Source organism: Cydia fagiglandana, chromosome 24 (assembly GCF_963556715.1).
Source record: "Cydia fagiglandana chromosome 24, ilCydFagi1.1, whole genome shotgun sequence".
In the NCBI taxonomy this organism is placed as follows: domain Eukaryota; kingdom Metazoa; phylum Arthropoda; class Insecta; order Lepidoptera; family Tortricidae; genus Cydia; species Cydia fagiglandana.
Window position 1 is genome coordinate 6,092,161 of NC_085955.1, and position 127,897 is coordinate 6,220,057.

The window sequence follows — 127,897 nt, forward strand, 5'->3', positions numbered from 1 at the left end:
TTCTAGCATAAGATGTAGCTCGGATGCTGTTGAGGAAAAAAGGACTATATCATCGGCGAAGCGAAGGTTAGTTAACCTTTTTTCGCCGACAACCAGTCCCCTGTCTCCCCAACGCGGCGCAAGCTTCCGGAAGACATGTTCCAGTGTGCTGGTGAAAAGTTTCGGCGAAACAAAAGAAAATAAATATTTCAGTGGGGATCCCATAAAACAAACGTGATTTTTTCTGTCATTTTTTGAGTAATGGTACGAAGTCTGACTGTCTGAAGTGTAAAATATAATAACTGTAATCTCTCATGAACTTCATACTCGCGGATCGTTCGTACTATAAAAAAGCGGCCAAGTGCGAGTCGGACTCGCCCATGAAGAGTTCCATAGCAGCAAGTAACATAACATAATTGCGGTTGACGATTTATGACGTATTAAAAAAACTACTTACTAGATCTCGTTCAAACCAATTTTCGGTGGAAGTTTGCATGGTAATGTACATCATATATTTTTTTTAGTTTTATTATTCTCTTGTTTTAGAAGTTACGGGGGGGGGGGGGGGGCGCACATTATACCACTTTGAAAGTGTCTCTCGCGCAAACAATTCAGTTTAGAAAAAAATGATATTAGAAACCTCAATATCATTTTTGAAGACCTATCCATAGATACCCCACACGTAAAGGTTTGATGAAAAAAAAATTGAGTTTCAGTTCTAAGTATGGGGAACCCCCAAAATTTATTGTATTTTTCTATTTTTGTGTGAAAATCTTAATGCGGTTCACAGAATACATCTACTTACTTACCAAGTTTCAATAGTATAGTTATTATAGTTTCGGAAAAAAGTGGCTGTGACATACGGACGGACAGACAGACGGACATGACGAATCCTTATGGATTCGTCATGTCTTGAAGGGTTTTTTGCCATTTGGCTACGGAACCCTAAAAAGGGCGATTTAGGTATGATAAAACTTTCAGCTTTTATACTAAGACGTAAGACTTTTTTATAAAAGTCATGGGCTTTTGGGCTATAAAGGTTGCTTTTGTTTACAGGTCCGCCGGCTTACTATGACTATGTTAATGAGGGTTTTACAAACTTGTCATACGGGAATCACCCAAAGATATACATTCCAGTAAGATTTTTCCTTTTGTTTAATCTACTGTTCGGTTGACCCAGTCATAACGTTTTTTGACGTGATAATGTCTTATAAATCGATGAACACCGGTAGCATGCAGGATAAAGTATCACGTTGTGGACAGATCTCCATGGTAACGTCGTGGACAGATCTCCATGGTAACATTACGTAACGTAATTATTTGGTAATGTTCTCTTATGACGTTATCACGTAAAAATATCGTCCATATAACGACTTTACAAACAAACATATTTTTTTACCTACTATTTTTATTACAAGTAATTTATAAATCCTAGTAATGGGTGTAATTTATAAATTACTTAATACTTGAAGTAGTAAAACATATTTTTCATTCTTAAAAGAAATCTTTTAACTTATAAGGATGACCTTAAGATAACGCTTGCTCTTACAATTAAATGGTTAGATAGAAATAATTTGAAAATAAATCTGGAGAAAACTAATTACATTCAATTTCATACACACAAAGGCAATTCAAAACAGTTAAACATACAATATGACAATATATCTATAAAAGAAGTACAACATGCACGATTTCTAGGTATTCTTATTTATAATGAATCCAACTGTGGGGAACTTATATATAAACTATCTTGTAAGGTAAATAGTTAGCTTAATTTTTGCCTTATGAAGGGTGAGTCAAACTGTTTCTATTCCAGCAGCGTTAATAGCATATAATGGATATGTGAATTCTGTTTTAAGGTATGGCGTAGTAATCTGGGGAAACTGCACAGACAAACATGATGTCTTTATTGTTCAAAAACGCTGTATTAGAGGCATTTTTTCGATTAGTCCGACTGACAATGAGTCATGCCGTCCATATTTTATACAAAATAATATTCTTACTTTCCCCCTCTGTCTATATCTATGAAGTTTCAGTTTTTGTTCACAAATATAAATATTTGTTCACAGAAAATATATCTTTGGGTACTCGTGTAGTAAGACCTAAATACAGACGCAGGTTACCTAGGCCATATGTTAACTTGTCGCTCACGGCGAAAAATGCGTATAGTATGTGTATCACAATTTACAACAAATTACTTACCTAATCGTTGTAAAGTTATGGATCTTGAGCATTTCAAAACAAATATAAAAATGTGGCTAATAGAAAAATATTTTTACTGTATAAATGATTATTTAAGTTTATCATGAGTGTTCCTAATAATTATGTAACTAAATATGTATACTGTAAATGTATGTGCACCTGAATAGGTAAAGTATCGGTGTAACTAAATATGTATATTCCACCTGCAATGTACCCTGATTCTTACATACAATAACAAACTTGAAACTTGAAAAAAAAAATGTTTCGTTAACTTTAAAACCTGTCAATGCCACTTTTTTAAGAATCATTCATAAAACTTATTTGTGGTAAATAACTCGTGATACAGAAGAGGTAACAGACAGCCAGACAGACAGACCTGACAGACAAACAGACAGACAGACAGACAGACAGGCAGACAGACACACTTTCGCCTTTATAATATTAGTATGGATTAGTATGGATTGTGATCTCGAAATTAGATAAAAATTGTCGTCCTACCGGTTTTTATAGTTCTGTAGTAAATTTCTAGATAAAACAAAACAAAACTCAGCAAAACTCAGCAAAGTGGACTTTTGTTTACGCTGACGATGTGGCTATTTGTACTGAGAGCCGTGTTGAGTTACAGGAAGCACTCCTGTCATGGAAGCATCAGTTACAGGCCGGTGGCCTAGTGTTGAGTGTTGCAAAGACCCAATTCATGTCCCTGAACGAGCCAGATCCATGCGACAATAGCCCAATTTCCATCGATGGGCAACTAGTCACCATGTGCGATCAGTACAAGTATCTGGGTAGTATGATGCACCATTCTGGGAATGTGGAATGCAACATTCAACACCGAATAGCCGCTGCTTGGCTAAAATGGCGGGAAGTGACTGGTGTTACGTGTGACAGGAGAATGCCGGTCAAACTCAAGGGTCTGGTATACAAAAGTATAATAAGGCCGGTCCTTATGTATGGCAGCGAGACGTGGGCAACGACTCAAAGACACGTGCATACCATCCAAGTTGCCGAGATGAAAATGCTGAGGTGGATGTGCGGCGTTACCAGGCTCGATAGAATCCGTAACGAGTACGTACGAGGAAGCCTGGGCGTGCGCGACATTGCCGATAAAATGCAGGAGAGCAGGCTGCGATGGTATGGTCACGTAAAAAGAAGGCCTTCTGACTACGTAGGAAATTTGGCGCTGCAACTTTCCATCCCAGGTCGAAGATCTAGGGGCAGACCCAGAACAAGATGGAAGGATGTAGTGCTAAAGGACATGAGTGAGTGCAAATTATCCGAGGATGATGTCGTGGATAGGGCGAAGTGGAGAAGGTTAAGCAGGAAAGCTGACCCCACCACCATGTGGGATGGATAGCTAGGAAGAGAGAGTAAATTTCTAGATACTTCAAGGGCTTCTCAAAATTGTACCTATATTATCTCTTAGAAGACACACGACAGAACAAGAAAAGGAAAGTGCAGTATGTCACTCACCTCTATTAACATGCTTACTTACCTAACCATATATAAACACCCCCTTTAGATTTACCCTTAAAATATGGCCATGTGATCGTCTAGCTAGTAGTTAAGACCCCTTTGATGTGAACCGCGGTAACCTCAAATTCTTTAATGAGTGTCAGCAAAATTTTGGTCTCAGATTTTATTTATTATTACCTATGTTTTATTAACAGCTATTTATGATAATAAAATAATTAATTATGAAAGTAAGAAATAATTTAAGGAAGATCGAGTTATAGAAATGGAATAATTCAATAAAATTTATTAGTGTAAAGTAAATGAAGTTGTAAATTTGATGTAATGTATTTGAGTATTGCAGCATATATGATGATATAAATATATAAAAATGTTGTTGGAAAAATCCTGCTACGCCTATTAAGTTCCCGGGATAACATAGAAATAGCACTCCTGAGATAAGCTCATTTACACCCTAGAATTTTAAGGATAATTACAGTTAACTAACCACTTCTAACCGATGTGTGAATTATTCACGCGTGCTACTCCGTACGCCCGATGCAGGTCTGGGAACTCTTAGTCCGATTTGCAAGTATCAATCGGAACACCTACCCTACCAGTTTAGCCGGAACGGCTATGACCAACACTTCGTGACCTAAGCGCACCTAGATGATGATGAAAAGAAGCGTCAAAGTATCCATCAATCATCAAAATTCTCTCTCTCCTCAGCATTATTATTCCCATCTGATTGTGGGGTCTGCTTTCCTGGTCTTTTCTCTCCACTTCGCGCGATCGGACGTGTCGTCTACTGAAACGTCGCAGGCCCTCATGTCTTCATGTCTTTTGCTATGGTGTCTGCCCATCTCATCTTCGGTCTTCCTTTTCCTCTGGACCCGACAATGTTCAGATCCATAGCAACATTCCCGATGTAATCAGGAGGTCTTCTTTTTACGTGCCCAAACCATCTCAGTCGGCTCTCTTGTAGCTTATCGGCGATATCACGTACTCCGAGGCTACCGCGAACGTACTCGTTGCGTATCTTATCGAGCCTCGTTACTCCGCACATCCACCGAAGCATCTTCATTTCGGCGACTTGGACAGATCGGACATGGCTCTGCGTCATAGCCCATGTTTCACTCCCATAGGTCAGAACTGGTCTTATTATGCTCTTATAGACTAGGCCCTTAAGCTTCACGGGCATCCTCCGATCACAGGTAACGCCAGTGACTTCCCGCCACTTCAGCCAGGCAGCGGTGATGCGGTGCTGCAAGTTCACCTCTAATTTTCCTGAGCTGTGCACCATGGTACCCAAATATCTGTATTCGTCACACCGAGTGACGTGAGTGAGTGTGAGTGTGAGTGAGTGAGTCAATCATCAAAATTACTTATCTTTTTTATATTCAAAAGCTAGGGATGCTAATCCCTTAGTCCCAATCCCCAAAACTGATAAACAAGACAGAATTCCTAGTTTTCTAGATGTATAAACAAAGTACCGAGTTTATTTGCTAACTATTATGTATAATCGAAGCCTAAATTGAGTATTCACTCAATTAATCCTTTGTACTGCTCTTGCCTGCCAAAGGTTCCCTAAAGCAAACCGTTCTTCAATCCCAGAATAGTCTGCTTTAATATTATCATAATTACATAACAAACTTAATACAAGTACCTAAAAAATAAATTAACTAAAACTAAACCTAACAAAAAAATAAAAATCCCTATAACCTACCTTCAAAGCCTAGGCCCCTCGGCAAGGTGCCCATCGCGCAGGCAGCATTCCCGCGCTGTATTATATAGCGATAGCAATCCTTTGCGCGAGAAAGCTGCCCACGCGAGAGTCCCCTGTTGCCTCCCTTAACCGCTTACCAAGCTCCTTAAGGAGCCCACGCGCTCCTCTACCCCACGGTCCGAGTGTCTCAACGCCAAAAGCTACGTATAATTCCTCTAAAAAGATCTTATACAACGTATTAAAGGTACCTTCATTATGCGTGGTGTATCAGTTTTTATCAAAAACCGATTTTAGAAACAAATTACAGTTTCCACTGCCTTAGATTTAGAGTCTGGCTACTGAAATATTACACAAATGTTTGGCGGGAAATTCAAAAAATCTTGATAGGGTCACACTTTGTGTAGAGTCTGGCTACTGAAATTTTACTGAAATGCTTGGCGGGAAATTCAAAAAATCTTGGGCTGGTCACACTTTGTGTAGTAGGAATTATAGTCTTGATACTAGAAAATATTTTTGATTTTCTATGCACACGTAAGGTATCTAAGGTATAAGTTAAAAATACGTTGACACATAATTTCTATCACTATGTAAAGTACAGTCAACGTTATACACATGTGTTAACACATTCTCACCATATACCATTGTAACAAGGCGAAAAATGAAATGTAGTGTAAATAAGACCTGATTCGATAATACCGTAATATTAATTAGAGATGCAACGGATAGTTGTTTGGCCGGATACCGGATACCGGATATACGGCCTGGACACTGGCCGAATATCAAAAAAAATATTTCTGTCTTATATTCCTGCCGAAGACTTTTATTTTTCCTTTTCCTTCTACACAAACTTGTAAGGCCAAGTAATAAAAATTTAGGGCTCTCAATTTTATCTTGACTTCTACAACAGTAAAGCTACGAGGCCATGTTTGGTATCGTTTTCGTATAAATTAGCAGTACCATATTTAGTTATGGTATCATATTGACACCATTCCGAAGTAAAAACATATAAACTTATTAAAATACTTTCTTTTAAACTCCTCTTCACGCTTAAACTGCTGAAAAGTTTTAATTTAAATTTAGTACACATATTTTGAGTCCCTAGACAGGACATAATAAGTTATCTCAAAAACCGGGCAAGTGCGAGTCGGACTCGCGCACGAAGGGTTCCGTACCATAATGCAAAAAAAAAAAAAAAGCAAAAAAAAAAGGTCACCCATCCAAGTACTGACCACTGCCGACGTTGCTTAACTTTGGTCAAAAATCACGTTTGTTGTATGGGAGCCCCATTTAAATCTTTATTTTATTCTGTTTTTAGTATTTGTTGTTATAGCGGCAACAGAAATACATCATCTGTGAAAATTTCAACTGTCTAGGTATCACGGTTCGTGAGATACAGCCTGGTGACAGACGGACGGACGGACGGACGGACGGACGGACGGACGGACGGACGGACAGCGAAGTCTTAGTAATAGGGTCCCGTTTTACCCTTTGGGTACGGAACCCTAAAAATCATTATTTAAAGGAGTGAAATGTGGTGTAGGGGGAATTCAGAATTGAATTCTTAAAGTTAATACAGTTTTAGTTTAGGTTTAAAGTCATGTTTTTTATGATTTTCAACTTATAAATCAAAGATATAGACCATCCCAAATTTCATACATATAAATCGGTTCAGCGGTTATTGATTTCCCGTACAAATTTCCACACCACTTTTCACACCTTCAAAATATGATTTTGGTTATAAGAACTATCCTATGTCCTGTTCCGGGACGCAAACTATTTCTATATCAAATTTTAACGAAATCGGTTCAGCGGTTAAGCGTCAAGAGGAGTTTTAAAAAAACCGGCCAAGTGCGAGTCGGACTCGCGTATTAAGGGTTCCGTACATTAAGTCCGACTCACGCTTGGCTGCACATTTTCTAGGTTTTCCTGTCATCTTAATAGTCGTGATAGGTAAAGGACTATTTTGTGTATTTTTTCAAAATTTAAGACCTAGTAGTTTCGGAGATAAAGGGGAAGGGGGGAATGATCATTTTTTGGGTATCTAATTAATTTGTTTACGTTATATGTCTTTGGGTCCCTAATTTACATATAGGTATGTACCAAATTTCAACTTAATTGGTCCAACAGTTTCCGAGAAAATAGGCGGTGACAGACGGACAGACATACAGACGCACGAGTGATCCTATAAGGGTATCCGTTTTTTCCTTTTGAGGTACGGAACCCTAAAAATATTTTTTTCTAATATTGACGGATGTTGGGTGTTTATATGATTTTGGTCGATTATTAATTATTATCATTTGCATTGACTTACTAGAATTACGAGCACACGAGACACTAGTAGTTTGACAAACCTTGGTTTTCAAGAGGTATTTTATATTGACATTTGCTGTCAGATTTAGTCGCAAACCGCACGCAAAGTGCACACAATGTGTCGACACCTTGTTACGGAAAAGTGTACACACGGCGACGGCACTTTGTTTCGAAACAATTCTAGACACATTGTGTGGATTCTGTTACGACACATCTGACATTTAGTTACACTTTGATGATTCTGCGACCGGAACGGTTATATGGGTTGGTGATACAACAACGAAATATCTGTTAACAATTTTTGGCTAGCCCACTGAAATATGAAAGCAGCAGCCAGACTCTATACTTTTATACTTTTTAAATTGGTAAAAAATATTCCGATCGGAAAATAGAATCTACATTGGGACCTTTTTACTAGACTGGTCACATTTATTTTTACTCATATTTAATAAAAACTTTTTACAAAAAAAGAAAACCGACTTCAAAAAGGATGAGATAAATTAATTAATATCCTTCAAACATATCAGTCGGTAACGCATCTAGACTTCAAAAAGGATAATATTTTATTAAATCCTTTTTGAAGTTGGTTTTCTTTTTTTGTAAAAAGATTTTATTTTTCCACTTTTAGTTTTAACGCATTGTTAAGAGCGCGACACATGAATGAAAAACGAGATCATGTTAAACACTAACATTCGTGTACCTATTACTTTATTAGTAAATAATTGAGTAATCAGGAATTTTCTCGGGTCCGTCTGGGAAATTATAATTCCTGTCACTATACTAAATCCATCCTCCGCCCCGCCACTGACCCAATCCCTCATCCCGGGCCCAATGCCTCGACCCCCCGATCACTCAACCTCACAGCGCGTCAATCCTTGATTCAGGAACCCCTTGGCCCTGAACCAGCAACCCTTCAACCGCCATTCCCCGACCCCTTGATCCCTGACCCCTTAACTCCTAACCCCAACCCCCAATCAGTAGCCTTACCAGCTTACCACCACATTGATATATTCGCTAGCGTGTGTGTAACTTACTTTCTTTGCATTTCGCTCGTACTGGCATATTAGTGCGAGCGAGATGCATAAAAAGTAAGTTATGAAGACGTTAGCGAATAAGTCAATATCAAACTCGTGGTAAGGCTACTGATCGTGGGTAGTATCAAACTCATGGTAAGGCTACAGTCGCACTACATCAAATTGGTGGTTTTCGGAAGCAAATGCTCGAGTTACTTTAGAAAATACCGAAATCACTTTACACGTGCCTTTAAGAATTGAGGAGTTCCCTCACCCTAGTAGCATTTTCTTGTAGGGATTTTGTTAGGCCTTTGTTTACGTATTAGTTGGGCAACCATTATATTTGGCCGTACGATTTGCTGGAGGGCCCTCGACAAAGGCTCTCCCGAAGATTCCCAACAGAGGGCCATAAGAGTAATTTTTTCGTTGGGCCTATTTAAATAAATCATACAATTATTCAACGGTGGTGGTTTTGGTTGGGCCGTGGTTGGGCCTATACACATTTGTTTGATGGTTGGTTAATTGTTACATTTGGCCGTACGATTTGCTAGAGGGCCCTCGACAAAGGCCCTCCCGAAGATTCCCAACAGAGGGCCCTTAGAGTAATTTTTTCGTTGGGCCTATTTAAATAAATCATACAATTATTCAACGGTGGTGGTTTTGGTTGGGCCGTGGTTGGGCCTATACACATTTGTTTGATGGTTGGTTAATTGTTACATTTGGCCATATGGCTTGCTGTAGGGCCAACTGCAAAAAATTAAAAAAAAAGCAATTTTTTCGTTGTGCTTCTGTTTGCAAATTCAACAATTACCCAACGGCAAGTCAGGTAGGTCGGTAGGTAGTCGTGCACCAGGTTGAAGGCCCAACACAGCTTGTCCCACAAAGGGCCAACATTGTAACTTTAACGTTGGGCCTCGTGTAGGATTCTTACAATACTACCGTAGGTAAATAGTTGTGTAATTTATAGTGGGCCTACAGTCTAATTATGTAATGGGCTTTTGTTTACGAGTCCTACAGTTACCCTACGTTAGGTAAGTGGTTGTGTAATACGACGTTGGGCCTTTGCTGATAAATATTACAATTACACTACGGTAGGCATTGGTTGTATCCACATGAAGGCCCTAGGCAGCAGTTGTTGTTAATCTTCTCTGTATCGTTCCAATTTTAGTATATGTACTGCCGAAGCAAGTACACTTACTATACACTCTAATTTGTATATATATTAACCGCACTTCGAAACTTCGTAAGCGAGATTTATGTTTTTTGAGATTTAAATTGAGAAAATGTTGGTAAAATACAATTTTTTAAATTTATGTTTAAATTTTATAGTTATAGCTATTAGATTTATAAGTTACTTTAAAAAAATATTATGATTATATCCGGAATAATCGAGAAAATAACTATAACTTCGATGTTTGGAGACAGTAACGCCATCTAGTGACGCCACAAGCAAACTCAACTGGTAGCTATTTTGATGACGTCACGCAGCCCCTGGCCTCTGTTAAAATGCTCGTGTGATATTTATTTATTTCTTTATGGTGTTATACTCTGTCAAGCCATTTCCGTCATTAGAAAAGAGCGACAAAGGACTATGCGTCAAAATTGCCCCAAAACCAACAGAGATGAGAGTTAGGTCATTAGATAGGTATTTCTGTGTAATTCATTTCGTTCTATGGGCACCAAGCGGAATTCCATTGCAGAACTGAGATAATGGTATTTTAGTCAAAATGTCGTCACCCTTATTACCTTGGCAATAGAGTCCACCGCCGGGCGAGCGCGGCAAATCATTCAGTGTGCTCGCCCGGCGGCGCGCGAACATCTACCCTGCAGCAATTAATTTACTTACTTGGACCCTATTGCCTAGGTAATAAGGGTGACGACATTTTGGCTAAAATACCAGTATCTCAATTCTGCAATGGAATTCCGCTTGGTGCCCATAGAATGAAATGAAGTACAGAGAAATACCTATCTAATGACCTAACTCTCAACTCTGTTGGTTTTGGGGCAAGGCTCCATACAAAGTTGCACATGGTCCTTTAAAAAATGTAGGCGTGAAGGGTTATCGTCCCATAGAAAATTTGAATTTCGCGACCTTTTCTAGTGACAAACTTGCTTGACCGGCTATAGTTATAAATGCGACATTTGTCCTCACTGGGCCATCGAATGATATCGTTGATTAGCCAACGTTACTAAAATACACAAAGGCCCATTGTTGGGCTTCAGTGCCACTGCCAATGTTGGTAAATGCGATATATGTCATCATTGGGCCAAAGAATATTATCGTTGTTTAGCCACCGGTACCAAAATACACACAGGCCCATTGTTGGCCATCAGTACCACAGTCAATGTTGGTAAATGCGGTATTCGTCACCATTGGGCCAACGAATGTTATCGTTGTTTAGCGAACGGTAGCAAAATACACAAAGGCCCATTGTTGGGCATCAATGCTACAGCCAATGTTGGTAAATGCAATATTTGTCGTCATTGGGCCATCGGATGATATCGTTGATTAGCCAACGTTACCAAAATAAACAAAAGCCCATTGTTGGGCATCAGGGCCACAGCCAATGTTGGTAAATGCGTTATTTGTCATCATTGGGCCATCGGATGATATCGTTGATTAGCCAACGTTACCAAAATACACAAAGGCCCATTGTTGGGCATCAATGCTACAGCCAATGTTGGTAAATGCGATATTTGTCATCATTGGGCCATCGGATGATATCGTTGATTAGCCAACGTTACCAAAATACACAAAGGCCCATTGTTGGGCATCAATGCTACAGCCAATGTTGGTAAATGCGATATTTGTTGTCATTGGGCCATCGGATGATATCGTTGATTAGCCAACGTTACCAAAATAAACAAAGGCCCATTGTTGGGCATCAGTGCCACAGACAATGTTGGTAAATGCGATATTTGTCATCATTGGGCCATCGGATGATATCGTTGACTAGCCAACGTTACCAAAATACACAAAGGCCCATTGTTGGGCATCCGTGCCACAGCCAATGTTGGTAAGTGCGGTATTCGCCACCATTGGGCCAACGAATGTTATCGTTGTTTAGCCAACGGTACCAAAATACACAAAGGCCCATTGTTGGGCATCTGTGCCACAGCGAATGTTGGTAAATGCGATGGTGGGCCAATACAAAATTAATGTTGGTTACGGAACGAACCTCATCCCAACGTTTTCCCTACCGTTGGCACCGTGGGCCCCAACGAAAATGCTACTAGGGCAATTCCTCATAGATTCCATCATCAGACGAGAACCAAAAATAATACGGCAACACATTGGAGGTAACTTCTTCCAAACAAAAAAGAATGACTCCAATCGGATCACAGGTGCCGGAGTAATCGCTGAACATACTTACATTTAAAAAAATCAACATCCTTATCATCAAAACAATCATCATCATCAGGTCTACTTCATCAAATTGGTGGTTTTCGAGATAAAATGCTCGAGTTGCTTAAGAAAACACCCAAATCACTATGCATGTGCTTTTGAAAATTGAGGAGTTCCCTCAATCACATCTCATCATCAGAACAGAACCAAATTGAAATGGAACCAACTTGGAGGTACCTCCTTTCAAACAAAAAAAGAATTATTAAAATCGGACTACGGATGTCGGAGTAATCAGTGAACGTACATAAAAAAAGTAGCCACAACCGAATACAGAAATGAAATGAAATTGAAGTCGGTTAAAAAGTATAAAGCCCCCTCCAGACTATGCGCGTGAATCGCTCAGCAAAATCGACTCCACACTCGCGTTCGCGGCTTCGCCCACGATTCACGCGCATAGTCTGGAGGGGGCTAAATAAAGAAACAGTTGATGTTATTATAAGGGTGTCTAACTGAACCTGAATACGGGCGTTGCAATCAATGCTTTATAATAACAGTTGTTATAAATGAGAAAGGCTTGTAAACCTAGTTACTTATATTTAATGTTATTTTTGTATGTATTGCAGGATGGAGACTGCTCGCCGGACAAATTCGTCGGTGTACATCTTAATGTGTGCAACAATAACAGTAACCGCACCCAGACGGCCCACATCATCGGGCCACCTGTAGGCCAGGTCACACCCGTGAACATCACCTGCCATGACCCTGACGGATGTAGGGTTTTTTTTGTTGTGCTCTGTAAGCGTAAATAACCTCCTATTTTGTAGGATCTTGTACAAGGAATCTTTTATTTCTTTAACAAAAGATAAAATCTGACCACCACCAGAGCTCAAAATTTAATTACAAAATACAACACTTCTGACATTTTCTGTAATATTGCACAATAACTAAAAAAATGTACCTATACCTACATAAGGTACTTATATGAATAAAGATTTAATGGAATTTCTTCTGTTTTATTGAAATGTTCATGACTATAGTTTAGTCCAGCGATGTTAGTCGGACCAAGAAAAGTCTGCAGCGGATTTGATAGCCCATAATTTCATAGAAGTTTAAAGTTTAAAATAACACTTGCACTGCGTGGGTTATCAAATCCGCTCCAGACTTTTCTTGGTACGACTCTAGGATTTTTATCGCCTGTCACTATGGCTGTCACTTTCGCACTTACATACTTGTTAGGGGTCATCCATTAATTACGTTACACGAATTTCTAGGTTTTTTGACCCCTCCCCCCCTCCTTGTCACACTTGGTCACATTTGGCAAACCCCTCCCCCCCTAGTGTGATGTCACATTTTTTCTATGAAATCGCCAAATCGAATTAAGTAAGTACCTAAGTATTACTAATATTTTTTCAAAATATTTTTGACGATGTAAATATTAGTAATTTTATAACCCAAAAACTGCTGAGGAAAGAAAATTCAACGAATAAAAACGATTATCGTTTTAAAAACTTGTTATTTAAATGTATAGCGAATAAAATAATTTAAATAAATTTTCGGTTACTGATGAAGTTTTTTTTTTTTTTTTTTTTTTTTTAATTTATTTCCACACTTACAACTATCTTTACAGGTGCTAAACCTAAGACAATAGTGCAACTATTAACATTTAAAGTGACGTCACAAAGTTTGTGTCTCCCCCCTCCCCCATGTCACAATATGTCACATTTTCTTGACCCCCTCCCTCCCCCTAAACGTGTGATGTAATTAATGGATGACCCCTTAGAACGTGACAGGCGTGGTAACAGGCGATAAAAATGAGACTGTGCTAAAGCCTGACCATTAATATTTATATTAAATATATGATCATTGTCAAGATAGCGACAGTCGTACGACCCCAATCTCAAAGAAAAACTGCAAATCGATGTGCAGGTTCAAACCAAAATTTTTGACCCGTAGTTCCTAAATAAATTTGCCCCTAGGAGCGGAGAGCCGAATAGTGTTGTGTCGTGTTTAAGGGGCTACCCGAGGTTTTCAACGATTTTTGACAAGTTTTGAATCGTTTCTTCTTTTTTTGTACTACAGATAGAATTATAAGGCAAACGGTTATCGGTTCTTCAATCTTTTATCTCCGGTTCTGTCCACCGTATTTTGAAAAAAAATTATACTTATTTTTTTATGAATTTTTTAAACATAGTCTAAAAAAAACACTTTTTTCGTATCTAGTTTGCAGTGTAGGATCTTACATGTACGAAATCCACTATCCACCATTTAATTTTAAACTAATTAACACAAAAGTTATGGCCAGAAAACCAGCTTTTTAGCCTAAAATTGTTCAACTTTGATGCTAAATATCTCGAAGACAATGAACTTTAAAGTAAATATGGGATACTATATTGCTTAAAGCCGTTGCTGTTAATATGATAAGCTACAAAAAACATTAGAAAACTAAGGGATTCAGATCGAAGGTCATTGGCGTGGGGGACCCCCTTAAGCTCCAACTTCCCCATCTCGTGTGACACTTCGGGCTTTTCACGCATTGACGCAGCTCGGCCTTCGGGCTCGCTTAACCTACTTAGAAATTTAACTTTGCCCGTGTCCGCCACCATTTTGGATTTTTCTAAAAAATTTTTTTTACTTGGTAATGGTAGCGCGCTCGGACCAACTAGCAAAAATTAAAAAAGAGTCGGCCTTTTTGATTATTTTTTTTATGTAGTTTGTTTTGTCTCAGGGCCCTCTATGATATTTGGTCGAGCACCATCCACCTATCACGCATCGTTATAACTTTATAAGTTGCCATACAAAATACTAACGCGATTACATAAAGAATATTGACCAGGCTCGAATCTCGGTAATGTATGGTAGATTAAAAAAAAATTAATGCCATTCTTATTAAATCGAAGCCATGGTTCCTAAGAAAAGATTTCGCTATCTCTCATAGTTTCTGACTTGTCCATACTGACCCATTTGGATTCATCACCCTGTATAATATAATATATAAAACTAAAACCTCTATGAAATAAAAAATAAAATTTGAATGCAAAAATATATATTTAAATATTAATAACTAAGATATTAAAATCACATACATAATCAAGTAAAATTACAATAATAATATTTATCGTATATACCTAATTACCATTAATAATATAACCTACTACTTAAAATACTAACAATGACTATTAAAATAATATTATTAATAACGTATAAGCCATCTTAAACTATAATAATTTACAAGTATCATAACAATGCACTTATCCCTAGTATGCATCCCGCCTTATAAAGGCCAGCGCAAACCGGCGGAGCGCAGCGCAGATCACTTTAAAATTATCAATGTATTTTCTTCCCTATTTCAATTACCTTCAGGTATAAATTTAAATGCTTTGAGACCGACCTCGCAGCATCACGGAGGATTGTTACTCCGCGGCATCGAGGAGCACGCCAGAGGATACCGCAGCAGTAGGCGGCGGCATGCCGCGGCATGCCGCGGCATCCCGCGGCATGCACCGAGGCCTCCCGAGTGAGCCGGAGTAGCGCCGGGACGACGGGGGAGAACTCGTGCATACTAGTCACTAATCCCTTGTGATAGAGTACACGCGGCGGCATTCCGCGGCATCCCCGGCCTGCGCCGAAGTGCTCCGTGGTTCGCCGGGGTCGGGGTATGTCGGGGGATTTTACCTCGCCGGTGTGCGCTGCGCGGCGTAAATGCTCCTCGGTGATCTGCGCTACGCTCCGCCGGTTTGCGCTGGCCTTTATAGTTGCTACAACCGGTTCAATGCATGCTCGCCGCGCGTTATCGGCTACGCTGTCGCTAATCGACATGTTACGAGTGCTCAACTGTTGTTATAATTAAGTGAATTTAAAAATACCGACATCCATTTTTATTAAAAATGTTATGCTCGTTTAATGGATTACCTGTAATTTATGTTATTACTAAAACATTGTTTGTTTCTCGTATAAGTGATTTGTAATAATCTTAGAGAAATAAATATATTTGAACTGAACTCTTACTTTTTCTACTATGGGTGCAACTTTCAGGCTTCCTCTTATATACTCATTCCTTATCCTATCCATTCTTGTCACCCCACACATCCATCTTAACATTCTTATCTCCGCTACATACAACCTCTTTTCATCCGTCACCTTTAGGGCCCAACACTCTGATCCATATGTCGGCGGCAGATCGTGAAATCGGGCATATCGAGATATTCCTAGGCATATCATGAAACGCCACCATTTCATGATCTGACTAACGACTACCAGCCACATCGATCCAACCTCAACGTTTGACGATTTGCCTGATTACGTTTAGGCATATCAAATAGGTAGGGTGTGATATTCCTAGGCAGATCATGAAACGCCGGCATTTCATGATCTACCTAGCGAACACTGTGAGGACTGTGAGGAGCCACATCGTGTAAACTTCAAGGGGTGATATTCCTAGGCAGATCATGAAGCGCCGGTATTTCATGATACCATAGCGAACACCAGCCATATCGTGCAAACATCACGGGGTGATTTTCCTAAGCAGATCATGAAACGCCGGCATTTCATGATCTGCCTAGCGAACACCAGCCATATCGTGCAAGCCTTAAGGGGTGATATTCCTAGGCAGATCATGAAACGCCGGCATTTCATGATCTGCCTAGCGAACACCAGTCATATCGTGCAAGCCTCAAGGGGTGATATTCCTAGGCAGATCATGAAACGCCGGCATTTCATAATTTGCCTAGCGAACATCATCCATATCGTGCAAACCTCACAGGGTGATATGCCTAGCGAACTCACGGGGTTATTTCACGATGCGCCCGATACGAAGCTAGGAATATCAACGAATGCATTGCTCTGATCGATCTGCCGCCTCTTTTATAAGTTTTTTGACAAGTTTTCACAGACACTAAAATATGACATTGATGCATCAAGGCGGTTTGTTAACAAGGACAATATTTCTTTTAACGAAAATATATTTTATAATAAAAAGTAATGCCGAGTAAGTATTGCCAATTTCATAAGTATAATAAAATTAAAAAGTAAAAGGCAATCCCGCTGATTTTCATACTATAATGAACAAATCATTTTAAAATTACTGCAGTTTGTTAAAAAATGTGTGTTTTCGTAAATATGTATTGCTATCTGAATGATTTTCGCTAGGGGTTATATTAATCTTCATACAATCATGTAAAGACAAAGTCTCCTATTGCAAGTAAGTCCTACGGAAAAAAAATCATGGCCGTAGGTCTATTAGGTACTTCGATTACTGATTTTGCGAAATTGACTTGTCTTGTTTGGTTTCCTCGTATTCGATATGAAAAGTAGAGTATTTAACTCGGGTGAAAGGCACCATTTCCGTCTCGGACTATTGGCGCTCTCACTGCGTTCGTCCGCCAAACTACCTCGACAGAAATGGGTGCCTTTCAACCTTTGGTTAACAATCTACTATTAGTGTTCCGTAGGTACAAAACTTTGTTCACGGAACACGGATGACTCACGTTAGACCAGGCCGGAGCCGGGACGGAGCTTCCGGCGCTTTCTATGGAAAGCACCACGTGATCACCGAACAGCCGTCATAAAAAATGAGATATCGGTAAAGCCATAGTCTAATAAAACATGGTCTTCTCTTCCCAGAGTGACACAAGCCTACGTCACAATAACATGGCCGCTATATATAGCGCTATCGCATATTATCATATAGCGCTGTCGCATGATGACGTAGGCTTGTGTCAGTCAGGTGACCTAGAAAAGACGGGAAGAGAGTACCAGGCGGAGTATATTATTATACCATTGGTAAAGCCTAGGAATTTGCTCTCAGAACACAATGGCATTGGGCCGCTAGCAATTGAATGCAACGACTATTACTGTTCTGTCATCCGCAAAGAGTAAGTACCTGCCTACGGTCCGAAAGGAATTACGTGAACAATTTGTGTGTAGAGCCCTCAATACCGCAAAGACTTTTGCTTGACTAATGCCGGCTACATACGTAACGATAAATCGTAGCGATTAAACTGTGCAGTCCGAACTGCGCAGGTTTATCTGCCGTGTGTATGACAAATCGTTGTCGATTATCGTAACGATTTGTCATACACACGGTAGATAAAACTGCGCAAATCGGATTGCACAGTTTTATCGCTACGATTTATCGTTACGTGAGTAGCCGGGGTAATAGCAATTTGTTCTAGTCGTAAATATTTTTTTAATAAAAAACAATAGAAATATCCCAGAAAAAAATTTATTCGCATAAAAGTGTAGATACTATTACATCTTTTAGTGCATTTACAGAAAAATGTTAATAAAACAGTAACCAGCAAATTGATATCGTATCTCTATAGAATACATTCCTAAAAGAGTTATCATCAAGTACCAACCTACTTAAATATTTTAAATAAATTTTGAACTCTGAGTGGGTCTGATTCGCCTGTCGCTACAAGGTATCCTTACAGTACAAAATGACAAAAAGCTGACATCCATTAGGTTCATGACAGGTAATATTCACGGGTGTCAACTGGGCTACAGGGGGCGGCCCGTCGATGTCGGCCGTCTCGGTGTTGTTAGGGTTGAGGTTGCACACGTTAATAATTTCACCCACCCATTTAGAATCACTTCTATTTTTACATATATTCTGAAATACATACAAAATATCAATAAGTAACTAGGCTTATTATAACCCGTTCACTATTAATTGTTGTTTTTATAGAGCATTGATAGCCTCTGATACACCCGTTTCCAGGGTTCCGTAGTCAAATAGGAACCCTTAAGGTATATTAATCATTTATTTACATACAATATTTATACAGTGGTACAACTAAACGAAATTAATAACTAGCTTAAATCTAAAATAGGTTCCTGAGGCATTGTACCAAGGATGCTGGCGGCATTTCCCCGCTGTATCGGGTTATTCCCACTAGTTACCACCAAGTTTTTACCAGTGGTAACTACTGGGAATTTTTTTCCCACCTTTTACCACTGGTAACTACTGGGAATAAAAATTCCCAGTAGTTACCACCAACTCGGGTTAGTAGTGGTAACTACTGGGAATTTTTATTCCCAGTAGTTACCACCAAAACTTTGTTAGTGTTAAATACTAATAAAAACAGTAGGTATGAATAGTATAAATAGAGTTATTTTGAATTACCTAATAAAATCACTTGAAAAATCATCTAAATGGATTATTAAAATTATCCTTTAGTACATATATCATAGTTTTTGTACTAGTACCGGTTAAACGGTTTCAATATTTTTGGTCACTTTTAAGGGAGTTTACTAAAACACTAATCGACTTATAATTATTTATTAAATTACTCTATATATTTATACTACACTATTTATAGTGTTTTTATTAGTATTTAACTCTAACAAAATTTTGGTGGTAACTACTGGGAATAAAAATTCCCAGTAGTTTACCACTAAACCGAGTTGGTGGTAACTACTGAGAATTTTTATTCCCAGTAGTAACCAGTGGTAAAAGGTGGGAAAAAAATTCCCAGTAGTTACGACTGGTAACAACTTGGTGGTAAATAGTGGGAATAACCCGCTGTATCGCAATACTGATACGTTGTGCGAGGTAGGAACCCTTATAGTTTCATCATGTGATGTCCGTCTTTGTGTACACTATTATATCCGCGACTCCGCGGCTAAGCTCAGGGTTGTCAGTAATTTCTGCAGCAATTTGGCACGGGTATATACTTACATATATACATAAACTAGTAGTTATCTAAGTAATGACGGAGATATGGAGTAACAAGCATAAAAAAATCACAATCGAATCTCCTCCTTTTGAGATTAGAGACCTGAGAAGATATTCCTTTTGAGAGAGGAAGTCGGTTAATAAATGAGGGCGCCACTTTCTACGTAGCTGTCACATTTTTGACGTAAAATGCTTACACATGGCGACAATTTATAGTCTGTCAAGCCATTTCCGTCAGTAGAAAAAAGCGGCAAAAAAGTGTAGGCGCGAAGGGTTATCGTCCCATAGCAAAATTTGAATATCGCGCCTTTTTTCTACTGACAAACTTGTTTGACCGACTATAGTATGAAAATGTTAGAGTTCCATTTTATTTAATTTCTACTATTTTATGTCCCACTATAGGCGGCAATGGATCAAAAATCGCGTGGATATATTACAAGGTCTGTGGAGCCCTTGACTAATACTGTATCTGTGGTAAGCCGAAATATTTCCTGTCAAATGTCAAATACTTTTATTATGTTTATTTTTATCTTGCTATTTATTTCAAAATGCTACATTTAAAAACAAAATTATAAAAGTGCAAGCCGAGCACTTTCATTTGATACCAAACTCGACTCTTTCTCTGCAAAAAGATGACCAGAATAGCAAGACCCCTCACAAATAGCTTTTTAGCCTTCTAAGCTCTTCCAGCTCAATAACCCCTTGATCGAGCCTGCTCATAATTTAATGACTAAAATATAATGCCCTCAACTACACGTTTACCCAATTTCATTTAAATTAGAACAAATTTACTTAAGTTCTCGAGTATCAAACTATCCTATGATAGTTCAGCTTAAAAACATCGAAATGCCGGGACGTGCCCCTAGCCAGCCGCGTATCCCAAGTCGAATGTAAAGCCCCCTCCAGACTATGCGTGTGCGATTCGCGCACGAGTGTGGAGGAGGCTTAAGAACTTCGTTCGCTTCGCTCGCTCGTTCGATCACGCAGACAAAGTGATAATAAGATTGACGCAGGGGGAAGCAAAGTGGAACCTAAATCTACGTTTTGCAAATTGACATTAAACTAAAAGTGCGGACCCGAAGAATAACCTTGAAACTCACAAACTATAAAGAGAGCAACCCTACTCGCCCCTAAAGCACAGAATAAATAATAGTACTGTCGTACAGAAAGGAAACTTCCTACAAAACCGAAGTTTGACAGCGGTTCAGGGTCGAATCATGCTATCCCTTTCTAATATATGGCACTATCCCTTTCGGCTATTTAGGGTTGTCAAAATTCAAGTGATTATCTTATCTGTGCTCGTGCATGCAAAAGGAAGTCAAGTGGTGCCAACCCTAATAATTGCTCGGAGCAATGCTGAGCCGAGCGGAGCCGAGTTTGGCCGAAGTCAGGAGTTTCGCACCGTGTTCGCACACCTGCCTAAAGTCAGTCGGTAAAACAATAAATTAAAACAAAAGTAAAAAATCTTACTACAATTTCCATTTTTGGGTTCTTCCCGTATGGTATCGTAATAGCATAGTATTCAATGGCCGACGCCACAAAACCTGTAAATAAAAACGGAAAGTAATTAAATGATCAGCCGTTTTGAAAACTGATTTGCAAAAAATAATATTTGTGATGTGGTTTTAGGAAACCACGATGCAAGGCGAGTGAAACTTTTTTTCGGATTGTCGGCATTTAACTGAAAATTTTCGAAAAATTACTCGATTTAGGGTATGAAAGGCTCCAGTACACAGTGGTCAAGGATGGTCCATGCCAAGCCATGCTTTGCAATGCGCAACAGTAGGCCTATATCACGTAGATGTTCACACAATGGTGCATCAAAAAACAATCAAAACAAAAAATCAAGTCTCTTCATTGCTCCACGATAATGACATTTTGGGCTATCAACATTTAATCAAGCGGTCAAAAATTCAAGAAACTAAACAAACAATGGCGACTGTGTGAACACCACAGGCCACGGTACGCCACGATTCCTTTGAAGTGTGCCAAAAAACCGACAACTCCCCGACTGCCCATCAAGGCTGACAACTGACGGCCAGTCGTCCGCCATTGCATACCATAGATTAGACGTGCGCGCCGCCGCGGCGCGCCGCCGCCATAAGGAGTCAGCGCGCCGCCGCCGCCGCCGGTAGTTTAAAATTCGCGCCGAGACAAAGCCCGCAAGAGTACAAATTTAAAATCAATGGACATAAACCGCGTGCGACGTGCCTAGCTTTAGCGATCTGACTGTTCCGTTTTTATTTACATTCATTGCTTGATTTATTTTAACCCTTAAATCGATAACGTCTGCTATAATGGACATCCCAAGAAAAAAAATTCTGCACCAAATATTAAATAAGGCATAGCGTTACTTTCCTCTGGTGGCGTACTCACACTCACACTACCAGGAAACTAATACTACTACTGATTCTACTTGAATGATATGTTATTTTTAAGTATGAGTCTATAAGAAAATATTGGGAAGACAAAAGGATTAGCCGTCGAGCTCTATTTAAAAGCTACACACTATACCCGATTTCATTTGAGTTATTTCTTAGGATTTTTTTTATAAAAGTGCATGCATTATGTAAAAACCATTGATTAGATGTTACTGCTTCCTAGGATAACCCGCTGTTTGATTTAATGTTAAATAAATGACGTCAATGACTGGTAAAATTTTACCACCACGAGTTATAAAGTTATTCCAAAAATATAAAAATAATAGGTTTTAATTCATTACATAAGTTGACATTATCAGTAAGTGTATTTCTAATTAAAAAAATGCAATTATTCTATATTTATTTTAAAAAACATGAATTGGACTAAAAAAACCTTATGCACAAAAAGTAGGTAGTCTATACTCGGCAACGTCCAAAATACTGGACGTCTTTTCATTACGCGGCGTATCTTTTTATTTACACCGATCCTGGCAACGTCCAACATACTGCTGACATACGTTTTTTTTTCATGATATTTCTACAATAAACCAAAAAAACCGGCCAAGTGCGAGTCGGACTCGCGTTCCAAGGGTTCCGTACATTATACAATTTTTAACAACGTATTTTTTTATGTGAAACGTGAGTGAAACGTCGTTAAAAAATCCGTAGGGTTCGGATCAAAAACTAAGTAATTAAGTCCGACTCACGCTTGACTGTAGATTTCTTATAGGTTTTTCTGTTAGCTATAAGTATAGGCCTATTTTATGTATTTTTTTCAAAATTTTAGACCCAGTAGTTTCGGAGATACAGGGGGGGAATGGTCATTTTTTGCCTATTTTCTTGAATTACTTACTTCGAAACTGTTTATACGAAAATTATAAAAAAATATATATTTGAGATCCTTACAATAAGCTCTTTCATTTGATATGTAACACGATATAGTTTGAAAAACTTTATTTATTAATTTTCTCATTTACCCCCCAAAAGTAGCCCCCAAGTTTAAAATTCATTTGTTTACGTTGCATGTCCGTCTTTGGGTCACAAACTTACATATATGTACTAGATTTCAACTTAATTGGTCCAGTAGTTCCGGAGAAAATCGGCTGTGACAGACGGACAGACAGACAGACAGACGCACGAGTGATCCTATAAGGGCTCCGTTTTTTCCTTTTGAGGTACGGAACCCTAAAAACGGTGTAACACAGTTTCTTGAGATTTTTCCCGTGTTGATTTAAGAGTTAATCTTGGTTTCTCATTATACGTATATTGAAAAGTTGAAAATCCCACGCCGCCGGCGTTACGCCGCCGCCGTGGATTTTTTCGTGGCGCGCCGCCGCTCGATTTTTTTCGACCGGCGCGCGTCTACCATAGATAGCCCCCTGTACACAATGGCCAGGGCGTGGCATGGCCCATCCTTCGCCACTGGGTACTGGGGCCTTATCGATGATTGGTTTTACCTTCGAGAATATCTAAACCACGACATTGCCTTGAGCACTATTATAACTTCTTAAGGCCCCTATACATATTGGGCCAGCGTGGGCCAGTCTGGAGGACGCATTTATGCGTTAGAGAGAGCAAGTGATATTGCTATCTCATTCTACCGCATGGCTGCGTCCCTTGGACTGGCCTGCGTTGGCCCAATATGTACACTTGTACAGGGGCCTTTAAGCCTCCATCAGGTGTTAAAATATTGGGAGGCTAATTTCCCTATTTCAATAATTGTCGTCTTTAATGCTTGCTTCATTTTTATTCGGTTAGAATTTAAAATGAATAGAGAAAAAATTAGCGTATATTACGAGTATATCTGTTTCAGTATTTACTTTTGTCTGACAGTAAAAAACAGTTGCTAGGTAACAACTATCATTTACATTAATAGTTTGTTCCGATATCAATAATATCAATATTACTACAGTCCGTTAACTCTCAGAATAACCTTCGTTTTTCGGGTACATAACTAGTAGGTAATTAACTAAATATTTTTCACACCACCTATTCAGAAATGAACTTTTTCTTCCCTGCTAGGAGGGATCAAAGTGGCACTTTTCCTCCCTGCTAGGAGGGAGCAAAGTAACACTTTTCCGTTCAAGCACACTATTTTTACATTTTTTTGTACATTATTTTTTTAGCTTAAATAATCTGTTTAAGCATCAGATTGTGTCAATACTAAGGTTTCTTTATTTTCCTCATAGTTGATGTGAAAAGCAGTATGTGTCACACGGTATCAAAATTATTTCGTCTTGGCCGTTAACACTTGAATCCCTCATTACGCTCAGGATTCTATTGTAGAATCCATCGCTTCATTCAGGATTCAATGTGCGCCCTTGACGGAAATATATATCATTTTGATCCCTTGTAACACAATAGTAGTTTGTGATTGTGAACAGATTATTTCAGCTAAAAAAATAATGTGCAAAAAAAAATGTAAAAATAGTAGGTATGCTAGAACAGAAAAGTGTTACTTTGATCCCTCCTAGCAGGGAGGAAAAGTGCCACTTTGATCCCTCCTAGCAGGGAAGAAAAACCTCTTTTCCGAATAGGTGGTGTGAAAACTACTATAATTTCATACATAATAATTTGGCCAAGTCCGAGATAGCTCGAGGCATTTAGTGTTCCGTACGGCTACCATCAGTTTGGCATTGACATAAACGATATCGTGAACGTAATTTACTTCCTATAGGTATATCTCTTTCGCACTAATATGTCAGTACGAGCGAGATGCATAGAAAGTAAATTACGTTCACGCCCACGGTAGCGTTTATGTCAATGCCAAACTGATGGTAGCCGTACCGCTCGCATCGTTACATTTTACAGAGGTTGTTTGCCTGTTTTTAGGGTACCGTATTCAACTACACACACAGAACAATAGTACAAAGTGTCTAAGTGCGAAGGCCGAAGGCCGAGCTTTAGCAAAATGTCATCGCTTTAGCACAGAGCAATAGTACAAGTGTCTAAATGTGAAGGCCAAAGGCCGACCTCCGCGTAGCCCGAAGGCCCGAAGCGTCCAGGATGTCAGTGCTTTAACACAGAACAATAGTACAAGTGTCTACATGCGAAAGCCGAAGGCCGAGCTCCGCGTAGGGCCGAAGGCCCGAAGCGTCCAGGATGTTAGTACTTAAACACAGAACAATAGTATAAGTATCTAAATGCGAAGGCCGAAGGCCGAGCTCCGCGTAGGGCCGAAGGCCCAAAGCGTCCAGGCTGTCAGTTCTGTGTTTAACCACTGACATCTTGCAGGCGTCGGGCCTTCGGCCCTACGCGGAGCTCGGCCTCCGGCCTTCGCATTTAGACACTTGTATTAATTACCTGTGTTTAGAACTGACCTCCTGGATGCTTCGGACTTTCGGCCCAATGCGACTTCAGCCTTTGGATTTTGCGACTTAGACACTTGTACTTAAAAATACTTGGAAAAGTTACGGGAGGCGCGCGTCTGTCGGACGCTTCGGATCTTCGAATCGCTCCTTCGGCCTTTGCATTTAGTTAGATTCTTGTACTATTGCTTTGTGTTTGAATACCGAAGTCGAGCATCTCGCGAATGCTTGATGTATTATAATATTTTTGTCCTGCGATAATTTTGTCGCAGAAATGCAAAGTATGTGTTTATATGTTAGTGCGCGCATATGCGACAAAAAAATCGCAGCGATTTTTAAATTGTGATTTGTCACATTTTTCCGCAATTGTTCGCGACGCGATTGTCGCAAAGTGAATTGCAGCATGCGGAGTTGTATGGCCCCGCGCGCACTATGATAATAAAATCGCACCCCGGCCGGACCTCAGTCGGCATTTCGCTCTCCAAACCCCAACATCTCGGCACCTGCACCTCCAATGGAGTCTCAAAATGAGACGCTAGATGTTGACCATTTAATTATGGAAATAGACGGGGATCACCAGTCATACAGCAATCGCATATTAAAGACACGTTTCATGACAAGCGACTGGTCGACTTTTTCATTTTCATCGCAGTGCGCGCACTGCCGTCAAATGGTAGAACGCTGCAAGTCAAAAAATGCAGTTTTGAGAAAAACGCATTTAAAGGTTTGAACATTCCGGCCTTTGAAACACCCATTTTTCATAAACTTATAAGGTTGAAATTTACACAATATATACCTAAAAGTGCATTTTATATAGCCGACTAATGAAAATTTTATAAATTAGTGTATTTATTTAAATATTAGCCATAAAGTGTTTTGCCAATAAGATCCAACTAAAAATAATTTATAGAAGTTCTTAGCAAAACGCTGTAACTCTATAGTTACATCATTTTGCCATAATTATTTCCTCGTTGCATCGTTTTGGCCTTTAGGTTATAACACATAAAGTGATTCATTGAAAAAAGAAAACATTGTAAATGTAATTCTTAAAATGGAAATGTAATTAAAAAAAAATTTAATTAATTAGGTTATTGGATTTTTTAAACTTTCAATTTTGATAAACGATATTAATATCAGTTTTTCAGTCTCTTGCCGCGTTTTGGCGTATTCTATGCTCTTAATTTAACAATATTATAATGCAAGCAGAACGCTGCAGGTACCACTTACAGCGTTCTGGTTTACCCAATATTATGATGTATTAATACGACACAGAAATAAACACGCGTTAACTCTTGTTACAATGTTTTGGTATGCTTAGACTATAGTTGCCGCGTTTTGACAGTTTTCTACAGACTTAAAAACAGATATCATAAATCTGAAAAAAGGGGATGATAGAAGAACATAAAAGGAATCATTTGGTCCAAGGCAACTTAAAACGCTGTAACTCGAGTTGCAGCGTTTTACCATTTGACGGCAGCGCAGTGAATTTTCTGCGATATATTACAGCGCGATTCTAAAATCGTGTCGCAAAAATTTATATCGTGGTGCGCGCTTGGCCTATAATACCTTAAAATGTAACATAACTCCTTCAATTTGAATTTAGAACTCATTATTATTTTTTATTTAATTTTGTTTCTAGTTCTATGCCATATATATAGACTTTAATATTATTTAGAACTGCTAAAAAACAAGATCGGCTTACTTTAAATATTTCGTCAATTTTACCTTTGTTTCTAAAAAACTGTGATATTTAACTGTCATATACTATTTATTAATGTCTTCCAAAATTATTTTCTCGTAACAGGACTGAGTGGCTACCGCGTAAACCGAAATTCGCAATTTGCGGGGATCTTTCTCTTTTACTCCAATGAAGGCGTAATTAGAGTGACAGAGAAAAATGCTCGCAATTTGCGAACTTCTATTTTCGCGGTTATAGCCCTGAATCTTGTTGCTCACCGATCCGTTCAAAAATACAGTGAGTAAATCTAATACGGGCGATAAATTAAATCGGACATAGTATTCATTAGTGTAATCATTAAGTAAAAGGTTTTTTTGAGTTGCAGTTCATTACGATCCCATAATTAATTTTTTTTAAATTTCTCAGCAGCAATGTACTGTAAACATGGTTGCGGTACCGAAATGTCAAATGTTCATTAGCAATACAACAATAGCATTTACAAACTTACCTATCTGGAGGAACATTCACAATACATGTTAGCATTACACTGCTATTAATGTTTTGTAGTTATTTTGGTAGATAAAAGTACTACTAGGCGTGTTAAAAGATATTAAATCTTATTTATTTATCATGTTTATCAACAAGAAACTGACTTCATTTTAATCAGTCACGATGACAGCACTTTCTGACGTGATTATTTCTAATCTGAGCAATAGACAAGCACCTTTGATAGCATACCCTTTTTGAAAATTTATCTAATATCAGTATCTCATAAGTGATTATTGTGTATTCATTTAGTATTTAATTTGCCTGTTTTTTGGCGGAAAATAAGCATACGGCCCGTCTAATAGTTGTACAGTTATTATCAAAATTATTTCGAGAATTAACTAAACCGTCTAAACACCACACAACTTGGTTGGTACATTGTGTGAAAACGTGGCAAACTCTTTGGTGGAATTGCAAGTTTCTTATTTTATTTCAACTCTGATTTGACAATGTCAGTCGTTCGATTCAAAAGTAATCGTATGTTACAAAAATGCCTCGTTTAACAACTTTTACTGCTCCTGAATTAATGGACATGATTTTAATTTACGGTGAAACACTACAAAATGGTCATCGAGTGCTAGCTGTGTACAGAGAGCGATTCCCTCATCGGGTTGTACCAAGAAACGCTCGAGGAATTGTAAACGCGATACAGCGAGCTCGCGAAGGATTGCCCGTAACTGGAAGGGTGGAGGGGGCAAAACTAAACTCAGGTTTCTCAGAATTTGTATTGTTGTAAATTGTGTTTTTTAGTTGGTTTTCAGGGTAAGTATTTCAGCAACTTCAGTACATTTAAGTTGTAATTTCAATGGGTCGTTATTAAAATAAATGATTGCTTTAATAAGATTTTTTCATGTAATTTGATTTTAAACTAGGTAGTAATTTCGTCCGTACTTATTTATTATTTACCCACTCATGACAGTTAATGACATTACATACGCAATAGGAGTTTTTGAAAGTAACTGTCAACGAGCGTTTAACGTGAGTGTGTTTGCATTACATTGCGGGCTGAATTATTTTGTATGGACAAAATTATTGTTGCAACTTTAAGTAAATGTTATCTAATTACCTTTACTTTGTCCTATGGGGCATTTCACGCCAAGCGGGCAGCGAAAAAAGTGTCAGGTCATAGAATTTGCTGAAATTTGGAATAATTATACTACTCGATATTCTAAAAATACGCATTCTTTTATTTTTTTTTTATTTGGCACCGTTTCCGGTTTGGAAGCATTTAAAAAATGGACGAAAATTGAGGAGAGCATTTTACAAAAGCTGATTGAGCTATTATTTAATAAACTGAAAAATAAGTTTAATATTGGTTTGTATACAATTTTAATTGCTTTATCTTGCAGTTATAACAATTTTGATATTTTTTAACTTTTTCATACAAAAAACCGGAAATGAAAATTTCAAGTCAAATTTATATAAAGTTCGGTATTTTTGAAAATTTTTATTTTTACCTCAAAATGTAGCTTATAGTCCATCAAAAATACATGGAAAGTTTGAGAGTGGGATCTGCATTAGTTTCGGAGATACATGAACTAAAGTGCAAACGTGCCGGTCTGAGCGTCGTACTGGCGATTCCTTAGTTACCCAGTCAAATAAAGGTTTTGTCCCTGGAATGACAAATAATAAGCTGGAAACTCGTATAACCACACCTTCATTTCGGCGGTCTTTAAATTACGATAAAAGTCATAGAAAACCTCGTGTTCGCGCCGGAGTTTATTCAAGGTCAAAGGTCACAAAAATTGCTTTATCACAAATATCAAGGTTTCTATACCTCCAACGATGTTTACATATTAATGAAGATTGTAGAGCATACAATTTGAGACAAATCATGTTCAGGGCATTTTTCCCGATCCTCAACCGTTTTGTAGGAATTGTTGGATAATTCGGATATAGACGGCGCAAAACGCGTAGCGGTCAGCTATACGCTCCGTAATGCAAGTTCACCGTGAATTCCGGTTAATAATAACTTCTATGAAGTTATTTATTTCATAAGATGCTATTTACGGATCATACGCTGATTTTAGAACAAAAGTTGTCTCTTCTGTGGACAATAGTTAACAGCTTTTGTGCATTTATGCAATCATTTTATGAAATAGGCTACTATGTAAAACCCCTTCATTAGGATTAATTAGAAAATTAGGGTTTGTTGCCTCTAGTGTCCACAGAAAAGAGGTAAAGTTGAAGTACAAATAATATAAGTAAACATTTCCACAATATTTTATTTAACTGGCGATGGAAATATGTATCTTTTCGATCTGTCTTCAACATTTGCAAACGTTGACTATTTGTTGGTTTTACATTGAGTTAAAATTTGGCATATTTATGAAAAACCAATGACAATGCAATATTTTTAATGACATTACTACATAGGTTAAAACAAAGTCGCTTCCCGTTGTTTGTCCCTGTGTATTTTAAACAGACAGAGTGATTCAAGAGGACGGTTTATGTATAATTTTATTAACCCGTGCGAAGCGGGTCGTTTAAATGTATAAATAAGAATATATAATGACATCGGCCCATCATCATGGCCATAAAATATATTCGCAGAATTGAGCAGATAACTGAAAAAAAAGTACAGTCCACGATAAAAGTTTCATCAAAATCAAATCAAATCACACAAGCTGTTAACTACTGTCCACAGGAGAGACAACTTTTGTTCTAAAATCAGCGTATGATCCGTAAATAGCATCTTATGAAATAAATAACTTTATAGAAGTTATTATTAACCGGAATTCATGGTGAACTTGCATTACGGAGCGTATAGCTGACCGCTACGCGTTTTGCGCCGTCTATATCCGAATTATCCAACAATTCCTACAAAACGGTTGAGGATCGGGAAAAATGCCCTGAACATGATTTGTCTCAAATTGTATGCTCTACAATCTTCATTTATATGTAAACATCGTTGGAGGTATAGAAACCTTGATATTTGTGATAAAGCAATTTTTGTGACCTTTGACCTTGAATAAACTCCGGCGCGAACACGAGGTTTTCTATGACTTTTATCGTAATTTAAAGACCGCCGAAACGAAGGTGTGGTTATACGAGTTTCCAGCTTATTATTTGTCATTCCAGGGACAAAACCTTTATTTGACTGGGTAACTAAGGAATCGCCAGTACGACGCTCAGACCGGCACGTTTGCACTTTAGTTCATGTATCTCCGAAACTAATGCAGATCCCACTCTCAAACTTTCCATGTATTTTTGATGGACTATAAGCTACATTTTGAGGCAAAAATAAAAATTTTCAAAAATACCGAACTTTATATAAATTTGACTTGAAATTTTCATTTCCGGTTTTTTGTATGAAAAAATTAAAAAATATCATAATTGTTATAACTGCAAAATAAAGCAATTAAAATTGTATACAAACCAATATTAAACTTATTTTTCAGTTTATTAAATAATAGCTCCATCAGCTTTTGTAAAATGCTCTCCTCAATTTTCGTCCATTTTTTAAATGCTTCCAAACCGGAAACGGTGCCAAATAAAAAATAAATAAAAGAATGCGTATTTTTAGAATATCGAGTAGTATAATTATTCCAAATTTCAGCAAATTCTATGACCTGACACTTTTTTCGCTGCCCGCTTGGCGTGAAATGCCCCCTATACTAACCACCGTTAAGAGATTCGCCCGTATTAGATTTACTCACTGTATACATAAGTACTGAATATAATTAATAGATATTATAATTATACAATTAATACAGAAATGTAATGGTACTTAATGAAAAAGAATATTGTGTATATTGTTTCGACGAATCAGATACTCTCAATAAAATCTATACATGAGGCCAAAGCTGTTCATAAATATTAAATGACTTTATTATCTCTATACGCCTTACTAACTCTATGTGTCCTATTGTGGAAAAAAAAACACAACGACAGTCAAGAACGGAATTCTTAATTTGAATTTTTCAGATTTTTGAGATGCTAGTCCATTGCTTGGAAAGCCCGTTCGAAATTGAAACTTATTTGCAATATAATAAGGTCGTATTTTGTAGATCTCTCTCATACTTATAGTAGGCTATTAAGATAAAATTAAATATCCCACAAAAATAAGCAAGCAGAATTAAACTTTATGTCAAAGACATAAGTCATAAATTTCAATGCCAAAGTTTTAACTAAGGATGTTTCTCGCCTAATATGAATTGACCAGTGTAAGCATCAGTTAGCTAGCCCTAAGCAACCAAAGGTCAAGCTGCAGTTGAAAAACTAATAAAGATAAAGTTAAGCTGATAATTTTCCCGCCGTCTCCATGCTTCTTTAAGTTGGGTATTGACTGGTCAGCCGCCTGTTAGCTATAGTTTTCGCGAAAATCGCCAGGACAGAGGTGAACATTTTTGTATGAAAACTTGCAACTTTAAATGCATTTTTTGACGAAACTATTGCAGTCTAAAATGAAGTCAAAATCAGTCCATCGACTCAATTTTTTGCAAGCTTTCTAATGGTACCCCACACGATTCTTACAAATGAAAAAAGTTTCAGGCTACCCCTCTCAACCCCCTAAATTTCCCCCTTTAATAAGAAATAAGCAGTTTTGACTTATTCACAATATGAGTGGTGGTAATTGCTATAACTGTTCCAAATTTTAGGTATCTATGTCAAACGGTCTCTGAGAAAAACGTATTTAACTGATTTGCAAGACCGAAGTGATCCCATAAGTGTTCCGTAAACAAAGTTTTGTACGGAACACTAAAAATGTATACCCTTATCTTAAGCCTCCTCCACACTCGTGCGCGAAGCCGCGAACGCGAGTGTGGCGTCGATTTTCGCAGACAGCGAAATCGACTCCACACTCGCGTTCGCGGCTTCGCCCGCGATTCACGCGCATAGTCTGGAGGGGGCTTTAACTGGACCGGCGTCGCGGCGGGTTGTTATCTACAATGGGTTCATTTTTAACCTTTTTTTAACCGACTTCTTTACCCAAAAGGAGGAGGTTCTGGGTTCTGTATTCGGTTAGGTATGTTATGGCTGTTCATTTTTTTGTTTTTTTTTCACCGATTACTCCGAGTTCCGAGACCCGTGGTCCCATTTTAGTAATGCTTTTTTTGTTCGAAAGGAGCTACTTCCGAGGTGGTCCCACATTAATTTGGTGCTGTTCTGATGATGGGATCCATGAACAATTGAGGGAACTCTTTAATTTTTAAACGCACATGCATGGCGACTACGGTGTTTTCTTAAGCAACTCGAGCATTTCCTCTCGAAAACCACCAATTTTATGAAGTAGACCTTTGGCCTATTTTTATAAAGCTACAAGTTACAATTTACAAGCGGAAGTCTCGTTCTAACACATAGGGTTAGACAGAGACTTCCGCTTGTAAATTGTAACTTGTAGCTTTATAAAATGGGCCACTGATGATGATGATTGTTTTGATGATAATTAATGATGATGATTTAGGCGTAATTAGAGTGACAGTGCGAATTTCGGTTTTCGCGAGATGTTTATGCTCACCAACATCTTTCTTAACGCAATTTGGAGAATCGGCGCTGACGCGGATGGCAGCAACCAGCGCTATGACCGCGAGCAGCGGACGGACGAGCGACATGGTAACGGGGAGGACTGAAGACTAGCTTTGATTACCAGCAGGCTAAACCTCGGATGGCCCTCAGTTGCCACTGCCGCCTTTTATAATACACAACAATGGCCACAGCCAATCGCTAAACTCAATTTGTTCAGTGATATCGCAATTTACCGAATAAAATAACCAGATAATTATGTTAATATTAGATTATAGTTAAAAGAGTGAGAGAACCATAGAATAAGTTTATTGTTACCAAGTCAAACTCAAATTCAAATAATCCATACTACTTTATTATTAGGTACCTATATATGTTGTCCGGGGCGGGGCGGATTGCTAGTTAAAAATAAGTATTAAACTTCTATACCTAAGTATACCCAACGTTGGGATGATTTTGTTTGTTTTTAGCCTATGTTGTACCTAAGGTTAAATGGGGCGTAACTGGCGTAAGCCTTACAAAACGATTAGGATTCTTGAAGAGGAAAGAGGACGGCCGCTTCTCTATACATAATAATATCCAGAGTCCTCTCTTGGGGACATTGGGACTTTTCTTCTATGGATATTGACAGAATGAAATATATTTTTATATATTTTGATGTTTTGATGTATGTTAACGTTTGGTTTTTGATCAATTCGACGACCGGTCTGGCCTAGGATCTATATCTGAATCCCTAAAGTTTTTTCTCCTATCTTTGCATTCCCTAATATTGTTTGTCATAATGATCAGTTGTCTTAACACTCGTATACCCTAATTTTGGTTTCCCTTTTATCGACTGGCCGATTTTTTTTTTTGTCCTAATATGTTTTTCCCTAATGGCACTTTCCATATTGGGTATTTATCCTAATGTTATGTAGCATAATTCTTTTTTTGCCTAATTATTGTTAGGCCTAAAAATTATATATCCTAACCATCATGTTACCTAATATTACTTAGCCTATCGTTTCTTGACCTAATACTCGTATGTCCTAATTTAAATTTCCCTCCTAACATAACCAATGGCAGCATTTCATTTTTGCGAGGATCGCAGTTCTAACCTAACCTAACCCACTTTTGTGACAGCAGTTCGTTTTTTCGAGGGTAACAGTTCTAACCTAACCTAACCCACTTTTGTGGCAGCAGTTCGTTTTTTTGAGGGTCACAGTTCTAACCTAACCTAACCCACTTTTGTGGCAGCAGTTCGTTTTTTCGAGGGTCACAGTTAGGGTTGCCAGATCGAAAGGCGCGAATATCGGGAAACAATATCTGTTTTTCGGGATTTTGGGACTTAATTCGGGAAAAAAAATACATTCATATTAAAGTGATTATATTAAAAACAACGATATTTTACATTATTGGCACTACGTCAGCTCGCTTGCTCGGCGACAGTTCGGAACTTGAAATTATTGTTATATAACGTGAAGCTGTTTTTCGGGACAAGTTTCACTTTGTCGGGAATCGGGAACACATGCTAAAAATCGGGAGAATCCAGCCAAATCCCGACCATCTGGCAACCCTAGTCACAGTTCTAACCTAACCTAACCCACTTTTGTGGCAACAGTTCGTTACCATTCATTATGGAAAGTAATTGTTATGATAATTGATCAATAGGAAAAGTAACTGTTATGATAATAGATCATTAGGGCAATAGCCATTAGGTCAAAACAGTTAGAGCATATTATTTTATGCCAAACATTGTTAGGGATTTCGAAAATATGGTAAAATACTTTAGGGATCTTGATAGTTATGGTATAAATGCTTAGGTCAAATGATTCTTAGGCTAACCATTACATTATGGAAAATAATCGTTATGACAATTGATCGTTAGGGCATGTGCCCATTAGGACAAACCAGTTAGAGCAAGTGACTTTAGGACAAACGTTGTTAGGGATTCAGAATGACACCCGTGGGTAGTGACCCTGCCTCGATGGTCCCGGGTTCGAATCCTGGTAAGGGCATTTATTTGTATGATGATACAGATATTTGTTCCTGAGTCATGGTTGTTTTCTATGTATTTAAGTATTTATATATTATATATATCGTTGTCTGAGTACCCACAACACATGCTTTCTTGAGCTTACCGTGGGGCTTAGTCAATTTGTGTAAAAATGTCCTATAATATTTATAATTTTTTTGATTATTGTAAAAATTCGGAGCCGAAAACAGATTTCATATTTTTTCCATAGCTTTGCCCCAGCTCTCTGGTCACGCGTCAATTCAACTAACCTGCGGCTATATTCGCTGATGATTCGCTGAAACCCTGCGGGCGCTTACCCCCCCGAGGCCCCATTTCTCAACCCCAAACCCCCTCAAATATGCAATAACATTTGATTGCTGAGTAAGTTCAACTTTTTAGTGTACTTAAATAAGTATTTGATTTTAATTTACTTTTTCGCTATTTTCTTAATGTATAAACATAGTCATGTGTGTACATATTGTTTTATCAACTCTTTGAACGCCACGCCTATCGTGGGCAGCGTGGTATCATGAACCTTGTCGGATTGAATTCATTCAAGGTTGATATTACAATAGGCGACAGGGTTTTGTTTCTTTGCGAGCGTTTATTCTCCTCATCATCATCATCTCAGCTATAAGACGTCCACTGCTGAACATAAGCCTCCCCCTTGGACCTCCACACGTGCCGGTTGGAAGCGACCCGCATCCAGCGTCTTCCGGCGACCACGCTGCGTTTATTCTATTTATCAATAAATTATTCTTGAATACCATTCATTTCTACCTACCCAACAACACCCCATACCATAGGGTTCAAGCCAAAAAAATGCTCATGCCCATTTTAGGTGTAGGGGAGTCCTAAGTTTTATTTCCTAGTTATTACCTTACCACTTTGACGGGCAGACAGACTGACATGGCGAAACTATAAGTATAAGGGTTCCTAGTTGACTACGAAGCCCTAAAAATGATCGCTGAAGGATAAGCCATCTTTCTGAAGAGAAAACAACATTAATTAACGTTTTATATTAATAACGTAACATTTATTCAAAGGACTTTAACATAAAATTAAACATGGCATTGTTTAAACACTAAATTTCTTATATAATGTCACTGACACTATTAACGTCACCATCGTCACTGTCACCGCTCTCGTCTTCCGGCAGCTGCTCATCGCAGTCATCCACCGACTCCTCTCCCTGGCTCGCCTGCGTGGCTATCACTTCACCGTGTATATCTTTATTCTTCAGATTCCCCATCCAAAACGCTTCGGAACAATTGTTCGCCGCAAGCACAGCCTTCACTTTATACACCAACGTTTCCAACATCTGTCTCATATAAGGTACTTTACTCATCAGCGCCATGTCTTTTTTTATCCGGGCGTGACAACAGAGCGACTGCAGGAACCTAGTCGATTGTTGCATAATCTTCAGCACCTCCAACACCTCCTGCGTTCTCGTTTTAAAATTCAACTCCATCATAGGAACGCCCTGTGAAATGAAGAGTTTCAAAATTGGTAGCGACTTCTTGAAGAAGGCGAGCAAGTTGTTCCTGTTATCCAAAGTTTTGGCGACATCTGACATGTACTTCAGAACAGTAGCAACGTCTTTCCATACATCCAAGTGCTCGGCGTTCGTTAGGCCTTGGTTCAGCCGCGTTTTGGCGGCCTCGTGCACTGCTGTCCCTAAATTCCTATAAAGAATAGGAAAATTGCTTTTATTGATGCACTTGAATGTCTCTAACGTATCGTTCTTTCCTTTGAGATTCTGTATTTCTGTATTCAGTTGGAGAGCTAAATTTTTCAAGGAAATGACCTCGTTGTTTGTGAAATAAATTTGGAATAACTTGTCAACACTTTGATTGAATACTAGACCCTTTTCTGCTACGCCGTCAAAGGTTTTCCATTGTTGAGAAAGGAAATTTTTCGCCATGTCTCTTAGTATCTTCACTAGAATACTACTGCTGGAGTATTCTTGGAAAGTTTTCATCAAATTCATCAAAGACACTGCAGTAGATAATTGTAAACAGTATTTCTCATGCTTCTGGAGATATTTTGAGACACCTAGAAGCAGTTCCTTTAAAGAAACTGCATCAGGATTGTCCTTTGATACAGTTCTCAAAGAAACCTTAAATAAGGCGACATGGTGGTTCCTGAATCCGATCCATTTGAAATATGTAGTCAGGAAGATGTACATGTATTCCAAGCATGTCAGATATTCTTCGAGGTCTGGTGGATACATGAAGCCACTGTCATTTTGGGAATTTTCAGAAGAGTTTCTCCCTATATACTTGGTCACCGTTTCCAAATGAGACATCACCTTCGCCAGAACTTCATTGACTGTCTTCGCGCACTCTTCCGCCTTTTTTGCGTCGTAAGCCACGCAGTCTTCTGGTTTAGACAGGAAAGTAATTCTCTTCACTTTTGAGATGAGAATCTTTTCCAAATTAGCGTTCAGGCACATTAGTAGGAATTTTAAGGATTTCATGTTTAGATTCTCCATTCCGTCTGACAGCTCATTGTTTAGTAGGTTGAGCAGATCCAAGCTTAGTTCACGTAGTGGCAACTTGTGGATAGTTTCCAGTTTGTTCTTTATCGGCGCATTTGGTGTCGGTTGTGTCTTAGCCGTCTCTGGTAATACAGTATCGTTGTGCGCGGGTTTCTTTTGTGGCTTTGGCTTGGGTGCTGGCTTGACTACCCCTCTGTCAGCTGGATTCCCCGTGTACCCGCTAATATTAAAAGTACATACGGGAGGTTTGTAAGCGATATTCGCTTTTACCAAAACATTTAATATCAACGACTCCATTTCTTGAACTTGGTGAACTCTGCTCAGGATTTTCGGAGTCAAATTGGTGTCATTTTGTATCGCAAATGCATTCAATAACTCTCTGAACCAATTTGTGCAATGGATTAAGCAATCTAGGACGCTACTGACGGCGGTACTGTCCAGTTCTTCGATTTCGTCGATGTCAAACTCTGGCATGACAACAGGGCACCCCAGCAACGCGTCAATGGTGGATAGATCTCCCTCATGCTGGCGAGAATGGAGCGTGGCCACCAATCGGAAGAGAGGAGATAGTATAGCTACATTGACTTCCTTCTCATCTAACGCTATTCCACCAATATTAATAGCTATAACTTCGTCCATCTCTCCTTCAGCATTGAGACAATATTGCATCGTCAACTTCAAGTTTTTTATGCGAGGTTTGCTTATGCTATCGACAATGAAGTTTTGCTGCAAGTCATTGGTGGCGGCGTCGGTGAGCCAAGCTAGAAAATTCTTGCTCACGCACGTTGCTGACGATATGACGGCAGACATTTCGTCGTAGAACAAGGCTGTCATGTCAGGGTGGTTGGACGTACTTCTGCTGATGAATTCTATAATTTCTGCAGCTTCCCTGAGGTCTCCTGTGGAGAGAAGTGTAGTGGAACCGTAACTGACATCGTCAGGTAAATCTATCGTGGGTTCATCGTCGTCCTTTGCTATGAGGTATTTGATGGCATGTATGCCGGATATGATGCCTTGGACTTTCACTTTAAGTCTAGAAGTCCCCAGTTGTTTTCTTATAATCATGTGCATATCGTCTCTTATTACGGAGTTCTCGTAGCTGTAGGCGAGTCCGCAGACGATGTTGACAACGGCTTTGAACTCGTTTAGCGACATCTTGTCCGTGTAGTCAAGGAGGTTCAGCATCTGCAAGCTCTGAGGTTTCAAGAGGCCCATGTCTTTAGCTGCCACATTGTTCAGTATAACCAAAGTGTTCATGAGACACTCTTTGTTGTATAAGCCAACATGCAGCAACTCCGCGACTATAGTCTGCCTGTCAGGGGCATGGGAGAACATCAGAACGTAAATATGTGACGCTAAAGATATCACTAAAGGCTCCGAATGCATCCGCATCAGGGAGTTGGTCAGCCTGATTAATGTATCGAATTTATCTTTCAAAACCGGCTCAAAATTTTCAAAGACATCGTTGATCAAGGGCTCCTTAAGAATATTAAGTTTTACCTGCTTTTTAATTAATGTTTCTACAAGCTTCTCTTTATCTTCTGATGTTGAATAGAGAATTAAGAGTATGATAAAGTCAATAGGTTTATGGTCTGTGTCAGTTTTACAATTTGAAACGACTTTCAGCCAAGCATTGGCTACGGCTTTGGATCCTACCATGGAGTTTCTGATTGCTGCGGCAGTTAATACTTGGCTTGTGGCTATTTCTTGAGGGGAGGCTAAGGATGTGGGCCAGCCTAGGCCATCTCTTAGTCCTTGGACAATTTCCATGGATGAGCCTTCATTGGCTCTTCCACTAAGAAGAAACCTGACGAAATTGGGATAGTACATACACTTGGGGATATTTTTGACGATGGCCAGAGCTTTCTGCTGCAGCTGACCGTATTGTTCATCGGAGAGGCTGAGATAGGTGAAGCAGTCTAATATGGCCGGAACCAGGTCTAAGTCTTCGCGCAGAATCCTGCTCAACTCAGTTACTACATTATCAAGTTCTTGATCGCCTATGATGTCCGGGATTGCTGAAACAATATGAATATATGTGTTTTGAGAACTATGAACATTTCCTTTAGTTTCATCTGTCTGTAATATATTTGTAACTACATAATTGTAAATCTTCATCACAGGTCAGCTTGATGGTAGCATAATACTGCATTGTCACCACACACAGGCGTGGCTCACTCCGCGAAATAAATTGAAAAACAATAAAAGTTAAAAAAAATAATAATAATAATAAATAAGTGTAATAACAAAGAAAGTGTAAATATAACAAAAAAGCATGAAATAAAGGCTATTCCTATTACTATTACTACTATATTATATTTAAATCAGAATCAGATTAACAAATTCGGTGGCTGAACTTACAGTGCTTACTGCTAAAACTTCAAGTTCAAACTCTGTTTGAACAAGTTTGAATTCAATTGGCTATATCCTTGCCACATTATTGCCATCAAACATGTTAAAATAAAACAAAGCAACTTTGTCAAATCATGTTAAATCCAATTATGTTTGGAATTAGACTGGAGGTACCTAATTTATGACTACTCCTACTATTAAAACAGTGAGTGAGCTGAGAGGAGAAAGAAGCTATGTATTTGTTCTGTAAATACATTGTTAAAAATAGATACATTATTTATTTAGTACCTGTAATGATCTCCAACTTCACTGGCTTCTCTGACGCAATTTCCAGTAAATTTATCAAATAAGTCGCCATTTTTTGCAGATCTACGATCTGATCTAAACCTGAGAAACACTTCAGAATCTTCTGGATCCAAGGCCCGCAAGCATTTGATGCGGCCAAATCTATTGCCTTGTTGAATATGTAGTCTGTGAGCTTCTTCTGCAATATAGGAATGCTTAGCAATATTCTGACTACACTCTGGCTAACTCTGGGGCTACCTTCACAGTTCTCATCCGTGATCCTAATGATGGTAGGAAACACGTAATGCTGCAAGATGCTTTGGTCTTTGCACTCATTTTCAAAGTCTGAGAGCAGTTCAGAGACATTGCGCGGATAGTTTATATGGTTTTTGAGGGATTTCTCTAAATTCCTCACTATTTTGACTGTTTCTTCGGACGCTTCGCACTTTTCTGGCGGATGCTTTAGGATCAAACCGTTTTCTCTCAAGCATTTGTGAAAATAGGTTTCGGAAACACAGAGTTTTTTTCTCTGACTGCCCAGACTAACACCACAACGTTTGACGCTCATATTTTATTATTCAAATTGGATAATATGCAAACATAAATTAGTGGTTTCGTGGTGGTTTCAACTTGTAGCTCACAAAATAATAACAAAGCCCGCCATTTTTTTGTTTTTTTTTTATTCTGTCACTGTCAAATGCCAAAGTCGAGTGATAGTTCGGATACTAGTTTAACCGCTGAAAATTACTATAGTTTGTCAAAGGACTGTCTCATTTCAACCATAGACAGAGATAATTATACTATCTTTGTGTTACACTAGTAACCAGCGCCCAAAAGAAAAGGATGAGTATAGTTTTCCCGGTTCTTACTGACTGACAAATTGGTTTGACCAACTATATTAACGACTTCCAACAAATCATATTGATTTTTAATACAATACGGCATTTAATCGATTGATTGAATTCGTTGCTCCGACAATGCAATGTATCAGAAAAAAAAATGTAAATGAGATGAGAAATTTTTATTCCCACTTGGCTATTCGAGATCAAGAGCTGAAAGATTTTATGTTCGAAGGAATTAGATGTTCTGAAGTTTAAGCAAACTGAGGTAGGCTGAATTGACAACATAATACAGTTTTATCGACCACATAGGCGCCAACACAATTTCTACTTTAGTATTCCGATTTATAGTTCAAATTACATTGCACTTTCGGGAAATGTGACTGGCCTTATAACGAATCATCAAAGCTGGATTAATTTGAATATATTTGAATTTTTGGGAAAACTTGTAGTATTTTTGTAGATTGGTGTAGTCTGGAAAAGGGTTACAATACTAGTATGTAAACGATATCCGGGCTTTATTTATTGTCACTCTTTATTATTTTGTGGTTCCTATTTATACCCACCTCTCTGCGCTTAAAATTTCAGAAACCTGTAAAGTTAGATGGGGTATGAGACCGCTTGTAGGGAATCCTCGTACTGCTTCTTTAATCCCACATGACCGTATCTAACTATCCGTTTAACACTAGTCCGGCAACATAGTTGCCATCATATTTAACCCTTTAGTCCGTAGCGGCAACATACTTGCCATTATATTTAAAACAAAAACGCATCTCTACTATAAGAATTACGGTTCAAATTCGAATGACTATAGAAAGGAATGTTAAGTGGTTAAAAGGTTGAGCCTCCGCAAACCGCGTGTGCCTTATCGCTGGCCCAAAATATTAGGCCAGCAACAGCAATACAAATATAATAGCAATTACAGGGTTCTATGTTTTGCTTTTATCGAACTAAAATTTGAACATTGTCATAGTGACATAAGTCGAATTTCATTCAACTATCATGACAATGTAACATAGAACCCTGTAATATTGGGCTAGCGATATTGCGACGGTGGGTATGACGAAACTAGTATTTAAATGAAATAAAACAAATTTCTCGAAATAATAATTTCTCTATTCTAATTCAACTCACATACATACTATTTAGCGGCAACACCGCACTCTGTCCGTATAAACAATTTATAGTTAATTGTGGTATACATATCCGAACGCAGAGCATTTTCAATACATATATTTCCTTTTAAAGCTATACTAATTTTGGTGAAATATATAGAAATATATGTAAAGAACCACATGCCTTTGTGAATGTAGAAAAAAAATCAAAACAAAATTCGTTTTTCGACACATCTCTCGACTTCCGTAATAAAAAAAACATAAATGCCAACAAGTTACGCTCTGCAACTCAAATGATTAAGGTGATAATACTGATAATACATTTTAATACGTAGTTATTTATTTAACTATACTGCAAAACGTAATTCAAGACCAAAAAAGTAAGAAATGTTGCCACTTTTTTACTAGCGCGTCTTGTATTTATGTACAAATAAATAAATAAAAGTACTTTTTTAAATAGTAGGAGTAAAATTACTAATGAATAAATTATCTTAGCGTGATTAATTATCAAAAGGAATTTACAATTTTAAAAATATATTATTGCAATGGCAACATTGTCTCACTTTTTTTGGTCTTGAATTACGTTTTGCAGTATAGACACATAAATCACTGGTTTTTGTTGTAACCTTATATTATGGAATTTTAGAACCGATAAATAGCAAATGCTATATAGCCATATAGCAAAAAAAAAACTATCTTCTGCCGATCACGCTAAGTTTTCATGCTATGCGCTGCGTCAGTAAGGCGGCTACGATTCTCCTATTTTAACTGACAAATCCGTGTTAGCATAGTCAGTCTATATTTGAAAGAATAAACAAAGTCATCATCATCATATCATACAGAATATCACATCAATGATCAGAAACGCTGAACGATAACCCCCTCCCGACGAGACATATGTAGAAAAACCGTTAACAGAAATCATCCATACACACATAAAAAATATATTACATTCGTAACACTAGACAATACCAGTCCTCGCACTAAATAACAATTTCTCACTACATGTGAACAAAAATGCATTAAATCAAGCCGTAACAGATTACTTTAGATATGTCACTGTTGAAGAAAATGTTTTCTTTCCTAGTAACACAAGGTCATTAAATCTAAGATTGAATTGATAGGACAATATGTATAACTTATTATATTATGCATTTTCGTTAAGAGTGAAATATCTGCTTTTTTCATTAATCTATGGTTATGGCTCGGAAATTATGCATTTTCGAATCTAAAATACTCTCCAAAGAAAAACTAGACGCTATTTGGATATATTTTATTATATAGAATACAGTAGGAGGCGGAATTCCAATATGCTCCATAACTCTTCAAAGAAAGCGCCCGAAGGCCGCATTCGACTTACACTGGTGACACAAGTCTGCAAGCAAAATATTGATTAAAAATACTTGGAAAAAAAGTTATTATTTTAATTTAAATTATTAAAATATTAAAATATAAAATATTAAAAAAAGTTATATTTATTAACCTACTTAGTCAAAGACCAAGCAAGGGTTTTACTATGCGTAGTTGAGTACTAAGTAGATGTAAACATATACATATACCTAAATAAATACATTATAGTTTATTTTTTTTTTAGCATTAGAAAGCGTTTTTCAATTAAAACACACGTCAAGATCGCGTTATCTTTTTTTAATGCTAAAAAAACAACTCTAGGAATATTATGGTTTCAAATTCAGTTTTTCTAAAGAGAGTATTAAATATTTTGAACTACATTTAGAGTGAAATTATAACATTGTAATTACCTATAAACCTAACAAAATTTGTTTCTAATGACGGGCGAACAAAAAATTCAGTTGCTATAATTTCTTATAGTTATTGAATAATATGTGACAGACCTAGATAAAAGGTTCCAGTTTACAAATTGTAAATAACGTTAATTTCAGAATATGTGACGTCCCAGGATTAAAGGTACCTTATGCCGGTTGGCGCTTACGCTATTATTACGCCGCTCCAATATTATTGCGGCGCTATGCGACGTAAGCGCCAGCCGCCATAAGGTACCTTTTGCCGTGGAACGTCACATATATATTTACGCCACAACCTTAGGGTGGTATTCCATCTGTCCAATTTCTTTGTCCAATGTGTATTTGCGTCTCACATTTTGCTTAGTGAGAGAGTGAGACGCAGTGACATTGGACAGATGGAATACCACCCTTATCAACAACTAACAAAGTGGAAACTTATGTCTGAGAATGCCACAAAACTATAATGAGCTTATATGCAATATTTATAAAACACTTCTGCCACAGTGTAAAAAGTAACAGTGGACCGACGAATTTGATGTTTGCGTAAATGCCGACACCGCACAAGAGCACAGTAGGGTTTTCACAGACTACCCTGTAAGTAGTACCGAGCTACTAACAATGGCGACGTATGCAGCTCGGGTGCGCGCGACTCACCTCTCGCCCCTCGCACCCCGCACGATTGCCCTGTCTATAGTCTGTCCCCCTTATTCATAAACGTTTACTAAAGTTGACAAGCCGATAATAATCGTTTGTCCCTTTCCATCATACATATACGTCAGAAAGGGACAAACGATTATTATCGGCTTGTCAACTTTAGCAAACGTTTATGAATCAGGGGGTGTATCTTTAGTTATTTAAATAAAAGTAAACAAAATCTGCCCTAGAGGCACCGGTCAGTTGAGGGTAGATGAAAACATTATTATGATCAAATAATGTAGGTTGAAGTCAGGTCGTTCAGTGACTGATCCAGGTGGTTTTTTTTGCATTTAGTTGGTTAACCAATAAATGTTATAACTACCCGAAAATGTACATATTATTTGTTTACTTTTATCAGAGATATATATATATCTCTGATAAGTTATATAACTCCGTATAAGATAAATAAAATCTAAGAAAAAAACGTGCCTCGGAAATCAACAAAAAGTCATTCTCGAATAGATGGCGCACACACCTTTGGCCTATTTTTTAACACATATCAGTGAAAGAACATGGGTCAGCATGGAACAATAAAAACTAAAAATTATTTATCCGTAAACATATTTTGATTAATTTATATATCTTCAATTTTATTTTAAATTTTAATCGTGTGTCGATAGATGGCAGTAAATGTACCGTGACTACAAAATTTACTCTGGCAATAGCCCTCTATACTATCTGTTTTCTTTACTTTTATTTAAATGCCTAACCTCGTGCCGCCCAATGTACATTAGGATGTACACTCAGTTTCGATGGAATGTCAACCTTAATTAAAAAGAAAGTAGGTAGCATTTCATTTGTCTCGTAAAATTTTCGAAGAAATGAAAATGAACCCAATTGAAAATACAACAAGATTCTAATTTCCTTGGCTATAATTTTGTATGGTGGGCGGCACGTGGCTAAAGATACAGAGTATAGACGGCTTCGTCGAACGTCTGTATTATTTTATAGAGTGTGATATGGTGGCTATGTTCACAGTAGCAGAGTGTCAACTAACGTCTCATTAGTTCTTCTTCTCTTCTTGTTTCGGGTCCTGCTGTTGCTGGCTCTCTCCCGCGGGCTGCTGGCCCTCGCGTTCCGCTGCCATCTGTGACAACATTGTTTTTTTTATATTTTTCGTATCATACAAACATTAAAATAATTGTTGAAAGCTTGAATCAACGTCTACACCTAACCAGCGGTCCGAAACTCTTCCCTTCGGGCAAACTCGGCTCCGTTCGGCTCCGCATTGCTCCGAGCAATTATTAGGATTGACATAACTTGACGTCCCTTTGCGTCCACGACCACAGATAAGATAATGGCTTTAATTTTGACAACCCTAGACGAAACGGTTAGCGACATGTATTAGAAAGGGACAGCATGATTCGACCCTGAACCACTGTCAAACTTCGGTTCGGTTTCCTTTCTGTACGATTACTTATTCGTTGGCCTAACCACGCGTATACTTCAATCAACCATCAGCACTAACAGCTAAACCCTACGTGCTTAGGGGTCATCCATTAATTACGTCACACACATTTCTAGGTATTTTTGACCCCTCCCCCCCTCCTTGTCACACTTGGTCACATTTGGCAAACCCCTCCCCCCCTAGTGTGACGTCACATTTTTTCTACGAAATCGCCAAATCGAATTAAGTAAGTACCTAATTATTATTAATATTTTAACAAAATATTTTTGACGATATAAATATTAGTAATTTTATAACCCAAAACTGCTTAGGAAAAAAAATTAAACGAATAAAAACGATTATCGTTTTAAAAACTTGTTATTTAAATGTACAGTGAATAAAATAATTTAAATAAATTTTCGGTTACTGATGAAGTTAAAGTGACGTCACAAAGTTTGTGTCTCCCCCCTCCCCCATGGCACAATATGTCACATTTTCTTGACCCCCCTCCCTCCCCCTAAACGTGTGATGTAATTAATGGATAACCCCTTATGGTCGCTTTACGATTTACGGAACACTCCTAACTATACATATGTGGACCTTATTACAAAAGGCATAAGGTCCGATGTACAGTTAACAGTATGGGCGATACTTGAAGTGTAGGAAGCACGAATCGTCCAGTAACCTATGTGAGTGAGACTGGCTGATAAATTGCCTCCGTCAGTATAGCACAACTGCTTGACCGCCGCACCCTCGAGGCGATGCGACGGCTCAAATGTGTGCACAACTTACATTAATAAATCATCAACCCTCTGACGGCCGGGTCGTGAGTTGTGTCCGTCCGTACCTCCAATAACGCTTTGTAAGCTCGTTAACGGACGCTGTTAACGTAACTTTAACTAAGCTTTATAATTGCTAGGTGGTAAATCTAATTTTATAGTATATAATATATAAAATATTACTAGTGACTCTGTGAGCTGTAGACCTCGCGATAAGATTCATAAGTTTAAAAAATTTAAGTATAAAGAAAAAACTATTTAGTTGTGTCATTATCAGTACATATTATCACAGCGAGCTCACAATGGTCTTAAACGATATTGACCCTACTGGCACTTTGTGCCAATTCCCACCATTCAGAACATTTTCCAAAAAAACGATACAAAAAATTATATCTAACTACCGAACTTGCTTCCAAAATTTCATGAGAATCGGTTGAGAATTGCGACCTGTACAGGAGATACAAAAGCATTTTGCCAAAGTTAAAATAGAGACTTTTGCTGACGCTACGGTGGCCTAGTGGCCTTGATTTGCCGCTCGCCGCTTGCGTTCAGTCCGCGGCCGGAGGGTGTGTACAGTGAATGGGGGGCATACAGGGTTCCGCTGCGATTCCTTGGCGATGGGCGAATGAACAGAATTTAGTACCTTCAATAATAATAATACCTTCTTGTAGGCCTGCTCGAAGAGCTTGAGACTGGCCTGCTGCAGGGTGCTGGTGGCGGTGCGGATGGCCTCGGGGTCGGCGCTGTCCTTGTTGGCGAGCAGCTCGCGCAGTTTCGCGATCTCTTCACGGAGCTTGTCGCACTGAAATTATACAAACATTATTACAAGTGTGAACATGTTTGTATGTGTTGATGTTTGGTTGAATATTGTCAGTATTTATTAGGCCGCCGCAGCAGTTTGATTTGTAAAGGCGTGCTCAGTTCGAAGCATACGTGCGGACACTATAGTTCGTAATTTTTTTAGCATTAGAAATAAGGTATACAATCTTGATGTGCCTTTTAATTGAAAAACACATTTTAAAAATAAATTACGGCAAATATGTAACAATTATGAGTCTAATACGATCATTTATATTCTTCTGCATTCATAAGTAATAGTTTTTGATTTTTATAAAGCGTTTTCCAATTAAAAGACATGTCAAGATCGCTTACCTTCTTGCAAGTTCTTTCTAATGCTAAAAAAACGAACTATATGTCTTGGGAGAGGCATGACTTCACAAACCTGCGACGTGATTCGGACTGCGGATATTTCTTTGCAAGGCATACATACATACATACATACATACGTACATACGTACAACACACACACACACACATACGTTAAACTAGGACAAAAACAAATAGAAGCCTCATACATTTAACCAAAAATGGTAATAGAAACATTTGCAATGTGAATGGTTTGAGAATTAATTGCTAAGTTTATTTTAGATATTATAAAGATTGTTTAACAACATTGTGTAGGTGTTGTTTTCCCCACAATGCATACGCACAGTGAGTTTACAAACTCCATATATTCTAGCACACAGCTTTACCGCCAGTACGTACTCGCACAGACGGCTTAGACGTGTGCATTCAGCGATTATGTGTGATCTCTCCTTCTTATTTTACAGCGTTTTAATTTTATCCGTTCGGAACGGAACCCAGGCATTTTATAAATGTCGGCGGCCGATCGTACAATCAGGCAGATCGTGGTGTGTGGCTGGTGCTGAACCCCTAGAGCCTAGCTCCCGCGAACTGGACAGTCTGGATGTCGGCGGAAGTTGGAACGCGTCGCGGGCCGGATGTGGCCCAAGGGCCGGGGTTTGGAGACCGCCATCCTCCAATAGTCAGACAAGAGTGTGTTGTATCCACTGACCTCGTCCTGCGGCAGTTGGCTCTTGTACTCGTCCATCTTCGTCTCTGTGTCGTGGAGTACGCCCTCGGCCTGGTTGGCGACCTCGACGCCCCTTGTCGGCCGCGGCGAGCTGCTCGGCCTTCACCATGTTCTAGTAGTGTATGCACTGACCTCGTCTTGCGGCAGCTGGCTCTTGTACTCGTCCATCTTGGTCTCGTGTGTCGTGGAGTACGCCCTCGGCCTGGTTGGCGACCTCGACGCCCCTTGCCGGCCGCGGCGACTGCTCGGCCTTCACCATGTTCTAGTAGTTTATGTACTGACCTCGTCTTGCGGCAGCTGGCTCTTGTACTCGTCCATCTTGGTCTCTGTGTCGTGGAGCACGCCCTCGGCCTGGTTGGCGACCTCGACGCCCCTTGTCGGCCGCGGCGACTGCTCGGCCTTCACCATGTTCTAGTAGTTTATGTACTGACCTCGTCTTGCGGCAGCTGGCTCTTGTACTCGTCCATCTTGGTCTCTGTGTCGTGGAGTACGCCCTCGGCCTGGTTGGCGACCTCGACGCCCCTTGCCGGCCGCGGCGAGCTGCTCGGGCCTTCGCCATGTTCTAGTAGTGTATGCACTGACCTCGTCTTGCGGCAGCTGGCTCTTGTACTCGTCCATCTTGGTCTCGTGTGTCGTGGAGTACGCCCTCGGCCTGGTTGGCGACCTCGACGCCCCTTGCCGGCCGCGGCGACTGCTCGGCCTTCACCATGTTCTAGTAGTTTATGTACTGACCTCGTCTTGCGGCAGCTGGCTCTTGTACTCGTCCATCTTGGTCTCTGTGTCGTGGAGCACGCCCTCGGCCTGGTTGGCGACCTCGACGCCCCTTGCCGGCCGCGGCGACTGCTCGGCCTTCACCATGTTCTAGTAGTTTATGTACTGACCTCGTCTTGCGGCAGCTGGCTCTTGTACTCGTCCATCTTGGTCTCTGTGTCGTGGAGTACGCCCTCGGCCTGGTTGGCGACCTCGACGCCCCTTGCCGGCCGCGGCGAGCTGCTCGAGCCTTCACCATGTTCTAGTAGTGTATGCACTGACCTCGTCTTGCGGCAGCTGGCTCTTGTACTCGTCCATCTTGGTCTCTGTGTCGTGGAGTACGCCCTCGGCCTGGTTGGCGACCTCGACGCCCCTTGTCGGCCGCGGCGAGCTGCTCGGGCCTTCACCATGTTCTAGTAGTGTATGCACTGACCTCGTCTTGCGGCAGCTGGCTCTTGTACTCGTCCATCTTGGTCTCGTGTGTCATGGAGTACGCCCTCGGCCTGGTTGGCGACCTCGACGCCCCTTGCCGGCCGCGGCGACTGCTCGGCCTTCACCATGTTCTAGTAGTTTATGTACTGACCTCGTCTTGAGGCAGCTGGCTCTTGTACTCGTCCATCTTGGTCTCTGTGTCGTGGAGTACGCCCTCGGCCTGGTTGGCGACCTCGACGCGCTCGCGCCGGGTCTTGTCGGCCGCCTTCACCATGTTCTAGTAGTGTATGCACTGACCTCGTCTTGCGGCAGCTGGCTCTTGTACTCGTCCATCTTGGTCTCGTGTGTCATGGAGTACGCCCTCGGCCTGGTTGGCGACCTCGACGCCCCTTGCCGGCCGCGGCGACTGCTCGGCCTTCACCATGTTCTAGTAGTTTATGTACTGACCTCGTCTTGAGGCAGCTGGCTCTTGTACTCGTCCATCTTGGTCTCTGTGTCGTGGAGTACGCCCTCGGCCTGGTTGGCGACCTCGACGCGCTCGCGCCGGGTCTTGTCGGCCGCCTTCACCATGTTCTAGTAGTGTATGCACTGACCTCGTCTTGCGGCAGCTGGCTCTTGTACTCGTCCATCTTGGTCTCTGTGTCGTGGAGTACGCCCTCGGCCTGGTTGGCGACCTCGACGCGCTCGCGCCGGGTCTTGTCGGCCGCCTTCACCATGTTCTAGTAGTGTATGTACTGACCTCGTCTTGCGGCAGCTGGCTCTTGTACTCGTCCATCTTGGTCTCTGTGTCGTGGAGCACGCCCTCGGCCTGGTTGGCGACCTCGACGCCCCTTGTCGGCCGCGGCGAGCTGCTCGGGCCTTCACTATGTTCTAGAAGTGTATGCACTGACCTCGTCTTGCGGCAGCTGGCTCTTGTACTCGTCCATCTTGGTCTCTGTGTCGTGGAGTACGCCCTCGGCCTGGTTGGCGACCTCGACGCCCCTTGTCGGCCGCGGCGAGCTGCTCGGGCCTTCACCATGTTCTAGTAGTGTATGCACTGACCTCGTCTTGCGGCAGCTGGCTCTTGTACTCGTCCATCTTCGTCTCTGTGTCGTGAAGGACGCCCTCGGCCTGGTTGGCGACCTCGACGCGCTCGCGCCGGGTCTTGTCGGCCGCGGCGAACTGCTCGGCCGCCTTCACCATGTTTTCGATCTCGTCCTTCGATAGACCGCCCGATGACTGGATTACGACTGTTGGATAAATATATGTTCAAATATGCGTCACATTTGATGCAAAACTAAATTATCGTAATCATCGCATATGCGTTAGAATCTGTATGTCTGTTAACTCTTCACGCTTAAACCATTGAATCAATTGATATTAAACTAGCTTTTGCCTGCAACTTCGTCTGCGTGAAATCAGTAACAGCATATAGCGTCTGGATAAAGTCTAAACTCTAATGGCAATAATTCAAATTGTTCAAATTCTATTAATTGCTTAGGCATATCAGCTAACAGGCAATTCATTAACTCTCTCAATCTCTCTTCCTCTCTCTCCACCCCCCTTTTCTCTTTCTTTAACCCTTTGAACGCCAGGCGGCGAAGGAATATGCCGTGCCCCGGACGCCAACCGATCGCGATTATTTAAGCGAAATTGAACATTACGGAGTTCCGCATAAGTTCCTATTGCATTGGCGAAGCTGACGGCTGTAGCCGTCGTTGGCGCCCTTGGCAAGACTTTCCGATGACGTCCACAGCCGACTGTGGCGGTCAATGGATTAAGGATGATTTCCGACATAAAAACTATCCTACATGCCTCTACATGCCACTGGCCTCAGGACTCAAACTTATCTCTGTGCCAAATTTCAACTAAATTGGTTCAGTAGTTTAAGCGTAAAGAGGTAACAGACAGACACACTTTCGCAATTATAATATTAGTATGGATTAAATATGGAGATAGTTTGAGGCCCGGGGAAGGACATAGGGTAGTTTTTATCAATTGTCATTATTCTACGCAGACGAAGCCGCGGGCAAAACCTAGTCAAGATATAAAACGAAAGTTTTTTGTTATGAATAATTTTACGGTTTAGACTCACTCGTTTATGTCACTCGCGCGACATTAAAACAAGTGAGTCTAAACCGTAAAATTATTCAATGTTAGTATGTCTCACAATAGTTTAAATTCGGTTTTTAGAGTTTGTATTGGGGAGAATAATCCAGAAGAACACAAGCTCAACCGGTGAATATATCCCAAGTTGCTCTAGCACCAGTCTTGGACAACCTAGACTGTCAGATGGGGCAGCCATTGGTTTGCTCGGTGCAACTGTTCATTTATAATTTTGTAGTCGTAGTCAAAGATATGTTTACATTTTTCGCCGTATTTCAAAAAGAGTAAGGTGCATAAGTGTAAACATATATTTTACTTCAACTGTACATGATTTCACAACTTCATTTGGCCATCTGGAATCAAGCATGGCATATGAAAGTATTTTCAGTTCTCCTCTGTCTGAAGAGCATTTTGCCTTATCACATTCACTGCCCCCAACGCACATGTGTGTTCACCGCCATACAAATTTGTTCCTAGGCCACGCCCCCTGGCAGTGAATGCGTTAACAAATCTCTTGCATTGGTTGCCACATGACGCGTGGTCTGCTATAAAAATGTACGCTATATTAGGTCTAGAGTCAGTGTCTGGATTGTGTGACGTTCTAGTTTTCGTTGTTGTGTTTGTTTCGGAGTTCTAGTTGTTGATGAGTCTTTGGATCAAATGTCGATAAATAAGTTTTTGTCAAAAATTTAACTTTTGGTACAAGCTTTTATCGCTGACTGTACTTTTCTTTCCACAGGCAATTAATACTCATCGAGACAATTCTAAAAACCCCAAACACAATTAGGTTTCGTTGTTTTATCACAGAGTTCCTATGGCCACCTCTGGTCTCCATCATCAGATCAGCTCGATGACACGATAGTATTGCATTGCATTGTCACCGGACTTACGTATCAAAATTTCAGTTCAATCGGAAACCGGGAAGTGGATCAAATTTAACTTGCAAGATTTGATTACAGACAACGGTCAGGTGAAACTAAATAAAAGCTTGTAATAACTACACGACAGCAGTGCGCTCTGCGTAGTATAGCGGTTGATGACGCTATGACTATTGACCAATGTTTTAACGTAGACCGTTGCATCTCTAGCGGAGACTGTCTAGTGTTTAACAGGTAAAGGCTATAGTGCACTCACTCTGCTGCTCCTTGCCGGTGCCCTTGTCCCGGGCGGAGACGTGCACGATGCCGTTGGCGTCGATGTCGAAGGTGACCTCGACCTGCGGCACGCCGCGCGGCGCCGGCGGGATGCCCACCAGCGAGAACTGCCCCAGCAGCTTGTTGTCCGCTGCCATCTCGCGCTCGCCCTGGTGGACCTTGATCTCCACCTGGGTTTGGCCGTCGGCCGCTGTAAGAACGGATACATTTTATTAGGATTTATTCAATAATAATGAATAAGAATTTTTTTTAATTTAGGCATACTACAATGCTTATGAATGTCAAAAACTACCACCGGTTGAAGATACACCACAATCTCAAGATACCGGCACAAGGAACTCCCTAACTATACTATTAAAGCTTACAAGGTTGACTTATAGTATATTTCAAACTGAAAATATGTCAATTCAATACAATTTTGCGACCGCATTGGCGTCGCACTCGTCTGTATGACACACGGACTGCTACTACCTACTACGCAGGCTACATTATGTGTACCTATTGTGTAACATATCAACAGAATGTCAGCCTATGTTTCAAGACTCACCAGTAGAGAACACTTGAGTCATCTTAGTAGAGATGGTGGTATTCCTAGTGATAAGCTTAGTGAATACTCCTCCCAGCGTCTCAATACCCAGCGACAGCGGGGTGACATCCAACAACAGGATGTCGGTCGCATCACCGGCTAAGATACCACCCTAGATAGGTATTTAGACACTCACTGGTAGAGAACACTTGACTCTTCTTAGTAGGAATGGTGGTATTCCTGGTGATAAGCTTGGTGAACACTCCTCCCAGCGTCTCGATGCCGAGCGACAGCGGGGTGACATCCAACAACAGGATGTTGGTCGCATCACCGGCTAAGATACCACCTTAGATAGGTATTTAGACACTCACCGGTAGAGAACACTTGACTCTTCTTAGTAGGGATGGTGGTATTCCTAGTGATAAGCTTGGTGAACACTCCTCCCAGCGTCTCAATACCGAGCGACAGCGCAGTAACAACCAGTAGAAGGACCCTAGATAGGTATCTAGACACTCACCAGTAGAGAACACTTGACTCTTCTTAGTAGGGATGGTGGTATTCCTAGTGATAAGCTTGGTGAACACTCCTCCCAGCGTCTCGATGCCGAGCGACAGCGCAGTAACAACCAGTAGAAGGACCCTAGATAGGTATCTAGACACTCACCAGTAGAGAACACTTGACTCTTCTTAGTAGGGATGGTGGTATTCCTAGTGATAAGCTTGGTGAACACTCCTCCCAGCGTCTCGATGCCGAGCGACAGTGGGGTGACATCGAGCAGCAGGATGTCGGTGACGTCACCGGCGAGGACTCCGCCCTGCACGGCGGCGCCCACGGCGACGGCCTCGTCCGGGTTCACGGCCTTGGACGGCGCGCGCCCGAAGATCTCTTGGACTGTTGATTGGACCTGACAGTAAAAAAAAACACCTGTTAAAACTGTAACTAAACAAAAAACTCATACTGGAATCAGTTATGGATCGCTGCCATATAAGATCCAAAATTTTTTTATTAAGCTATGAGCTTCATCACATATGATCTTCGAGTAATTCTAAGCATTTCTAGCCTGGGAGGCAATAAGAAGCGTGCGTCTAGTCGGGGAGGGGGGGGTCAAAGATGGCCGCCACCCGTCATCATTCAAAAAAATCTGTTCTGGTCCTGGTGACTACTAGGGCAAGTTTGGTATCATTTTCGCATAAATCGAAGACGTAGAATTCATTGCTGATATTTGTTTTTTTTCAGTTTCATAGTAATTTTGCAAGAAAAACGTAAAAAGATGAAAATTTTGGATGGAGATTTTTGCTTTGAGAGCTAATAACTTTTGTATAGTGGCCAAAAATATCATACATAAAATACTATAATAAAGCGCAATTTATGCAAATTCTAAACATATGCACGTTTAGTAATATCCTACTGCAAAAAGATGGTGAAAAAAATATAAATGACCGCAGCGCGGGTAATAAATTTTTAATAATATTTTTTTGGGTCAACTTCATAACTGATTCCGCTATCATAGTTTCACATTCACACCAAAAAAAATGGGCTTATTAATCATCCTACTAGGCACCCGTATTTTCTCGGAAACGTTCATATTTGTCATGCTACTTCATTCAACCTGAGTACTTTTTGTACCGAGACTGACTGAAATAGCAAGACACGTTCGTGCGTTTCCGTAAAAATACGATGGAAAATAATTATGCACTACATCTGTATTGCCGATTGATTCAATTTCATCTAAAGTGTCATTCTATGGAACTTGCTAACTATGTAAACAAAAGTCACGAGTAAATCCATCATTCTTCGACAAATTTCAATATGGCGGTTTGTTTACATAGTTACCAAGTTCCATAGAAAGACACTTTAGAAGACCAATTTCGTTTGCATGTTTGTCCTTAGTACCTTTGGCATTCTGGTCATGCCTCCGACGAGCAGCACCTCTCCGATATCAGAGCGCTGGACCTCAGCATCTTGGAGCGCCTTCTGGCACGGCGCGATCGTTCGCTTGATCAGGTCTCCCACTAGAGATTCCAACTTTGAACGGGACATCTGAAAGAAAAAGTTATAGGTATTTGTACGGTAAATTTTAGAAATTCTATTCGTCTTAGACTAAGAAATGCTCAGTGGCGTAAACTGATGCAAAATATTGTAGCCGCAAATTTGCCAGCTGAGTAGATGGCGCCAACCACTAATATTCGATCCAATTACGATAGAAGTTTTGTCATAAAACATAGCACCGTACAGACACATATACATCAGCTGTCTAATTGTTGCTTTACAAGGGCCCGTACCTTAGAGCATTTAATAACCGGAGTCGCCTTTAAGAGCTTACCCCTCAGCCGAAAACCTTGCACATTTGAGCAAACTTTTGTGGACTGATGTTTATCTGACATGGCTATTTGTACGTTACGTATGTACAAATAGCCATACATTTGACGTGCCCCTCCCCCGCAAAAATCGGCAGACTGTTTTGTACAGAAAATGACAGCCAAGGCATCTCCAGTTACTAAATGCTCTAAAGATCGGTTTTCCTAGGATAGCGGTGCCGTCATTTAGCGGCCGTCTCCATACTAAATAATACGGCTAAATATGGATGTCGTAATATTTGTATGGAGACGGCCGCTATATGACGGCACCGCTATCCTAGGAAACTAGAGCATAAGGCCCGTACAGACGGACTGCAACCCGACTTTGCAATTCCCATACAAATTGCAGTCGGGTTGCAGTTCGTATGTATAGGCCCTTCGTATTTTTTGTCTATATGTACCTACAGCTAAAATGAAATTTGTTACGAATATCTTTTGATCCACTTAAATATAAGTACTTGAGTGGATGGTTTCGTTCCGTATTTGTTATAGCACTGTTACATAACAATCAAACGTATGGTGACAGCTTGAGAGCCTAAAACACAGTGCATTGTTGTATGATGGACTTATAGCACAGAATAATAATACTACTACCGTACAGAAAGGACACTTCCTATAAAACCGAAGTTTGACAGCGATTAAGGAACGAATCATGCAGGTCATGCTATCCCTTGTGAAATGAAAAAACCGGGCAAGTGCGAGTCGAACTCGCGCACGAAGTGTTCCGTACCATAATGCAAAAAAAGGCAAAAAAAACGGTCACCCATCCAAGTACTGACCCCTCCCGACGTTGCTTAACTTTGGTCAAAAATCACGTTTGTTGTATGGGAGCCCCATTTAAATCTTTATTTTATTCAGTTTTTAGTATTTGTTGTTATAGCGGCAACAGAAATACATCATCTGTGAAAATTTCAACTGTCTATCTATCACGGTTCGTGAGATACAGCCTGGTGACAGACGGACGGACGGACAGCAGAATCTTAGTAATAGGGTCCCGTTTTACCCTTTGGGTACGGAACCCTAAAAAGGGAAAATATATTAACAATTAAGAATAAGTGTACCTATTGATGTACTGTATGGATGGTTGCAAAAAACTCACCTTGAGGTTCATGTGCTTGGGGCCGGACGCGTCCATCGTGAGGTACGGCAGGTTGATGTCGGTCTGCAGGGAGCCCGAGAGCTCGATCTTGGCCTTCTCGGCCGCCTCCTTTAGCCGCTGCATGGCCATCGCGTCGTTGCGGAGGTTGATGCCTTGCTGTAAATATAGATTAATGGTGAAAGTTTAATAATGAATATAATTATCATGGTATTCCACCATCCTTATTTCTTTGGGTGTATTGCGTCTCTTCTTTGGCTTAATGAGAGAGTGAGACAATGATATTGATTACAAAATCAATAGAGGAGAGGACAAAAATCTACGTAAATGTTACCTTTTGCGAAAGAGTGATTTTCATTTAGCGTTAGAGGCATTTAAAATATCTGACGAAACTTAACTAGTGAAGTATAGGTAAATGTGCTCTCCAACGTAACAATGATTCGGCATTTATATTCTCTTTAAAAGTTCAAGTTTAAAGATTCTAAGTCACTTAAGTGACGTTTTTCCCTTCCATAATATATTACTCTTCGAAGGCCGCAAAAACATCTGACAAGATCTTATTTCTAGATCCATAAGAGCGTGTCGCATATTTTTGCGGCCTTGGAAGAGTAATATTAATACATCGGGGTTTTCGGTGCGGGAATGTTTTGCACTAGCCAAATAACAGGTAAAACTGTAAAAAACTGATACTAATTTAACATTTCTAAGCACATTTGGACCTCACTACCTACGTTTCATTCATAGTTTGGTAATTATTTCACAATAAAGAAAGTTGTAAATACACGAAATCATTCCTGCACCGAAAACCCCGATGTATGGTAATAGTGCAGGTGACTGTATGCGTTCTCGAACACTACCGTGTCTCTCGCAATAATGATTAGTTCAGTACTTACGTCGCGTTTGAACTCGTCGACAAGGAAGTTGACGATGACGTTGTCGAAGTCCTCCCCGCCGAGCAGCGTGTCCCCGTTGGTGGACTTCACCTCGAACACTCCCTTCTGGATCTCCAGCACGGAGATGTCGAACGTGCCGCCGCCCAAGTCGTATACGGCGATACTGGGGACGGAAATATACTTATTAATATTCCAATATTTGTTAGTTCTTGACTTCTTACTGATGTTTATCGTTAGTGTTGGGTGACCCAAACCTACGCCACAGTACAAGAACAGTAGTGAATCTTCATAGAAATGTGCCGCTGCCGGCTTGAATGTGTGCGAGAGCGCCGGGCGCCGTGTACGCACGCGCTGCCACGCACACATTAGCATAAAATACGGGGGAATACGGTGGCGGCAGTGTGGGCTGTACCGCGACTTTGATCGCGTGCATTCGAGTACGCTCGCATTTGTTTGCTCTCGGTAGGCCTCAGTACAGCTCGCCGCGGTCGTATTGTATTGTAGGAACAATTGCATCAAAAGTCAGAAACGCACATGTGACACCCTTAATTTAGGAACATCCATTGCCTACGAATACCGCTTAGCGCTACTTGTTAGTCTCCATAGGCTACGGTGGCTAAAATCGAGAAAAAAAACTCTTTAAAAATTGAATTTAGCGCTGCACAAGTACCAGGGCCTCATGAGTTACGAGAAGGTGTCACTGACCAACCCGCCGTGGGGCGCGGGGCGCGGCGGCCGGGTCGCGTATCAGTATGAAGGTACAAAGTGACAACCTGACAACCCTAAGCGCCAACGCAAGAGTAGGCAAATAACTTGCCGAGCGGCCTTAGATTCACTACTGTTCTTAGTGTACTGTGCCTACGCCTACAACGACAGCGCAAGACCTCCCCCAGCCGCTTAAATCATCGCGCGGCGCGGCGTAATCCACCAAGTAGCATGCATGATTGCATGCTCAAACTACATAGTTTTATTTTTTGAAAAACTATTGATAGATCTAACTTTATGAGTGGTTTAATTAATGGCAATTGAAATTCAAAGATTTCTGGAAATACCCCTTATTTCTCTCACCGGACATACTTACATTTTGTCATCAGTCTTGTCCATGCCGTAGGCCAGCGCCGCGGCCGTGGGCTCGTTGATCACTCGCAGCACGTTCAGGCCGGAGATCTGGCCGGCGTCCTTAGTGGCCTGCCGCTGCGAGTCGTTGAGGTAGGCGGGCACGGTGATGACGGCGTTCCTGACGCTCGTGTTGAGGTACGCCTCAGCCTTCATCTACAAGATGGATTCACTTACATTTTGTCGTCAGTCTTGTCCATGCCGTAGGCCAGCGCCGCGGCCGTGGGCTCGTTGATCACTCGCAGCACGTTCAGGCCGGAGATCTGGCCGGCGTCCTTAGTGGCCTGCCGCTGCGAGTCGTTGAAGTAGGCGGGCACGGTGATGACGGCGTTCCTGACGGTCGTGTTGAGGTACGCTTCGGCTGTTTCCTTCATTTTCACCAGCACGAACGCGCCGATCTGGCTCGGAGAGTACACTTTGCCGTCGGTTCCTGCGAATATACACATATTTCATTACAACGACATATTTCATTAAAATCATACATATAATACCGGAAACCGCCACTACCACCACCGCGTACCGGAAGGCGTAGCGTGGGAAGGCCCCAGATGGACCGACGATCTGGTTAAGTCGTGGGAAACCGTTGGTTGAGGGCAGCAGATGACCGTTCGTTGTGGAGATCCTTGGGGAAGACCTATGTCCAGCAATGAACGTCTTTCAGCTGAGATGATGATGATGATTAGTTGATTACATATAATATCTCGAATATCACTAAAAATACCTGAAAACCTGAAAAACACTTATGAAGCTCGGAATCATCAAAGCATCTTCCAGTAAGACTTTTAGATAGCGTAGGTGTTGCCACTATTGGCTACCATCTAGCATTTAAAAATATGACAGACAAAAGAGCTAGAAATCTTACCTTGGACCCACGCATCTCCATTAGAGGCCTTCACAACCTTGTAGGAAAGATTCTTCATATCCTTCTGAACCTCTGGGTCTTCAAAGCGTCTTCCAATGAGACGTTTGGTAGCATAGAAGGTATTGCCGCTGTTGGTGACTGCCTGACGTTTGGCGGGCATGCCGACCAGACGCTCCCCCTCTTTGGTGAAGGCGACGTGGGAGGGGGTGGTGCGGGAGCCTTCGCTGTTTTCGACCACCTGTGGAGAGTTGTAATTGGTTGTTTAATCTTGGAACTTGATTTTACAATCTACAATCAATCTCGCAAGTTAAATTTGATCCACTTCCCGGTTTCCGATTGAGCTGAAATTTTGCATACATACGTAAGTCGAATGACAATGCAATATTATGGTGTCACCGAGCTGATCTGATGATGGAGACCAGAGGTGGCCATAGGAACTCTGTGATAAAACAACGAAACCTAATTGTGTTTGGGGTTTTTAGAATTGTCTCGATGAGTATTATTAATTGCCTGTGGAAAGAAAAGTACAGTCAGCGATAAAAGCTTGTACCAAAAATGAAATTTTTGCCTTAAACTTGTTAAATAGAAGCCCCGATACTCTTATGAGGGCTATCATTTATTAATTATAAGCTTGCTAGAGGCCCGATGCATACTTTGACTGGATTTATGAAATTATGTGTAAGGTGGGCAATTGGGCATGTAGGGTGGGGGTTGACAGTGCATGTCTGACTATTTCCATCCCCATAGAAAAATATGACAAGGTTCCAAAATTACTTTCTATGTTTACCACTACATTTTTGCAAATAAATATCTTTATCTTTTCGTCTTTAAAGAATTATCTACTCAAAGGTTAACTGGAAGAAATCCCTTTGTACTTCTTATTCTTACTAAATGTATGTTATTTTTAATATGTCTTTTTTTACAATAAAGAGTTTACTACTACTACTAATTTCTTTCGTAATTTTTTCGATAGCACATTAGTAGTCACACTAATCACACACCGGTCAGCCATGGATCGGCTCAGAAAAATATGGAGAAACAGAAACATCACAAAGGCCACTAAAATACGACTTGTCAGGGCATTAGTGTTTCCCATATTTCTTTATGGTGCTGAGACGTGGACTCTAAGGGAAAGCGAGAAAAAGAAGATCGACGCTCTAGAAATGTGGTGCTGGAGAAAAATGCTTGGCGTAACCTGGACACAGTTCCGAACCAACGTGTCAATTCTCCAGGAACTTGGTATTAAACAACGTCTTTCTTCCATCGTCCAGTGTCGTATTCTCACTTTCTTTGGACATATTACGCGTCGAGATGATACATCTGTGGAACGACTTGTAGTGCAGGGAAAAGTCGAAGGCACAAGGCGCGGTAGGTCACCAATGCGTTGGTCAGACCTAGTCAAAAGTGCATTCAATGAACCACTCCATGAATGTACAAGAAGGGCTACAGTACGGGAGGAATGGCGACGGATTGTGAAGCTTGCCACCGGCCCTGACATGACGACCACGACCACTCTGACAAGAGTGTGACGACAAAGAAGAAGTCACACTAATCACATCCAAGTCCAAAGTTTTTTTTTTACAACTCTACAGATAACAATAGCGTAGTGACCTAAATCCATCAGTCACGCTCGGTGTTTTATCGGTCGATGCTAACAATTATCTCTATCTTACGTAAGAGATAGCCATCTGATAGGTACAAATATACGGCATCTAATACGGAATATTACGCAAAACTCTGTGTAGGGGGCGCCTCTACCACTATCCATCACAATCTGGGGGTCTGCCGCGAAACAAGTAAATCGAAATTTCGTTATATAACCTCTTTATCACTCTTGCATATTCGAGCGATAAAGAGGCAGATAACTAAATTTCGATTTTTTGAGTCTTTGCGGAAAGCCATATTGGTAAGGGACAACATTCAACCGCTCTCGGAATAGCAAATATTGTTTGTGTTAATGAGCATGTGCAATTTTTTAATTCACGAACTAGGCCAAGCAATAAGAAGGTATAGAGGGAAATGCTAGGAACACAATTTTTGACTCCGTAACTTTGTTTGGACTAGTTACGAGGTGAACATATCAAAAGTCCCCGGCCGTAGCCCCGGTGCTGGGGGGTAGAGGGGGGTAAGAAGGTCGAATTTTTCGGTTTTTCAATGATATCTTGGAAACTTTGCGTCTTAGCGACATGACTACTAAGACAAACCGAAAGCTGATAAAATTAGTTACAATTTTTATCCAGTCAAGTATTTCGATATCTTGAATAGTTTTTGAGATACCCACTCTTGAAAGTTTATTTAGGATAGGTCTTCAACAATGATATTGAGGTTTCTAATATCATTTACTTCTCAAGTGAATAGTTTGCGCGAGACACACTTCCAAAGTGGTAAAATGTGTGTCCCCCCCCCCCCCTTGTAACTCCTAAAATAAGAGAATGATAAAACTAAAAAAAATATATGATGTACATAACCATCTTTTATACGTCATAACCGTATAACCGTAAACCGCAATTTTATTATGTTACTTGCTGTTACGGAACCCTTCATGGGCGAGTCCGACTCGCACTTGGCCGCTTTTTTTAATATTGATTGTAGCGAAAAACAGTAGCACTTATTTTAAAGAAATCTGAAACAGATTATTTACGTAAAAGGTTATTTTTTGCTGTGGGCTACCGATTACGAGTTATTTACGAAAAACTAAAAAAAAAAAACGATTGTAGAACAAATTATAAGTAACTTTCCCACATTCATAGTATTTTGTATTGAGATCACTCTGACCCACGCTTATTATTATTTTTTATCTCCCATTTATCAACAGTTTTGTATAATAAACTATATAATTATTTTCTTAAACGTAATAAGACTAATAAGTGTAGCTTTACAACTGTATTTTTAAAAAAATTGGTAGTTATGAAAAAATCACAAATACGTTATTTAGTCTTTTCTACTTTACGCTTTTTTTTTGTTAGAAAGTGCATTGTTTTAGTTCCAAAACTAGATTTCTCATCCTTAATTTAAAATGATATATCACATGCCCTAATAGGTATAGTTTTAGTGAAATGTTGCTGCAAGTGGAGCGCGGTCGAACTTCCCCCCCACTAAATGAGACGTGGCTCTCGATGTCTACCGGTCCAAGACCAACTAACAATCAACTGTGCCAAGTTTCAGCGCATAGCCTCAAAGTGCAAGGTCCCCATACAACGGTGTGCAGTGTCAAACCAGCTATGATGGGACAGAATAACAACAAGAAATAGTTGATTGACCAACATAATCAAATCAGCCAGCGTCTCAAGTCGGACACTGGCCCCTAAAAATTGCGATATAATTTGTCGTAAATTGACATTATAAAATATACATTGTGTTACTGAGACTAGTAGAATCTCCGTCGACACGTCGTTCGCTAGTTTGCGGACGGCACAGCGCCATCTCTCGGTGTGTCTTTGTAATTATTTCTGTACAAGCAGAGATATAACTCCGTATAAGATAAATAAAGTCTAAGAAAAAAACGTGCCTCGGATATCAAGAATAAGTCATTCTCGAATAGATGGCGCCATTATAATTTATACCTTTGGCCTATTCTCGGCTAGATGGCGTTGGCGACACCGTTTGATATTTAACAATTTTAAGTTTTTTAACACATATCAGTGAAAGAACATGGGTCAGTATGGAACAATAAAAATTAAAAATCATTTATCCGTAAACATATTTTGATTAATTTATACATTTTCAATTTTATTTTAAGTTTTAATCGTGTGTCGATAGATGGCAGTAAATGTACCGTGACTACAGAATTGACAATGACAGGACCCCTCTATACTATCTATTATTTTTGGTACAAGTAAAGAGGGAATATTACGCAAAACTCTGCGTAGAGGGCGTCTCAAGCGCTATCACAGGGCCTACCGCGACAATCGAAAGTTCGGTTTCTGCCTCTCTATCACTCTTGCCCATTCGATCGATAGAGAGGCAGATAACAAAATCCACTTCCGAACGAGAAAGTCAAATGGCGGTCTATCAGTTTTATGTTCTGCCGAAAGATGGCAGTAAATCTACAGTGGCTACATAATTTACTTGGACAATCCGCATCTATGCACTATTCTCTTTGCTGATACATACGTGGGCCATACTGAAAATTTCTGGATTCTGATATATGAGACGACTTATTTTTTCTAAGTGGCCAGTTCCTGGAATTTTCCGTATGACCTAAGTATACTTAGTACAAAATCAAATCAACCAGCGTCTCAAATCGGACACTGGTCCCTAAAAATTTAATTTTTTGTAATTTATTTTTTAACCATGTAAAAGTAACTTAAATTGTGTTACTGATACTGAGTAGAATCCACGTCGACACATCGTTCGCTAGTTTACGGACGGTACAGCGCCATCTCTCGGCGTCTTTAAAACTCTCTCTAGGCTACATTCCTACTAGTCAAATCAGCTTCTTTTTTAGAACCGTCAAAACGATTTGCTAATATGGAATTTATATGAAAACAAATGTAGTGACGTCACGGTAAACTCACCTACTTTTTATATTTCAATCCGATTTATTAAATACAAATTGTGATTAAAAATAGCTGCTATCTATGATTTTCTAATAATTATCTGGTGCTTTGTTTCGTGCACGGTTTGACATAATTTATTTTAAGTACTGGAAACATATGGTTTATGGTTTAAGAATTTATTTCTCCAAAAGAATTATAATTCACTTACATCAGAGAAATACAAACAAACATTATGTACATTATTTACAAAGTGCACGAATAACATAAAATATAATCTAAAACTAAACAAAGCAGCTTATTTATTTTAAAAGTGGGTATTATACAGTGCGAATCGGCAACTAGTAACAGTAGAGTCCCTATTATATTGTTCACTAGCGCCCCGGCCCGGCTTCGCACGGGTGAACAAATTATACAAACCTTCCTCAAGAATCACTCTATTGATAGGTGAAAACCGCATCAAATCGTCGGGGTCTGGACATCGGATGATGGCAGCATGACGTAGAAGGGAACGGGGTCAATCGAAGCATGATTTTTGTATGATTTTAAGGGTAGGGGTAGGGGATACATTTTTTGTCATTTTCAATAAAGAAGGAAGTTTGAGATAATTTTGCTAATTAACAGTTGCCTAACTTGTAGAAAAAAAACTTTGAGATACATTTCTACAAGTATTACATGTGTTGACATGTTTTAAATACACCATATTTTTTTTTAAATTTTCAATGAATATTTAATACCTTTAAAATTATATTTAATGTTACGTAATCGTTATTACACGCCGCGCGCGTTTCTCGAAAATGAGGCGCGGAGTTGAATAAAAAGTATAAATAATGGAGATACAGTTCTGCTAGTATAAAATGTTTGATTGGAAATATCCTCCTCTTTTATAATATTATGTAATACTTTTTGAGATATTGGGGAAATAAAAAATAACTTCCTTTTCCTCCCTTTTTTTGTTTATAACTTTTGATATTTTTTGTGTGCTAATACACGTTTCGAATACATTTTTCTAGACATCATGACGAATCTAATGAGGTATCACACGTATTTTTAGGAGTAGTATCTTTAATTTTTAGCGTTTTTAGGATCTCAAACAGACTATATGTGTCACCTGCTACCCTGCACTAGCTTACCGTATCGTAATGTCTCTAACACGACACAAGTGCTTTTTTGGGCAATAGACTATAGACTTTTGAGGAGTATCAATAATGTATGCCCTTATATGTTCGTTCATGACTATGTAAATGACAGATAAAAGTACACGAGTAGAAAAAAAATGTAACACGGTATCTAGGAAAGCCTGCAACCACAGGGATAAAATTATTATTTTCTTAAGAAAAAGAAAATAATGTGAATGTAACAAAAAATGTAGCACGGTATCTAGGAAAGCCTGCGACCACAGGGCCGCGGCTAGCTGGTTCCGCGCGTTACTCTCGCACCGCTGCAAGAGCGTATCGCGCACATTGCGCGGACGCTGATCGTCGGTGCGAAATAAATGGAAAAAGACGCCGCCGGGGATCGAACTCGGGTTGATAGAGCACGGAAGTTTTACCGCCATGGTTTACAATGAGCCATGGAGTATGACTGTGGGTCTGACGAAATTTGTCATGGTATTAGATTGCGTGCACGACAGTGGTGCCGCCTTAATTTAAAATTGTTTGACAGTTTAAATGTGTCTAAAGTAGGGATGTTGCGGATGCAGATTTTTTGACATCCGCGAATGCGGATGTCAAGATTAGGCATTTTTTATTTGAAAAAAAATCAAAACGTTTAGTATTTGAGCAAGAATATAGGTGCGTTTTATTTAATAAACAGTAACTTGGCCGACTTTTCGGGATCTAGATTCTAGACGATCTCGCCTTACGCCGCCGGCGCCGCCGCTAATACATTCGTGTCCAACTTGGTCGACATCCGCATCGTGCGGATGCTCCGCATCGATTTTATGCGGATGCAGATGCAGATGCGGATGTTCCGCGGATGCGGATGCGAATATTCGCAACATCCCTGATCAAAAGGCCTGTGCACACGGGATGTGTGTGCGTAGACGTGCGCGTTGTAGTATGCAGATCCTTATGAGAGACGGCAGACCGCTTGCGTGACGTGAGGCTCCAACATGTGCACGTCACGCACACGCAGCCGGTGTGCTCTGGCCTTAATTGTCTACTTGAAGCAGCGTTTTGGTTATGCGCATGTCAAGGGTTGGCGGTCTAGTATTATTAGTGTGTGGCGTTGGTCTAAAATAAAAGAGAGCTTACCTTGGGGGTCTTGCCTTCCATGACAGCCACGCATGAGTTGGTGGTACCCAGATCAATGCCGATGACGGCGCCGCGGACGCCATCCGATCTGTAGATAACATTGTTGTTTGTAGACAATATTTATTTACCAAAATTTGACCTGCCTGTTGCTATCTCTATTGCACGCGCATTATTATATTGCTGTTCCGCCCAGGATGCCGTTGTCAATGTCACTGTGCGAGCGTGACCGCAATATAATTATGCGCCTGCAATAGAGATAGCCACAGATGGGTATTGTAAAATCCATGTGGAAAGCATCTCTTTAGTTTGTGATTGACAGGTGATAGTTATACCTACATTTGATTTTGACCACAAAGTCAACTATTTATTATTAGTGGTCTTGACTGAAAAAGTTTCATACATGTGGATTCATATGAGCTAACATAACACTCTTGTGAGCTAAACAGAACATTTTGTTTTTGATAAATCAAAGTATACTTATTAGGCACAAAACTAAGGCACTATAGGGACCGTGCGCGTTGGAGGGTCTGCCATCTTGTGGCCTGAATTGGAAACATATGTGCACATGTACATTGCCAAAGCAACCGTTCTCGTCGGGAAGCATAAACAACACATTTACGCCTCACGCCAAAAATCTGATGGCTCCTATGCTGCCCCCTATAGTTCATGCACGGGGCCTATAAGGGCAAGTTGACAATGACAGTGTGGTCTTGTTGTCTGATAGCGTAGCCGCAATCCAAGAGAAAGTGCCTTCAACACCAGACTTTAGTGTCACACCTCCGCAATAGCTGCACGCAATGATGCGGCAGGCGGAAAGGGTGCTATAACATGTTTGCCATGATGTTGCTGAGATTGTTGGTGCAAATTATTATTGTTTAGGAACCTACAAAGTATCATCAGTGGTGTAGGAAATAAGGTTGTATTTCTTTTAAACGCATCGCTTGAAATGATGGCACTATACCTTTGGCCTATCCTCAAGTAGACGGCAATACTTTTTGACATTTAACAAATTTGACACATATCAGTGAAACGATAAGGATCAAAGTCAAATGGAGTACTAAAAGTTTTCACCATTTGTGTCAAAACATGGCAGTTAATCTACTGACTACATAATTAACTTTGACCATATTCCTCTAGTCTAAATTCTCTTTGGCTGTACTAAAAACGTGTAATGTTATTAAAATGTAAGGTATAAGCTATCTATATCCATAGCATAAGCATAACCAACAAACCCAATTTATTTTACAATGAATTGCAACATTAATAACGGAGTTCTTCAATATACAACATTAGTCAAGCATGATTGCATGAGCGAGATATTGATGATACACACTAGTAATAGTAATAGATACACACTACTTAGTACTTATAGTTACACGTTTATTATGTTGCCAATTTTCTAATTATGTTGGGAGATACTCTTGACTTTGGGCAAACTAGGCTCCGTTGGGAGCATTGCTCCAAGCAATTAATAGGATTGAACTTGACGCCCTTATGCGTGCACAACCACAGATAAGATAATTACTTGAATTTTGACAACCCTAAATACTCAAAAGGGATAGAGCCATAAGTTAGATAGGAATATCATGATTCGACCCTGAATTGCTGTCAAACTTCGATTTTGTAGGAAGTGTCCTATCTGTATGGTAGTACTATTACTTATTCTGTGGTGATAATGGGAATAGACCATACATAACTATTACTAGAACTGAAGCAAGTATCTACCACGCTGACTTAAAAACCTGGCAATAGTTCAAGTACTTTCTTATGCTCATTTCACAAAAACATGACGCAATTCACGAAATCAATCGCAATAGGTGACTTATGTTCGGTTTATGGCTAGTATGCAAAGGTCGACCCAAAATGTTAGGTTATGATGAAACTATTACGATTCAGATAAGATTTATGGACTTACTTGTTTCTGTACTGTACATGTCTCTGATAAATAGGCACTGTAGGGGCTGCGGTCTGAAATAACGGAAAATAAGGTAAATTATAAAGTGAAATCGTAGTTTAAACACACTCCATGTGCCTCCCGCGGACCGGTCAAAATACTATGGAAATTAACAAAGAGGTATAGAGAAGTTAAGACAAATATTCTAGGGATTATTAAATTGACATTTTAAGAGTTATGACAAGCGACTTTCTTTCGTTTTGGAAATAAAAATGGTCACTTACACTTTTGAGGATTGTGCTGAAATTTCTCTGTGTGTAGAAGTCCGTTCCAATGCCAGAACACTCCAAAGCCTTTCGGCCGACCACCCGCGTAGCGCACAACATTTTTAGTAATTTATTAGCAACTATTCAATTTATTTCTGGTTTTAATTCACTTCAGACAGAACATGTGGGTGACGCAACTTCATGAAAGAACCTTTTTAATTTTTTCTGGCATCGAATATTCTTGCCACACGTAAAATGGCGCGTGCTGTAGAATATTCTCGTTTAAAAATCTAATGAGGCTAGTTCTCTTTGACCATAGATTTGAATTTAAATGCTTGGTATTGGTCAAAAGGACTTACCTTGAGAATAGAGGGCCAATGAAACGACAAAACCAGTTTTCAACGAGAAGTGTAATAGACAACTTACTCATTATTACATAATGGCCATAGACATAATATATACATAGACGGTGTCTCAGCGAGCTGTCACTGTTGCCACTTTTGTTTAGTGTACGATTAACAAAGCGGCCCACGTTGCTGTAGCCATGTCGATAAAGTCATATCGATAAACTATCGACATTTCTTGCAATTTTAATTTTACTTCAAAGGCTTAACGATACCTAAAATGACCAAAAACGCTTTTATTCTTTATTGTGGTTATCAGATCACAATTTTATAGTCACGCCCCTGCAGGGAACCAAGGGAAAGTTCAGATATTTAATTAAAATACATAAATACCTCCTAAAATAGGTGTTCCGCAATAATTGAATTATATTATTATATTATAATATATTCATTATCCATTAGCATTTCAATTATGTTTATGTTTAACGAAGATATTGAAGCTTCAATTAATCGCTATTTCGTTCCGCTGTGTAGCGTTTATCGATATATAACATGATTAAAATCGACTTTTCACATCCCTAAAAGAGCACACATATACGCTTTTACGCACACATACACAGCCCGGGCGCATCAAGAAAGGCAACACTTGATTTGAAGTCCACCTTGTCAACAGTATGGTTGTCCTGTTTTGACAAACGGCATTTTAAAAGAGCGAGGAGAGAGAAATGATACTAGTTGCTGCGTCGTGAAAGAGAACAGAAAAGGTTGGGCCCTTGATAATGGCGAGATTTGAAAATTTTATGATAAATAAAAAATAAGCATCTACATATACATGAAATAAATAAGTTTATTAAAATACACAATAAAAGTTTCTAGTTTTTCTGTATTTTAAAACAGTGGACTCACCGCGAACCACCAATGAAGTTTTGGTTCTCTGTCGCACTTACGTACGAATTAACAAGTGCGACAGAGAGGCAAAATTTCGTTCGTTGTTCGCTCTGAGGGCTTACCGCGAACCACGTTCGACGTGTTGCCTCTCTATCGCACTTGTGAATTTGTCCGTAAGGTTGACAGGGAGGCAACACTTCGAACGTGGTTCGCGGTAGGCCCTCAGGTTTAAAATGTAGTAGTCACACGGTCCTGCAAGAACGAGAGGGAAATTATTGTGACAAACTTATCAAAATAGCTTTCTCATTCTAGAAGCAGTATCCTGCACATGATCCTGCACCTGCAGGGTTACATGCTGGATCGTGAGTACAAGGTTTAACTGAGTTTAAACTAAAATATTTTTTTTACTAGCAACACACTTTAGCTGTCAATGTCAACATGGCATGTCATTATTGTCATTCAACACGTATTATCAATGTTTTTATTGCTTTCATACAGTTAATCATTAATTTCTCACTAATTTGTGCTAAATGTTAACTCCTTACACAAAAAATGGACAATAGCATAGCATTAACAATGGAAAATGTTTTGAGAAATGATTCAGCATGTAGAATATGCTTAGTTCAGGGCGAGGGCATGCAAGCCCTTTTTGTTGAAGGGAATGGTATAATAGAACAAATAGAATATTGTACTGGCATAAGAGTAAGTTAAACAAAGTATTTTTCACCTCAGCAGCTCGAACAAGGATACTTTGCTTCTTAAAAACAGTGAGCAAAATCGCATTTTGCTCACTGAGTCATTTTGTCTCACTTAGTGAGCAAAATCGCATTTTGCTCACTGTGTGTCACACTCAGTGAGCAAAATGCGATTTTGTTCACTGAGTGAGACAAAAAGACATTCAAGTGACCTTTATAGTCAAATGTCATTTCAACATGCGGGGTCTAATACAAGTTCGATATACTTGGGTTCTATTATCTCTGTCCCTTTAGGTATGTTCTCACTGCTTAGGGTGAAAAATTTTGTGTACTACACGAGATCAAAGTTATGTACATCTCTTGCGCTTTTGAATCCCTTACTACGCTCAAGATTCTAAATCTTTCGCTTGCACGGGACTCAAAATAAGCACTTGAAGAAATAATAAAACTTTGATCTCTTGTTGTGCAAATAACTATTTCATTCTTTAAGTACATAAATTTCTGAATTACCAATACTGGACTAATTTAAAACGTAGCTGTTTCACTTATTCTTACAATAAATTATTTCTAGTTGGAAAAAATATTTGTAATTTTCTATTAGTATTTTATTACGTCCTTACATCTATGATACAGAGATAGTGCTAAGAGTTACGAGCCCCGATGCATATGTTTTCGTCAGGTGACCCCATTTTTTGAGGTTCTCGCGTTTGTTCAAAACTAATGTTTTTGTTTAATAATTACTAATATTTTATGTTTATACTAATGTAATTTAATTTAATATGGTAATACTCTGCAATAACTAAATCCAAATACAAGAAATACCGTTTGTACTGAAAAAAAAAAATAATGATTTTTTTTTTTTTTTTTTGACGGGTAGGATTACAACATATGTGAAAAGGGCTATTACCAGGGAAAACAATAGGGTTCTGCCAATGTACTGACAATTTTGTTTCGAGCCCATGCATGCAGCAGTGCTGTAAGAGAGGACAATATGATTTGGACAACGTTTTTGAAAAGTCCTTTTTTTCAGCAATAAAAGTCTTATGCAATTTTATTATACGATCAAAATAAACTACATTAAACATTGCTATTATGGTTCCCATTCATCATCATCATCTCAGCCATAAGACGTCCACTGCTGAACATAGGCCTCCCCCTTAGGGGGGTGAATGCCATAATCGCCACGCTTGGCAGGCGGGTTGGCGATCGCAGTCGAGTACACCGAATTTGAGGGACGCTGCTGCCCATGTTTCCCATTACTGGGTCATTATATGTTCATGTGTAAAATTTATTAAAATAAATAAAATTGTTGCGTGGAACTAGACGAAAACATATGCATCGGGGCTAGTAGTACATCTAATTTACAATTTTGACTACTGGTTCAGATTGTATACATTACTAAGTCTGCCTGTTTTTTGTAAGTAACAGCAGCAAAAAGAACTGATTTTTATCTTTTCCCTGGGGAGTTTATTTAGACTCTATATTATTGTGTAAGAGATTGTATGATTCTCCCTGTCTGTTCTCGAGTGACAGAGATTTTTGTGTAAACTATAACTGGCATACTTTACAAGTGCATTTAATTCATTCAGATCTACTGATCATAACTCAGACAAATGATAAAGTGTTTGTGTGTTAGTATTCTCTCTCCTGATACAGGTATACATATACTTACAAGGAGGACTCAAAACGAATTGTATTCAAATTGTACTGTTTAACACAATAAACATTTTTTCATTTTTCATTTTCATTCTATTAAGAGTTAGGTTGTATTCTAGTTTTGAATTAAATTAAAAAGTACCTGTTTAATAATAATAGCTATCAGTGGTGGCACATCCTTAAAATGTGATTTCCACCAGCTTGCCTGTTTTTGGACGTTTGAGCAGAGTTGTAACGGAAATATGTAAACAAAATTATCCCCAGAATATGTTTGACGCGCCGCCACTAATAGCTATAGACATCTACCAGCAGTATCTAATTGCATCTCAATTTGTAAAATAATGATATATTCATATTCCAGCTCCTCAATGAACCTACCCTCCCCTCTCACATCTGCCCCCCCTGCCTCACGCACCTCTCCATCGCGCACTCCTTCAAGTCCACCTGTCTGTCCTCGCACCACACGCTGCACCCGCACGCTCAGACGCTGGTCAATACTGATGTGAAGATTGAGCGGGACGATGATTGGGTGAAGGTGGAAAGGAAGAGTAAGAGGATCAAGATGAAGAAGGAGAAAGAAGACAGGTGAGGGTTTGTTGCTAAAGTCTGGCAAACACAACTTGTCAGTCAGTAGGGACCAAGAAAAATATACTCATCCCTTTCTTTTGGTAGTAGTACTAGTGTAAGACAAAAACAGTACAATTCTCTCTGTCTATGATTTAAATGAGACAGTCTTGGGCCAAGCTATACTTATATTTAATTACACAAACGGGTCTATCGCGATATGATTTCAGCTGATGTCACGGAAAGACTGACGTCCCAACAAATGTCACCCATAGACCCATTTGTGTAATTAAATATGTGTACAAAACGCGAGACTTTAAAGTGTTAAACTATACTTAGCTGTAGGTTGAGATGAGCATTATGAAATTTTGTTGTCTTTTGTTCTTGATTACATTTTTGGCCATTTATTTTGTGGTGTCAAGCCAACTTAACACATACCAAAGATAAATACATTTTTAGTAAATATTTGTACATCTTTGTCTAAATACATATAAAAATTTTGCAATTACCAACCAATGAATGAATCACAAGAAATCTCTTTTATTTATTACCAAGGAATAGCTCAGACTACGAGTATATACTTTTTAAAACTATTTTTACAAGCATGCTTTATTTTTTTGCATGAATTTAGTATTTTTGTTACCTATTTAATAAAAATAAAACTGTTAACTATCGTAAGGTCGTATATCTGCAGTTACTTTTATATTTCCACTACCCAAACAAAACTAGTAAAACTACTATAATTGAAATTAAAACATTGGTGTTTGAAGTATTTTATTATGAAGTATAATCAAGTGCATTGAAAAACAAAAGTGAATTTCTGTGAAGATAAAATAATACAGACTGGTAACTCTCGCAAGCTCGTACGAGGCTATTGCGTTTGTTACGATTTTGAGATCTATTTGCATGCCTTAAGGTTGCTTACGCAAATGCATAACTTGCAGAGATACGATCTTGCGAAGTTGCCAGTCGTATTTTTTAAAAGGTAAGTCTATTATTCCGTATAATTTATCCCTTGTAGCTTTAGATGTATCATACAGATGGCGCCAGCATAGGTTTTGCCTTCAATCCTACGAACAGTGTCAAATTCTTGTTTTTTTTTTTTTTTTATGGCCTGGTTTCTTGTCCTTTAAGCCAAATCTCATAGGACAAATAATATGCGGGCGCCATCTATATAAATGAAAAACCTTTGACAGTTGCCAACCCCATTGTATATTGCCTCTCTTGATACTTGTAAAACTTGAATTGAACTACCTAATTCTAATTTAATAATTTTTCTTTTAGAATTAAAAATCGAAAACCACCCCAGGCCCACGAATATATCTACACAGAAAACAATCAGACCATGTATGTTAATATTGGGAACAGTTTCACCGAACCAAGCTTATCTTCAACCGGCTCCGACAGAATACCTGGCGACTCAGTCTTGCACGAGAAAACACCAAAGAAGAGATCCAAAAAAGGCTCCGCTGATGCCTCAAACTGGGAGACAAATAGAGTCAAGAAGGCTAGAGAATTCGGGAGAGCGTATTTGAGTCAGAAGCGGTTAAAAGGTGTAAAAGTCGGATTTGAAACAAGGAAGGAACGAAAAATGGGACCGCCTTGCTTCTCTAGCTTATGTCGTAAAAGCGCGAAGCGAAGATGCGATATCATAAAGGATAAAGACAGAAAATACTGTTTTAACAAATTCTGGGGGTTAAATTGGACAGATAAAAAGCAATACGCTATAGATTTAGTAGATGTTACTCATTGTAATAATAAAAAGGTGAATGGCGAGTCGAGAAGGACAAAGACTATTAAGTATAACTTGGAGGTCAATAATGAGTGTTGGCCGGTTTGTAAGAAGATGTTTTTGAATACGTTGAGTGTGGGAGAGAAGACGGTGTTGGGTTGGTTGGAAAAAGCTTGTGAGCAGGCGGCCATGAATAACACTAGTTAATATAATAGAGAATAATTGTTGTACAGTCAGCATGAAATACGAAGTGGCCAAATATGGCAAATTTATCGTAACACACAAAGGTGTACAGTCTACCTGCAATAATTTGTTACACAATGAAGGCCGCAAAAATATCTGACACGATCTTATTTGTAGAGCCATAAGAGCGTGTCACTTATTTTTGCGGCCTTCGAAGAGTAACATATTATTACAGGTGACTGTACAGTCGGTTTCCTAACATCCACTTTCCATAAAAACCAGTTTGATGTATTCAAAAGGTACTTAAATACATAATACAGTACGTAGCGGCCCCCTTATTTAACTATCTTTCGTTAAATTTCAATAATGACGATTATTTAGCTGTGGCGCTAGTGTGCACGTTGATGGGCTCTTATATAATGTAATTACATTAAATAGAATACGTCACAATTTTTACGCCAAGTGCAAAATAACTCATGTACCTATCATATGACATTGTAATGGTAACATTAAATAATATTCTATTCCGATCTGTTGTTTGTCTTATCTCCTAATCTATCATCATGCCCAGTAAAGGCAGTAGGTATACCACGAGCAGTGGGGAGACACTCCTGACTTCGGTCGAACTCGGCTCCGTTCGGCTCAGCATTGCTCCGAGCAATTATTAGGGTTGGCACCACTTGACTTCATTTTGCGTGCACGACCACAGATAAGATAATCACTTGAATTTTGACAACCCTAAATAGCCGAAAGGGATCGCGCTATATATTAGATAGGGATAGCATGATTCGGCCCTGAATCGCTGTCAAACTTCGGGTTTGTAAGAAGTGTCCTTTCTGTACGGTAGTACTATTATTTCTTCTGTGCCACGAGTGCGCAGCGAGATTTTCGTGCACGAGGTAGACGTAGACTATCGTCCATTTCTAATCAGGGTTCCATACCCGAAGTGTAAAAACGGGACCCTATTACTAAGACTCGTCTGTCCGTCTGTCTGTCTGACATTAACTATTTTTACATTTCTTCTACAAGTAATAATAATTCTTTGTTCTTAACAAAATGGTCATGTTGCTCATCACCGTTAAAGATTCGATGCTTTGGTAAGCTAGAAATGCTAGAATATGGCTGAGGGCAGGTGTGGCTCACTCCGCGATTTCGTCGCGTCGCAAGTAGCTACAAGTACAGCCATCCCACACCAATTTTGGAGGCTAGCCGCAGGCCGCGTGTGACTCTTACGCCATATATATCTGTCCTAATCGTAACAGACGCGTTTTGTTAACTAGATAGTGAATCTTCTGTACCTAGTACTATTATTTATTCTGTGCTGAGAGTAAAGTACGAAGAACGGTCAAGGAATTTAATTTCAGATTGCAGTAGCATTTCGTACCTTATAGTCACAGTGACTATTAGGTACATATATAGGTAGTTCGTTTTTAGGGTTCCGTACCCAAAGGGTAAAACGGGACCCTATTACTAAGACTTCGCTGTCCGTCCGTCCGTCTGTCTGTCACCAGGCTGTATCTCACGAACCGTGATAGCTAGACAGATGAAATTTTCACAGATGATGTATTTCTGTTGCCGCTATAACAACAAATACTAAAAACAGAATAAAATAAAGATTTAAATGGGGCTCCCATACAACAAACGTGATTTTTGACCAAAGTTAAGCAACGTGGGGAGTGGTCAGTACTTGGATGGGTGACCGTTTTTTTTTTGCTTTTTTTTTGTTTTTTTGCATTATGGTACGGAACCCTTCGTGCGCGAGTCCGACTCGCACTAGCCCGGTTTTTTTTAGCATTAGAAAAAAGGTAAACAATCTTGACGTGTCTTTTTATTGAAAAATGCTTTGAAAAATAAGTCACGGCAAAAGAAGATTATTTACATTCTTTTGCTTTCATAAGTAATAGTTACTGATTTTTAAAAAGCGTTGTGTCAGATATAAGACACGTCTAGATCGCGTAGTTAACTGTAATTATGAGCCTAGCTAGTTTTATATTAATTATCTCTGCGAAAAGGTACTAAACGGTATGGAAATTAAATCTTTGACGGTACATAGCAAAGCCAGGTGTTCCGCGCCTCCCGTGTACCCTCCGTGTACCCTCCGTGTACCTATCACTACTGGGAAACTTAACTAGACCAACTATCCAAGCCTACAATTGCAGTCCAGACCCAGAACCAGACCCCGACCCAGACCCGCCCAGCCCTGAGCCAGACATCAAACCCCCTAAGTGCAAGCTGACTTACAACAAGGTCAAAGGTCGGAGACCTAAGAAATTCAAGTTTAAGAGGCTATGGTGTGAAACGTGTGAGATAAAGTTTGATTCGAAAGAAGAAAGCGATGCTCACAGGCTTGCTAAGCACCCGGAGGACCCTTGGATGTGCGAGGTAAGCCGTTCAAGTCATAGGTGAATTTAGTGATCCAAACGACTCGAGCCTTTTAGCTCTATTTTAGGGTTCCGTACCCAAAGGGTAAAACGGAACCCTATTACTGAGACTCCGCTGTCCGTCCGTCCGTCTGTCACCAGGCTGTATCTCACGAACCATGATAGCTAGACAGTTGAAATTTTTATATAGCTAGCGGCAACAGAAATACAGCAGATGATGTATTTCTGTTGCCGCTATAACAACAAATACTATAAAGTACGGAACCCTCGGTGGGTGAGTCCGACTCGCACTTGTCTTTTTTTAGGGCTCGCCTCATCTCCTGAGGCTTAATAAGGTTATTAGCCCCAAGAGTCTATGCTCTTAAATGTAACTGGGCTCGGGGGCTAAAGTGCTAAATAGGCTTTTTTTAAGAGGCTTAATAAGGTTATTACTTATTAGCCACAAATAAAATGCAAATAAATAATTTCTGATTTCAAGAATCTAGGCTCTTAAATAGAACTATAGTTCGTTTTTTTAGCATTAGAAAGAACTTGCAAGAAGGTAAGCAATCTTGACATGTCTTTTAATTGAAAAACGCTTTTTAAAAATCAAAAACTATTACTTATGAAAGCAGAAGAATATAAATGACCGTATTAGATTCATAACTGTTACATATTTGCCGGGACTTATTTTTAAAATGTGTTTTTCAATTAAAAGACACATCAAGATTGTTTACCTTTTTTCTAATGCTAAAAAAAACGAACTATAGGCTCGGGGGCTAAAGAGCTATATAGCCTTTTAGCCTCTTAAGCGTCAAGTCAAAAAAGAGCTAAAAGGCTCGAGACTTTTGGATCACTAGGTAAATTAACACAAATTATACATAGTTAAAGATTGTATTGTGTGTTATCAGCCTTACGTTAATTGATTCCAGGGTATGTCCTACTAGCGACCCCAATCGTTATCTAAAAATAACCCAAGTAGATCGTGATTATATACAAGTAAAATAATATTAGTATAGTGTTGCAGAAGAACATCTTCCAACCATCCTCTATATTAATTTTCAGGAAAAGGAAAATGTAACCGTGTTGGAGTACTTTTTTTACTTCTTAGGGTGCAATTATGTTGGATTGTTCGCCGAATCAAACAATTCCGGTTGCTTAGCAACCCCGTATTTTGATACAGCCATCTCATTTTAACAGCACCTGTTAACACAAAAAATAACCAGCTTTTACTACTAGATATGCGGAAAAGTGTTCGCGCACCGCGGCTCGCACTACACGCACGTGCGCTCACACCTCCCTCCCCTGCACGGTTGCGCGCACTGCGACTACAAGACCTGGCACCGCCACGACCTGGTCAAACACCTGCGAATCCACGCCGGTGAGTCCTGTACCATCTACACTGTGAACTGACAGTGTTCGCACACCGCGGCTCCCACTACACGCACGTGCGCTCCCCCTCCCCCCTCCACGGCTGCGCGCACTGCGACTACAAGACCTGGCACCGCCACGACCTGGTCAAACACCTGCGTATCCACGCCGGTGAGTCCTGTACCATCAACATTGTGAACTGACAACGTGTTCGCGCACCGCGGCTCGCACTACACGCACGTGCGCTCACACCTCCCTCCCCTGCACGGCTGCGCGCACTGCGACTACTGGCACCGCCACGACCTGGTCAAACATCTGCGTATTCATGCTGGTGAGTCCTGAAAATTCAACTAGATGTAAAAGGTCCCCAGTGTCAAAGTAATAAATATTTTGAGGTGTAAAGACTCTCCAGTACTGTGCAATCCTCCTACACTGCGACTATAAGACCTGGTACCACCACAACCTAGTGAATTGCCTGCACATCTACGGCGGTTTGTTCTACAATGTCCTTGGGGTCATCCATTAATTACATCACACGTTTAGGGGGAGGGAGGGGGTCAAGAAAATGTGACATATTGTGACATGGGGGAGGAGGGAGACACAAACTTTGTGACGTCACTTTAACTTCATCAGTAACCGAAAATTTATTTAAATTATTTCATTCGCTGTACATTTAAATAACAAGTTTTTAAAACGATAATCGTTTTTATTCGTTTAATTTTCTGTCCTAAGCAGTTTTGGGTTATAAAATTACTAATATTTATATCGTCAAAAATATTTTGATAAAATATTAATAATACTTAGGTGCTTACTCAATTCGATTTGGCGATTTCGTAGAAAAAATGTGACGTCACACTAGGGGGGAGGGGTTTGCCAAATGTGACCAAGTGTGACAAGGAGGGGGGGAGGGGTCAAAAAACCTAGAAATTCGTGTGACGTAATTAATGGATGACCCCTTAATGTAGCTTTTACTCGTAATTTAAATCAGAAATTATTTATTTGCATTGATACAGTATGGGGATGTTACAGATCTTGTACCTAGCTTGCATGCAAGCGTGCGTTTACCGTGGTCACTAAACGTCAATTAAAAGTAATTAATTATTCAACACTTCTTGTTTATTACTCAGGTGTGAAGCAATACCAATGCACGCAGTGCGCGCGCACGTTTCACACATCATCTAACCTGGTGTCGCACGTGCGGCGTCTGCACGACCGCGCGCGCCCGCACCAGTGCAGCCAGTGCCAGCGGCGGTTCTTCGACAAAACTAAACTGAGACGGCACATGGACAGCCACAACGACGTCAAACGGTAATACACACCTCCTGGGATGGAGCAAACTCGAATTACACGCCTTTAGGACCAAATAATTCCACCATTAATTCCAGCTTGCTGGGAATTAATTCCTCTAAGGACTATTTTTGGATCTAATTTAACCGCAAAAAAGTTAGAGTTTGTCGCGTCACCTCGTTTTGAGAGCACTCCCCTGAGTGCCGCAGCCAGTATCGGAATCCTTGGTGTCGACATTTCGAGCGAAGTCCAGTTCCGCGGTCATCTAGAGGGTAAGGCTAAATTAGCCTCCAAGAAGCTCGGTGTGCTCAACAGATCGAGACGGTATTTCACACCGGCCCAGCGCCTACAGCTTTATAAGGCGCAGGTTCGCCCACACATGGAATACTGCTCTCATCTGTGGGCAGGGGCACCCCAATACCAGCTTCTCCCTCTGGACCACATCCAACGAAGAGCGGCTCGAATTGTCGACTGCCAGCGGCTTTCGGAACGGCTTGACTCCTTGGCGCTGCGTAGAGATGTGGCCTCGCTCTGCATTTTCTATCGCATGTATAACGGGGAGTGCTCCGAGGAATTGTTCGGATTAATCCCTGCCGCTTCTTTTCGCCATCGCCCTACGCGACAACATTACCATCTTCATCACTTGGATGGTTGGCAGTCCTCAACTGTGCGTTTCTCCAGAAACTTCCTGCCTCGCACAGCCAAACTGTGGAATGAACTGTCGCCTGCGGCATTTCCGGACCGATACGACCTTCAAACCTTCAAGAAAAGAGCGTACTCCCATCTTAAAGGCCGGCAACGCACTTGCAACTCTTCTGGTGTTGCGGGTGTCCATGGGCGGCGGTAATCGCTTACCACCAGGTGATCCGTCTGCTCGTTTGCCTCCTATTTCAAAAAAAAAAAAAAAAAAATTGGCCTATTATGTATATTAATCTATGCAAGGCGTAATATGTATATCATACAATGTCGCTCGATTCGTCTTTAGACTGTAGAATTTGAAGACACTTAAACCCTATAGTTCATTTTATAGCATTAGAAATAAGGTAAACAATCTTGATGTGTCTTTTAGTTGAAAAACACGTTTTTAAAATAAATCACGGCAAATATGTAACAATTATGAATATAATACGATCATTTATATTCTTCTGCTTTCATAAGTAATAGTTACTGACTTTTGAAAAGCGTTTTTCAATTAAAAGACATGTCAAGATCGCTTACCTTCTTTCTAATGTTAAAAAATCGAACTATAGTTAAATTACTCAACTAAAACATTAGTTAATGTCAAAGTATATCATAAAAACATGCATTCCAGCTTTGAATGCGAGGTCTGCCACTCGTGCTTCACCCGCCGCTGTTACTGGAAGAAGCACCTCCAGAAGATGCACGGCATTACGGTGCCGCCTCAGCGCCCGGGCCGGCAGAAGGTCAACTTCCTGGTGGGCGAGGAGCTCATACGAGACACGGACCCCAAGTGTGAGAAGAGTGCGTTGACTTACTCCCTCGCACCCCGCTCTGAGTAGCTCCAGAGCTCCGCCTTTAAAATGTGTTCAAAACGCGAAAGATTTAACCTCTAGCCGCCCATACGTCAAACTTTGCCAAGCAAAGTGAAATTTTATTTTGTCAACACAAAGTTGAAATTAGAATGGAACGGGAGACCTTTTTATAGGTCTCTGGGCGGCTAGTGGTTAAATGAGGGGGTTCATTTAACACTTAATAATGGCTGAGGTGTTAAATGAAACTAAAACCAAATTTTTTGTGTTAGCTTCGATAAAGATAGAGAATACTAAATGAGAAGCAATAAAAAAGTTAACTGCAATAAAATGTCTAAGAGTTGACGCAGATTAATCTAATTTTTTTTTAGTAAAATTCTAAATAATTTACATATTAAACAGTCTATATGTTATGTTCAATTGTATATGTTCTTACTTTATTTGTAAATAATTAAATACGTCGCACGGCTATTTAAGTCGCTGACGGTGATAACTAGGGGAAAAGTGGCATACAGGAGCGGGCTTATGAAAGAGCTACTTGCATTATTTTGGTAATTTCGAAACGAATTTTGTACGTGATTTATTTTATAAAGTGAAAACACTTTTACTTTCAAACATTTAACTGGTACCAGGCGTGACTCACTCCGCGATTTCGTCGCTTTGCTACAGGTAGCTAAAAGTACATCCGTTCGACCCCAATTTTGGGGTTTGCCATAAGCCGCGCGTGGCGCTGTCGCCACCTAGCGGCCATATCTGTCCTGATCGTAACAAACGCGTTTTGTTAGAGAGTGAGTCTTCTGTACCTATTACTATGTCTATTATTTATTCTGTGCTCGTACAAAATTCGCTATGAAACTATCGAAATAAGTCGAGATGTATAATGATGGAGGGTAGGGGTAGGGGTAAGTCTCCGCGCGCGCCCTTTGGTGCCGGATATACAGTGTGGAAAGATAAGTCGGGCCCTGGAGGGAAACTACCTTAAATCCTCAAGCTGGCTCATATTACTTAAATGAGACATTCCGTTATTTTTAAAAAGAAACAAAACTGCATTTAAAGAAGTTTCTTTTATTCTTCAATTAGGCTTGTCTAAAAAAATCTTGAGTACTAAATATTAGATTTTATGGATATTTTATACGACAGACGAGTGTAAGACCTAATGTTTCTTGGGGAAATGTTATCATTAACATCAACAGTATCGACTAGTAGAATAAAATTGCGAGTGTTTATTTTTTGGAATTTTTAGTAGGTTCGAGTCCCGGGCGAGGCAAGCGAATTTTAGAAAATCATTCAATGCAGTTTTGTTTCTTTTAAAAAAGAAAGGAATGTTTCCTTTAAATAAAATGAGCCATCTTAAGTATTTAAGGTAGTTTCCTCCAGGGCCCGACTTATCTTTCCACACTGTATACCAGTGCCCTGTTTATCAAAAGCTTGTAACTTATAATACAAACGGAAGTCACTTTTTGACAGCTTTTGTTAGATAGGGACATCCACTTATATTACCTACAAGTTACACGCTTTTGAGAAACGGGCCCCGGAGGTTTCAAAACCTGGCTCCTTCATGGCACTTCTTCCCTAACATATCCTTTGGATCGAAAACGGCAAAAACGGCAAATTTATGGGACACAATGTTGTTGTTAAACTAAAATGTACCTACATTATTTTATACATTGTGGAATATATTTTATATTAAGTTGAATGTGTTTTTTTTTACAATGTTGTCAATTTTCAATGGGTTGCTGGAGAGATGCTCTATGTAACATCGACTCCATTTGCCTTGTACTCACTAAACTATACTGGTAGGCTTCATTTGCACGAGCCATCGCCAGCATGCCACGAGCCACGAGAATCCGTCCGTACGCTAATTTCGATTTAACGGCTGACGCTTAAAGTCGTAAATCCAACAACGCTTGATAAAAAGCGTCACCGCTATCGTGTGAATAAATACACATGTATCCATTTGTGTCATTCAAACGCGCGTTGTAAAAGCGCTCGTGCGAATGAGGCCTGACAAAATTCGATTTGACCTTCGCCATATCGCGGGTGCCTACTAACAGGTAGGTAAATAAAGTTGCTCATGCCACTGTCTAAAAAAACATTATGATTTTCACAACTTTTATTCAAACAAATCTAAATAAATAAAATAACAATGGATACCTTATTCACACTCAATGTAACATTTTCTTAACACCGTTGTCATACACACACACATACACCATCTACTGATACCTAATTCAGCTCTGAAGACTCCGGTGTTTCCGGAGGCAATTTCTTCCAAACGACTTACAGCTTACATATTGATTAATTTAGACAACTCTGCTACATACTATCTGTAACAAATTCAGTATTTTTTAACTTGGTTCATTCAGAGTGAAGTATTATTCATTAAAAATTTCTGCACATCAGATCGTTATTTATAAGACGGTTATTTATTTAGGCTCAAAAAGATAAGTGGACAAATTAATTATTTAACGCACCTCCCGCATATCGACAGGTGATAACCAAAACTCACTAATTACTAAAAAAATATTAAACAAAAATTAACCCTATTTCAGTACTCATACGGCTCACTATGGCTATGAACGGTGGTAATTAGTGTTTTGGGTTGTAACTTGACGAGATGGCCTCTGTGCAAACATCATCAATATATCGCATGCGATTTGCAATACAAAAGAAAACTGTCGTACACAAAAACTAGATCATCGTTTTTGCTTTTCTACCCACCCAAGTCAATCTACAGCCTGACAAAAAAAGTAGAAATTAAAAAGTGGCAACACTGTAGTGTCGTCCGTTTCAAATCAATATATATTATATAAGAGAACGGGACGACACTACAGTGTTGCCACTTTTTAATTTCTACTCTTTTGCCAGGCTGTACCTACACGCTACATCATATCGAACCTGCATTAAAGACTGAACAGAGAACGCGAGGCGGGCACCGCCTGCAGAGTTATGATTGAGGATAACGTGTCCCGCCAGGCGCCGGTCTTCGTTGTTAAGTTATCTTGCTCGACAAACGCCGGATCTGCGGGACAAACACAATAGAACTTGCAGGTTTCCGTGACAGACAATATTATGATTTTATCAGAGCCAATACTTGCACGGCTCTGAACTCAGAATATTTTGTGAGCCACTATACGGTAGCCCTCCCCCATCGAACCTCGCGTGATTTGTGCACAAGCCCCTATTAGCTAAGACAACAAAACGCTTTGTCTCTCTATTACTCTTCCATATTAGTGTAATGCCGGCTACACACATGTAACTATAAATCGTAGCGATAGCGTTGTCGATTATCGTAACGATTTGTCATACACACGGTAGATAAAACTGCACAAATCGGACTGCACAGTTTAATCGCTACGATTTATAGTTAACGTGTGTAGCCGGGGTAACAGTGGCAGTTGTGTTTCTTTCGCTAAGGAGCGTAATTAAGCGATTGGCATGTTGGTGATGCTGATGTTGGCTACGCGGCCTGACCGGCTAGCATGAATTGCGTTCTGATGTCGCGCAAAGCTCGCGTTCCGGCGCGATTCGCGCATGAGTGTGGCGCGGGCTTATGAAGTCGCGCACGAGAACGCAACTAATGCTAGCAGGTCTGATGTCTTGTAGTTAGACAATAGGCACAGGTAATACCAGGCAATTTTTGCGGGGAGTTTGCGACGTAATGTGCGTCCCAGGGTATGCAGTGCATCTCCCACGGCACGGTGATGGTAGTCAGCAAAGCTCGGAGTCTCTCGACGCGCACGAGCTGCGTTATGCTTCCTGTACTAGCTCGTTGCATGTCTGCAATAAAAATATTATTTAATGCTCACCTATACCGGAAGAAACGGCACATGCAACATAGGCAAATACCTATATCTTAGGGCATGGCACACTGCGTCCGATACGCACTTTGTTCGTTGTATAATAATCATTCCGATTCCTGAAATTTAACTCGTTATGGGCCTGACAAGGGAAATAATATGTAATATATTTAACAAGTTCTAGGTTCCATCAACTCGTATTTGGCGGGATATTTATCGTCTAAAATAGTGGTGGGCAAACTTTCTTCATGGGGGGGCAGAAACTTTAAGAAATTTAAGTGGAGGGCCAGAATTGTAGCCAACATTTATTTTGATTTGTGATAATGATAATCGTGGGCCAATGCCATATACTAAATATTTCATAGGACCGGTCTAGAACTACTTAGTACCTATCTTAAGGCGCGTTTTGCGGGCGGCGCGTGAGCTGAGGGCCTACCGCGAACCACGTTCGACTTGTTGCCTCCCTGTCACATTGCACTTACGTACAGTAAATTTACAGGTGCGGCAGAGAGGCAACACGTCGAACGTGGTTCGCGGTAAGCCCTCTGAGCGCCCCGCTTTTACATAATATAAAACGCTCACGCCACGCGGATCGTCGCTATAATACGCGCATAGCGTTAATTGTCTCGCTCAACCTTCGGAGCGAAGTGCGAATCGGACGCAGTGTGCCATGCCCCATTGCCCCTTAAAATAGACTATTTCATAGCAGATTGATACAAAGCAAAAGCAGGCGATATTATAGGAGGAGCACCTGATTGATAGACATCACATTAGGTATACATATACTTATCGCTGTACTTAAGGTTCCGTCACACAGGCGCGTTTCCGCGCGGGGCGTGAGAGTTTTATCTAAATAGACATTACATAGGGTACGAGAAGGTACTATAATAAAAACGTAGGAGGGAACCGGCCTCGGGGTGGAAGGATCCGTTCCCATTTGTCCGGTAACAGGTGGGAATGGGAATACACTGGGATTTGAACTTACTTTCCAAACGCGCCACATTGGTTTGCTTGAGGTATATTTGTAAGTATGTAGGTAGGTATGTCAGCCAGGGTTTTTGCTAAAATTCCGTTCTTTTTTAACCGACTTCAATTTCATAGAAGGAGGAGGTTCTGTATTCGGTTGTGGCTATGTTTTTTAGTGTTCCGTACAAAACTTTGTTTACGGAACACTTATGGGATCACTTCGGTCTTGCAAATCAGTTTTTTTTTTATGTATGTTCACCGATTATATTATGTACTTACCTATCAGTTTTCTGCTTACCTTTAGCAATTTGTAAATAAAATTAATAAATATTTGCACAAGGAAACGAAAACACTCGTTTTATGACAAGTGGGTTTAGTTTTTTTTTCTTTTAATGTCAAATGTTAAAGGAGGTCCTTATATATTTTTAAATTTCAAATGAGTTTAAAACAAGTTTAAAAATTCTAGAAATAGGGAATATTACATTGTTGTACATCCGTTCCGCACCAATTTTGGTGGCTAGCCATAAGCCGCGCGTGGCGCTGTCGCCACCTAGCGGCCATATCTGTCCTGATCGTAACAGACGCGTTTTGTTAGACGCGTTAGTCTTCTGTACCTAGTAGTATTATTATGGCGGCGCATCATTCGTGATCGAGTTAGCGTATTTGAGGCTGAACGCCGCAGTGAGCTCGACAAAAAACGAAATGAGCTTAAAGCTCGTCCGCCCGCTTCAATTTCCTACAATTATTTAGGTGGTGTGCTGACGTGCCCAAAATGCGCTCGAGTATTTAGCAAGAAGATAGGGTACGTGAGCCACTTAAGGGCGCACCAGAGAGTGGATCAGCTACACTCTAATAACACGAGTTAAAAATTGCCTACTCCAGACCCAGAGCACACAGTCGCTGTGGCCGAAATCGGTCAGGAGAGCATCATCATCATCATCAGTATTATTTATTCTGTGACTATAGTAAAAATTAAACTAGATTGGTATAATCAAGTTTATATAATATAGTTAGTAAATCAATCGGCGCGCAGGCAGCGGTCGGAGCAGCGCTTGAGGCAGTCCGGGTCGTTGCGGCAGTGCGCGCGGCAGCTCGCCTGGCAGCGCGTCGTTGTGCGCACGTTCGAGCGCTCTAGCTTCTCGTCGAACATCACGCTGAAATTATAGAAAATTATTATATAATAAGTGTTTTACAATGATATAAGACTAAATTTAACTACAGTTAAGATAACTAAAGCTAAAAAATTAAAAATACCTATCAATATTTTGCGCCCTTGGTGGGTGCCCGTCACGCAGGCAAGCGTTCCGTTAGTACGGTTCCCAGCAAACATTTTAAGTATTTTTTCCTAGGCTCGAAGCCGATTTTACCAATTTAAGTAAAAATTACGTCCTAAGTCACCAATAATTTTACGTATTGTACACTTTTACTTTCAAGTCAAAATATAGGGACAATAAAACGTATATTTCACTTCATAAATACACCATGAAGTCAGGGACTTACGGGTTGAAAATAAGGCGAAATATTAGGTAAAATTAACTTTGAACCCTAACCAATAGGTCAAATCTACTAATTAGGCATTTTAGGTGTATATGCGACGTAATTATTTCTTATACGGGGACTATGAAGTCACGGACTTAATGGTTGAAAATAAGTCGAATTATTAGGTAAAATTTACTTCGAACCCTGACCAATAGGTCAAATGTACTAATAAGGCATTTTAGGTGTATATGCGACGTAATTATTTCTTATACGGAGCCCATGAAGTCAGGGACTTATTGGTTGAAAATCGGTCGAAATATTAGGTAAAATTAACATCGAACCCTGACCAATAGGTCAAATGTACTAATAAGGCATTTTAGGTGTATATGCGACGTAATTATTTCTTATACGGGGACCATGAAGTCAGGGACTTAATTGTTGAAAATAAGTAGAAACATTAGGTAACATTAACTTCAAAGTTTGACCAGTAGGTCAAATGTACTAATAAGACATTTTAGGTGTATTTGCGACGTAATTATTTCTTATACGGAGACCTTTAGGTCGTCGATTTTATGTCGATTTAGCTACTAATTTTAGGTAAATGTTACTTAAAATAGATACCAAATTGTGACCATATAGTTAAAAACACTTAAAGGTAAAACACAAGTACTATCGATACCATAAGGTTGTGCCGCCATTTTCTTTTATTATAACGAGATGCTAAATATAAATTGCATAATTTAAGTTGTTTTATATCTTGAATGGTGCCATCACACGGTACTTCATTGTGCTAATATTCAAAATAAAACAATATTTTTGATTAAGTCAATACACTCACACACACACAAATATTCAATTACAAGCAAATATAATATATTATCATATTAAATAATAAATAAATAAATAAATAAATATTAAAGGAAATTTAACACAAATTGACTGAGCCCCACGGTAAGCTCAAGAAAGCTTGTGTTGTGGGTACTCAGACAACGATGTATATAATATATAAATACTTAAATACATAGAAAACAACCATGACTCAGGAACAAATATCTGTATCATCATACAAATAAATGCCCTTACCAGGATTCGAACCCGGGACCATCGGCTTCATAGGCAGGGTCACTACCAACTAGGCCAGACCGGTCGTCAATATTATGCATTTTGATTTTATAAAATGTTGAAAACTTAAATATTTCAAAAGCCCATCGATAGTTTTGTATGTAAACCTAACATACTGCACGAAAAAATTTTCTGCGCACTAGATTTCACCGTTCTTCATCTGTGTAATCGGCCTAAATTATTTTATATGACTTAGTGGCCGCCATTATCATTGCACAACTTTGAGTTGTTTTCTTGTTAGACATTGTGTTTCTGAGTGAAAAGAATATATAAGCGTAATGTTTGTGTCTCTTTTTCTCTTCATCGCGTCTCATCTAAATATTGCCTCGTAGAGTAATTATATGGATAAAAATATGTCACCATCACGTCTAAAGGTGGTAAATATTACCAAATTAGTACATTTCAACTACGCGGCACGTCGTGGCGACGTCGAATCGACGTAGGAAACATGACCTAGTGTTGACCTAATGGTTGTAATCACTAATTTACCGTCAAACAATACGTCGCCGGCACGTGCGTTTTTTCCCCATTTATGTCGACTCGACGTGCCGACGACGTCGATTCGACGTGCCTCATTTTAGTCCCCTAAATTGTGCGACCTAAAATAGGTGCCTTTTTCGGAATATTGACCAAAAATGTTTGCTGGGTTGGCAACCCTATTGAGCTTATAATCACCTGTCAATGAACGGCACGCTAGTGCAAGTAGAAGCGTCACAGTGTAACACGGGGGGAGCGACGGCCGCCATCAAAGAGCTGTCCTCGCCTACTACGTAATGGATGTGGTCGAGGAACATTGTCAAACAGACTTAAACCTTAATTATAGGGTTATTGAGCTTATAATCACCTGTCAATGAACGGTACGCTGGTGCAAGTAGAAGCGTCACAGTGTAACACGGGGGGAGCGACGGCCGCCATCAAAGAGCTGTCCTCGCCTACTACGTAAGGATTGTGGTCGAGGAACATTGTCAAACAGATTTAAACCTTAATTATAGGGTTATTGAGCTTATAATCACCTGTCAATGAACGGCACGCTGGTGCAAGTAGAAGCGTCACAGTGTAACACGGGGGGAGCGACGGCCGCCATCAAAGAGCTGTCCTCGCCTACTACGTAAGGATTGTGGTCGAGGAACATTGTCAAACAGACTTAAACCTTAATTATAGGGTTATTGAGCTTATAATCACCTGTCAATGAACGGCACGCTAGTGCAAGTAGAAGCATCACAGTGTAACACGGGGGGAGCGACAGCCGCCATCAAAGAGCTGTCCTCGCCTACTACGTAAGGGATGTGGTCGAGAAACATTGTCAGATTTATGCCTTACTCACAGCAGTATTGAGCTTATAATCACCTGTCAATGAACGGTACGCTAGTGCAAGTAGAAGCATCACAGTGTAACACGGGGGGAGCGACAGCCGCCATCAAAGAGCTGTCCTCGCCTACTACGTAAGGGATGTGGTCGAGAAACATTGTCAGATTTATGCCTTACTCACAGCAGTATTGAGCTTATAATCACCTGTCAATGAACGGCACGCTAGTGCAAGTAGAAGCATCACAGTGTAACACGGGGGGAGCGACAGCCGCCATCAAAGAGCTGTCCTCGCCTACTACGTAAGGGATGTGGTCGAGAAACATTGTCAGATTTATGCCTTACTCACAGCAGTATTGAGCTTATAATCACCTGTCAATGAACGGCACGCTAGTGCAAGTAGAAGCATCACAGTGTAACACGGGGGGAGCGACAGCCGCCATCAAAGAGCTGTCCTCGCCTACTACGTAAGGGATGTGGTCGAGAAACATTGTCAGATTTATGCCTTACTCACAGCAGTATTGAGCTTATAATCACCTGTCAATGAACGGCACGCTAGTGCAAGTAGAAGCGTCACAGTGTAACACGGGGGGAGCGACAGCCGCCATCAAAGAGCTGTCCTCGCCTACTACGTAAGGGATGTGGTCGAGAAACATTGTCAGATTTATGCCTTACTCACAGCAGTATTGAGCTTATAATCACCTGTCAATGAACGGTACGCTGGTGCAAGTAGAAGCGTCACAGTGTAACACGGGGGGAGCGACGGCCGCCATCAAAGAGCTGTCCTCGCCTACTACGTAAGGGATGTGGTCGAGAAACATTGTCAGATTTATGCCTTACTCACAGCAGTATTGAGCTTATAATCACCTGTCAATGAACGGTACGCTGGTGCAAGTAGAAGCGTCACAGTGTAACACGGGGGGAGCGACGGCCGCCATCAAAGAGCTGTCCTCGCCTACTACGTAAGGATTGTGGTCGAGGAACATTGTCAAACAGACTTAAACCTTAATTATAGGGTTATTGAGCTTATAATCACCTGTCAATGAACGGCACGCTAGTGCAAGTAGAAGCATCACAGTGTAACACGGGGGGAGCGACAGCCGCCATCAAAGAGCTGTCCTCGCCTACTACGTAAGGGATGTGGTCGAGAAACATTGTCAGATTTATGCCTTACTCACAGCAGTATTGAGCTTATAATCACCTGTCAATGAACGGTACGCTAGTGCAAGTAGAAGCATCACAGTGTAACACGGGGGGAGCGACAGCCGCCATCAAAGAGCTGTCCTCGCCTACTACGTAAGGGATGTGGTCGAGAAACATTGTCAGATTTATGCCTTACTCACAGCAGTATTGAGCTTATAATCACCTGTCAATGAACGACACGCTAGTGCAAGTAGAAGCATCACAGTGTAACACGGGGGGAGCGACAGCCGCCATCAAAGAGCTGTCCTCGCCTACTACGTAAGGGATGTGGTCGAGAAACATTGTCAGATTTATGCCTTACTCACAGCAGTATTGAGCTTATAATCACCTGTCAATGAACGGCACGCTAGTGCAAGTAGAAGCATCACAGTGTAACACGGGGGGAGCGACAGCCGCCATCAAAGAGCTGTCCTCGCCTACTACGTAAGGGATGTGGTCGAGAAACATTGTCAGATTTATGCCTTACTCACAGCAGTATTGAGCTTATAATCACCTGTCAATGAACGGTACGCTGGTGCAAGTAGAAGCGTCACAGTGTAACACGGGGGGAGCGACAGCCGCCATCAAAGAGCTGTCCTCGCCTACTACGTAAGGGATGTGGTCGAGAAACATTGTCAGATTTATGCCTTACTCACAGCAGTATTGAGCTTATAATCACCTGTCAATGAACGGCACGCTAGTGCAAGTAGAAGCATCACAGTGTAACACGGGGGGAGCGACAGCCGCCATCAAAGAGCTGTCCTCGCCTACTACGTAAGGGATGTGGTCGAGAAACATTGTCAGATTTATGCCTTACTCACAGCAGTATTGAGCTTATAATCACCTGTCAATGAACGGTACGCTGGTGCAAGTAGAAGCGTCACAGTGTAACACGGGGGGAGCGACGGCCGCCATCAAAGAGCTGTCTTCGCCGACTACGTAAGGTATATGGTCGAGATACACATTGTCGAAGAGGCACATGCGTTTCATGTACTCCTCAGGGTGCGTCCAGATTGTGGGGGGGATGCCTGGAAAAAGGAACAAATTTTGTAGCAAATTTGAATGAATGAAAATCTTTATTTCAGGCAACTAGTGGGCTAGTGGCGCATAGTTAAATACCTTAAAACTAGCACACATTATAAAAAAGTATGTTTTAAAACTAAATAGCACAAGTCACATTATGGTTGCGATGCATTACGCAACCCCGCAGTATCAGAGAGCCGGCCGCGGAACCGCCGAAACTTGACACCCTTCGGCGAAAATTCAACAAATTTGACAGCCTCCTAGCTTAGTCGACAGTGACTCTGATGCCTACAAAACAGGAGGTCCCCAGTTTGAATCCTGGTAAGGACTGTTGCAAATTTGAGGACTGTTCTTGAGATTCCGACCTTTGTCCCAGTTCGATTGTATTAATACCTACGCATTCGCGAATAAATGTCTACGTGATGTCTCATACTATACTTCGTTTTTTTTTTTAGCATTAGAAATTAGGTAAACAATCTTGACGTGTCTTTTAATTGAAAAACACATTTAAAAAAAAAGTTACGGCAAATAAGTAACAATTATGAATCTAATACGATCATTTATATTCGTCTGCTTTCATAAATAATAGTTATTGATTTTTAAAAAGCGTTTTTCAATTAAAAGACATGTCAAGATCGCTTACCTTCTTGCAAGTTCTGTCTAATGCTAAAAAAAACGAACTATAGATACGTAATTATTATATGTACTTATGTATGTTTATTTATGTATATTGAATTTGTATATAAGGTATGTTTAAGGGATACCTATTTGTGTAAAGTATAGTATGAATGTCTGTCAAGTTAAACCAGTTTGACAGCACTGGCTTCCCTCGAATGCAGCTGACCTTAGTATCAGTCTATTTTCATATCTACTATTTATAACCAAACTAGGTAGGTATCTATCTCTGTTTAGCCCAACGGTTGACTGCTAGAGAATGCCTCAAGGCGTTAAGTCCGCCATTAGTGCTCTTCTTGTGTAGATTTGTACAATCATCATTATCATTTCAGCCTATTTACGTCCCACTGCTGAGCACCGGCCTCCTCTCATGCGCGAGAGGGCTTGGGCTATAGTCCCCACGCTAGCCCAATGCGGATTGGGGACTTCACAGACACCTATGAATTTCTTCGCAGATGTATGCAGGTTTCCTCACGATGTTTTCCTTCGCCGAAAAGCTAGTGGTAAATATCAATAAAGTTTTCAATAAAGATTTGTGCAATAAAGTTTAAATGAATACGCACCGACGGCGAGGTAGCGGGTGTTGCAGGTGTGCTCTTGCACCAGCTGCGACCGGTTGCGGAACCACCCGACCAGCCAGCGAAGGTCCTCGAACTTGGTGATCTCGTCGTTGATGACCTTGCGCGTGAGCCGGAGGTACTCCACGTCGGCCTCGATCACGGACTCGTCCTTGTCTTCGCCGTAACTGGAAGAAGCTAATATTAAAACGGCTGATCTTATGAACTTTATTTCTTGACAAAATCCGATTCCATAATCTCTTGGAGTTTTCAAGAAAGAACTTAAACTGTTAAGTACATAAGGTTTACTCGGGTAATTCCGAATGTCGAAAACTGTCGGATAATTCCGAAAAGAGACTTTTATTATGATGGAATTAAGGGTGATTTTCATGTGAATTTCGGAATTATCCGACATTCGGCATTACCCGAATACACCTTAGTATGTTTAAATAATACGTGTACGTGTATGTTTGTATGTTTGTGTAAAAATGTCCTATAATATTTATTTTATTTATAGTCGAATTAATAGGCCACCAACTTCGAGCAACACCGGTTTCCGACATATCGGAAGATAGGAGACTAAGCGATATCTTGCCGTACAAATCATTCTGCCATTTATTGCGGGGGGAAACGTGCACACAGTCGCGCTCACTACATACCAAATCCAATCTGTAATGACGACACAAATACATAGAAAATAACACAAGTCAAAGACAAATCTTGCACACCTCGATCTCTTTTAGTGTACGGACGAGTCACAACAGACACTGCCGTACCTGGAGTTGTAACTATGCTTCGCCAGAGGGGAAAAATGCCGTCTCCCTTCCCGGTGTTGCTCGAAGGCATAGACTATCCTCTAGACCGAGTTTAGAGCAATTATTTCATGCAACCGATGATGCCAAAAATGCGGGGGTGCGCGGGACGAGGTGAGCGAAGTCCCGTGCCGTGATTGGTCCGTTCAAAGACACGGACGTCACACAAAGACACTTTCGACTCGAACATGGAGTAAAATTACCGTATGCGTGGCAGAGGGGGTAGCGCGACTATGCTCAGTTTGGAGGATGGTCTGTGCTCGAAGGCCACCAGTTAGAAATCAAACTATTTTTTGAGATCTGAAACTTCACGTAAGTTTTAACTTGATTCTATGAAACATATCGAACATGTTATAATTATAACCATAACCTGCGAAAAAACAATGATAGGGTTAGACCAAGAAAAGCCTACAGCGATTTTGATAGCCCACGCAGTGCAAGTGTTATATATGCGTCATAACTTCATAGAAATTTGACGTTTAAAATAACACTTGCACTGCGTGGGCTAACATAATCGCTGCAAACGTTTCATGGTCTATAGTTCGTTTTTTTAGCATTAGAAAGAACTTGCAAGAAGGTAAGCGATCTTGAAATGTCTTTTAATTGAAAAACGCTTTTTAAAATTCAAAAACTATTACTTATGAAAGCAGAAGAATATAAATGATCATCGTATTAGATTCATAATTGTTACATATTTGCAGTAACTTATTTTTAAAATGTGTTTTTCAATTAAAAGACACATTCAGATTGTTTACCTAATTTCTAATGCAAAAAAAACGAACTATAACTCCAGTGGTATTTCGTTGACTTACTTGCGGTACTGCATCTTAAGGATGGCCTCCGACATGTGTATACGGAAGATGACCCCGGGCCGCAGGTGCGCCTGGTACAGGTCTTTCGGCATCTCTACGAACTTCCCATCCTGTACAATTATATAGTGGTTATTATGTAACAATTCACTATAATAGATGGCGCTGTAATTTGATAACCGCCTGCGCTCGCGGTGTTCCAGTTAAGAAAAAAATAATGGGTACATTTATTAAAGCAGATATTAAATAACAAAATAAATTAATCATAAATCTAGCCCTAAATTAGCCTGAGGCATTGTTCCCAGGACGCTGGCCGCGTTCCCCCTTAATCCTTGCAACCGAGCGCCTACCTCTGGCTACCTGCTAAGCGTTCAAATCGTATCGCCTATCGCCCTAAGGGTGGAACACCGGGAGCGCAGGCGATTGTACCATTTGGGCATTTCTCAGGAGGGCCGTTTTTACGTGTCCGGGGCAGTAATTGATTGAATTTACTGTTCAATAAATCTGAATTAATTTAGGCATGATCTTCAGCTTATATTCTGTCTGGAACACTATCAAATTATTTATTTATTATTTAAATAATACAAGAAAAAAAAATTCAAATGCCAAAAATGATGTTCGGTGGGCGTGTCCCGCACCCAGATTTTATGAAACAAAAAATTATTACTCAAGATGGGGCATTAGATCGGAGTTATTATGGGTATTCACGCATAGGGTATTAGTTAGCTTATCATATTCTTTATACCACAATAATGTGTTTGCTCAACACATTGAATAAAACCAAATTTACGATGTGTCCCGGGCTAGTGACTGATATCGGTGTAATTTGCAAAACATGTCAGTACTCCTTGAAAGTTGTACACCAGGAACTCAGTGTCTCAAACATAGTATGCTTTAGTTGTGCCTTAACCGTTGAATAAAGTAGAGGTACAGTCACAGTACAATAAAGTGATTTTTTAAACGTTTCTCCGTCCTTCGCAGGGTTTGGTCCTATGTTTTTTTGAGATCGGTGGTGCAATTTACTCCGAAAGTTTTAGTGCAATTATCGTTATGTAAGTGATTAAGAAGTCATCGAAAGTACGTAAATCCACCATTATTACATCTCCTCTGTATCGTTCATGCTATTTCTGTAATTGCTAAAAAGCGATTAATTTTGATATAGCTGGTGTTGATTTCCCTGGTTTCGGTGGATTTTTTGACCACCGATATCAAAAAAGTGATCACTGAATTCAAATCCTGCTTTGTAAACTAGTTTGTTGTACTAATTTATCATGTCTAAAAAGTGAAAGATACGTTGTACAAACGTAAAATTATGTTTGTAAGTAAATTATGTCATAGTAGGTACACAAAATCACTAGTTCACTATGAGTAGTTTTTTAAACCAGACGTATAGACTCAATGTTTCTTTCTCTGTCTTGATATTCTTTTCCAACCAATTAAGTAAATTATGTTCGTTGTCCTCTGTATCACCGGAGGCCCTACATCTCGATACCTTTAAACATGTCAGCCATGTTAAATAAATGTAGTCAATTAGATCCCACTTCTTTTAAAATAACTTGTGTATGTAAGTACTATGCAAGGTGAACCCAAGGGACGGGATGTACAGAACAAGGGATTAAAAATAAAATAGCATTCTAATGTCGAGATCGCTTCAAAGGCACTGAGCGTACCTACTGATCGATATTTCTAAAGGATAGCCATAGACACAAATTGAACACAGCAAATGTTTTAACAATCCTCAATGTCTTATGTCTTTGTCAACAACTTTGTTACAATTAAGCTCAAGTGTTTGAGGGTGCTGGAGATCATAATTAATTGGTAATTGGATCTTCAAGCATTACTCGACTACTTCAAATATTAGATTAGAGTTCACGCTTTTAAACTCTTTTATTAAAAAAATACTTGTTTTCCGTATTGCATCACATTGCTTTATAAGTACATTAAATATTTAATGAGCATTGAACACCACTCAAGAGTGTATTGTTTATCGGGTGCAGGTAACATAAGTTTTTTTTAGATGCGTGTGCGGTCGGATTGCGTGAAACAAACATCTTCTCCTTCATGGATATAATAATGCAATGAATAAATGATTATAATGTGCGAATTTGTGGTCGACAATGTCGACACGTCTGAAACTCGTTTCAGGACCACACATCACCCTATTATATGAGGCCAGTCATATAGTGTGGGATATCTGCTAGAGATGTTGATTTACAAGCCGTAATTTGGTTATTTTAAAATCTTGAGTCTATATCTATTAAAGTTATGTAAGCTTTCGAGATCATTAGCCTTGTTACATCGCTTATCAACAAATAGGATTGAAAAATATGATTAAAATAATTATATAATTGAGATTTAAAACCTAAATGTGATTTTGGTGTAAGCATTATTGAATTCGGTGACGAAAATTGATTTCAGTGCCTGCACATGATTTCGGTGTTTTTAAATCTCAAATATCTTGAAAACTATAAGGTTCTAATGGAGGCCTCCACTACCAATATTTTTTATATCAAGGGTAGATTTTAGGAAATAAACTCGCATATTATATAAGTTAAAAAAAATTTTTGGCACCGAAGTCAGGCACCGAATGTCATCTCTGAGAATCGCCCATTTTGTACCTAAAACGCCATTAGTACCTATGCTTTCATTGGAGTTTTGTGTCTGTGAAATTGGTTAGGCGTCAAGCGAGTCTAATTTTAAGTTTGACGTCCGTTTTGTTGGCTAGATGACATCCGGAAGATTGCGGGCCACTTTTCGAAGAGATTAGCTCAGGACCGGGACAAGTGGCGCGCGTACTAGAAGACAAGCCTATGCTCAGCACAGCAGTGGGCGATAACGGGATGATATGATGAGGAAAGAATAAATAAATTTCGTATGCTGCACGTATACGAACCTCAGTCCTCCTCTGGTCGGGTCCAAGCCAGGTGTCGTATACAGGCTTCTTCTGCTTGGGTCGGCGGCGGCTGCTGCGGCGAGCCACCGGTACTTCGGTTGCCGCGCTGCCATTCCCCTACCACACATACACACGGCTTTATATGTATAAACAAGGTCGAAAACTGCAAGCTGTTTAAAGATTTACATAGGTACACACACAGTAGGGTTAGGGCGGTCCTTATTTCGTCGATGTTATATTTTTCTACGGGGCATCCGCTTAATGTAAAATCTAGCCCTAAAAGACCAATGTAGTTTTTTTCAGAATTTTTAAATACATTTTACAAGAAAAATCTGCATCGATTTTGATAGCCCACGCAGTGCAAGTGTTATTTTAAACATCAATCTTCTATGAAATTATGACTTCGTGTGTTTTTACGTTACAGTATTAGGTAATAGGTATTTAAACCACATACCTCTTTCGGTGGAGCTCCGGTGCGGCCCTGACGTCTTTGCACGCGTCCGCGCCGCCGCTGCAGCAATAAGACTTAAGCGTTTTTACATTGTACCGATATCGTCGTACAATGTGGAAACGCTCTTATTCCTCATGATTTATATAAACAAATATAAGGGGGCTTTTACACTTGTTACCCTTACCACAGAATAAATAATAGTACTAGGTACAGAAGACTCACTCTCTAACAAAACGCGTCTGTCACGATCAGCACAGATATGGCTGCTACGTGGCGACAGCGCCACGCGCGGCTTATGGCAAACCCCAAAATTGGGGTCGAACGGATGTACTTTTAGCTACCTGTAGCAAAGCGACGAAATCGCGGAGTGAGCTACGCCTGCCCTTACACAACCCTTATTATATTTTCTGTAAAGTACTGGGGGCCTAACAATGTGCCAATCGTACTTCAACTCCAATCAAACCTTAAATAATAATTATGCATGGAAATGATAACGATGCTTTTCTTGATCATCATCATGACTTTTCGTCGCATCTGTCATCCCCGATATATTTACACTTTTCGATCGGAGTTTGTCCTTAAATGAGTGTCACATTAGCTACAGCCCCTGTAGGGTCATCGCGTCAATTCACAATCCAGTGCCTGTTTCCGCCCACTTGGCGGTTTTAATATTTATTACCTATATATTGAAATTATATGCAATTCTTGAAATTATACACATTTCTTTGTGGCAACTGCGCTAAGTGGACGCAAACAGGCACTGGACGGTGAATTGACGCAATGACCCTACTTTCGGAATCTGATAGATAGTGACGGGCTGACGGCTAATGTGGTCAAATAACAGACAAATACATACATACATACATATAATCACGCCTATTTCCCGGAGCGGTAGGCAGAGACCACGGATTTCCACTTGCTACGATCCTGACATACCTCTTTCGCTTCCTTCACTTTCATAACATTCCTCATACACGCTCCCCGGTTTAGGGTGCTCTTGACCTGGCCTTTCTTCAGGATTTCCCCGATCTGATCAGAGAAAGTCCGCCGAGGTCTACCCCTTCCAACTCCAACTTCCACTTCTCCCTTATACACTCTCGTTAACCTTCTTTCACTCATTCTTTCCACATGTCCAAACCATTTCAACATACCTTTCTCAATTTTTGTCACTACATCTACATTCAGTCCACACTTTCAGACAAATACACATTGTAAAAAAAATCTATGGTATCTTAAAAAGTCGGTTCAAAGGTAAGTAGCATGCTTTATAAATGATACAACCAACTAAATCCCCACAATTTATTGCCAAATCACTCCTCAACGTCCTTAGGCTCGGTGATGGAATCCACAAATACCACGGAGTTGCATTCCGCCGCGTCACACTGCAGCATCGGGGGTACTTCCACGGGAGTCACCGAATACTCGTCTCCGATCACATACGGATTTCCATCTATCCACAGAGCGTCAAACAGACAGTATATATGTACTTTTATAGTCATGTAACTAATAAATTTGTAGATTCTTCCTCCACACTCGCCTAGATGTTCTTTAATGCTTTTATCTGTCTTGTACATTAGTAACAGGTTGTGGAATTTAGTGATCTCATCCATGACTACTTTTTTTATTAAGTTAGTATAGATTATATCTGATTCTATATGTCTCTCCGGGTCTTCGTACATGCGCTGTTTGATTCTTAAAATCGCATCGGACATACGCACTCTGAATATCACCCCGGGTGACATTTGGTCGGGTAGTATGGCGGGTTTTTTGGTTGAAGTTGTGAATTCTAAAACTCGATCTTTTACGGGTTCCGGGTACACGTAGTGGTGGGGTCTTTCTCGTATTTTTGGACCTTGCTGAGTGAGGAAGCGGCGCGTTCTCTGCACAGATAAAAAAAGTATTTTGAACCAAATATGTGTAAGAAAATTTGTTTTTAAATATTGGAACTTTCAAGGTATCTTGAACACAACAAACTTTGTCTACAAAAAGGATACGTATTTGTTTAAAAAAAGGATACGTATCAAATACAAAAAAAAATACAAAAAAAGTTTATTTACAAATTTAGGTAATATACAACTGATAGTTAAAATGTTAGTTCCAATTTATGATATGAGAAGGAGGTTTCTTGGTTCAAAATACCTTTTTTACCGGTGTGCAAATAATCTTGTGTTATTTAGCGTTGCCTAGATACTGAATGCATTTAAAAAAGTGTTGGACCACGCATAACGGAGGGTTCTGTACTTCGATATAACACGAAAAAGTAATAAACTACTTAAAAACCTTAGGTACAGTCGACGTCAAAGATTTGTTTAAATTTTTTGCCTTATTACAAAGGAGTAAGGAGCAAAAGCGTAAACATATCTTTGACGTCGACTGTACTGACTGTTGAATTGAACGTAACCAACAGTCCGCAATGTTACTAAGGGCCAGTTGCACCAACCACATTTGACAGATTTGACAGACTGATCAACGTCAGCCGGCGCGCCACTATGAAACTTTCCATACATAAAAATTTAGCGAACTCTTTAACGATACGCACAGTTTGGTGCAACCGGCCCTAAATCACGCAAATCAGCCCAAACGGGTTTCGACTACAATAGCGTAGCGTAAGTACCTTGGCCCGGCGTTTAAGTCTGTTGTGTTCGGGCGCGTCGTCCGCCAGTTCCTCGGCCCGCCCCGCCCCCGCCATGTCGTACGGCGCCCACGGCCCGGCCCCGCGCTCCAGCTCGCCCTGACACAACACACATGTTACAACTTACATTATTATACCACTCGTAGGGTTCGACGACGGTGCCGCCCTTCCACACATCGACTGAAACGCCTTTTCTACCCTACCTCTGCCTATACATATATTATCTACCCCTTTGCCTATGTCAGGCGTGGCTCACTCCGCGATATCGTCGCTTTGCTACTGGTACTTAGGTACCGTTCCGTAGGTGCCCATCAACGTACACACTAGCGCCACTGCTAAATAATCGTAAAATAATTGCGTAATTTAACGACAGGTATTTAAAAATGGGGGCCGCTACGTGCTGTATTGTGTATTTAAATCATCATCATCATCTCAGCCATAAGACGTCCACTGCTGAACATAGGCCTCCCCCTTTTTTGGGGGGTGAATGCCATAATCGCCACGCTTGGCAGGCGGGTTGGCGATCGCAGTCGAGTACACCGAATTTGAGGGACGCTGCTGCCCGTCCACCGGTGGTCTTGGACGTAGTTTAAGGACCCGGGTCCAATTCAGGGTATTTAAATACCTTTTGAATACATCAGACTAGTTTTTATGTTGCTGGATTTGCCGATCTAGGAACTCAAAACAAACGCGGCCGTTTTAACTTTGGACGCATAGATTGACGAATCCAGCAACATAAAAACTAGTTTGATGTATTCAAAAGGTACTTAAATACACAATACAGTACGTAGCGGCCCCCTTTTTTAAATACCTGTCGTTAAATTTAAATAATCACGATTATTTAGCAGTGGCGCTAGTGTGCACGTTGATGGGCTCTTAATGCCGTGGGAATGAGCCTTAAGCCCCCATTCGCACGGCAGCTTTTTCAACGCGCGTTAAAAAAGCGTTTGAATGACACAAATAAATAACCATGTATGTATTCACACGACAGCGATGGCGCTTTTTATCAGGCGTTGTTGGATTTTCGACTTTAAGCCTTAGTCATTAAGTCGAATTTAGAGTGCGGACAGATTCAAGCACTTTTTTAACGCGCATTGAAAAAGCTGTCGAGCGAATGAGCCAAAGGTACAGCCCGAGCGTTTTAATTGTGTACATATTTAACTTACTCATGAGAGTCATGAGACTCATGAGCTAAAAGAATAAATAGGTAAGTAGTTCAAATGGGGTTGGCCGGTGGAAGTTTTTAGCAGATGGCGCCATCATAGCTTGCCCCGTCAATCCCTAGAATTATGTCAAATTTTTGTTTTTTTAATACCATGATGCCAGCCCTTTAAGCCAAATCTCATAGAAAAAGAGGCAAGCTATGATGGCGCCATCTATGCAAACCTTTGACAGTTGCCAACCTCATTAAGGAATTCCATTAATTACCTTCATATGCGGGACTTTCTTCGGCGACATAAGATTAACAGGCTGCTCGTAGATGTCATCTTTCAACTGCAATCAGATTTTTTTACATTAATCCGGCAATATAGGGAATATTAGGCAGCGTAGGTGGCACCACTAGCACATACAGTAAACAAATCTCATTGACATCATCAATGACACATCATGCGTCACTAGGTCAATCACATGGCCTACCGTGAAACACGACTATCGAAAGTTCTGTTTCTGCCTCTCTGTCACTTGCTTATTCGATCGATAGAGAGAGGCAGATAAAGAAATTTCGATTTTCGCGTTTCGCGGTCAGCAACATAAAAAGTATAAAAACTAGTTTGATGTATTCAAAAGGTACTTAAATACACAATACAGTACGTAGCGGCCCCCTTTTTGCAATATCTTTCGTTAAATTTAAATAATCACGATTATTTAGCTGTGGCGCTAGTGTGCACGTTGAAGGGCTCTTAAAAGAGATTTCAAATTTGTTATCAGGCCGATTCAAAAGACATTCAATTACATAAAATTAATCTTAAGGCGCTCTTATACTCGAGTTTTACGTTTTCAAGGGGGTGAAGCAGACGCAACGATAGAATAGGCAGGGGGGCACCCCGCGCGCCCCGCCGCACGATTCCCGCGCAACACGTCTACTTCCTTATTCTGTCGCCATCCGTATTCTGGTTTGTTAGTTCCGAAATTTTTTACGGAAATTTATATTGAATAAGGTTTATATGTTGACGAAATAAATAAAATTGAGATTGTTTATAGGCTAATTCGTATTTTGATGAGTATTTAATGAAATTTACAATGGTGGTGTAGTATAGATAATTATATGTAGAGTATTCCACAGTAAAATAATAAAAATCAATCATTTCTAATCACATTTAATTCCACGTTGTTTTATAATTCATGTAGTCTTGTGTGATATAATAAGCTTTAGAAATCGATACTTTTGGTTTCAATTGGCGTAAAGGACATTTTGGCGAAAATGAGTTATATATACACTTTCATTCAAAATTCCAAGCGCAAGTGTTATTTTAAATGTCAAACTTCTATGGAATTATGAGTGTAAATAATACTTGCACTGCGTGGGCTATCAAAATCGCCTAAAGACTTTTCTTAGTTTAACTCTGGTAACTATTCGGTCGTATCAATGTTACAATAGTATCTGAACGGTTGCTCCTTCTGTCTTATGATGACATAATGCTATAGCAGTTATGAAAATAAATACTGATCGAGTTGTTTACACATACACATAGGTTAGCAAACGTTTTGCTCACTGCAAAAGCTGCAGAACTCAGTCTATTTGAAAGAGCAGAAATATGGGGACCCCACTTGAGTTTAGAATCTAGAGTTATACCATGAAAAACTGTAGGTACTACCAATACCAACTAATCGTAATATGGAGCGCTTCAAAAATTGGCGAGCGTCCGACCTCCAACGCGTCCTTGGACCGCTTGGGACTGAGCGGCGAGATGGCAGCGGGGTCGCGAGTAAATGGTGCCGTGAATTCGTAAATTTTGAGTTTAAAGTTATATGTGTTACGAAATTAACAAGATTAAACCCGACGGACATTACATCATTACAGACGTTTATTTCGATGTGATTTTCAATACATAAAGTAGTATAATATTTAAATGAAATGAGTTTTAAGGTGGAAAATAAGGGTATGTTTGGATTTTCTTTCTATCGAGCGAAGTTTGTCCAATTATGTAACGAGTACCCGACGTACTTAGATAAAGGTCTTAAAAACAACATATATTTTTTTCATGTGTTTAATCTTTGCCGTTTCTTAATAAAATGGCATTAAAATTACGTTTCTAAGAGCTTACCGCGAATGGCCCAAAAAGAGGTACAACTCTGTTCTAAAAGTATATAGCGATAATTTAGTACCGGCCAGACGTCATGTTTCTCGGAAAAATCTTAACACCGCGAACTAGGATTTTCAACACACGGTACAGCGACATCTGGCGTGCAATTTGACAACTAAAATTAACTTCTTGCAAATAAACCTAAGAAATACATACAGAAGTTGGACAATGGTTATGGTTAATCAGAGAAGGGCATTAATCAAATTACCCCCTCCCCCCTTTATCACCGAAACTACTGGGTATAAAATTAAAAAAAATACACAAAATAGTAGGTAGAAATGTGCAGTCAAGCGTGAGTCGGACTTAATTACTTAAGTTTTTGAACCGAGCCATGGATACTTTAAGATTTCACTCACGTTTCACAATTCACATAAAAAGTATGTAGGTACATTGTTAAAAATTGTGTAATGTACGGAACCCTTGGAACGCGAATCCAACTCGCACTTGGCCGGTTTTTTTACATTAAATATTATTTATCGTTTCGTTAAGGCTCCTCTTCACGTTGGGCCAACGCCAACGCCAACGAGGGACGCAGTCATGCGGTAGAATGAGATAGCAATATCACTTGCTCCCTCTAACGCATAAATGCGTCCCTGGTTGGCGTTGGCCCAACGTGAAGAGGAGCCTTTAGGAGCGTTTCGCGAGTGAAGTACGACTGTAGGACTTTGACTATAATTTCTGAATTTTGTATTGCTTTAATGCAATGGGTTCCATATAGACATTTGATCCCAAAAACAAACCTGATCGATTGATACCATAAATGAAAATTTGTCATCTAGCCTATTGTGTACATCTCGAAGTCTTAAACTGACTATTCCATATCACCGCACTGGCTTTATTTCCAACTCTTTCGCCCTTCAGGCTGCTCGTCTTTGGAATGACCTCCCCCTTCCCTTAAGGCAAGCACAGAGCAAATTTTCTTTTAAAAGCAAGTTACGTAAACACCTCTCTAACTCGCTTAACGATAAATGATCCGCATTTTACTTATATTCTTGGGTACATAACAGAACATATTTATTTATATATGTATGTATGTAGGCATGTTTGTATATATATAGGTGTCTATTGCTATTATCTTTATATGTGTAGTTTATAATTAGAATATTGTTTAGAATAACCTGATTTGTGATTCATAATTCTTCTCGTTGTCTACAATCCTGCACTAAGTACAAGTTTTCTGATTGACCCAATGGTTGACTGGTAGAGAATGCCTTAAGGCATTAAGTCCGCCATTTGTATATTTTGTTATCGTGCAATAAAGTTTAAATAAATAAATAAAATTGTGTAGGTATGTACAGTCGCCATCAGATATATCGGAGCGGCCAAGGTGTTCACAATATCTGAGCACGCACTCTAACGCTTTGAAAATAGAGGCGTGTTCAGATATTTGTGAGCGCCTTGGCCGCTCCGATATATATGATGGCGACTGTACACATAGTTATAGAGTTGACAGTTAGAAGTATGACCACCTAAACCTATACTGTGACTTCTTGATAATCTGACTTGGCAGTTGGCATGAGCCAATAGTTTTCAATAATTTTTGAGCCATTTGTTCTAGTAGTCCCAATTGAGAAATGTATGCCTTGTGTGGTAATTACAGTGAACGCATATATTTAGTATGGAAACCGCCTTTAGGAACATTACCGTTCAAATTCTCGGGCCAAATTAGCACACATACAAAATTACGCCTACATTTAAATAAGACGACGCGTTTACAGAGCCTGTAATCAAAGCTGGTAAACAAAATAATAGTCATCTTTATTACACTAATGGTACATAGCTAAGTGTAGATGAAATGCATATAATGTCAATAACTACCAATCAGCGACATTAATCCGCTAATAACCTTCTTGTTGTACGTACTGGCCGCTGAGAGTTTGCGGTTCATATTTGATTAGAATAATGACTTGGACAGGGATAGGTTTATGCCATACATTGAAGAACCAGTCAAATAATTCACGTATAATAATTTAATGCAGATTAAAAGATAACTAGTTAAAACTCAACATAAGTAAATATATCATTGTTGTGTAAATGTATTCCGCTATAATAAGTATTTTGTATATTTTATTATAAATTTGTATGGCAGTGCGAAGTCACGTTCAGGTATAGTCTGTCCGTTTTTCTAAGATCAAGTACGCCATTGTAAATGTATGGTAAACTTGATCTTAGAATTCGGACTGGCTATACAGCCTGCAAAATTTACATGGGTACACGAATCGGGTCAAAAATCGCTTGAGAGAGAACCGACATATATGTGACGGTAGAGGGTGGATTCGAATGATCAACATTTTCAGATAATGTGTGTATTTGTTAAATTAATTCAGTGGAAGTGTATCTACATATAGGAGACCGGGTATGATTATCTCACGAGTTATATCTCATGAATAGAACATATTCTAGATATCTTTCCAGGCATCCACTTAATTTCATGTCTCTCTAATTGGACAGCTTTTTTCCATAGTTCTCTGCGAATAGCATCTTGTGGGAATCTGAATGGAAAGTAATGTAAAATGATAATATCAAATTTGATTATGAATTTGAAAGAATGAGGTAGTTTTTTTACAGCTCCGTCTCATGAAATAAAAAAGGAAAATACAAATCTGTAAGAAAGAATTCATTACCTACTACATTTATAATTATATAGAAAATACCTAAACCAAGCACAAGTTAATAAAATAGTCTACTTCATTTGGCATAACACCATCCCTATTATCCTTGCAATTTAAAAAGTCGTATGTTGTTATGAAAGTCGTATGCAGTTGTTACGTTTTAGCTTAGCACGATAGTATTGAAAACAAATCGTCATGTTTATTTCAAATTTTACTGAAGTTATCTGTTTACTACAAGTGAAAAGTGATTCCACTATCCTTGGTATGAACTAAAATAACTCCTGCACCACTTCACGACACATGAAGACATTTTTAATTACAAAAAAACGTTGTTTTTATAAATCAATTTAGCCATCCGTCACTGACTGTCATCTCGGACGAACTGAAGTTGCGAATCGAATAGTTTGTAAGCACCGCCTACAATCGAATAGTTTACGTTGGGTCATAACTGAGCGGACAGAATACTTCCATGTATATCAGTTCGCTGGGTAATTATTACTTACGTTGTGAAAATTAAATCCGAAGCTGGGCTCAGGGTCCGCGCACGCCGCGCTCAGCAACTGTAACAAACAATACATTACCAGGGGTGCGACACTCCTCCCTTCGGGCAAACTCGGCTCCGTTCGGCTCAGCATTGCTCCGAGCAATTATTAGGGTTGAGACAACTTGACGTCCCTTTGCCTGCACGACCACAGATAAGGTAATGGCTTGAGTTTTGACAACCCTAAATAGCCGAAAGGGATAGCGCCATGTATTAGAAAGGGACAGCATGATTCGACACTGAGCCGCTGTCAAATTTCGGTTTTGTAGGAAGTTTTCTTTTCTGTACGCTAGTACTATTATTTTATTCTGTGTCCAAAGCAGGGCTGCTACCTGCCACATTGCCTACGCTGGACAAAAACCTAAAATGTTATAGTAAAATCGCGTTTTTAATTCGGACATGTTATAAGAAACTTATTGGAAAGCTATAAAAAATTGTACATTATCCTGAAACAAAGCCCACTCACTTTTCTTAAGGGCTCCAGACATATAGGGTGTCCCAGAATTCGACGTCAAGCCGTAAACGGATGATAGACCAAGTCATAACAGTTATCATAAAAATACAAAAAAAAATCCAACTCATGTTCTTTAAAAATTATGGTCACTTTAAAAATTCACTAAAAAATCCACACCCTGTAATTATTCAAGATTACACAATAATAAAAAAATTAGAATAAATGATGGAATTTGTAGTAACAAGAGTTAAAGAACCATTACAGGGTGTGGATTTTTTAGTGAATTTTTAAAGTGACCATAATTTTTAAAAAACATGAGTTGGATTTTTTTTTTGTATTTTTATGATAACTGTTATGACTTGGTCTATCATCCGTTTACGGCTTGACGTCGAATTCTGGGATACCCTGTATACATACTTATCTTGAGAAGCTTGGATGGATAGTTGGACCGTGATCATAGTTTATTCAACACAAGTATAAGTGCTTTCGAATTACTAAGGTATTTTAGTTTTCTTACCAGCAGCCCACAAAACGTTAAGAACATGTCTTCGAGCCAGCCTCTGGCAGCGAATGACTATGTTACAGTTAGCAAGAATTAGTCAAGTTTTCCTAATTGATCGTTAGTTTTAATTAATTGGGATTGTTAGATTGATAAGTCTTTGACGATAAAAAATACTGCATAAGTTTTATTAACCAGTAAAGGCTTGGTCATATGGGATACACATATGTATGGTACTAGGTTAGAGCACCAATGGTGTGGGTCAAATCTTGAATGCTATATTTGACCCACTTCCCGATTTCCGATTGAGCTGAAATTTTGCATACATATGTGGGATGACAATGCAATATTATGATGACATGGAGCTGATCTGATGATGGAAACAGGATATGGCCATGGGAATTCATCAGCCTGCTTCCATTCACTACCACTATGTGGCTGGTGTTCTCACGTGCCCTCAATGTGCGCAGGGGTTCACCTCAAAGATCGGCTACGTCAGCCATATTCGGGCGCACGAGCGCCGTGCTAACTAGGAGTCGAAGTGGTCGCCTTGGCCGAAATCGGCCGTAAGGATCATCATCATTAAAATTGGTTCTAATGATTATACTTGATAAATACATTTTACTTGTTGATAATAATTGGGGTAATTGAACTGACGTTAGCGGTAAATAGATAAAAAAAAAAATAGATAAATCCAAAACGTGAAATTAGAATATTAAATATCAGATTTTTTCATTTAAATCTGCTGTCTATTCAGAGTCAATTCTAAAGGCAAAAGACAAGAAAAGTAAATTTATTCGTTTAGCAATTCTAATTGTTAAGAATCGGCAATGAAAACAAATAAACAATACTTACAAATAATTTTGAAGCGTTGTTTCATTGGTAAGTATCAGAATAATATTTTCTATTATGCCCAGAGCCGAGTATGGCGTAGAATATTTAAATTTTTGAGTGGAGGCTAGAGAAGACAGCAGTAAGAAATGTTTATCAAAGTTATTAGGCATTTCAATATATTATTTTCAGTAAATATTTGAAATAAACGTATAGACACCAGACACAAATAAATAACAAAGATGAATGGCCATAGACATTTTTAGTTGACACTTATGTTTTTTAGCGTTGTAACACTTGTAGCTTAGCTTTATCGATTTTTAGCCAAGTTTACTTTTTGGAGACTTGGCATTAATATGTTCGATAGTGAATGGCCCAATTTATTCCTAGTTTATGGTTTGCGAAACGTCATCACTACAAGTATTCTTTATCTGTGACAGTATGTCTCCTAGTGTCATGTCATATGAAATGTATAAATTTCTCTTCTAAAGTGAATTGTAATATATATTCAGACTCTAATATTTATTTATAAATTATTACCAAGTTCGTTTAAGTCGTGGCTACGCGCCGACGATTTCCAGTAAGTTTTTTACCATTTAATTTTAGGTTATGTCGACGCAGATACAATTTTGTTCCATATAATCTGTTTTAAGTCAATATTTGATTGCTGATTTGCGCGTTATCCATCAGATAGCGGCGTATTTAATTCTCCTTGGTTACAGATTTCTTGATATAGATATTTATCTGCAGTGTTCGCAACTTTTAAGTATATGTATTGATTTAGGTTTTTGCGGATTCCGCGTCTAACTTATTGTTCTGACACTACTTTCAGTCAGTTTTGTGAAATGCTGACGACACTATTTAAATAGTACATTCTATCTTCATTCAAGTTAGTTTTACTCATTCTTAGATTTATTTTAGTTTATAATTTGTATGTTTAATCTGTTTAACCACTGTCTGTTGTTCCTATAAATACATATTTGGAGAGTTTGCATTGCACAATACTCAAGTACTTTTGATCATCTTACTTTTTATCATTGATAAAATAACTTTTTATTTCATCAATGGTAGTAAATCGTTTGATAATTATATTATAATGCACACAACTCGATGTTGTAGTCATCAATTTCATCGTCTTACTATTAATAGTACTTAAATCAATCTATGATAGTATCAATCATGGTAAATGTTTGACAATATCTACAGTAGCGATTTATTTATTAAAACTAAATTAAATAAACAAAAACCAACATAATAAAACTTAATACTAAATACCTACATGCACAAAATTTACCCTAAGGCCCATTAGGCCCGGTGACAAAAAATTTGGTGCGGTAAATTGTGACAAAAAATTTGCTGATGATAACAAGAAATAACATAAAATGTTGTTAATATGATGTGTACTGCAGAAGGGGGTGCGGCAAAGACTGCTAATCCACCACTGAATTTAATTAATTTAATGATAATGACCAGGGTCTGTCAAAAAAAAACCGGCCAAGTGCAAGTCGGACTTCAAATAGGTTTACCTGTCATCTATAGGTAAAGAAATATTTTGTGTATTTTTTTTCAAAATTTAGACCCAGTAATTTTGGAGATAAAGGTGGGGGGAGGGGGGTTAGTCATTTGGCCTCCATGTTTAAAATTCATTTGTTTATGTAAGATGTCCGTCTTTGGGTCAGAAATTTATATATGTGTACCAAATTGCAATTTAATTGGTCCAGTACTTTTCGAGAAAATGGGCTGTGACAGACAGACAGACAGATAGACGCACGAGTGATCCTATACGGGTTCCGTTTTTTTCGTTTTGAGGTACGGAACCCTAAAAATAACAACAAAATAACCCTTTGGATGACAGATGTAAATTAGAGTTTCACAATATCCTTCTTACTAACATATTTATTTTCTTGAAATATAATGAAACAAGTACTTCTCTGATAATAAAAATAACAAAAACGCATGAAATAAAGGCTATTACTATTACTAATAGAAATGGAAATATCCATATTGCGTATTGCAATTGTTTTGTGGTTCCCTTTATTAACCACAACAGAACCATAACGGGGGTCACCTTATCAAATAATGTTATGGTCTTAAGGCCTGTTCACACATGCGAACTGTAATAATGCAGCGCACGTAAGGCACACGCAGCCCGTGTGCCTTTATGGTAAACCTGGGGCTCCATTCAGCAAAAGATACCTTTCATGTATTGCTCCTGCCTCCACAGGTCCTCAAAAGTTTTGACACATTTTGTTTATAAAGCTTAGAATATGTTTGTGACGTTCCACGACGAAAGGTACCTTATGGCGGTCGGCGCTTATGCCATTATTATCGGCACCCCAATACTAATGCGGTACTACGCGACGTAAGCGCCGATCGCCATAAGGTACCTTTCGTTGTGGAACGTCACATTTAAAGGTGGAAAAATTACTGTCCTGGGTCAGACTTGACTCACGGCCTCTGGATCGATACTCCAGCGCTCTGAGCCACCAAGACCTGACGACCGGTCTGGCCTAGTGGGTAGTGACCCTGCCTGCGAAGCCGATGGTCCTGGGTTCGAATCCCAGTAAGGGCATTAATTTGTATGATGATACAGATATTTGTTCCTGAGTCATGGGTGTTTTCTATGTATTTAAGTATTTGTATAATATATATATCGTTGTCTGAGTACCCACAACACAAGCCTTCTTGAGCTTACTGTGGAACTTAGTCAATCTGTGTAAGAATGTCAAAAAAAAAAAAAAAAAAAAAAAAAAAAAAAAAAAAAAAAAAAAAAAAAAAAAAAAAAAAAAAAAGACCTCATCCATAGCCAGCAAATCTTTCCACCAAAAATTATGGGTCAAGGGGACCCTAGCGACATCTATTGTAAGACCCGTACCGTGTACCGTGTATTAGTGTTTATTGCTGATTTATCGCTTTTAAGTAATATGCTCACCTGACTGCTGAGTTTCTCAAGGGACTGCAGTATGAGGTTCTACAAAAAAGGAGTAATAAATAATAATACAAGTCTAGCGAGAAAGCAAATTAACTGTGATAAAATGTATGATGGAAACAATTTGCAGAGATCTGTGTCAAGTAGCGCAATATGCAATAAAATCGTTTTAAGTGGATTCTACTATATTCATATTGATCATCACATAAATGTTACTTTATAGGGCCGTCAGGTTCTCAAATCGCACGCAAGTAACATTATAATCGTAAATATCGTAATTTTAATTGGTGATTAATTGATTATATTTCCGTAATTTGTTTTGTAATTTTCGAAGAACGTTTTGATTAAAGTTGCAAGGTTATTCTTTCTTCGGACGCCTTTTGTACGCTATTTTACCCTCTTGTAAATTTCCTTCTTAAATGGATGTATCAGATGTATGCATCAAAATCTTTAAATTTGAAAAAGACGGCAAATAACGTTTTAGTAATAAAAATACGGTAAAATTAAAAACACATTTCCTATTTTTTTTTAATTCTTTATCATCAGGGATCATCATTTGACGCGACACATAATACATGTGTGAAAATAATGTAATATTACAAGTTTTCTCAGTTCGTAATGTTTTTGATCAAGGTCACGTTTTCGTTTTCTCGAACGCCCTCTGCTGTCCGCTTACGCTAGAGGACATCGCGACATTGAAGCGACATTGCGCTATCTCCTCACACACGACCCCTGACCCCAGGGGTCGAGTCAGGAAGTCTAATCTTCGGAGTATAATATACTGACCATGGGGCTTTAAATCCAGGGCTTGATTTTGCTCGCTAAACTGAGCTACTTTTACTGTGGGACCAACCCTAAAATCGGGGAAAATTTTTTGGCTTTTCCATAGAAAACGTCGATATCTGATCAGCCAAAATATATGAAACAGTAAAAAAAATTTCCGGGATTTCGGGGTTGGTGACATAATAAAAGTAGCTCAGTTTAGCGAGTAGAATCGAGTCCTGGATTTAAAGCCCCATGGTCAGACACACCCTGTAGATAAATGCACAGTTTCTGAAGAAAGCTTGGAATACCTTTGTCAACTTTTAGGGTTTGTTGATGACATTGGATTGGAGTGACTTTGCGCTGTCTCTTCACGCACGACCCCTGACCCCAGGGGTCGAGTCAGGAAGTCTAATCTTCAGAGTACGATATAGAGATAGATGCTCGGTTTCTGAAGAAAGCTTGGAATACCTTTTTCAACTTTTAGGGTTTGTTGATGACATTGAAGTGACATTGCGCTATCTCCTCACCCACGACCCTCGACCCCAGGAGTCGAGTCAGGAAGACTAATCTTCAGAGTACGATATAGAGCTCGATACACGGTTTCTGAAGAAATTTTGGAATTTCTTTGTCAACTTTTAGGGTTTGTTGATGACATTGAAGCGACATTGCGCTATCTCACGCACGACCCCTGACCCCAAGGGTCGAGTCAGGAAGTCTAATCTTCAGAGTATGATATAGATAAATGCACGGTTTCTGAAGAAAGCTTGGAATACCTTTGTCAACTTTTAGGGTTTGTTGATGACATTGAAGCGACATTGCGCTATCTCACGCACGACCCCTGACCCCAGGGGTCGAGTCAGGAAGTCTAATCTTCGAGTATGATATAGATAAATGTGCATTTATCTATATCATACTCGAAGATTAGACTTCCTGACTCGATTTCTGAAGAAAGCTTGGAATACCTTTGTCAACTTTTAGGGTTTGTTGATGAGATTGGAGCGACTTTGCGTTGTGTTCCAACTTCCGACCCCGTAGGTCGACACTGATTTAAACTTTCCCCATTTTTACACATTTTTAATTACGATAATATTAAAATTATGTTCCTCCGACGTGTCAAGGACGGTATTGTCCCCGTGGTCTCGGTAAATAACAAGTGTGAATTATATACCTACTAGATGAGAACCCGGCTTCGCTCGGGTATAATAAAAGATAATACTCATTTTGGATTAAATAATTATTTCATTTTAGACTAAACGTTTATCAAGGCGGCGGTTACCTATCCCATCTCCGAAAACTTTATACTTATGCGTTTATTAAAACCTCGATCTTTCCCCTTTTTAGTTGACCTTAATAATAATGTTTGCCCGAAGAATCATTGCCAACATTTTGGAGAGCCCGGTTTATTGCAGGTTTAGTTCGAAAATGATTTAAAATGATTTTTTTTGCATTTCTATAGTGATTATAGTAACCTCTATAGTGATTATAGTAACTGATATTTAAATAACCGGACCTAACCTAACCGGACCTAACGTAATCGTTTTTTGTAAATTTTTGCCCCCCCCCCCCCCCCCTAAAATCATCCAAAAATTCGAAAATTCTTCGAATGACCCCGTTTCCTCCTACGTCATGCTACCATCATCCGATGTCCCGACCCCCCCCCCTAATTTGAAATGACGTAATTTATGAATAGCCCCTAACGGCCTAACCCACTTTTCAATCTCAAAGGACGGAACCCAAATTTCATAATTTCATGCACCCATCCAACCAACCCAAAGTGGGTTAGGTTAAATAACCTTTTTTTTTTTACGTGGAGTAATGCATTTAGGCATTCCGCCTAGCCGGGGAACTAGGACGGATATGTCGGACTCGTGGCCAAGGGGCCAAATACCGACTAAACCCTCCACGGTATGCCCGTCTCGCAGCAATAGTGACGGTGAACACGGAATCGCAGAGCATTCTACCGCGAACACCGCCTGCTGCCGACAGCCGAGGCTGTCCCCTCCTTGGACCCGAAGGCCCTGGAGCCGAAGCTCCCCCTCTCGAAGGAAGTATGCAGGGCGACACCACACACTGATCCCTCATGACAACCTCCACGCCGGGAGGAGATGGAAAAACCCCGGGTTCCACCTCCTCAGGTTGTCTTAGCGATTTTTATAGAGGTGGTCATCCTCGTGGCCACCATGCCGGCGCCGGCCAGCAGTGGCAACCCCCCCGGCCGTCATCATAGGCCCTCTGCCTAGACGGTTACGGGGACCGCAGTTTTATACAGGTCAGCGGCATTCCTGTGCCCTCACGCGCCCAAAGGCGCCCGGCCCGAAGGCCCCATCCGCGACCGTAGCCGCCCGGCCCGAAGGCCCCTTCCAGCACACACTCGGGTGAACTCTCCCTAATTGAGAGGACACCCTGTGCGGAACCCCCTCAACCCCCCCACGACAGGACATTGGCAGCACCGGTAAGGAATCACTTGAAAATCAAGAGATTATTTACCGTTGCCCCCGAGGTGCACCGTCCAAGAACCCTTCCCTTACCCCCGGATCAATTAGATCAAGAGGAATGAGAAGGGACCTGGCGCTCTGGGAGGTTTCCTGTCCGTAGCACCCCAGGTTAAATAACCTGACCTAACCTCACCCACTTTTCTGTTAGGAGTTTGGTTCTATAAGGATCGCAGTTCCAACCTAACCTAACCCCCTTTTCTGGTAGCAGTTCGGTTCTGTAAGGATCGTAGTTCTAACCTAACCTAAACCATTTTTATGGTAACAGTTCAGTTCTTCAAGGATTGCAGTTCAAACCTAACCTAACCCACTTTTCTGGTCGTAGTTCTGTTCTGTAAAGGCAGCAGTTCTAACCTAACCTGCTTACTTGTTGCATTTCGGTTCTGTACCTCTCACCTAAGGGGCTGTCCTTAAATTACGTCATCGTATTTGACCATTTTTGAATTTTTGACCCCCCCTCCCCCTAAAATCATCCAAAAATCATGCTTCGAATGACCCCGTTTCCTCCTACGTCATGCTAGCATCATCCGATGTCCAGACCCTCCCCCTTATTTGAAATGACGAAATTTATGAATAGCCCCTAACGGACTAACCCACTTTTCCATCTCAAAGGAGGGAACCCAAATTTCATGCACCCATCATGGCACTAAAATGTCAGTATGGAAGTTGTGAGTACAATTTCATCTCAATTCACCTGACGATTTATAAAAAGACATGCTGACGTTATTTTTATTTATTTTTACTTGAATTTACAAAAAATATATCTTATATAAAAATAGTACAATTTACTACAACAATCAGTCTTTTGCAATTAAATACATATAAATAAACGAATTAAACTAAGTATATCATATAAAGTTAGCCTTTCACAAAACCAAGTATAGTAAGGCTATGAGGTATTCCACCAAAGATTAGCAAGGACCATGATTCTATCAGAGATGTGCAAGGATGCGTAGAGAGGTAGATTTGTTTCTTTAGAGTGAATATTAGAATTACTTCAATTACCTATCCTCACTCAGCGCAGTCCTGGAGGACAATTTGTATTGGTTCTTACAAACACATTCCTCGCTATGCATCCCCACATCCCAGAAGAAACCACAGCTTTACCATCTGTCAAACACATTCTTCTCAAAACATTTTTTTGTTTCAAAATGTCTAAAACTTGAAATGACTTACAATTTAAACATTAAAGTTTTTATTTGAATTTTAATTTTGGATTTTCTCCCCTTAATACAAATTTGAAAAGAACTGAACCTAGTTAATACATTTTCATCATTTGAGTGGTCTTCGGGCCGTGATGTTTAACTTTGTTTTATAATACCGTCCTGCTCTTCGTCTCCTTTTAAAGTGACATAATTAATTCCTTCAGCATTTATGTCAAGCTGTTGTAACAACTTCTTCTGTACCTCCTTGTCCCTTATACCACATACTAAGCGATCCCGCAGTGTTCGATCCAAATCTTTAAAGTTACAGTCGATGCTCAATTTCCTCAATTGTGCTATGAAATCCCTAATCTTTTCCCCCTCCTCTTGATACTTTGTATGAAATTTATAAGACTGGATAATTTCATTTGGCTTCGGGTGGAAATGACTATTCAACTTACTAACAATTGTTGTAAAGGTAACCTCACTTATTTTAGTTGGTGCTATCAGTGATATAATCAGATCATACAAGTCGGGACCACACACAGCTAATAAATTAGCTTTCTTTTTACTATCATCTTCAATCTCACCTGCCTGCAGACAGAAAGTAAACCGTTCTATGTAATTTTTCCAGCAGCCATGTGCCACATCAAACTCCCCAAATTTGATGCCCATTTTGCACAGTGATTCCTACTCCTATGCGTTTTTCACTCAAATCACACACTTAACACTGTAATTGCACACTATTGTCCTAGTTTTTCTCGTCGCCACTAATATAACTCACGGTTAGGGGTCCAGGCACATGCTCTAGTCCAGGTTCGCGATGACAGACTGCATTTTCACAAGTACCCCACTTTTTACACAAATGTCAAAACCTACCCTCATTGTCTATACATAACAATAAGTGACCTTAAATAAAAATAAAATACCTAATGTAATAAATACTTGTCCATAAGAAACAAAACTTTGTGCATATAATTATCATTATACATACCGGAAAGTCATCAAAAAAATCCAGAGAGCTCTTCGATACAGAAGCAAATGATTTTGAGATTTCGGATGCTGTAGTGTGGATGTATTTTTTTTTATCTCCACAACCTTATTAATCCACATTTGTCTTGCAGTCTTCTGGCTACAGCATTCAAAATACTTGAAACTATCTGCAAAAAATGAATATTGTATGGGTATATAAATACAGATTTTAAAAGTATAACTGGAACTGGAAGGGAGGATTAGAGCCACTTGCACCATCCCACTAACCCGGGGTTAAGCATTTAAACCGTGAAGGCAGGCGTGGCTCACTCCGTGATTTCGTCGCTTTGCTACAGGTAGCTAAAAGTACATCCGTTCCGCCCTAATTTTGGGGAAAGCCATAAGCCGTGCGTGGCGCTGTCGCCACCTAGCGGCCATATCTGTGCTGATCGTAACAGACACGTTTTGTTAGAGAGTGAGTCTTCTGCATCTAGTACTATTATTTATTCTGTCGTGAAGGCCCACTTGCACCATCTCAATATCCCGGGGCTAAGCGGTCAAACCGTTAACCCAATGTCAAATTGTACTGGTAATCATGGTAACTCCAGGTTTAACCGGTTAACCCCAGGTTAGTGGAATGGTGCAACTGAGCCTAACAGTGTCAAACTGTACTGGTAACCATGGTAACTTAACTCCAGGTTTAACCGCTCAACCCGGCCTAACCCGGGATAGTGAAATGGTGCAAGGAATAATTTCACATTTTTTTTGGGTAATAGAAAGAGTTTATACATATTAAGTAGCTACATAAAATAATAATAATGATTCATGGATACATGTGTGTGGACACAGCACATTAAAGTTCAATTTAGATTTAATCTTAGGAAAAGCACTTACCAAGATTTATATGACTTATATTTATATCACATTATATGTATGCATCTGCTGCATATTATATTTGCAAGTACTTTGTGTACAGTCGGCAAAGCTATTAGCTTGGTATGGTACCCCTGTATAAACATTTGTATGCAGAATGCTAAGCTAATTTTTGCTGATGGTACCTGGCAAATATTTTACCGTGACAATAGTTACATACAGTAAATAAATCTTTACGAACCGCCCTTCGTTGCATTGTTTTTCAGCGTTTGTGGCAAGGTTTGTTCAGGTAACAAAATTATTTGTCAACAACATGACAACAATAATAAAAGATTGAAACAATTATGTCGGTCAAAGATACTCACGATTTTCGGCATAGGTTTGTTTTACGCGGCGGTGCCGTGTCATCGTTAGTAAGTATAGTCCTCCTCCTCCTCATCGTTTTCGATGACGGCGACCCCAAATAAATCGTTGACGTTGTCTAGCGTGAACCCTGGCTGGCCAGGCCGAACTTGGCCTTTAATAGGTACTCTATTGCACGCGTGACAATAAAGTTGGCTAGCTGCGTCGAGCGTGTACACGTAGGAGGGCTTAGGTTAGTCACAAACAGAGACCCTTTACTGAAAATTAAACTTAATTTCAGACTGGTAAAGCACAAACTTTTGGTTTTACCATGGTTTTACCCGTCAATCAATGCACAATACAAATGATTGTGTGTCATCTGTCACCAGTGTCATCTTACACTGACAGTAGTCGTTTTTTTTAAATAGGCTTACCCACACTCTCACCAGCAATCTGTCCAACATGCATGACGGACGTAAAAATATTTACAATTTCTGAACGAAACCATAGAGCTGTCAAATGTCAACCAACAAATTGAGCCTTTAGTATTGTTTGTCGAAATTTTTTCACTTTTAAATGCAAAATACTCGACAATATGAATTTTGCGGATACATGTTCTCGATTCAAAAGTGATATTTTTTCAAGCTCTTTCGATTGAGCATAATTTCATTTAGGTCTACCGTTAAACCGGCTCGCGTTTATATATAAAGACTAGATGAAAACCCGGCTTCGCTCGGGTAAAATAAATTATAATAATAGGTACTAATTTTGAATTGAGTAATTATTTACTTTAAGACTTCAAACCTTCATCAAGGCAGTTACATACCTATCTCATCTCCGATAACTTTAAATCCATAACATACAGTTTAACTGGTTTACTAATATGTGGCCGAAAATTGTATGGCAAATGATCACTTCCCAAACTATTTTTCCCATAGTATCATTTGGCAAAACTATCAGATGGCAAACCAATGTTTCGCATATATAACATGTCGCAAATGATTATTTACAATATTATTGTATGGCAAAATATTTAGTTGGTCATGTTTCAAAATGTCTTTTATTGTTATGTCGAATGTATTGATAGGCATAAATTATTTTTCGCCTAATATTGTGATGCATACTACTAAATACCCTAATAATATAGTACTCAACTACTCATGGTACAAATTACAGTAGCATTTTATTTCGTTACGTAGGTAGTTTTTTCGAGATGTGCAGTTCAATGATGGAGGTAGTAATTTTGTTTACTACATTTCTGGCAACAGTTTGTTTTCGTGGGGTCGCAATTCTTACCTAACCTAACCCACTTTTCTGGCAACAGTTCGTTTTCTTGGGGGTCGCAGTTCTAACCTAACCTAACCCACCTTTCAGGCAACAGTTTGTTTTCGTGGGGTCGCAGTTCTGACCTAACCTAACCCACTTTTCTGGCAACAGCTCGTTTTCTTGGGGGTTGCTGTTCTAACCTAACCTAACCCACTTTTCTGGCAACAGTTCGTTTTCTTGGGGGTTGCAGTTCTAATCTAACCTAACCCACTTTTCTGGCAACAGTTCGTTTTCTTGGGGGTGGCAGTTCTAACCTAACCTAACCCACCTTTCAGGCAACAGTTTGTTTTCGTAGGGTCGCAGTTCTAACCTAACCTAACCCACTTTTCTGCCAACAGTTCGTTTTCTTGGGGTCGCAGTTCTAATCTAACCTAACCCACCTTTCAGGCAACAGTTTGTTTTCGTGGGGACGCAGTTCTAACCTAACCTAAGCCACTTTTCTGGCAACAGTTCGTTTTCTTCGGGGTTGCAGTTCTAACCTAACCTAACCCACTTTTCTGGCAACAGTTCGTTTTCTTGGGGGTCGCAGTTCTAACCTAACCCACCTTTCAGGCAACAGTTTGTTTTCGTGGGGTCGCAGTTCTAACCTAACCTAACCCACTTTTCTGGCAACAGTTCGTTTTCTCGGGGGTCGCAGTTCTAACCTAACCTAACCCACCTTTCAGGTAACAGTTTGTTTTCGTGGGGTCGCAGTTCTAACCTAACCTTACCCACTTTTCTGGCAACAGTTTGTTTTCGTGGGATCGCAGTTCTAACGTAACCTAACCCACTTTTCTGGCAACAGTTCGTTTTCTCGGGAGTCGCAGTTCTAACCTAACCCACCTTTGAGGCAACAGTTTGTTTTCGTGGGGTCGCAGTTCTAACCTAACCTAACCCACTTTTCTGGCAACAGTTCGTTTTCTTGGGGATTGCAGTCATCTAACCTAAAACATGTTGGTACAGTCATCAAATCTATTAGCGTAGTGGCACCCGTCCATGGAAATATGTAGATACGTTTGTTAAAAAAAAAGCCACCAACAGGTCAAATAGCCATCAAAATATATTATGAAAAGTAAGTATAAATAAAGCAAACGTTTTTTGACAATTAAGAGTTAGCTAAGTTGAAACATTTGCTCAGTGACTATTTGTCTTAATGAATTTTGGTAAATCAATAAATATCTTGTATCTTGTATCTTGGTAAAATGAACATCTACTAAATAAAATTGTGATCAAATAAAAAGTATGCGAAGTTTCAATTTTGGCAAACGTTATTTATTTATTTTATTTATTTATTAAACTTTACACATAAATTAACAGAATGACACCAAAGCACTTATGTGGTATATTACATTATAATATTAAAATTCTAAAAATTATGTAACAATAAATAGTTAGGTATAATAAAACATTTGCTTAGTGACTATTTTTCTAATTAAATCGTGGTAAAATGAACATCTGCTAAATAAAATTGTAGTCAAATAAAAATTATGCTAAATAATAATATGCTAAGCATTGGTTTGCCAACTAAAAGTACTGCAATAAGTTGGTTGGGAAGTGAAATTAGGCGAAAAATATTTCGGCGAGATGGCAGTACACCAGTTTAACTCTAAACGTACTATTCCGATATATCTTAAAACAAATATGTATGTAATAAAAAACCGGGCAAGTGCGAGTCGGACTCGCGCACGAAGGGTTCCGTGCCATAATGCAAAAAAAAAACAAAAGAAAGCTAAATAAAAAACGGTCACCCATCCAAGTACTGACCACTCCCGACGTTGCTTAACTTTGGTCAAAAATCACGTTTGTTGTATGGGAGCCCCATTTAAATCTTTATGTTATTTTGTTTTTAGTATTTGTTGTTATAGCGGCAACAGAAATAAAACATCTGTGAAAATTTCAACTGTCTAGCTATCACGGTTCGTGAGATACAGCCTGGTGACAGACAGACGGACAGACGGACGGACGGACGGACGTTTTACCCTTTGGGTACGGAACCCTAAAAAACCTAATCTAACCCACGTTAGGTTTTTTAGGGAAAGGGAAAGGTGAAATTTTCACAGATGTTTTATTTCTGTTGCCGCTATAACAACAAATACTAAAAACAAAATAACATAAAGATTTAAATGGGGCTCCCGGTGTACTGCCATCTCGCCGAAATATTTTTCGCCTAATTTCACTTCCCAACCAACTTATTGCAGTACTTTTAGTTGGCAAACCAATGCTTAGCATATTATTATTTAGCATAATTTTTATTTGACTACAATTTTATTTAGCAGATGTTCATTTTACCACGATTTAATTAGAAAAATAGTCACTAAGCAAATGTTTTATTATACCTAACTATTTATTGTTACATAATTTTTAGAATTTTAATATTATAATGTAATATACCACATAAGTGCTTTGGTGTCATTCTGTTAATTTATGTGTAAAGTTTAATAAATAAATAAAATAAATAAATAACGTTTGCCAAAATTGAAACTTCGCATACTTTTTATTTGATCACAATTTTATTTAGTAGATGTTCATTTTACCAAGATACAAGATACAAGATATTTATTGATTTACCAAAATTCATTAAGACAAATAGTCACTGAGCAAATGTTTCAACTTAGCTAACTCTTAATTGTCAAAAAACGTTTGCTTTATTTATACTTACTTTTCATAATATATTTTGATGGCTATTTGACCTGTTGGTGGCTTTTTTTTTAACAAACGTATCTACATATTTCCATGGACGGGTGCCACTACGCTAATAGATTTGATGACTGTACCAACATGTTTTAGGTTAGATGACTGCAATCCCCAAGAAAACGAACTGTTGCCAGAAAAGTGGGTTAGGTTAGGTTAGAACTGCGACCCCACGAAAACAAACTGTTGCCTCAAAGGTGGGTTAGGTTAGAACTGCGACTCCCGAGAAAACGAACTGTTGCCAGAAAAGTGGGTTAGGTTACGTTAGAACTGCGATCCCACGAAAACAAACTGTTGCCAGAAAAGTGGGTAAGGTTAGGTTAGAACTGCGACCCCACGAAAACAAACTGTTACCTGAAAGGTGGGTTAGGTTAGGTTAGAACTGCGACCCCCGAGAAAACGAACTGTTGCCAGAAAAGTGGGTTAGGTTAGGTTAGAACTGCGACCCCACGAAAACAAACTGTTGCCTGAAAGGTGGGTTAGGTTAGAACTGCGACCCCCAAGAAAACGAACTGTTGCCAGAAAAGTGGGTTAGGTTAGGTTAGAACTGCAACCCCGAAGAAAACGAACTGTTGCCAGAAAAGTGGCTTAGGTTAGGTTAGAACTGCGTCCCCACGAAAACAAACTGTTGCCTGAAAGGTGGGTTAGGTTAGATTAGAACTGCGACCCCAAGAAAACGAACTGTTGGCAGAAAAGTGGGTTAGGTTAGGTTAGAACTGCGACCCTACGAAAACAAACTGTTGCCTGAAAGGTGGGTTAGGTTAGGTTAGAACTGCCACCCCCAAGAAAACGAACTGTTGCCAGAAAAGTGGGTTAGGTTAGATTAGAACTGCAACCCCCAAGAAAACGAACTGTTGCCAGAAAAGTGGGTTAGGTTAGGTTAGAACAGCAACCCCCAAGAAAACGAGCTGTTGCCAGAAAAGTGGGTTAGGTTAGGTCAGAACTGCGACCCCACGAAAACAAACTGTTGCCTGAAAGGTGGGTTAGGTTAGGTTAGAACTGCGACCCCCAAGAAAACGAACTGTTGCCAGAAAAGTGGGTTAGGTTAGGTAAGAATTGCGACCCCACGAAAACAAACTGTTGCCAGAAATGTAGTAAACAAAATTACTACCTCCATCATTGAACTGCACATCTCGAAAAAACTACCTACGTAACGAAATAAAATGCTACTGTAATTTGTACCATGAGTAGTTGAGTACTATATTATTAGGGTATTTAGTAGTATGCATCACAATATTAGGCGAAAAATAATTTATGCCTATCAATACATTCGACATAACAATAAAAGACATTTTGAAACATGACCAACTAAATATTTTGCCATACAATAATATTGTAAATAATCATTTGCGACATGTTATATATGCGAAACATTGGTTTGCCATCTGATAGTTTTGCCAAATGATACTATGGGAAAAATAGTTTGGGAAGTGATCATTTGCCATACAATTTTCGGCCACATATTAGTAAACCGGGGCTCCCATACAACAAACGTGATTTTTGACCAAAGTTAAGCAACGTCGGGAGTGGTCAGTACTTGGATGGGTGACCGTTTTTTATTTAGCTTTCTTTTGTTTTTTTTTTTGCATTATGGCACGGAACCCTTCGTGCGCGAGTCCGACTCGCACTTGCCCGGTTTTTTATTACATACATATTTGTTTTAAGATATATCGGAATAGTACGTTTAGAGTTAAACTGGTGTACTGCCATCTCGCCGAAATATTTTTCGCCTAATTTCACTTCCCAACCAACTTATTGCAGTACTTTTAGTTGGCAAACCAATGCTTAGCATATTATTATTTAGCATAATTTTTATTTGACTACAATTTTATTTAGCAGATGTTCATTTTACCACGATTTAATTAGAAAAATAGTCACTAAGCAAATGTTTTATTATACCTAACTATTTATTGTTACATAATTTTTAGAATTTTAATATTATAATGTAATATACCACATAAGTGCTTTGGTGTCATTCTGTTAATTTATGTGTAAAGTTTAATAAATAAATAAAATAAATAAATAACGTTTGCCAAAATTGAAACTTCGCATACTTTTTATTTGATCACAATTTTATTTAGTAGATGTTCATTTTACCAAGATACAAGATACAAGATATTTATTGATTTACCAAAATTCATTAAGACAAATAGTCACTGAGCAAATGTTTCAACTTAGCTAACTCTTAATTGTCAAAAAACGTTTGCTTTATTTATACTTACTTTTCATAATATATTTTGATGGCTATTTGACCTGTTGGTGGCTTTTTTTTTAACAAACGTATCTACATATTTCCATGGACGGGTGCCACTACGCTAATAGATTTGATGACTGTACCAACATGTTTTAGGTTAGATGACTGCAATCCCCAAGAAAACGAACTGTTGCCAGAAAAGTGGGTTAGGTTAGGTTAGAACTGCGACCCCACGAAAACAAACTGTTGCCTCAAAGGTGGGTTAGGTTAGAACTGCGACCCCCGAGAAAACGAACTGTTGCCAGAAAAGTGGGTTAGGTTACGTTAGAACTGCGATCCCACGAAAACAAACTGTTGCCAGAAAAGTGGGTAAGGTTAGGTTAGAACTGCGACCCCACGAAAACAAACTGTTACCTGAAAGGTGGGTTAGGTTAGGTTAGAACTGCGACCCCCGAGAAAACGAACTGTTGCCAGAAAAGTGGGTTAGGTTAGGTTAGAACTGCGACCCCACGAAAACAAACTGTTGCCTGAAAGGTGGGTTAGGTTAGAACTGCGACCCCCAAGAAAACGAACTGTTGCCAGAAAAGTGGGTTAGGTTAGGTTAGAACTGCAACCCCGAAGAAAACGAACTGTTGCCAGAAAAGTGGCTTAGGTTAGGTTAGAACTGCGTCCCCACGAAAACAAACTGTTGCCTGAAAGGTGGGTTAGGTTAGATTAGAACTGCGACCCCAAGAAAACGAACTGTTGGCAGAAAAGTGGGTTAGGTTAGGTTAGAACTGCGACCCTACGAAAACAAACTGTTGCCTGAAAGGTGGGTTAGGTTAGGTTAGAACTGTTACTATGTTATTTTGTTTTTAGTATTTGTTGTTATAGCGGCAACAGAAATAAAACATCTGTGAAAATTTCAACTGTCTAGCTATCACGGTTCGTGAGATACAGCCTGGTGACAGACAGACGGACAGACGGACGGACGGACGGACGTTTTACCCTTTGGGTACGGAACCCTAAAAAACCTAATCTAACCCACGTTAGGTTTTTTAGGGTTCCGTACCCAAAGGGTAAAACGGGACCCTATTACTAAGACTTCGCTGTCCGTCCGTCCGTCCGTCTGTCACCAGGCTGTATCTCACGAACCGTGATAGCTAGACAGTTGAAATTTTCACAGATTATGTATTTCTGTTGCTACTTACATATCACGGTTCATGAGATACAGCCTGGTGACAGACAGACAGACGAACAGTGAAGTAAACTGAAATAAATGTCATATACCTACTAAGAAAGACCGGCCAAGTGCGAGTCGGACTCGCGCACGAAAGGTTTCGTGCCATTACGCACAAAACGGCAAAAAAATACGTTTGTTGCATGGGAGCCCCACTTTATTTATTTTATTCCGTTTTTAGTACTTATTTGTTGTTATAACTGTCTAGCTATCACGGTTCATGAGATACAACCTACAGACAGACGGATAGAGGAGTCTTAGTAATAGTAGGGTCTTGTTTTTACCCTTCGGGTACGGAACCCTAATAAAGTGTATAGATTTGTAACACAGCAGAGATCTAGTCTTTCTAGTGACTAATAGCCTTGTATGCTTGTTTGCCACCAACATGGCATTTAAAACATATTAATAAAAACTTACTCATTTCATCGGTCATATACAGCCTAGTATTGGCTTTAATATACCTATATTGGGTCTGAAATATTTTTTTTATTTAATTTTTTAGTATGTGTAGCGGCAACAGAAATACATCATTTGTGAAAATTTCAACTGTCTAGTTATCACGGTTCATAAGATCATGAAATACAGACAGACGGACGGACAGACGGACAGCGGAGTCTTAGTAATAGGGTCCCGTTTTTACCCTTTGGGTATGGAACCCTAAAAAGTGACCAAGAGCTCCAGTGCCCCAGGCTGGAATCGAAACAGCATCCTCTGCTATAGCCGCTGGTGCCTGTGCCATTTGGCCACCGGACCCCAGCGGCATAGGTCGAATTTTTCCAAGTATATGCACTTCTTACTGAAGGCCCAGCGTTCCACCTGGCCACCCCTAAGGTAAAATTGAAATTATGTAGAATTGGGATTATGTAGAATTAAGCATCTGTAAAATTGAAATTATGTAGATTTGGGAATCTGTAAAATTGAAAATCTGTAGAATTGGTAATCTGTGATAGGAATCTGTAGAAATGAGACTAAACCCTTAGTAATGTGGTAATAGGGGTCCCGTTTTTAGCCTTTGGGTGCAGAATCTAAAAATCAACCTTGTTTTGGTACTATGTACTAAGCTTCACTATGACTCTGAAATTGTAGCAGTAATTAATTTTGTTTTAGTTGTCACCTGACGATTTATTTAAGTCAAACTCTGAAGTTATTATTTTACACTTTTATTTGAATCAGCATAAAATATATCTTTTTATATATACTATATATATATATATTAATCTTATATTCAACTTACATTGACTCCAGAGATTACTTCTTCTTAAACCTTGTGTTTTCCCGGCCTAGCACCGGGGTCTGCTTTCCTGCTCAGTCTTCTCCACTTTGCCCAGTCTTCGGCATCCACTCACATCACTCAGATCACTAATTATTAAAAAATTAGCTTCATTCAATTCACTGATAAGCCTCAAGTTTGATTCTTTGAAGTTAGTCTAAAACACAAATATCAAATATGTCCACCATACACTGTAGTTGTTCCCACTGGTTCACACTGGATCATATAATCAGAGTGGAGTCAACTGGTTCTTAAACTCAAGAGTTTCTTTGAATTACTTTTGTGACTTCACTTTCA

The 127,897-nt window shown here is 39.7% G+C and overlaps 4 protein-coding genes and 1 long non-coding RNA gene across 8 annotated transcripts; 1 reads left to right on the forward strand and 4 right to left on the reverse strand.

Moving 5' to 3' along the window:
- Positions 1-36,161: 36,161 nt before the first annotated feature.
- LOC134676162 (Fanconi anemia group D2 protein) lies at positions 36,162-40,849 on the reverse strand. The gene is made up of 2 exons (XM_063534439.1): positions 40,258-40,849; positions 36,162-39,635 (listed from the first exon to the last, which is right to left on the reverse strand). Exons 1-2 carry the CDS (start codon positions 40,820-40,822, stop codon positions 36,211-36,213), a joined length of 3,990 nt encoding a protein of 1,329 aa, XP_063390509.1. The 5' UTR covers positions 40,823-40,849; the 3' UTR covers positions 36,162-36,210.
- Positions 40,850-43,466: 2,617 nt separating this feature from the next.
- Positions 43,467-69,135, reverse strand: LOC134676202 (heat shock 70 kDa protein cognate 5). The gene is made up of 14 exons (XM_063534531.1): positions 68,907-69,135; positions 68,644-68,696; positions 66,729-66,816; positions 59,978-60,215; positions 59,293-59,545; positions 58,000-58,162; positions 57,110-57,265; positions 55,547-55,693; positions 54,317-54,557; positions 53,108-53,317; positions 50,930-51,117; positions 47,495-47,635; positions 45,665-45,754; positions 43,467-43,583 (listed from the first exon to the last, which is right to left on the reverse strand). The coding sequence occupies exons 1-13, from the start codon at positions 69,006-69,008 to the stop codon at positions 45,671-45,673; spliced, it is 2,064 nt and encodes a 687-aa protein (XP_063390601.1). The 5' UTR covers positions 69,009-69,135; the 3' UTR covers positions 43,467-43,583; positions 45,665-45,670.
- Positions 69,136-70,578: 1,443 nt separating this feature from the next.
- LOC134676186 (zinc finger protein 22-like) lies at positions 70,579-83,154 on the forward strand. 3 transcript variants are annotated; one of them, XM_063534513.1, is made up of 6 exons: positions 70,579-70,822; positions 72,833-73,056; positions 77,110-77,345; positions 78,727-78,852; positions 79,809-79,989; positions 81,281-83,154. In XM_063534513.1, exons 1-6 carry the CDS (start codon positions 70,673-70,675, stop codon positions 81,486-81,488), a joined length of 1,125 nt encoding a protein of 374 aa, XP_063390583.1. In that variant the 5' UTR covers positions 70,579-70,672; the 3' UTR covers positions 81,489-83,154. The 3 variants fall into 3 exon arrangements, with proteins under 3 accessions (XP_063390583.1, XP_063390582.1, XP_063390584.1); XM_063534512.1 differs by lacking the exon at positions 78,727-78,852 and adding an exon at positions 78,550-78,691 and having other exon boundaries at positions 77,110-77,332; XM_063534514.1 differs by lacking the exons at positions 77,110-77,345; positions 78,727-78,852; positions 79,809-79,989; positions 81,281-83,154 and adding an exon at positions 74,320-75,216.
- A 539-nt stretch (positions 83,155-83,693) lies between these two features.
- LOC134676514 (uncharacterized) lies at positions 83,694-86,608 on the reverse strand. 2 transcript variants are annotated; one of them, XR_010099946.1, is made up of 4 exons: positions 86,523-86,608; positions 85,089-85,238; positions 84,357-84,480; positions 83,694-83,785 (listed from the first exon to the last, which is right to left on the reverse strand). It is a non-coding gene; the product is annotated as an uncharacterized LOC134676514 (long non-coding RNA). The 2 variants fall into 2 exon arrangements; XR_010099947.1 differs by having other exon boundaries at positions 84,357-84,459; positions 85,071-85,238.
- A 602-nt stretch (positions 86,609-87,210) lies between these two features.
- LOC134676106 (uncharacterized) lies at positions 87,211-108,674 on the reverse strand. The gene is made up of 10 exons (XM_063534386.1): positions 108,594-108,674; positions 107,585-107,641; positions 102,593-102,658; positions 101,147-101,263; positions 98,536-98,592; positions 98,082-98,198; positions 95,192-95,301; positions 93,574-93,755; positions 92,157-92,340; positions 87,211-87,378 (listed from the first exon to the last, which is right to left on the reverse strand). Exons 1-10 carry the CDS (start codon positions 108,618-108,620, stop codon positions 87,243-87,245), a joined length of 1,053 nt encoding a protein of 350 aa, XP_063390456.1. The 5' UTR covers positions 108,621-108,674; the 3' UTR covers positions 87,211-87,242.
- Positions 108,675-127,897: the final 19,223 nt, after the last annotated feature.

What these genes read in the sequence shown, in the direction of transcription:
- LOC134676162 (XM_063534439.1), bottom strand. Translation starts at nt 40,822, where the DNA reads ATGAGCGTCAAACGTTGTGGTGTTAGTCTGGGCAGTCAGAGAAAAAAA. An exon ending in GAAGTTGGAGATCATTACAG is followed by an intron (nt 39,636 to 40,257) that starts GTACTAAATAAA and finishes ATATTGTTTCAG; the next exon opens with CAATCCCGGACATCATAGGC.
- LOC134676202 (XM_063534531.1), bottom strand. Translation starts at nt 69,008, where the DNA reads ATGTTGTGCGCTACGCGGGTGGTCGGCCGAAAGGCTTTGGAGTGTTCT. An exon ending in CATGTACAGTACAGAAACAA is followed by an intron (nt 66,817 to 68,643) that starts GTAAGTCCATAA and finishes TGTTATCTACAG; the next exon opens with ATCGGATGGCGTCCGCGGCG. An exon ending in TCGAGCAGGCCTACAAGAAG is followed by an intron (nt 45,755 to 47,494) that starts GTATTATTATTA and finishes ATGTTGTCACAG; the next exon opens with ATGGCAGCGGAACGCGAGGG.
- LOC134676186 (XM_063534512.1), top strand. Translation starts at nt 70,673, where the DNA reads ATGGACAATAGCATAGCATTAACAATGGAAAATGTTTTGAGAAATGAT. An exon ending in AAGAAGGAGAAAGAAGACAG is followed by an intron (nt 73,057 to 77,109) that starts GTGAGGGTTTGT and finishes CTACAATTGCAG; the next exon opens with TCCAGACCCAGAACCAGACC. An exon ending in ACACCTGCGAATCCACGCCG is followed by an intron (nt 78,692 to 79,808) that starts GTGAGTCCTGTA and finishes TTTATTACTCAG; the next exon opens with GTGTGAAGCAATACCAATGC.
- LOC134676106 (XM_063534386.1), bottom strand. Translation starts at nt 108,620, where the DNA reads ATGTTCTTAACGTTTTGTGGGCTGCTG. An exon ending in TAACGTTTTGTGGGCTGCTG is followed by an intron (nt 107,642 to 108,593) that starts GTAAGAAAACTA and finishes TGTTTGTTACAG; the next exon opens with TTGCTGAGCGCGGCGTGCGC. An exon ending in AGCGTACCGTTCATTGACAG is followed by an intron (nt 87,379 to 92,156) that starts GTGATTATAAGC and finishes CTATAATTTCAG; the next exon opens with CGTGATGTTCGACGAGAAGC.